The 144,179-nt window shown below is 42.9% G+C and overlaps 2 long non-coding RNA genes across 3 annotated transcripts; one reads left to right on the forward strand and one right to left on the reverse strand.

The window, feature by feature from the left end:
* The first annotated feature begins 7,251 nt into the window (after window positions 1-7,251).
* Window positions 7,252-59,611, forward strand: LOC119865402. The gene is made up of 4 exons (XR_005377076.1): window positions 7,252-7,769; window positions 44,414-44,526; window positions 46,444-46,625; window positions 59,542-59,611. It is a non-coding gene; the product is annotated as an uncharacterized LOC119865402 (long non-coding RNA).
* A 4,073-nt stretch (window positions 59,612-63,684) lies between these two features.
* On the reverse strand, window positions 63,685-79,964 carry LOC111091958. Of its 2 annotated transcripts, none has more exons than XR_005377078.1 (3): window positions 79,856-79,964; window positions 73,207-73,414; window positions 63,685-65,126 (listed from the first exon to the last, which is right to left on the reverse strand). It is a non-coding gene; the product is annotated as an uncharacterized LOC111091958 (long non-coding RNA). The 2 variants fall into 2 exon arrangements; XR_005377077.1 differs by lacking the exons at window positions 73,207-73,414; window positions 79,856-79,964 and adding exons at window positions 67,258-67,489; window positions 68,634-69,603 and having other exon boundaries at window positions 63,687-65,126.
* Window positions 79,965-144,179: the final 64,215 nt, after the last annotated feature.

Consider the following 144,179-nt stretch of genomic DNA (forward strand, 5'->3'; position numbering starts at 1 on the left):
TGGTTTGCTCTTACTCCTAAGAAATAGCTTTTCTGGGGTCTCAAGTGAACCTCTAGGTGTTTACCAGGGCCTTGATCATGACAAGCACCAAACTCCAATATTTGGCTTTCTAGCGCTGTGAGACTAAACATGCCATCCATAGGTTTTTACTATCTTGGCAGCTTCTTCCACTTGGCTTCTTGGTGTCTTATCCAACATATAGGTTGGAAATCATAAATGACTCGAGTGAATTCAGGCTTAATGTCAGCTTCACCTCTCTGTTTCCTTTTTCTTTAGGATCTTGGACCTCAAGCCTTGGTTTCTTTGTAGCTTGAACTTTATTTTTTGCCTATCAAGCTCAGTGAGACTGTGGTAAGCTCCAGACCACTGCTTTTTCCCCCTCTACTTCTATGTTCCATGCCAGAATTGATCATGGACTCAAGCAGAAAAAGGCTATGTTGAATGCAGCACTTACCACAAAACATTTTCTCTTTTCAAAGATTTTTTTTTTAGATTATAATTCTCTGGTAAAATGATCTATATTTTTACGTATTTTCTTTTTTTTTTTTCCACAGATTTTGATCCCTCAACAGATAGGTACTTTGGTTTCTTGGATTATGATCCATCTCTTACAATTTTTCTTAGTCTGTTAGTCTGATACAAACTACTCCATTTTATCTGGGAGTGTAAGTCTGAATTTAAATTTAATATATTTCTTAAATGTGTATAATCATAAACTAAATCAAGATTATGTTAATAGACTTATACAAACAAAAACCAAAACAAATAAATTTAAATCCATTTAACAAGTTTGGTTAACAAATTTAATCAACTTAAGAATCATTAAAATTATTGTTGATTTAATATGACAAATGATGGATTATGATGTGTGACTACCTCCTAATATGTCAGGGTTGTTTCTTTTTTTTATGTCAGGTTTTAAATTGTACTTTGTGATAATGCAGTCCTCCTATCTCTTTGCTCTATTCCAGCAACTAAATAACTTAAACTCCAATTCATACCATGTGCTGTGACATTATTTGGCCTTCATTTTGCATAAACATTACATTTATGCATAGATTCAAATATGTTCCTTTCTTTCTGGCTCTGAGCACTTACAATAGTGTTTCTTGGCACCAACAATTATAGAAATGAACATAAATGTAGGCTTTGAAATGACATGGTAGTCCTTGAATTTGGGTGGTTATCTTGATATTTCAAGATGTACTTATGTTCATGTTCTTAGATGACCACTGAAATGGACACAAATTTTAAAAATTATCCTTAATGAGGCTTTGAAGACTATGAATATGACAGTGGACTCTAGTTAATGAAACAGCTCAACCATAGGCCTCAAATCTCCTAACACTGTTCTCAGACTTTCAGACCCACAGGTGAGAAATGCACCAGGCCCAAGAACCCCTTCCTGAGATCCCTGGGTCCCTTGCAAGCCATCTACACTGAAGGAAACCCTCCTTCCATGCCCAGTCCTTGGCCAGCACGAGTTGCTCTTCCTCATTAATAAGGAGCAGGTGGCTGAGGTACTGAATTTTGCTTCCTGAGAACCTAGGAGACCAGAATCCCCAGTGAGACAGGTAGAGCCTCTGTTTCAAGCGAGTATTTGCCTTCTTTTAATAGGTGTGTGTTTGTGTTAAGCACAGATAGGTATCTATTGCATGTGAGAGGAAGAGGGAACGAAAGAGAATGTGATGGGCTGAAGTTTGTTCTTCAAAATTCATACATTGAAACCCCAACCCTTAGTACCTCGGGCCATGACTGTAGTTGGAGACAGGGGCCTTTAAACTGGCAGCTAAGTTAAAATGAGGTTATTAGGGTGGGTCCTATTCCAATATGACTAGTTTAAGAGTTTATGACCTTGTAAGGATAGATTCCTTATATTCATGACTTTCACAGGTTTGGAAAGTGGAGGGGACGGTCATCTACAAGGCAAAGAGAGAGGCCTCAGAAGAAACAACACTGCTGACACCCTGACCTTGGACTTTTAGCCTCCAGAACTGTGATAAAATAAATTTCTGTTGTTTAAGTCACCTAGTCAGTGGTACTTTGTGATGGAAGCCCTGGCAATGAAGAGAAAGATGAGAAAGGGGCAAGGGAGAGGTAAATAAAATGAAAGAGTAGAGAGACATGGTCATGGTAGCTGATGGGCATGGTGGGCAGAGCTCAAGGCTGAGGGTGCATCCCAAGCTGACTGCTCCCCACTCAGTAGGAGTCTGTGCTTTCAGAGAAGACAAGACATTGCCTGGAGAGTCAGGCATTTATTCTGGGATCTGTTACACAACAATAGCGAGACATAGTGGGCAACCTTGCCGTAACTTGGCCCATGGTCCCCCTTCTGGGCCTGGCTGATCATGAGATTGGATAGATAGAAGGGAGAAGCCACAAACCCATAACCAGCAGCCCAGAGAGACCAAGAAGCTAGGGAAAACAGACTTGACACAGATCTAGGTGCCATTTTTAAAAAAAAAATTTTTTTCAGTTTCCACATATACGTGAAATCGTGCTATTTGTCTTTCTCTGTCTTACTTAACATACTACCTTCTTGGTCTATCCATGTTTTTGCAAATGCAAGATTTCATCCTTTTTTATGGATGAATATTTTCCACTTCCATATCGTATCGGTTTATCCATTGATCTATCAATGGACACTTGGGTTGCTTCCATAATTTGGCTATTATGAATAACACTGCATGCGCACCTGGGTTGCTCAGCCAGTTAAATGTCTGATCTTTGATTTTGGCTCAGGTCATGATCCTGATACTGAGTCCTGCTTCAGACTCCATGGTCAGCACAGAGTTATTGAGATTCTCTTCTTCTGCTCCACCCTCCCCACTTATGCTCTCTCTCTCTCTCAAAAATTGAATAAAAAAATCATAAACACACATATAAGCCAATTTCCCACAAGGTGGCCAACAATGGAAGGTAGTGGGGAAAATATTGGACTTAGAGTCAAAGAGATTTGAACTTAAATTCCAGCTCTGTGACTGACGTGTAAACCTTGGGCCAGGTGCTTAACCTCTCTGAACTGGTTTTTCTGATTTTGTGAAATGGAGGTACTAGCACCTGTTTCACATGTTACTAGAGAATTAAATGAGGAAAATGTGTGGAAAGGGGCCTATGCTAATGAGTAGCACATATTAGGGACTTAGCAGATGTTACTTTTCTCCTTTCAACAGGAACAAAACCTTTCTCTCCACCATCAAAGTGCAGAGTTCTTATTGTCTAGCAGCCACCATGTGCCACAGTGGCATTATGGTTATCTTAAATCAAAGCTATTTGGAAAACCATTGATGCAAAGATACCCTCCTCTGTCCCCCTGAAATCAGGATATAATTTCCCATATGAAAAATACTCTCCTTGTACCAAGAAGGGAAAAGACCTCCTTATCACCAGGGAGAAACTTTAACGCCAAGAAAGCTATAGAAACCAACCTTGTTACTGTCTTGTCATTTTATTACCTTAGCCTAAATTCCGCTTAGAATTCCTTACTAAAGTTCCCAAACATCTGTCTTTCTTATCCTGAAAATTCCTCACCATTTTTTCTTATCTCTTTGTCCGAAATGTATAAAAACTGCCTGCCTTGGTCATCTCTTTGGGTCTCAATTTCATTATTGAGCCTCTGTACACAAGTCCAGCTGGGAGCACTTAGAGAGGGCAAATTCTCCCTCTCCTGCGCCACTTTACAGTGTGAATAAAAGGTGTGCAAAGGTGTGGCGTATCAGGATAGAGTACCAGAGTGAGTGGAAGCAGGTGAGGGCTGAGGAGGAAAGAGGAGTCTGGGAACACCAGGGAGCTGGACTTCATCATCAGGACAGCCCGGAGGGGTTTAGAAAAGAGACCCTTTTATGGTCCTGCAGAAATGCCACCGGGTGGGCATTCCCAGAGGTGAGTGGAGCGAGCTGAGGTGAGCCAGGTGTCAGTACCTGGGCAGCGGAAGGGGCAAGGGCTGGTTGAGGAGTTGAGTCGGGCTCCAGAGGAGAGAGGGGCATGATCTGAGAGAGCAGGTGGTGCTCTTTGCGTGGTTTCTGAGACACCAGGAGAAATGCTCCAGCCAAAGGAGACAGAGGCTCTCTCAGAACTCCTGGGACACAGACTGGGCAAAGTCTCTGTCTTAATTAGTGTTTCTCAGCAGAGAACAATGACTGCAAAAATTAACCTAAGGGAAAAACCTAGGCCGGCAAAAATCACCCAAGGCTTGACCGTCACAACGCTTTCAGTGTAAGAGAAAGCAAATAGTACCTGTGGTATGAGAGACTCTTATGTACATTTATTATCTTCTTCGAGAGCCTATTTTACAGTAGAGAGGCTGGAAGAGATAAAGCCACTGAACAATGGCACAGGTTGTTGATTCTCAGGTGAAAAACATCCCAGGTTGTCAATGTAAGACTCTTGACTATGGGCATCCAGGGGTGGGTGTGTGTCTGTGTGGTGTTCCTGTCCCGCTGTCACAACAGGATGGCCCCCTAGCACTGTAGGCAGCTGGAACCACTTCTAGTATGTGCTTGTGGGGGTGTTGAGTGAAGGAACAAAATGGGAAGAATGCTTTTAATTTTCTTATCTGTGTGTCTTCCCTGGTATCTAGCCTAGGTAGGGTCAGGTCAGGCACTTAGCAGTGTTCAGTACTTCTTTTTGAAGAAAGAATGAGGATGGGGGGTTAGGCAGTGGAGGGGCAGAAAAGGAGCTATCATGAAAATAACTCAATTAACACAGTGCTTACTATGTGCCACATTTTCCCCAAGGGTTTCCTAGATACTAACTCATTTAATCCTCCAATTATCTTCCTGAGGTAGGATGATCATCATCCCCATTTTAAAAATGAGAAAGCAAGTACAGGAAAGGTGAGCAATCTATCTAAAGTCTAGGATTGCCACTAAGATATAGAATGTCCAGTTAAGTTGGAATTTCATATAAACACGAGCATTTTTTTTCAGTAAGTTGTACCCTAAATATTGCACGAGAATATTTATACTAAAAAGCATTTGTTTATCCAAAATTCCAATTTAACTGGGTGTACTGTATTTTTATTTGCTAAATCTGGCAACCATACTGAAGTGCTACAATCAGTAAGTGGCAAAGCAAGGATGAAAATCAAGTCTTTACTGTTAGTGATCACACTATGAATTTTAAATGTGCCAAGTGTTTTTTGGGAAACGTATCTTTGATGGCTTAACTTTTTCCCTGTTTTGTGGTCTGTTTAGGTTTTCTACTTTTTGAGTCAGTTTTGGTAATTTATGTTTTCTTAGAAGATCCTTCATTACATTTAGATTTTCAAAGTAGTTGTCATAGTGTGTTGTCTTAATTTTAAAATCTTCTTGGCATTTGTAATTTTTCTCTTACTGTTATTCTTAAGGCACCTACTGTCTTTTCTCTGTCAAAGGCATAGCCTTCCATTGTTTGAAACTTTTTCTCAAGAACAAACTTTATGACCATGATTTTCCTTTTGTTCTATATTTCAGTAATTTCTGTTTTTTTAAATTACTTCTATCATTTAGTTTTACTCTGTACTCCTTGCATTTTCTTGGCTAGAGGTTTAGTTCATTTATAAAAACCTTTTTTGTTTCCTAACACATAATATGAAGGTTACACATTTTTCTACTAGATATCAATATTTGGCTGATTCCCATAAGGTTTTAGTATGTAATCATCTTATTTTTTTCTAATTGGAATTCTAGTTTTGATTTTTTTTAATTCACAGATGATTTAAAAAAGAGGTTTCAAAATTTCCAAGTGGATTTTTTATGTGTTTACTTTTTACAGACTAAATTTTTCTTACACTTCCTAGTTCAATTGTATGATTTCTATTTGTTGGCAAAAATAGCTGATATTTTCCTTGTGCCCTAACATAGAAGCAAAGTTTTAAGGGTGATTGAAAAGAATGTATGTTTTCTATTTGAGTATGAAATTTTATGTGTGTACATGTGCATTGAGTCAAGTTTGTTACTTATTATTCAAACCTTCTATAATTTTATATTTACTCGATTTTATTCAGTTCTGAGAGAAGTGTATTCATTTCTTATTATAATTGTGAATTTGCCTGTTTGTATTTCTAGAAGTTATTGATTCATATATTTTAAAGTTATATTACAGATTCATTATAGCTTTTTGGCTTTTCAAATATCGTTGTGGATTTTAGTTTTAGTCATTACAAAATATATTGTTTTACAATACTTGTAGCTTCAAAATCCACTTTATATGATATAAATAAATACTGCCTCCCCAGTTTTCTATTTATTTCTTCTAGCATGTGTCTTTTCAGCCTTTCTCTATCATTCTTAGATATATAGATAAGGCATAAAATTGGAATTTGCTTTTCCACCCAATCTTGGAGTTTTTGCTGTTTTTTTTAAACAGCTTTATTGAAGTATAACTGATATACAGCAAACTGTACATATTTAAAGTGTACAATTATATACCCGCAAAATAATCACAATGATTGTTTTTAATGACTGCCTAATTTTCTTTTATCATTTTTAATAGGGATAATTAATTACAGTGACTATAATTGAAATAAAGGACATATTTGGCCTTTTTAAATCTTATTTTGTGCTTTTAGTACTATTATGTATTATTTGTTCCTGTTTCCTTCCTTAACCAGTTTTTTACTGCATTGATAGACTTTTAGTTTTAGTTACTGTTTTGGCCTCTGGTGATTGGGAAGCTTTTTTAGATGTTTGTATTTTAGTGGGTACATATATTTTGAAGAGTATTTTGAATTCCTCTATCAATATATTAAAAGTTCCAGTTTCCCAAGAGGAGACCTTTTAGCATCATTTTTATTCAATTCCACTCCAGCCGCATACCCTATGTAGAATGAAGTTGTTAGATTACTTCTCTATTCCCTCTGTCCCTCTCCCACCAACTCCTGGGTTTTGTTGGAATCCTTTGGAATTCTGATTCCCCTTTTAGTTTTTATGTTTATAACTTTTAATTCCTTATATTATAGCTTGCAGTCCCTTTACATTTGTCTATTCTGATTTAGCCATAATTGTCCCTTGCTCAGTCCTCCTAATTGCTGTCCTCCTGCTTTTGTCCTGTCTCTTGCTTGTTGATGCTCCCGGCCATGGACTCACTGTTTCTCGACTTCTCCACTCTGGTCATCATTCTGAGGGCTTCATCGCCCATGCTGGTGATCCAGCCAGCACTCTGAATCCATGCCCTCTTTTCCTCCATGTCCCTTCAGTCTCTCACTCAGGTGCCCCTGCCCAGACTGTGTCGTCATCAATAAGTGAACTCCATCAACCATTATGATGTCATCCTCCCTCGCTCTAGTTCTCCTGCTTAGCTGCTCTTTCTTCTCCATGACCTTCTCATGTCCTCCTCTCCCTACTCATCCAGCTTGGATCCCATGATCCAACTGAATAGCTTCTTTGTAAATCCTTTTAACTCACTTGCTCTCCCCCACTCCCTCCTTATAGGAAGTCAAATAGTGACCCCTCCTCAAAGCTATGCTGGCTTGGAGTCTATAGATGTGAATTTATTTGGGAAAACTGATCTCTGCAGATGTAATTAAGTTGAGGAACTCGAGATGAGATTGTCCTGGATGAGAACAGGGCCCTACGTGCAATGACAAGTGCTTAGAAGAGGAAAGGGGAAACAGACACAGAAATCCAGAGAGAAGATGGACACAGAGATTGCAGTGATCTGTCTATAAGCTAAGGATTGCCAACAGCCATCAGGAACTAGGAGAGACGCATAGAGCGAATTCTCCAGAGCCTCCAAGAAGGATTCAACTCTGCTATCTTGTTGATTTCAGACTTCTGGCCCCTGGAAATGTGAGAGAATAAATCTGTTGTTTTAAGCCACCAATTTGTTATGGTAGCCCTAGGAAACTAATACATCCCTGCTTAAGTATCTGACTGGAAAAGCCCTGAACTACTCCCTGCTTATTCTCCACTTATACCGCAGCAGCCAAACATTACCTGGAAACCCCCCACCCCAAGCTTCTGTGAGCCTGCACTAGCCAGGCTTTTCTCCTACCTCAATGGCACTCCTTCTGAGACAGTAATGCTGGCTCCTCCTCACCTAGCAATGCCAAGAATCCTGGGGCTCTGCTTTGTCTTCTCTACCAACACTCTCCCCTAAGAGATCTCAGTCACAGGCTCCAGAAACATGGATATGTTTATGTTTCTCATGGTTCTTTCCTCAACCTTAATTTATTGTTTGAAACTCTGGATTCATATACCTAACATCTCCCTTGGGTGCCTAATAGACCTTGCAGATTTAACAGGGGTGAACAAATCTTAATTGTCCACATTTCAGTAATTACCTCAAATGTATGAGTCCTCCTTTCTTCCACCTTCTCACATATCCTGTAACCAACTCTTACCTCCAGAACTTCTCCAAATTGCAATCACTGCATAGCCTCTCATTCTCTAAAGCTCCACTCTGAGCCACAGTGATCTTTCCTAAGACTGATTCAGAGCCCTGCCCCTAGATTCTAGAATATAAATTTGATAGTGTCACTTCCTCCTGAACCCCTCCCCCTCTCATTCCCACTACACCCTCAGCCCTTCCTATTACACTGGGAGAGAAATTCGAACTCTGTACAATGGTCCCACAAGACCCTATCCACTTGTAGTAGTCAGGGTGTGCTAATTGCTTTAACAGGTTTGTTTTGCTTTGCTTTGTTTTTTACCCAGTATTCAACAATGGCTCAGACAGTGTGGTGGTTTTGTTTCTTGCTCACATACCAGCTTGGTGATCAGGTTGGTGAAGTTCATCTATATCAATCATTCAAAGATACAAGTGGTCATCATCTTCAATATGCAGCTCTCTTTCAAAGTCACTGTTGGGGCCATTTCCAGTCTAACTAGCTGGAAAACGAGGAGGGAGGAGGGCATTTGGATGGTTTTTAGGGAGCATAATTGAATATCACTTCTGCCCACATTGCTCTGGCTGGAGCTCTCATACCCCATTTCTAGGTAGGCTGGGAAGGTGGTCTAACCACATGCCCAGGAATAAGAGGAAGAACCTGATTTCAGTGAGTTGGTGACCATCTCTGCCATGTTGCCTCCTTCTGCCCAAGCTCCCCACACTCAGCCACACTGGTTTTCTTTCTGCATGAAGGGACACACCATGTTTCTTTCCTTCTCGGAGACCGTGTACCTTCTGCTCAGAGTACTCTTCTCTGAGATGGCAAGGTCCCCTTCTCCTTACGGTCCATCCTCATATCAAGCATCATCCCCAACTCTATCAAAACAGCACCTGTGTACTTGTCCCTCTCTTTCTCACTACCCCATGAAATCTTCACAGCACCAAGTCCCTGAATAGGAGCTTCTGGAGGGTCTCTGTCTATCTCCACTCCACCCTGGAACAAAATAGAACTTAATAAATATTTTTTTGACTGACTTCTACTCTTTGAATATTTCATCCTACCTTGAGATTCTTTATTCTTTTCTAATTAGAGTTCTCTCTTAAGTAATTTATTTAGAAATATGCTTGGGTAGCATACCTTGTAAGTCTTCTTGAGCTGAAAAGAAATCCTCTTTTCCCATATGAATATTTTATTGGGTAGTATAAGATTCTTGGATCACATGCTTTCCTTGAAAAGCTAAATGTATATTGTGCCACTATCTTCTGGTGTCCTAAGTTGCAGATGAGAAATCTGTTGCTGCTCTGATTCTCCTACCTCTGAAACTCATCTTCTCACTGTGTTTGGAAGCCAAGGCAAGTCTCTTTATCCTGAGTTCAGAGATTTTATCAGGTGTGTATTTGATTTTTCATTATTTCTGCCTGATGTTATATAAGCTTTTCAATGCAAAAATGTATCTCTTTTCCAACTCAGAGTTTTTTCCCCTCCGTTTACACTCTTGCTCGTCCTGGGTCTGTTTAGTACCACCTCCTGCAACTCTGCATTTTGCATCTTAGGTCTCCTGGGTCTAGTCTTCACATTTTTTTCTTTTCACTTTTTTTTCCTTTGTATTTTTTGCTCTTCCATAGTAAAATAGTTCTTTGACTTGATATTTTAGATTGTAAATTCCATTTTCAATTGAATTCTATTTTTTAGTTCTGTAACTGCATTTTTCAATTGAGATTTTTAAAAAATGTACACAAACTTTTTAAAATTCTCTAATTGCATAGCTTTAGGCAGTTTTATGAATTTTATTTAGCTTTTCTTCTGTTTCTTTCAGTAAAGCTTCCTCAGTAGGAAGAGGTCTGGCTCTTTACTTGGTCTCTGTTGATACTCCATGTCTTGACTTGAAATCATCCATTCCATGCCCTGCCAGTGGGTCTGGCTTTCCTAGCACATGCTCACATCAGGCCAAGAGTCTCAGACAGCAGACAGTTGGAGGACTGGAGGGCAAAAGCAGGAGAAAATGAGGGGCTTTGTTTTTTCTCTCAGTGCTGACAGCAGTGAGTAGGTGGCTGCACAGTTCTCTCTGTGCCTTGGAGGAGATCACAGCTCAGTGTCTTGGGCCTGTTCATGCTGTTGAGTGGTCAGATGTCTTCACCTCAGATGTTGCCAGAAAAGACTCCTCCTGTCTTGTCACTGGGGCCCACATCCTCCAGGTGACAGAAGCACATCCTACTGCCCACAGCTGTCCAATCCTCTTGGAACCTGATACCTTAGACATGTGTCATAGCTCTTTAGGATTCAGCCTCAGGGCTATTCCCATCTTCATTGTCAGTTTTGCTTTCTTATTGAGTTACTGCTATAGGGATTTGGTGATAGAGGGCAAATATGGGATAGAAATGGGGTTAGGGTGCCATTTCCTCAGATTTCCCTCTTGGCTCTTGTCCAGTATGTATGTACCTTAAATCATCCTTCTAACTCCTTGGTTGATGAACTCAGGTCCAGGCCAAGACCTGTTCCCCAGGGAGGTGGGTGGGATAAAGAGGTTAGGGCCAGAAATGGAAGGGGGAAAGATGGGCAACATCTATTCCCTTCCCCTTAGGGGCACTGTGGTCAGGTGGGTGTGAGACCTCCTGTTCAATGGGCATTATCCCAGCAGCAACCAGAGAGGCAAATTGGGGCAGGTATAGACTGATAGCTTTGGCCTCTAGTACCGGACTCAAACCAGAGGGATTATAGGAGGGCTCCCAGATAATTCTCACTCTCTCGTCTACTCCCTGGTGGGGGAGTAGTTAATCGGGAAGCAGCATTTTTCTGAAGTGAATTTTCCTGGAGTGGTTGCTCTATTCTGCTTGGAGGACTTTAGCAGGTACATGTGGGAAGTAAATTGGCCAGAGATTGAGGGTGCAAATCTTGGTCATCTCTCTTTTTAAGAAATGTAACAAACATAGCTTTCTGATTGCTGAATATGACTAAGAAATGTAATATATTTGGAAAGCAGGTTAGAGTTCATCTGGACAGAATAAATTGATTTAGTGTTTATGTATCTTTAAGACTTAGACATTTTATAAGTTTCTATACAGTTTAGCAGAGAATAAGAAGGGTAATGCTTCTTTCCAAACCACACTGATAAAAATCAAAAGTCAAGGAACCACATTTGTAATAGAAGCTGAAGCAAACACAGATGATCCCCAAGACCTACCAACTTGGGTCCTGCTAGTATTCCTATTCTAACTAAATCAGTTGTTTAGCCATCTGTCCCCTGTGTGCCTGAATGTGTGCTACATGCTGACAAAACGAGATGTGTAAGACAAGATTCCTGTTCTCTAGAATTTTCCACACTGGAAACAGGATATAGATTGGGAAAAAGCAAGAAAATACAAAGCAAACAAAGTAAGTGGGATAATAAAGGGGAGTGTGGGATCTTAGAGGAGAGGAGAGGAAACCCAGCTCAGCCTGTGGCAGAGGTCAGGAAGGTTTCCATGGACATACTTGGAGTCTCTTGGGGAAGCCAACTGTCTACCTTTAGACTAAAGAAACCTGTGATATTATTCATAGGTAAGAAAATAATCCAGCTCAAGAGAATCTGAACCACATCCCCACAATTTTACTCTCAGACCCAGACAGAGGCATCAGGTAGGTCTGATTAGTGTTTAAATCCTAGAAGCCCGTGGCTGGGGCTGTACACCTCCACAGGTAACCAGAAGTAGTGAGCCAGAGGACAAAGGATAGAGCATAAAAAGCTGAGTGCACCCAGCAGCTTAGATGGCAGGAGCAGGCCAAGAAATGTCTGGCAGGCAAAGACCTGATTTCAGAGCCAAGGACTTGAAGGGGAGCAGGTTGGCATGGAGGCAGGAGTGTCTGCAATGGCAACTGTCATGAAGCTGATAAGACATGCTTGTAATGTGTGCAGCAAGTTTGCAGGAAAATGACCGGAACTGCAAACAAATAAAGGCTTGAGGCGAATGGTAGTTCCATCTAAGACTCCAAAGGATGGAGTGAGACTCATTTACCAAACACTTTCCAAGTATCAATTTTTAAAAATTCCTTAAACCTATAAAAACTTCCTGGAAAACCCTGTATATTCTTGAGTTTTCCATAACAATTTCCAAATTTGAGAAAATATTCTCGCTTTTAGGATTTTTTTTTTTTTTTTGCTAGTGTACTAACAATAGGTGAGAATCACTAAGCCTAGGTCTTTTCTTCCTCCTCCTCTTCCTAATAACTTTATTGAAATACAATTTGCATACAAGAAGCTGCATATATTTAAGGCGTAAAATTTGATGGGTCTTGCCATGTGTACACACTCATGAAAACAGCACCACAATCAACCTTACAAATTTTATCACACTATTTTATAATCCTTTCCTCCTACCCACTCATTTCCAGGCAACCACTCTCTCTTTACATGTTAGTTTACATTTACTAGAGTTTTATATAAGTGCAGTCATATGGTATGAACTCTTTTTTGGTCCAGCTTCTTTCATTCAGCAAAACTATTTTGAGATACTTCCATGTCGCATGTATCAATAGTAATTCTATTTTATTTTATTATTTTTAAAGATTTTATTTCTTTATTTGAGACAGAGAGCGAGCACAAGTGGGGAAGGGAGGGGAAGCGAATGCTCTGCTGAGCAAGGAGCCGGATGTAGGGCTCCATTCCAGGACCCTGAGATCAGGACCTGAGCTGAAGGCAGACACTTAACTGAGCTACTCAGAATGCCCCAGTAGAAATTCTATTTCACTGTGGACTAGTATTCCATTATATGGATATACCATAATTTGTTATCTATTCACATGTGAATGGACACTTGGCTTCTTTCTAGTTTGGGGCTATTACAAGTAAAGCTGCGTGAATATTCATGTACAAGTTTTTGCATGAATACATGCTTCTCTCTTGGGTAAGTACCTAGGACTACAGCTGGGTCACATGATAAGTGTAAATTTGACTTTTTAAGAAACTTGTCAAATTATTTTCTAAGTGGTTTTTCTATTTGGCTATTAGCGGTGTGTGAAAATTCTAGTTCCTTGACAACTCTTGCCACAGTGAATATTTTTAATTTTAGCCCTTTTAATGGGTGTAGTAGTATTTCATTGTGTTTTTAATGTGCCTGTCTTCAATTAAAACAGGATATCAAGTTCCTTTTCATGTGTTTTATAGCCATTTATATATCTTCTTTGGTAAAGTGCCTGCTAAAATCTTTTGTCCATTGTTAAAATTGTTTTTTTATTTGTTTTATTGAATTTTGAGAATTCTTTATATATTATAAATACACTTTAAAAAAAATCAAATACACGGTTTGCAAATATTTTCTCCCAATCTTTGGCTTGACTTTTCATTTTCTTATTTGTGTCAGCAGGAAGTTTTAATTTTGATGAACCCTAGTTAACTTTTTTCTTGAATGGTCTGTGGTTTTGATGTCATATCCAAGAAATATTTGCCTAACCCAGGCACAAGTAGTGTTAAGGAGTTTTGGTGTGCAAACCTATCCAAAATTAGAACTTGGGCAGCCCGGGTGGCTCAGCGGTTTAGCGCTGCCTTCAGCCAAGGGCCTGATCCTGGAGACCCGGGATGGAGTCCCACGTCAGGCTCCCTGTATGGAGCCTGCTTCTCCCTCTGCCTGTGTCTCTGCCTCTCTCTCTCTCTCCCTGTGTCTCTCATGAGTAAATAAATAAAATCTTTAAAAGAAAAAACAAAATTAGAACTCAAATACATTATTCAGGAAAAGTCCCAAGTCTCTGAATTACTCTTATTTTCTTTGAAACAGCTCTATTCTCTTGAGACTTACTTCATAGCTGTATCAGCCTTTGGAGCTGCCACCCAAAATTATTGCCTCCTAGAGGCTCTGTTCTATTCCAGGTTATCAAGGGAAAATGTTCTCTTATGAAGACTAGAATGGATGCCTTCATGGGCACTGATCCTTGCCTTGCTCTGCTACCCACTCATTCTCATGCCCATGGCCCCAATCAGTAGGGAAATGTATCTTACAGAATGGGGGTGTGTTAAGGTCTGATGTACTGTGCCTAGGATTACCTGGCATGTGCTTTCTTCAGATTCCAGGGGAGGAGGAGGAAAAGTATGCTTCCAGCCCTGCGTAGCCCCCTGTGCAAAACTGGCCATGTCCACAGAAAAGGAAACAGGAACCACTGAGTACCTATTCTGTGAGTTAGCTCATGGCGTCCTTGCTATGACCTGTGAAGAGAAACATTACTGACCCTACTTCATAACGAGGACACAGTCTCAGAGATGTGATATGTCCAACTTACCCTGAAAGTAAGGGGCAGATTTGGGCTGGAACTTGTGTCACTCTAACCAGAAAGCTCCTCCTGGGCACATAAAGCTGCTTCAGGAATGGTAATCGATGCATTCAAGTGGAGGGATATTTAATAAAAACCACCCTCAGGGCAGCCCTCTATTTCCTGTGGCTGTGAATGTTGTCTCTAATTGGAGCCATAGGGCCCATGTAACCCATCACTCATTGCTGTCATCCTTTAGAGTAGCCCAGTACACTGGGAAGAGCCTGGGCTTTGGAGTCAGAGAACTAAGTTTAAACTTCAGTCTCACTATTGATTGGCTGTGTGATCTTGAGTTTCCCTTCCTTCCCTTCCTTCCCTTCCTTCCCTTCCTTCCCTTCCTTCCCTTCCTTCCCTTCCTTCCCTTCCTTCCCTTCCTTCCTTCCCTTTCTTTCTTTCTATTTAAATTCAATCTACCAACAAATTGGCATCCCATCTAGTACCTAGCACTAGTATCTAGTGCTCATCCCATCTAGTACCCTCCTCAGTGCCCGTCACCCAGCTACCCCATCCCCCCCCATCCAACTCCCCTTCCACAACCCTTTGTTTGTTTCCCAGAGTTAGGAGTCTCTCATGATTTGTCTCCCGCTCTTAATTTTTCCCACTCAGTTCCCCTCCTTTCCCTTATGGTCCCTTTCACTATTTCTTATATCCCATGTATGAGTGAAACCATATGATGATTGAGTGAGCTTCTTTATGTCTCTGAGCCTCAGTCTTCTTGTCAGTTAGAAATAAGGAAATTCAATATATAAAGTCCTGCTGCTTGGAGCAATGGCTGATGTAAAGCTGCCTTCCATTGGAAGAGAGGTGCATGGATGCAGAAGTGGGGAGGTCCAAGCCAAGGTGACATCTACTGCCTGACTGTTTGGAAATATCCAAAACATCACTACTGGAGAGGAACTGTGAGCAACCAGTATGTGTTCTGGTTTTGGATAAAAGTTGAGTTCGGAGACAGAGGGTGAAAAAGTAAACCTTATTACTCAAGGTGAACCTGTAAATAAAAATTTCAAAACCCAAGAGAAAATCTAATGCTAAAAAAGATTGACAGTTGTGAGCTGAATCCACAACAGATGAAATAAAAATGACAGTGTGAAAGTTACTTTTAAAAAAGTGTCTTTAAGGGGATCCCTGGGTGGCTCAGCAGTTTAGCACCTGCCTTCAGCCCAGGGCGTGATCCTGGAGTCCCGGGATCTAGTCTCGCATCTGGCTCCCTGCATGGAGCCTGCTTCTCCCTCTGCCTGTGTCTCTGCCTCTCTCTCTCTCTCTCTCTCTCTCTCTCTCTCTGTGTCTCTCATGAATAAATAAATAAAATCCTTAAAAAAATGTATTTAAGATCCTCAAAGAGATAAAGAAATGGCATCTAGTAATAAAATATAAATTGATGAAATTAAATAGGCAAAGTGAAACAGAAGCAGTGGATATGAAAAAAATCATTTGAAATCCTGTTAATATAAACAAATGGAACATGAAAATAAAAACATTAATGGACTCCAGATTGAAAGCTGAAAAAACTGGAAGGTAATAGGCTTGGATTCATTTGAAACATGGCATGAAAGGAATAAAATAAAAAATCACTTGAGACATGGGGATACTTTGAAGTGTTAGATTTTTCACACAAAAAAAGAGAATAAAGGAAATGGTGGCACAATTAAGTATGCATCTTAAAAAATAGAAGAAGAAAGCATAGGTATAGATCTTCTTGACCTTGGATTAGGCAATAATTTCTTATATGGCACCAAAGCACAAGCAACAAAAGAAAAAATAAATTGAAAATCATCAAACTTAAAAAACGTACTGCAAAGAAACACCAAGAGGGTGAAAAGACAACAGACAGATGGGGAAAATTTTTGCTTATTATATACAGATAAGGGACTGTATCTAGAACATATAAAGAATTTCTATAACTCAATAATAAGATAAATAATACAATTTAAAATGAGCAAAGGATCTGAATAGACATGTATCCAAATAAGGTATACAAATGGCCAAAAGCACATTAAAAAGAAGCTCAACAACATTAGCCACCGGGGAGATGCAAATCAAAACCACAATGAGATACCACTTCATACCCACTCGACCGGCTAGGATGAAAAAGGCAGACAGCAAATGTGACAATGTGGAGAAATTGATGCTCTTACATATTGTTAGTAGGGAAGCAAAATGGTACAGCCACTTTGGAAAACAGTCTAGCAGTTCCTCAACAGGTTAAATATATAAATTCTGTTCCTAAGAATACCCAAGAGAAAAGTGTATATTCCCACAATAACTTGTAAAAGTATTACCCATAATGGCCCCAAATTGGAAACAATCCAAATGTTTATCAACTGATCACTGGATAAATAAAATGTGGTATACCCATACAATGGAATATTATTTAGCAATAAAAAGAATGAAGCACTGATACATACAATAGCATCAGTGAAATATGGAAGTATGCTTAGTGAAAGATGAAGCTAGTCACAAAAGACTAAAATATGATTCTATTTATAAGAAATGTCAAAGTTAGGCAAATCTGTGAAGATAGACAGTAGATTAGGGTTGCCTTGGGCAGGGAGGGAGGCATCCAAAGAACCCTAAAGAGTGACTGCTACCGGATATGGGGTTTGTTTCTGTGGTGATGAAATCTTCTAAAATTGATTGGGATGATGGTTTCACAACTCTGTGAATATATTATAAATTATTGAATTATACACTTTGTGTGAATTACATGAATTATATATCAATAAATATTTTTTATTAAAAGAATTTAAAGATAGGGTGCCTGGGTGTCTCAGTTGGTTAAGCATCTGCTTTTAGCTCAGGTCATGATCTCAGAGTCCTAGGATCAGAGTTGGGCTCTCTGCTCAGCAGGGAGTCTGCTTCTCCCTCTGCTACTCCCCATACTAGTGCTCCCTCTCTTTCTCTCAAATTAATAAACAAAATCTTTAAAAAAAGAACTTAAAAGGTAAATGTAAACAGAGTAAAAAAAAAAAAACAGTCCATAGCTTCCAAATTATTTAAAGGGTAAAAGGAAAGAATAAGAACTTTATTAATTTAACAGAAGGCAAGAAAGTTCTTCAAAAAAGGAAATTAAAAGAAGCAAAGAAACAAGCCAAAAAAAATTACCCAGTAATAAATAAGTCTAAATATATCAGCATTCAGAAGTTTGAAATTACCAAAAGCAGAGATAACAGATTGATTACAAATAATAAAATCAAGCTCTTTGTTGTTCATTAAAGATATTGTTAATATAAAGTCAGAATATTTGCAGATAAAGAGATCAGGCGAGATATACCTACAAGTACAAATCAAAAGAAAGTAATCTATGTGGCATTTTCAGTATAAGAGAAAACTCAGTAATGGAGGTAATATTATTAGGAATAAAAAGTCCTACATATTGGTCACATATTCCAGTAATAAAATATATCATGAGGGATCCCTGGGTGGCGCAGCGGTTTGGCGCCTGCCTTTGGCCCAGGGCGCGTTCCTGGAGACCTGGGATCGAATCCCACATCAGGCTCCTGGTGCATGGAGCCTGCTTCTCCCTCTGCCTGTGTCTCTGCCTCTCTCGCTCTCTCTCTGTGACTATCATAAATAAATAAAACTTAAAAAAAAAAGTTTCTTTAAAAAAAAATAAAATATATCATGAACATATAAGCCATGATATATTCATACAATGGAATACACCATACCAATGAAAATGTATAAATGAGATCTTAAATGTATCAACATTGATAAATCTAAAAAGTACATTGTTGAGTGAAAAAAGATATATCTCAAAATATAAAGAATGACACTTTTATGTCCATTCTAGAACATAGAACAATGTATATTGTATGTAAATAAATATGTGGTCCATGATTTTATAATTTTATGACTTATTTGAATAAATGCTTGAATCCAATCACTGCTCCTTTAATACAGGAATTTTAGGGATTGAAGAAAGTGGTCCCCTCAACCAATGAGTTGTTGAGAAGTTGTACAAATTTTGATTTGTACAATTCTCACCGTAACTTAATTAAATCTGTGCTCAGGTTCAAATTCCAGAATGCCTACAACATCCCTGGTCTGTTGTTCTGTGCTGGGCATAGGGAAGATAAATAAGATCCAGTCCTTGCCCTGAGGGGCCTCCTAACTGTCGAGACTGAAGGAAAAGTAAACAATATGATACGACAGAGAGAAGGATGGGAGAAGGCCAAGGAAGCACATCTATTTTTCTCTGTGGGCTCAGAGAAGGCTTTCTGGAGGAGATGCCTCCTGCACAGTCTTAAAAGATGAGTGTAGCTCTCCAGGTGAAGGTGGTGGGTGAGGCTGGCATTGAAAAACATGCCCTAGAACAGTATAGGGTATATGTACCTACATGGTTTGATGGTCCTGGTTTGGGTACAAAGTGCAAGGTGCAGGTAGCAGGGATTGGGGGTCTAGCCAAAGAGATGGGTAGGGGCGGATCACGGAAGACCGCGTAGGCATGCCAAAGAACTTGACCTTCAACCTAGAGGTAAAGGAGACCACTGCAGGGCTTTTAAACAGGACAGGGACACTTCCAGACTTGTGGTTTGGGTACCTCACTCAGGTATTAGACCAGAGACAGGAGATGACTTTAAGAGCTGGGGAAGATCTGAAACAGAACCTGGGATTGGAGAAGTTGGTAAACTTGAGAGGACTTAGTGAGACTGGTATGAGAAAAGGAGGAATCTGGGAATACAATCAGCTTGGGGCTTAAGTGATTGCTAGGAGGTCATCAGTAGTGTTTAGAGGTGGGTGGATGTGTAAGACAATCATGAGTTCATTTTCTGATGCATTACAGTCCTGAAGATTCTGAGGAACTCGGGCAACCCCCCCTCATTTTCATGACTGCTGGTCCTGCAGTTTATGCAGGTCAGTGACAAAAAGCAGGAGGGGGGGTGATTTGTAAATTATTTCAGCTTGTGGCTTTTTGATATTTCCTTGTAATAATTATCTTCAATTCGTATTATCTATGACAAGGAACACTGACACAAGGATTGCAGTGCGACGTTAAGCATCACTGAATTGTATTGAAGTCAGAGGATTGCTAACATGTATTCCTGACATTTTAGCAGTATCAAATCTGATTTTGTCACATTTACAAGGTACTGTGAGCCGGGATCCAGAGGCGGTGTGTTATCATCGCCTAACATAGTGTTCCTTAATTATCAGCACTCTCACGCTTCCTGCATAGCAGATTGGAATTGCTAGAAATAGCACAAACTTGAAAATTAGAGTTTTTCTCTTAAATAATCAGGATGCTATATTTATAGTTTTCATGGGATGGGTGTCTTAACAAAGGTAAACTAATTTCACACTTAAAGGTGAAGTTTTTTTTCTCTCTTATAGTGTGATTCCCCCTTTCCCTAGGGTCTATTTTTTCAGTTTCTCAAAATTTCCATAGCATGAATAATTCTCTCCATTGTCCCCTCGCCAATGGGGTGTTTCTGCACTTGGCTTGCCCTTGTGATAACTCACTATGGGTAAGAAGCCCATGATAGAATGGAAGATTTTGCTTTTCGTTGCAGTTATTCACTAGCCCATGACATTAGCAAGACTTGATCACATGAACTGCAACATTTTTTAAACTTCATCGGAAGTGGAAATGCCTTGTCTAGGTCACTGAACTCTAAATTATATATAAACTATTGCCCATCGCTGGCAGTTGATTGGGAGAGGAAAACAAGGAAGAAAATTAAACGGGATAATGGATGGATGGAATTCCGAGTGGTCCCTGATCCAGAAGTGAAGTATATGGGACCAATATTTGGAGGTTCTCTCCTCATCTGGGTCCTCGTCCTTCCTCTGTACCCATGTTATCCTGCATCAAAGGCACATGATATCCTTGGGGGAGCCCCATGCAGGCCCATTTCTTTAACGTGGATCCATGCTCTACAATCCCTTCTCCACCACGTCAAAGCTGCTACCTTACTTTTTAATTGATACCACTCATCTTAAGAAGAAAGCAACCTTGGGTACTTGGTGGCTCAGTTGGTTAAGCATCTGATTCTTAATTTCAGCTCAGGTTATGACCACAGGCTTGTGAGATTGAGCCCTGCATGGAGCCCCACATCCAGATCTGCACTGGGCATCAGCCTATTTAAGATTCTCTCTCTCTCTCTCTCCCCCTCTGTTTCCTGCCCCCCACTCATGTTCTCTCCCTCTGTCTCTCTCTCTCTCTCTCTTGAAGAGGAGGAAGGGAAGGAGGAAGAGAAGGGGGAGGAGAGCAACCTTTTGGAACTAATCTATTACAAATGCCTGGCATCTAGTCCCTAGTGATTCTCAAATTATGAGAATTTTTTAGGTGTGTGAAGAGGTGAAGTGAGGAATTTCAAAACCTGGGTAAAGTAAGGTATTCTGGGGGCTTGGAGGCCTTCTTAATGCTACAGAAGCTTTCAGCTAAGTTGTCTGTGCACAAGGCCAGCCTGGGGAGAATGCATAGCCTGCACCGTCAGCATCACTCATGTTGCACTTACTTGTTATACTTTTGCTGTAAGCTTCACCATGAATGATAGGCTCTTTCTGGCAAAGACATTGTAAACTTGAGGGAAGGGATTATAGTTAATACATCTTTGTTTTGAAACGTTGTAGCTGTACACAGTGTCTGACTGTTGTGGGTGTTCAATAAATAGATGTTGATAATAGAAAGAGAGCAAGAGAGGAAGCCAGAGAATGACAGAAGCAGAACATGGAAGTCATTAAAATGAGAAGGTAAAGGAATGTTAAAATAGAACATTGCTGAGAAGGAGGCACAAGAGACTAAATGGAAACATGAGAAAAAGTAAAATATAAAACACAAGAGAAAATTAGAATTCTAAGTTCTTAGGCTGTGCCTGGAAGAGACCTTGGTGTGGTGAGTGGGGATGGAGGCATGGTACTGAAATCTTCTCTATTCCAAAGCAGGTTTCTGTACCTGAATCTTGGGAGGCTTTGTTTAGAACTTAGTTCATTAAGAACTCAGCAAGGTCACATGCTCAGACAGGTTATCTCTGAAGCTGGTGGACATTATAGGGATTGGTCATTGGCTGGTGATGTGATTGGTTGGTCACATGGGGAGTCACAACTCTGAAGGGATGCTGTGGTGAATGTTGACTGTTCTTGCCACCTAGCCTTCTGTCCTAGCTTCATGAACTGGGGTACAGTGCACTTCTGGAGGATCAGCCAACTCTTTAGGCAGGCTTGTGTGTCCCATGGCCACTGTGAGTGATTTGGGGATTGGCATATGACTCAGTTCCAGACAATAAAACCGGGTGCTTCTGGGGCTGTTGAGAAAGAAGCCCCACTCCAACCCGTCATAAACATAAAAAGAGATGTCTAGCAATTTCCACCATGGGGGAGCAAATAGATTGGTAAATCCTCAAAACACAATTAAGAATTGGAAAACACAATTAAGGAATGGAAAAAATAGTCAAAACAACAATTTCAGAGGTCTGGAAATTGAGCAGGGGCAAACAACATATTGAGAAGTGCTTATTCTGCAAAGTCCCTGAGCTTCAGGTGAGAACAGTGGGAGTTTATAGGACTTTTGCCTGGGACTGTTCTTATTCCTCATTTCCCTCATTTTAAACTTGGTTGCCCAAGTGGTTCAACCAGGGTAGGGTGCAGCATGAATGTCTGAGCGTAACTGTGGCTGGGAGGAAATATTTGTAAATCATATATATGGTAAAGGTTTTGTATTCGAAATACATAAAGAAGCTTTACAACTCAATAATAAGTTATCAACAATTTAAAAGCAAGTAGAAGATCTGAGTAGATATTTCACCAAAGGAAGTATATGAATGGCTCATAGGCACATGAAAAGGTGCTTGATATCATTAATTATTTGGGAAATGCAATTTCAAACCACTGAGTGGGATGTCATTATACCCACTAGGATGGCTCTAATCAAAATGACAAAGTCAGGTGTTGACAATGATATGGAGAAACAGAAAGCCTGTACATTGCTGGTGAAAAATAGATTGGTACAACCACTCTGGAAAAGTTTGGCACTTAAAAAAAAAGTTAAATATAAACACCATATGGCTTTGCAATTCCATTCCTAGGTATCTACCCAAGAGAAATAAAAAATTCATGTCCACACAAAGACTTAAACACAAATTTTCATAGTAGTGTGATTTATAATAGCCCAAAGTAAAATCAATCTAAATATACATCAACTGGGAAATGGATAAACAAAATGCGTATATCCATACAATGGAATAGTATTTAGCGATAAAAAGGATCAAACAACTGTTAGATGCTGCTACATGGATGAACAGTGAGAACAGTCCACGTGAAAGAAGCCAGACACAAAAGACTGTATGTTACATGATTCCATTTATATAAAGTATCCCAAAAAGGAAAACCTAAAGCCCAAAGCAGATCAGTAGTTGCCTAGAGCTGGGGTAGTAGCAGGAATTGATTACAAACAAGCATGAGAAAGCTTTTTGGAGTGAGGAAAAAGTTTTAGAATTGGATTATGGTGATGATTGCACAACAATATAAATTCACTAAAAATCATCCAACTGTAAAGTTCCAATGGATGAATTTTATAGATGTACATTATACCTCAATAAATCTGTAAAAAAAAAAAAAAAAAAAAGATGTCTAGTTTCACCAGTGGGCAGCAACATACAAATGAAAGGTTCTAAGAAATAACATTTGTCACCTATCAGATGGCAAAAGTATCAAAGAATTACATTAGATACCACTGGTAAACATGCAGGGAAAAATAACAATTGTTTTAGTTTTAAAAAAGAAAAAGGGAAATAATGATTATAATTAAAAACATCTATATTCTCTGGCTCTGTAATCCCACATCTAGAACTAAGTACCATAGGACTAAAGAAAGATATAGCATTTAAGTCTATATATATATATATTTTTTTTAAAAGATTTCATTTATTTATTCATGAGAAACAGAGAAAGAGGCAGAGATACAGGCAGAGGGAGAAGCAGGCTCTCCGCAGGAGCCCGATGTGGGACTCGATTCCAGACCCTGGGATCATGCCCTGAGTCAAAGGCAGACGCTCAACCACTGAGCCACCCAGGCATCCCTTACGTCTATATTTTAAAGGGGTTTGTTGCAGCATGACATTTAGTAGAAAAAGTAAAAAAAAAAAAAAAAAAAAAATGTAGAGACAAAATGAGTGCCTATCAATGTGGACTGAACAACGATGGTGCATTCATTCTGTGGCTTCAGAGTTCAGTTACAGTAGATTGGAGGAAAAAGTGAGTTGATATGGAGGGTTGGGTAAGTGCCCGGTCCTTGGGAGGCCTGGAGGAGAGAGTCTCAGGACACCAGCATAGAACTGGCCCATCATGGTTGTTTCTCTCTCTCTGCACAAACAATGCCACAGTGGCGGATTGCATTATTCTCAGTTTATTTGTCCCCTTTCTTTGCAAAAGATTATACTTTACCCCGTTAACTTTAAGCTTAACCACATGACTTGCTGTGACCAATGAAATGTCAGTGGGAGGATGTGTGCCAGTTCCAAATGAAAGCTTTAACTGCCTTTGCATGGTTCCACCATCTCTCTGTTTAATCTGTTGCAATGGCATGTCCCTAGATGGGTTTTCCTCAGCCAGCCTGGATCTAGAATAAAGAAGACACATGGGTAGAGTCAAATCGAACATATAGTCGGTGTACAACATTAGGGGAAATCACCCTTTGTCGTTAACTAGTAAGAATTTATTTTTTTAAGCAGCATAACCTAGTAAAAGCTGACTAATAAAGCCAGACATTCAGGAGGCGCCAGCTCCAATTGCTAGATTCAAAATATACTGCAGCAGTTGTCTAAAACAGCAAAATCCTTGCCCTGCTTCTTGCAATCTGTGAAGCTAGGCACCAGTCACTGGGATTTCTAGGACAGCTCTCATGTCTCAGCCTCTGTGACTGTGCTAACAGAAGAAGCCAAAGCAAAATTCTTCCAGACTTTTGACTTCCAAATCTCTCCAGGTGCCTGTTTGGTAGAAACTCAGTCAAATGAGGAATTACATATCTAGGAGGGGCAGGAGATGTAGTCTTTAGCATGCAGTAAGCCACACTAAGAGGATTAGAATACAGTTGAGTGCACTCACCTGTAATTTCTGATGCTCATAGCATGAACTATTATTTAGGGTTTAAAAGAGTGAGTTAACCCTGATCACTTAGGTTGTGGTCTCCAAATGGTATTTTGTACTAAGCGGAGGCTATCAAGCACTAAAGGGGTTTGTCAAGAGAATACAGGAGTCAATCAGAGTTGCTTCCATTGGCTAAAGTTGGGGAAACTTGAGTAATTTTAAAAATTGCAAATATAAAAATGCATCACATATATGTATATGGGTTCTAAGGATACTAAAACAATGTTAATGAAATGATAGATTTAGGCAATTGACTCCCCATATCACAGATTTTCTCTAAAGCTTTTGGGATACTTTATGAAGGATGGGTAGGCTGACAATACGTGAACCCACCAATCCATTTCATTATCGCTCATAGCAAAATAGCCATGTGTAATGCAACAGGAAGCTGAACGAATTGAATCTAAATGTTATCAAGCCTCTAGATCTAACCTCCATTTTACAGGAAATATTCAGGATAGAAGAACATGTTAATTGCTACCTTAAGAGGTGTGGTCATCTTAAATTTTTTAAAAAGATTTTTAATTTATTTGTTAATAAATTTATTAGAAACACAGAGAATGAGAGAGAGAGAAAGAGAGAGAGACAGGCAGAGGGATAAGCAGGCTCCTTGCAGGGAGCCCAACATGGGACTTGATCCTCGGTCTCCAGGATCATGCTCTGGGCTGAAGGCAGTGCTAAACCGCTAAGCCACCCGGCTGCCCTATGGTCATCTTAATTCAGAATGTGGCCAATTCTACTGAGCAAATGACCAGCTTTTTCTTTAAAAGGATCGAGAAGAGGAAACTAGTGTGAATTAAGTGGTTTAAGAGAAGTATCAATAAAATGTAACTTAACTTTCTTTAGAACCCAATTATATAAAACCATGAATAAAAATAGACTTTTTTTTTAGACACTAAGGAAAATTTGAACACTGACTATTCAATGATATTAAACAATTATTCATTTTGTAAGGTGTAATAGATATTGTGGTTATTTAAAAAATCCTCATCTGTTGAAAATATATGGTAAATGAAGTATTTATAGATAAAATACAATGATATCTGAAATTTGCTATAAAATATTGCACCAGAAAGTAAGAAGAGGGAAAGAAGAAAGGGAGGAGAAGGAGAGGGAGGAAGGAAGGAAGGAAGGAAGAAAAAAGAAAAAAAAGAAAGAGGGAGGGAAAAGGAAGGAAGGAAAGAAAGAAAAAAGAAAAGAGGAAAGGGAGGTATATTCATTTTTTAATTGGGTATATTCGTTTTTCACTGTTGTTATAAATTAACACAAATTTAGTAACCTAAAAAACCCCACCTATCTATTACTTGCAGTTCTGTAGGTTAGCAGTCTGATCTGCTTCTCAAGGGCCTGTGTTCCCTTCTGGAGGCTCTAGGGAAGAATCCATTATCTTGTTGTTTCCAGCTTTTAGAAGCCCTGGTTCGCAGCCCTCTTTATCTTCAAAGCCATCAAGGTTGCATTTCTCTGGTCATTCTACTACAGTTACGTCTCCTTCTGTAACTATAGTCAAGAAAGATTCTCCAATTTTAAGGATTCACATGATTAGGTTGGGTCCACCTGGATAATCCATGATAATCTCCTCATCTCAATGCACTTAACGTAATCACATCTGCAAAGTCCCTTTTGCTATGTAAAGTAACATATACTTAGAGGATAGACTGTGAAGGGCTGTGGGGAGCTATTATGATGCCTAGCACAATTAAACAAGATTGGCAAAATGTAAATATTGGTAACTGTTGAAGCCAGATGATGGATATAGTGAGAGTTCATTATACTTTTCTCACTTCTTTTGTATATGTGTGAAAAATTCCACAATAAAAACCTCCAGAAAATAAGGTATATAACAGCTGACTACAGAGAATTTATGTGATGAATTATAAAGTGGGAAAAGCAAACTTCAGAGTATAACATAATCCTAGTTTTATGAAATAATGACTAAAATTCTTTCTTTCTTTCTTTCTTTCTTTCTTTCTTTCTTTCTTTCTTTCTTTCTTTCTTTCTTTCTTCTTTCCCTCATTTACCTATCTATGATTAAATGAGTCTGGAAAAAGCTAATACAGATGTTTAGACAAATTATTAATATATTGGTTATATAAGATGTGAGTATTAGAGTGGGAGAGAGGTAAACAAAACTCAAAAAGTTCAATAAAACCAGTCATTGGATTTAAAAAGCAAATATGTAAGTCCACTTATGAAAATGTTATGTGTGAAAATATATAGATACATGTATATATCTATATGTCTCAATCTAGAGATACATGAATGGGTGGTCACCTAAATCTAGTTATCTCAGGGTTGTGAATGAGTGTCCTTAATATTCCTACTGTCAGGGGATAACCCTCCATCTGGTTCCTTTCCTCTCTCCCACCTCAACAGAGGTGGCCCTGACATTCTGAACAGTATCAACAATGAAGATGACCCCATATGGTTTAGAAGGAGGAAAGTGTGACACTCCCAAACATTGGACTTTGTTAGAAAATATACACAACAAAAGATAAGTATTAAAGTTTTTTAAGCAATCACTAAACTAATAGAAACAGATATTATAACCATGAAAGGACAAAAAAGAGAGGAGTAAAAAAAAGTGAAATGTAATCAAATCGGGGGGGATAAAACCCCCAAGTTCAGAAAAGAGAAAAAAATGATAGGAAAAATATGTTAAAACAATAAAAAAAAAATGTATCACTCATCCAGATGTAAATTTTTTCGACTAACTAATTAGATACAATGACTGGGGCTCCTGGGTGGCTCAGTTGGTTAAGTGGCTGCCTTCAGCTCTGTTAGAATCTCAGGGTCCTGGGATTGAGCCCCACATCTGGCTCCCTGCTCAGGGGGGAGTCTGCTTCTCCCTCTGCCTCTCCCCTGCTCATTCTCTTTCTTTCTCTCTCTCGAGCTTGTTCGCTCAAATAAATAAATAAATAAATAATAAAATCTTTAGAAAAATATGATGACCATCATGTTGACTAAAGTTTTAAAATCCATTTGTTTGCTGCTCGTAAGAGTCACAGACAAAATTAATATAGAAAAGATAAAGGATGGAAAGGATTTATCAGGCAGATGCTAGCCCAAAGAGAGCTGCTCTTTGAGACAAAATAGATTTTAACGTGAAAAGCATTAAGACGCTGCATGATTAATGGTGTCATTCATCAAGATATAATTATGACCTTATACTCCTAATAACATGGCCTAAAAATAGGTAGGATTACAAGGAGAAATGGACAATCCCTCGTCTTAAGAGGAGATGTTAATACGGAGCTGTTACGCACTGATGGATAGAGCAGATGAGAACTAGTCAGGGGCTTTTGGGCTCATGAGTCCTGTGCAGAGATGCTATAGACTGAAGATTTGTGTCCCCCAAAATCTAATCCCATCACACTGGGGTGTGAGGATATTTGAAAGTGGGGCCTTTGAGAAATGATTAGGTCATGAGGGTGAAGCCCTCCTCATGGGATTAGTGCCTTTATAAGAGACTCCAGAGAGCTCCCTCACCCTTCCCACCAAGTGAGGACACACCATCTGCTGGACTTCTCAGTCTTGGGAACTGTGAGAAATGAATGTGTGGTGTTTGAGCTGCTTCATCCATGGTATTTTTTGTTAGAGCAGCCTGAGTGGACTATAAGACGTACAGAAGTGGGAGGGGGGAGGAAAGAGAGGTTTGGTGGTCATGATGCCCATTTCCCGTCGCCCCCGGGGACACTTCAGTGAAGATCATATGAGCCTCTCATTTTATCTTTGCCCTGTGCTTATTCTAGATGCATTTCTGGAAGAATCTGTCACTTTACAGTCTAGGAAGGTCAGCCAAGTCTTTAAGGCCAAATCAAAGCCAATTCAGATATTGGAATACAAATTGAAAAACATTATTTGCCAACCAGATACATTCTTTCAAGTATATATAAGTTTTGGATCAGGGACAGATGAAGAAATGCTTCACTCTGAAAACGAAGGAGTGAAAAAAACAGTATTAACATGAATGATGTTTACAATGTGCTGTTAACATTTCTTGTGAGTGAAACTCAAACGCTAGAGTGATTACTCACTCTACAAACAGCTTTCTTGCTTTGCAAATGGTTTGCCACAGGGCACCTTTGAGTAATGAGCTCCTTAGTGCATTCAGCACAGGGCTCCTGTTCCCAAGGTGCAGCCAGCAGCAGCTCTGGGGCCTGGAATCCTCCAGAGGAAGGCACTCTTAATTGTGTGCATTTTGATTTTTGCAGAAAGAAAACTGAGTTAGTTTCCTGCAGCTGGGAATAGAACCACAGCCTTGGGGTAGGCGTCTTAGGCTGCATATTCTAGGTGGGGCTAGGGAGCCAGGGGCCATCCCTGAATTAGTTGGTTACAGGGTGATAAGCCCATGTGGTAATGAAACTGGAGAAGATTATGGTTAGGATGCCAGCATTGCTAAGAAGTACCAGGCCAAGGGCAAAACACTCCTAAAAAAGATATGAGTTAGACTGTCACCAGAATGGAAAAGCAGGCACATTTTAATAAAGTTTAAATTAAATGGATAATATAGGTCCACTGTGGGAAAATATGAAGATATGGACAAGCAAAGGAAATAAAATATCTCTTAATTCTCCACCCAGAGACAGATAATTGCAATTAACATTTTTGTATTTTCATTTAAACTTTTTTTTAATGAATATATGTCTATATAAATATGTGTGGTTTCTTAAGAAAAGTAGACTCCCACAAATGTGATACCCAACTGCAGAGTAAATATTTCTTGCCTTATATGTATCATGTCATATATATATATAGGTGCACTCGTACACCCATCTTTGAACGGTTCTCTGTTTATTTAGGATAAGTCCCCAGAAGTATTACGTTCAGGTGAAAGGACTGTACATTTGCCAAATCACTGTGTGAGGAGATTCACCAGTTGGTTCTCCATCCAACATCATTTCACCAACATTTATCTTTTCAGTTAACTGTGTTTGTTTAAGTTTGCATTAATTCTGGAGCTGGGGTCATTTCTGAGCTTGTTTGTTTTCGTGTGCTCTCTTGCACTGCTGCCATCAACGTGAGGACATATCTAGGTGTATGACAGACACATGGAGGAGAGTCAAGTCACCCCAGTTGTGTAGCAGGGGCCAACCTGGATTAGTAAACAGCCAGGTGGCCCCCAGAAATATGAGGTAACCCAGACAAGATAAACACATACTTGGTCCCAGACATGTGAACATGAACACTTATTGCTATGAATACTAAGGTTTTGGGATTGTTTGTTATGCGGCATAGTAAAAACTGTTACTGAGGGTGATTACTGCAAGTGAACTGGGATGTGTGTATGGGAGGGGTGCAGTATCCAGAAGAAGGATGGCTGAGCACAGGTAGCAAAAACAATAAATGCCCATTAGGCTGATACATGAAGGACTTGTATCTCATCTTCAGCTATCAACATTTTTTTAAAAATTTTTATTTATTTATTCATGAGAGACACAGAAAGAGAGAGGCAGAGACATAGGCAGAGGGAGAATCAGGCTCCCTGCAAGGAGCCCAATGTAGGACTTGATTCCAGATGCCGGGATCACACCCTGAGCCCAAGGCAGGCGCTCAACCACTGAGCCACCCAGGTGTCCCAGCTATTGACATTTTATATGCAAACCTGAAGAGAGCAATGCTCAACTCAAAGAGATGAATCTATGAGGATGGCGTTTCAGATGGTGCTGGAGAGAGTGGCTTATTCTCCTTTTGCAGGCCAAAATGGGCTTCATGGCCAGGCCAGAGTTCCTCCAGTGCTCTTAAGAACATCATTTAGTGAGGAGTAAAAATGAATAGTGCATGTGCTTTTAGAGAAGGGCAATAAATTGAGAAAAGATTTTACTCTCCTCCTCCTAAGGAGTCTTTCTTCTTAATGGTCCTTCGATGGTGTCTCTTAGGAGAGCCCTACAATAAGTGACATTTTTAGGGAAGCTGATTGCCAAGTCAGCCTTAAGAGCTAGATTCTGAGAGCTAACTGGGATTAACAAGAGACATAATTACAATCCAGGGGGAAATCTCCTATTTGAGTTGTGTATATGGCACTTTACCCCATTTTTTATTTCCAGGAGGAAATGGGATAAAATTGCAGCAAGAGACATTTATGCCTATAATAAGGGTTGATTTCATATTGTGATGATCATCATCAGACTTGGGAAGGGGATTTTGTAGGGCAGTTGTGAAATTTCTCCTCCATGAGGTTCATAAGAAGAAAATCAGGCTTTGGCTGATCTGGTGGTGGAAGAACTGGTCGGTCAGTTTTGTTGTCATCTTTTCTGGAAGCAGAAACAGAAAGGTCAGAGAAACTGAAACCCTAAAATCTCCTGTACCTGCTGTTTCCTCCTCTTGCCCCAATTTTGTTCAGCCCCATTTTTGTCTCTCTGGCCCTCACACCTCCTTCCTAGCAAAGGGCCACTTTTGATCTTTGTTGTTGTTTCTATTTGCACCATATTCCCTTCCCCAAATTCTGTTTGGGAGCTGTGGGTGGTGCCACAATGGAAAGAACATGGGTTCTGGGCTCAGACATTCAAATAGTCATCCACGTACGTTGCATGAGGGCTCGCCATGGGCCAGGGATTGTACAGAGCACATGATTCAGAGCAGTATCCTGCCCACATTCTAAGGTGGAAGACAAAAAGAAAACAATTGAAAATATAGGTAATATGCTGTCAGGTAAGGATAGTGCTAGAAACAAAGCAGAGTAAAGCATTAAAAATGATGAGTAGAAGATGGTGCATTAGTTAAGATGGGCAGGGAAGGCTTTTGTTGGCAAGTCACATGAGCAGAGACCTGAGTGAAGTGATAAATAGGCCAAGTGGAAATGTGGGAAAGCTAGTGCCAGGTCCTGAGGTTGGAGTATCCTGGGAGTATTTAAGAAACAGCAAGGAGTCAAAGTGGCTGAGCTGGAAGAGCAGATGGAGAGTGATCAGCAGTGAGACTGGAAAGCTGGGATGGGGTCAAGGCCATCTGGGGGCATGTAAGAATTTTAGATTTATTCTGAATGATGTGGGACAGATAGCTGTGAAGGGTTTTGAGCTGGGAAGTGACATGATCTGACTCATATTTTCGCAGAGCTGCTCTGGCTGCTGTGTGTGTAGATAGGGGTGCATGGGCTGGGGAGGCCAGTGAGGAGGCGGTGGCGGCTGTCCAGATGAGCGACCATGTGTGCTTGGGCCAGAGCAGTAGCTGGTGAATGATGACTCACTTTGATACTATGTCTGAATCCTGGCACAGCTTCTTACAAACTGTGACCTTGGATAAGTTATTTAGTTTCTCTGAACTTCAATTTCTTCTGAGAAAATCAAGGATGAAGACACTTCCTTCTTGCAATCACTTGCTTCACTGCAGGCCCTCAGGAACTTAATAACAAGCCTATATTCTTCCTTTTGGACATTGTCCTTCTTCTCCGTGAGAAGGAATTCCTACAACCAGAGTTAAGCCTCAGGTGCAGAGGGTTGAGTTAGTACCGAAGAATGAGTGGCCTAGAACCATCATGGCCCACGCAAGATGCCCCCCAATCTCCGACATTGTCTTATTTATTTATTTCTTCTCCATTTTATGCTCCTATTCTCCTTCCCTTTTACCCCAACCAATCATTCTAGTGTTCAGCGAGGGTCCTTTTACAAAGATCTAGTGGTGTTCTTTCTGTGTGTATGTGTCTTAAGTGAACCTAAATAGTATTGTGTCATACATTCTATTTTCTTATTTTACTGAATTCTATGTTGGCCAGATCCATCCTTCCTGCCAGGTACCTATTTAACTTGTTGCTACTAACTGCTGACCCATGCCATGATGTGTATCCACCCCAATTTACTTAGACACTCTTCCAACCCCCTGGAACCTGAAACAACTCAACAACCCCACACTTGAGTCTCGTGGACTGTGTGAGAATTTCCCGGGATATAGACCCGAGGAGCAGGGTAGCTAGGTCATAGGTATTTGCGTACCTAATTTGACTAAGTATTCAGTGAACCTTTCCAGAATGGCTACACCATTCCCAGCAGCCATACATGGAAATTTGCATACCCCACATCCCCTCCAGCGCTTGGCATTATCCAGTTTTCCAATATTACCAGTCTAATAAACATAAAGAGATGGCACTTTGTTAATTAGAATTTCCCCGATTACTAATGTGTTTGAGGATCTCTTCACATGCTTATTAGCTTTTTGAGTTTTTCTTTCTATAAAATTGCTAAATCATATCCTTTGAACATTTTTAATTTGGGGTTATTGGCTATATTCCTTTCAATTCACAGGAGTTTCTTGTATATTCTAAATAATGTATTCCTTGCTGATATTAAATGCCACAAATACATTTTTTCATTCTGCCACCTATTAACTCCAAAATCTCTTTCATTGAATTGGAAAATATTTAATTTTGATATGCTCAAATCCATCTAACTTTTGTCATGTGGTTTACGTATTCAAGGTATTATTTAGGAACTGCTTTCCTCTTAGGTCACAACAATATTCTATATCTTATTTTAATTATTTTATATGTTTATCTTATGCACTTAGATCTTTTAACCATTTGGAATGAAGTGATATTAGGTAGGAATCCAATTTTATTTTTCTTTTGTTCCAGTTTTTCACACTGTTACTAAACAATATTTTCTTTGATTTATGGTGTTACTTTAAGAGTAAGAGTATATAAGAGGTGTAATAATGAGTCTCCCTTGGCTCTCTATTCTGTTCTTTTGGTCCATTATCTGTTTGTAAAGCAATACCAGACTGTTTTTATTACTAGGGTTTCATAGCATATTTTATTATGTGCTAACGCAAGCTTATCTTCATTACTCTTCCTTTTTAAGGTTTTTCCAATTAACTGTAGATTTTTTTTAACTGTAGATTTTTATTCTCTCATAGAAATTATTGAGGTATAACTTGCATATATCAAAAATTATATGATCACTTTCACCATTTATTTAAATGAATATTTATGATCTTTCCATGTTTGTTATGCGTAAAATTATATCTCAAAAAAGTATATGGAAGAAAAAAAAAGTCCAGAATTAAGTAAGCTAAGACAAACTTAAGATACAGACTCTTGTAGCACCCCAGATATTTTTTCTTGTGCTCTCTGCCAATCCCACCCCCCACCATGGTTGGCTTAGAACTTCCCATAAGTGGAGTTAATCCATATTCTTTTATATCTAGATTCTTTCTTTATTTTTTATATCTATATTCTTAAAAAAATAACTATATCATAGCAATGATGTGAAAAAGACCAATAAAATCTGGGGCAAGTTGTGCTATCCCCCAGGAAAGGTGTGGTCCTTCTCTCAGGCTGCTGGTGGGTGGGAAGGGCTGAATCAGTTTAACCTTTAGTTAAAGTGAGTTCTTGGCTTCCCTGTGCCTGTAGTTTGCTTCCGTTATCACTGGCTTCGAATATTGTGAGTGTAGAATCAAGACCTCCCCTGCAGGAGGGATGGGGATCTGAAGATCCAGGGCCCTCTATACTTCTACTTTTCAGCCCAACTGCCAGCTTTCTGCACCATGGGAGCTCTGCACTGTGGGGAGTCACACTGGTCTCCATCATCAGCCTGTCTTCGTGTCCTCTTGCCCTGTTCCAGTTTTCAGAGGGTGGCTGCGGTGCACCTGGTGAGGCTTAAACCCTGGTGAAGCACCTTCTGCCCTGTTCCCAGTGACAGCCGCCACTGCCTGTGAGGCCCAGAGTTCCTTAGAAGGAATTCCTTCAAGTCTCTTACTTCCATCGCAAGTAGGAAGTCTATAAAGTTCCTTTCAACTCCATTTGGAAAATTGATGGTGATTGTCTTGAATTTAGGCTGATGTGGGGAGAATTGATATTCCTGTAATATTAAGTTATCCCATTCAAACCCTTGGAATTTATTCATTCATTCAAGTCATAGATACACATATTTGCATTTATTAAACATTTTTAAAAATTTATTTATTTCAGAGAGCGAGGAAGAGAGTAGGCATGAGCAAGAGGGGGGGCAGAGAGAAAGAGAGAAAATCACAAGCAGACTCCCCTCTGAGCCTGGAGCGTGATATCACGGCCCTGAGATCATGACTTGAGCCAAAACGAAGAGTCGGATGCATAACTGACTGAGCCACCCAGGCGCCCCTGTATTTATTTGAATTTTAAATTCTACTTCCTATAGGATTTTTTTATTCCTATATATTTTATGAGTTTTGTTGCCATTGTGAATTATATCTTTTAAAAACTAATATTTGCTAATTGGTTATTACCTACTATACTGGCTAATTGGTGTAGAGAGATGGTACTGATTTTCTGAGATTGCCCTTAAACCCAGTAATTTTGCCAAGCTCTCTTATGTTTCTAGTTTAGATGTTTATAATAGTTCCTAATAGTGAGCATTTTATCTGTTTTTCAAAGTCTTCTACCTCTTTTTCTTTTCCACTGGCCAGGACCTTCGAGCTCTGTTGATCAGTAGCATACAATCATTTTTATGGTGCTTGACACTTCCCTGCCCCTGCTTCATGCCTCCCTGGCCGCAGCTGAATTGAACTAGAAATTAAGGCCTGACCCAAGCTGGGCCAATCAGATTCCTCTCCCCCAGGAATTTGGAATTGGAATTCTGAGTCGGTGGTCAGCCTCCGCTTAGGCAGGGGAATTGGAAGGTGTTGTAAAAGTGGACTAGGAGCAGCCAAGTGTCATCACTTGTACACAGAAGCAGGGGGAGAAGGAAACAAGCAAGTCAAAGGAAGCAGCGTAAGGAAGGGACAGTGCAGCCGGAGAGAAAGACACATGGACAGAGGCAGAGAAGAGCACACAGATACTCCCAACACATGAAGAGGGAAAAGGGGGAAATGATCGTGGAGATGCCAGACACAGGGAGAGGCACAGGCCCACCCGCATAGCCGTGCATTTGGAATAAGAAAGAGACAGACGCACAGACACAAATGCAGATAGACATGGAGAAGGATGCAGAGACACACACAACAGACACAGAGAAAAGGAGACAGACAGACAGCTTGGAGTCTCAGACTCAGTGGGGCTGAAGGGGTTCATCCAATATACGGAGGCAGAGAGGCTGCCTCAGCTTCTGGTGTGCGCGTTGCTTGCCGGGCTGACCTGTGCCCTCAGGTTTGGGGAGATTCCTTCCTTAGAATCCTCATAACAAATCCCACTTTACTTAAGCTCTGCTGAGGGGCTTCTCCCTGACATTAAATGCACACTCCAGCCCACAGGTCCCCTCCACACTCCAGTTTTGCACAAATCTGACCGTACCTAGGAAGTTCAAAGACGTGACAAATCTAACCCGTCTAGATTGGAACTCTTGTTTGTTCCCTCCAGAACACAACACCTTACCCCTTCCCGTGTTCCTACTAATACAGGAGCCACCTTCGCTTCTTCCCTTTCACTCAGCCCCTCTGGCCAACCAGTTTTTCCAGTTAGTTGTGTCTCTGATCCATCCACATTTGTCCACCTCCTGGAGGTGGGGGTCTAGCCACCACCATGTCTCTCACCAGATTACCATAGCAGCCTCCAAACTAGACTTCCTGCTTTCATTTTTGCCTCTTCTCATCCATTCTTCACACAGCTGCTGGAAGGTTCCTCTGAACATTTAAATTGTCTGACAATATACTTCTGCTTACCATCCTCTTTAATAGCTTCCCCTTTCACTTTGTACAAAATCCAGCTCCTACCAAGGCTTACTAGGTCAACATGACCTGCTCCTGCCCATCTGTTCTCACCTCAGGTGATCCTCCCTCAGTCACTGGGCTCCACCTCAACACATAAACTCACATTAACCTCAGGGCCTTTGCACATGCTGGGCTCTGCCTGGAATGCTACTTTCTATGGCCAGCTTCTTATCATTTAGTTCTCACTTTACGTCTCACCATCTCAGGGAGAATGGAGAGACAACTCACTAGTGCAAGACCATCTAAAGTAGACCCTGCTGCTTTCTTCAACGGCTGGTATCTCAATGGCTTCCTTCACAGTCCTTATCTGTCTTTACCTTTACTGGTATGTGTGTGTGCAAGTGCATGTGTGTGTCGTACTACTTACAATGTCCTCCCGTGTGACTGGAAATCCTTGATCCTTGATGGCAGGAAGGTTCCATGCATTCCTCAGCTGTGAGGTATCTTACCCTCCTCTGAACCCCTAGACCACTTGCCCCCTGAGCTCTTCCAATCACACTGGCAAGGGAGGTATGTTTTGGGGTGTCTCTCTATGTCACAATTGCCTTCTGTTTGGACAGAGTGCCACCCCATTGCCGTGGGTGAGGGGTCTGGAACTGGTGATACCACATGACTCATCTCCACATATCTTCTCCCACAGCTGATTGGACCAGGCTGGACAACTGACCCAACATGGGACTTCTGACTTTGGGCCTGAAAGACCTTGATTTTAGGCAGTGTTTTGGGATGTGGCTGGATCCAAGGCACATGGGACAGCCATGTGACCTGTGTTGCAGGGAGTGTTGGCCCAGAGAAAGGAACGAGGGGGCAGGGAAGGAAGGAAGGGCAAGGGGGATCTGCTTCCAGTCTCTTGAACTGGCACTTGGGGAGGCCCAGCTGCTCTGCCCTTTCCTGGACCCCAGTCACATCTGAATCCTTACCATGGACACTTCCAGGATTTATGTCCATAACCCGTTCTAGACTAATTGAGCAGGTTTCTGCTACTGATGACCTCACAAACCTGACTCAGTTGGATTTTTGTGTAGTGTATTATAGTTACCCCATCTTTCCTTGGCGTGTTAAGCTCCCGGCAGACAGGACTTTAGGATTTCACACATCCTTGTATCTTCAGGGTGCCTAGTACAGTGTGATACAGGTAGTAGGGATTCAATTACAAATTTAATGAGTGGATTCTTCATACTAGAATAACATATCCACATGACCTCATTTATATTATCTATCAAAGAGAACCACATGCATCAATAACATTTTTCAAGAAACAGTGGTTATTATTAAGAACCCTTAGTATTGAAACAGTGGATAGTTATTTTAATGCAAACTTTGGGAAACCACATCTTGTAGATAATTTTTTTTTTTCAGAATCCCCTGTTCCAGAACCTTCAGTGGCTCCTCCTTCAAAGTATATTTGAAGTCCTGGAGCTGAATTCAAGCCCTCCCATAATATGGCCTTGGGTCCTTTTCATTCTCTCTCCTATCTCCTACCGTAGGCACAGCAGATCTCACCCTAGCCTCCACTCCTCATCTTGCTCAGACTTGCTTTACTACTTAGACCACAAATATGACTTTGCATCAATGAAATAATCCCAATGAACTCTTCCTGAGTACTTAGCACATAGTAGACACTGGTTGATGCTGAGGTTTTCCTTTATTTTCCAGTGGCCCCTTCCCCCCAAATTGCGGATATGGACAATTGGTGTTTCCTCAATCCTTTGTAAAAGGATGATAAACTACAGCTTCGAGCGGCCCTTGCCCATCAGGTGGAAGCCCATTAGTCCATTCCTGTCGAGACATTCTGGAGTCTTCAATAAATAAGAACCTCAACAGTTTAAGCACCGCAGACAATGGGAACACAGAGACAACCCCTATACCTAAGGATATCAGGAAGATATCTTCTACCTGGAAGAAACCAATTGAATTAAGTTTGAAAATTATGGGCAAATTTCAGGGCATCTGGATGGCTCAGTGGTTGAGCATATGTCTTTGGCTCAGATTGTGATCCTGGGGTCTTGGGATCGAGTCCCGCATCAGGCTCCCCACAGGCAGCCTGCTTCTCCCTCTGCCTGTGTCTCTGTGTCTCTCATGAATAAAAAAATAATTTTTTTAAAAAAAGAAAGAAAATTATGGGCAAATTTGTTTCCTGGCAACCCATCTTTAACTGCCTTTGTGGTCTTCAACCCCACCTGCTCTCTCCTACTAGGTCTGAAGAGGTGACTGAAGTTCGGATGGTTCTCCTGCAGACCCCTTCATAGACCAAAAATGCCCCGGTGACAGTTACATGCATACTTAACCCTTCTGCACTTTATTTGCTAGAGAACAGCGTTGTGTCCTCCTTTATTTCTGGTGCTAATTCAGACTTCGAAAAATTGTGTTTGCGGAAGTTGAGAGACCGCCGGACACAGGGTGACAGTTGGTCAGGATCAGCACTTGCTGCTTTCTATATTCAGCATCTTAATGTGGTTGGCAAAAATCCATGCTGCGTGGCCTGTGCCTGCTGCACGAGTCTCTTTGGGTCATAGAAAACTCTGTAATACTCATTTTTTTTGGAAATCGAAGGTTTCCCTTCAGGTAACACATCAAGATTTACAGTACCTTGGACAAAATTAGGCATTAGATTAGGAATTCAATGCATGACAATCTATCTTCCTTCCAGAGAGATATTGTTGCACAAATCAGAAAATCATAGCCTGGCTGTATAATCAACAACATTTCATTCCAGAAAGCATATTATAGCTGGAGTGATAAGGCCTATTGAAGCCACGGATGGCATTTCCTGAGGTTTCTGAACAGCTATGCTTTCTGGGAACCCTAGTGGCTTTTCCAAATACATTTGAGGATTTTCAAGTCAGCTCCGTTTCCTTATAACCAGAGCTGATACCGCCAAGGTCATAGGTTCATTTCAACAGGGGACAGTGTTCCTCACTTTCTCTGGCTATATTTTCCATCTCTAAACATGCTCCAGTGAATCTGTTCCATGTTAAAAAACAACAACAAAAATAATTCCATTAACCCCATATCCCTTTCTTGCTCCAATCTTGTTTTTCAAATCCTTTACAGCCAAGTGGCAGCCATAACATGTGTCTTGGTCACTATTTATTGCACGACGATTGGTCAAACACATAGTCTTACCTAATTTCACTTAATCACAACAACCCCATATGATTAGTATTAATATCCTGATTTCTGGATGAAAAAAATGGAGGTTCAGAGGGGCGGCAGGTAGGAAGTTGCACCTTGGGGTTGAGTGTCTCCACCTCTTCCCACTCATGCTTTGTCCCATGGCAGCCCAGCTTCTTCCTCCATGCGCCCCTGCAATGGCTCTTCCTGGGGCCACCAGTGACCTTTGCTAAATCCCATGGAAAGCATCCCTTCCTTACGTTGGCCGACCTCTCTGCAGCATTTGCCTTCAGCATCTTCCTACAGCCTCCATGGCCCCAGTGTTTTGTTTTTCTCCATCTCCTCTGGAAGCCCCTTCTGTCCTTCTGAGTGACTTTTCTAACCTCTGCCACCTCTTCGGGTTGGTGTTGCTGGGAATTCTCGGTCCTCTGCTCATCGCAGCGTCCCCATCCTTGGATGGTCTCACACGTTCCATCTGCAGGCTTCCAGCTCCCAAGGCTGTGTGTCGAGTGTGGCCTCTTTTCTCTCTCAGACCCGCAGCTCCCACCACCCACCAGATGTCAGTGACCTGAAGTGTACCCCAAAGAAGAACCTGTGACACAGCAGGCCTGAGGGACGACCAGGAGTCATCTCATCAGGCCCTGTGTCGCTGCGGGCCTCTTTCCTCACCCACATTATCTATCAGCTCTGTGTGGCCCAAGCTCCCCCTTGGCCACCCTCCGCTATGCTTCCCTTGTGGCCCTGGAATGCAGAGCCCTCTTCTCAAAAGGATCCCTCCACCTTCCTGCTCTCTCTGACACTTGATTTTCCCCCAAGGACTTGGCTTCTTCAGCAGTCTTTGCAAGCAGAGGCTGTCTTTCCTTTGGAGCCAAGACTCGAGCTCAATGTCCTCTTTGCCCTTATTCCATTTCCCGATGATCATTTCTTCCTTCTTCTGAGACAGGCCTCCATCCTCTTTGACTTGCATATCCTTGGATGAGATGCCATCTAGCCTCGTTCAGTGCAATCATATGCTGTCTTACTCCGTCTTCTTCAGGTACCAGTCGTCAGAGATTTTTATTTCTGGCTCACTGTATTTCTTTTTTATTTTTTTAAGATTTTATTTATTTACTCATGAGAGACACGCAGAGAGAGGCAGAGACTCAGGCAGAGGGAGAAGCAGGCTCCCTGTGGGGAGCCTGATGTGGGACTTGACCCCAGGATCCCTGGATCATGACCTGAGCCAAAGGCAGATGCTCAACCACTGAGCCACCCAGGCGTCCTGTGGCTCACTGTATTTCTGTCTTCCATGATTGCTGCCATCATTTTTGGTGGCTTGGGCATTCCTGGAATGAGGCACCCAACTTTTTGACCTCTTAGTTGCTTACCTGCCCACCTCTGGTGATATTTTCATCCATTCCACCTCAGTACCCCCTCCCACGGGCACACCAAAGACGTCCTCATTAGCAATAACTACACCTGCAAAGCCTTAACTCAGAGCACAGCAAACTGACCACTGCCAGCTTCCCATCTGTGTCCTGTGCTACCTTCGCTGAATTCACTCTAGCAATTCTTGGACTCCCTGGGACCCTAAGATTGAGTCCTGCCAACTTCCACTACCCATCAGGCCTATTTCCTTTATTCTCAAATGTGTATTTCATTACTATTTGCTCTTGAACACACACCCTTGCTTTTCTTTCCTTTCATTGTCCTTTTCCTGGAAAAACCCAATTCCTGTGCTTAAAGCCAGTTTTCCATCCATTCTACACAAGCAACTAAGCAGATAAACATGGTTGGAGAAACACATCAGTTCTCACTTTAAATTTACCATCACAGATCCCAAGTGGGTCCCCGGATCTAGATAGTGTTCCACACCTCCCTTCTTTTCTCAAGCTTCCAGCATCTCCTTACTGTCAGTTTATAATCATGCAATTCTTTCTCTGAGAAAATAGAAGAAAGCTGCTTCACTCTCCCACCAGAATGCCCATCGGCCTTTCCCGTCCAAGTGTTCTCCTTTCTCCCTGTGACACACTCCTCTGGTCCTATCTGAAGCCGACCATTCCACCTGCAGGCTGGGTTTTCTCCCAGGGATTTCCTTTCTCTCATTTTTATAATATGAAAATGCCCTTTTCTATTGACTCATTCCCATCAGCATACAAGCCTATTGCAGTCTTTTTTATTTATTTATTTTTAAAGCTTATTTATTTGAGAAAGAAAGAACACGAGCAGGGGAAGGATCAGAGGCAGAAGCAGACTCCCCCATGAGCTGGGAGCCCCACTCATGGCTTGATACCAGGACCCCAGGGTCATGACCTGAGCCAAAGGCAGATGCTTAACCAACTGAGCCACCCAGATGCCCCAAGCCTGCTGCAGTCTTAACAACAAAACTTTCCCTGATCCTGTATTCCTCTCCACTGCCCTATTCCTCTACTCCAGTGGTGAAGCAAAGCTCTTTGGGAGAGTACACACTTAATGTCTCCACACCTCACTTCCCCCTTTTCTGAGTCTACTCCAAATAGCTTTTGTCCTCACCACTTTACTGATTCCACTCATGTTGAGATCAATCACCTCCATGTTGCCAAGTCCAATAATCTAGTTCCAGTCTTTGGGCTCCTCTCTCAGTAACATCTGCACTGTCGATCACTCCCTCTTTCTTGAAACCTTTTCTTCACTTGACTTACGGGATACCAGGCTGACTTTTCTCCCAAAATCTAGACTTGGGCTACCTCTCTAATATCTCCATTCTTGTCTCTAGTTAGCATCCCAAGCTGAACAGTATTGTTGATTTCCACTCAATCTTATGTCTGAATCTTGGCTCAGCCCCTCATGAGTGGTGAGATATTGGGGAAAAGTGCTTAATGTCTCTGTGCCTCAGTACCTTATTTGTAAATTAGGCATAATAGTATTGCCTAATTTATAATGTTGTAGTGAGGATTAAATGAGGTATTAACAGGAAAAACATTGATCTTCATGCCTGGCCTATAGTAATAAATAAGTAACAATAAGTAGTAAGTGAGACACTTCTTCTTATGTCCCTGCTCCACACTGGTGCCTCCTCTTGGGGGTTCTTCATTCAGTGGATGCCATTACCCAGTCCCCCGAGTTTTAACCTGCTCTCACCCTTGATTCCTTCCTATCCCTAATGTCCCACATTAACCAATAACCAATAACTCTCTAGTCCGCCTTTTAAATATTTCTGCCCCTCCCCCATTTTCCATTCTTGCTGCCCTTTCTGCATTTCATCTCTTGTTTGGCTGTAGCTCCCTACTGGTTCTCCAGGCCTTTCCCTCCCCTGCAGCTGGAGTGAAGCGATCACTTTAAAAAGCATATCTGCCCATGTCACTCCCCTTCAATTTCTCCCCATTGACCTCAGGAGAAGATCTAAATTGCTCAGTGTTACTATGCATTACTATTACGATACAAGATGTGCCAGAGCTTGGCCTTGGCTTCTTTGTCCAGCTTCCCCGTCATTATTCCCTACCCGATCTCGAAATCCAAGGCTCAATGTTTCTGAACCACTTTTCATCTACAAAATTTTCCCTGAGTTCTCACCTTAAGGCTTTTGTACATGCAGTTTCTCTCGTCTACATCACTGTACTGCTCCCCCACTTTACCTCACTAACTCGTATCTGAGGTCTCAGTCCAGTTTTTCCTATAAGAGGCTGGCACTGCTTTCCCCCTTCTGGGTTAACTGCCCCCTCCCACCAGTGCTTACACAGATTCCAGTACTTCTCCTTATGATTTCCCATTTAATTATCTGTTTGTTCCCATTTAAATGATCTCTTTCCTCATCAGCTCCTAGAGGAGAGACCTCATGCTCCGAATGGAGCATTTTTAGTGCTTTGACCTTCTTGGAAATTTTTCCTGTTCCCTGAAGTTTTAGGTGTGCAGTTAATTGGATGCAGTACATCTAGACTTATAAGTGGGCCTGAGATTTCATTCCCTTAATATTTGTAATGACACTGTGAGATTATATGGCCTCTGAGATTATTTTCTAGTCCTAAAATGCAAGCGAAGGCTCCCTGGTAAGTTGGGCTATGTGGGGCTTGGGTGTCACACACCAGGATGGAAGGGCTGAAGATGCTGGGGGATTCTGAGACCATCCTTACCTGGTCTAAAACAGCTGAGCAAATAAATAAATAAATAAATAAATAAATAAATAAATAAATAAATAAATAAATATAAAACAGCTGAGCAATGGACTCACTTTCTACTTTTCCATTCAGTTGTTTAAAAACCATGTAGACACTGTCTAAAAGGAAAGTTATTACTTTGGGGAATGACATAACTGTTTCATATTCATTTTCTACCTCAGCTTCTTAGAATAATGGAGAAGGCAAGAGATAACAATTAAATGGTGCCACTCCCCAAAGGCCACTTGCTCCAGTTTATAATCATGTTCCTGCCACAAGATAGCAAACGATCCTTCCTACAGTGGCTTCCCCTTGGTGTGTTAATGAGTCCTCATGGTTAGAAACCGATGCTACTGCAGACCTCGCTGACTCTTTGGAGGAGGCAAGGGTTGAGCAGTTGTCTGGCATCTAGATGAAGCTCGTGAAGGGGAAACAAACTTAGTCATGGGTTTTTAGAGAAATTAACTTGTCTATTCTGGGTGCCTACTCCATGCTGAGTCTCTGTGTAATTAGTCTGGCAAAAATCAAAGGGAGGGGAGATGAAAGGCTTTGGGGATAGAGGAAAAGAGGTACAGCACATGTAGGAGTCTGACATGAGAAAGGATAGCACCAGAGACATGCTTTAATATGTATTTCCCTAAAGAAAGGCAGTAGGCGTGGAAAGGAAGGATAGTTGAGAAGTGGCAATAGGAACTATACATGAAGGCCTTGCAGGAGGTGGGGAAATCTTCAGTGTTCAGTGCCCTGCCATTTCTGAAATTCTAGGACAAGCTAGAAGTTGGCAATATTTGGGGCCAAGGTATTACCTGATAGAATGGATGGGCTAAAGATCCTGAAGGGTGCTGAGACCATCTCTATCTGTTCTAAAATATCCAGGTAGCTAATTACACTTATTCTTTTCTCTGTTTAGTTGTTTGAAAACCATGTAGATACTATATGAGTAGAAAGTTATCAAACCACCATGCTGAAGAGATTGCTGGATTTGTGAAGCCAGTGGGGAACCATGCAAGACCAAACAAGGAAGTAAGTGGTGGTTTATGTAGTCCTTTAGAAAGAGCAGAGGGGAGGGGGAAGCATTTGAGGGCAGAGAGGCAGGAGACGAGAGCACCAGTGAAGAAGTTGTTTTCATGGCACCAGGATCATCTGCAAGAGAAGATGAGTCATGAAGAGTCATGACACCTTCTCATTGCTGCAAACAGCTATACTTGGGGCCTGTACAGCCTGGTAGAGGGCGAGGTATGCTGCAGGAGCCCTGACAGGAGCAGGCTTCAGCCCTTCCTGCTCGGGTGCTGTCTCCCAGACACCTGCTTTAGCCCCATCACCAATGTCACCCTCCCTTCCTTACTGTCTCACCTTGGGCCCTTTGAGCCAGCCCAATTCAACTTGCCTCAGACCCAAGCTCCTTACCTTCCTGTCCCAACCTGCCTTTCTCCTGCTTGCTCTGCTTTGGACACTGGTGCCACCATCATTCAGCTTCCCATGTTAGAAGCCTGACCTGGATTTCTCCCTTCACAGTTTACATGCAACAATTTTACTTCCTAAATCTTTCTAGATTCTACTGCCCTCAGTCTAGCCCCTGTTATCTCTGCCCTGGATTACTGCCAAGAACTCCTGGTTATTAGGTCTTCTTAGGCTCCCTTTCTCTCTCTCTCTCTCTCTCTCTCGCTCTTTCTGTTGGGAGCTAGTCAATAATGCCAGTGGGACCCTTCTGGAATGCAGGTCCCTCTCCTGACTCCCCACTTCCCCCACCCCCACCCCTAGGAGAGCATCCAAGTCACTTAGTGTCTCTTGTAAAGCTTTGCCTCTGCCTGGCTCTTACACCCTCTGCTCTGTGCAGAATGTTCCTGCAACCCTGGGCAAATTATCTTTTCTCTCCAAACACTGCTTTGCTTGCTTACAACCTTCCTACTTTTGCTCATGCTGGATCCCCTTTCTGAGATGCCCTTCTGATTTCCCATACTCCCTTACACCAAGTTAGTTACTATTCCCCTTTCAAGGCAAATCAGGTATCAAACCTTCCAAGAAGCTTCACCCTTCCCCAGGCTGGATAGAGGGAACTTCCTTCATGTTCCAACAGCCTCTTGGCTCCCTTTCTCATAGCATTTGCTGCCTGTGGTATAACTGTTTTCTCTTCATTCATCTCTTTATACATTCACATAGGATGGTGACTCCGTTGGGTTTATTTCTGTGAGGCCCAGGGCATAGGCTTGACACAGTCTTAATGGGCACTTAATTTATATTCACTGAGAAATGAATGCAATAGCAACATGTATGGAATGCTTCCTGTCTGCCTGCCCTTGTGCTGAAATGATCTCATCAGCCTCCACATTACCCCTGTCAGGGAGGTATTGTTACTATTACCCCCTTTATGGGTGAGGAAATGGAGGTTTAGAAGTTTAAGTATCAGAGCCAGAATTTAATCCCAAGCATATCTACTCTGGAGCTTGCATTCTTGGTTAGAAATGAAGTGCTCCACTATTGCAATGAGGAGGGCTGGGATCCCAAACTGGGATTGGAATTATCACTGTGGGGCAACTGCCTTCTGGAAATAAAATACAGGGGAGAGGTCAGGCTCAGGGTCTTCCCTGCATGGCCTTTGACACCACATAACTGATTGCATTTATGGCCCCCCTCTTACTCCTGGGCTACCAACCTGACTTCCCCTCAGTTCGTGTCCAGCCATGACTCACCTCACCCCCACCCTCTGTCTTGAGATGGGGGTCTTGAAATGCCCTCTCTTTCCATGTTGCCTCCCTTGAAGGGCTTCTAATGTAACTTGCCATGGGCAGACTCTGGATGAATATGCTGGAAGCACATTCTCCAGCCTGACATGTCCCAAATCCCAACCCAGCCGAGGCCGGGAGCATCTCCTCTGAGCCTAGATCATCTTCCTCTCTGGCTGGAGCCATCAGTATGTTCCCTCTCTGTCTTTTATCCTAGCTTAGTCTAGCTTGGGCTTTGGGCACAGCAAGGAGCTCGATAAATACTTGCCGAATTCAATTGAAAACCATCCTGCAAGCAGAAACCTGTGATTTGCTGTCCAGCCTGCTGAGGCATGTTCCAGCCATTCCCAGAAGGGGTTTTGTGTACGATGTCCACCGGCTCAGCCTCCCAGCATCCAGGTAGGGTAAACTCCCTGTGAGACCCAGAAGATTAACCTATAAGAAAAATCATCATAATACCTTTATTGTTCCTACTGAAGCCATTTTCACATGTGGTACTCTGTTACGGAGCAGGATTGAGTCATGCTTATTTCTACATCAGTGAATCAAATCTCAGTTTTTTATAAGGTTTGCATAGCCTAGAAAAAATAGTTTGTGTGTATGCAGTATGCATGGTGAGTATTTTAAGGCTGAAGGGATTAACTTTGTGGGGAGCTCAAAATTCTCTGGGAGTTTTGTGTATACGAGGCTCTGCAATATCTGAGATGTGATTCTTTCTTCGACATCCAATCAATGGTCATCTTACTACTTTCTGTAACACACATTTATACTGCAGAATCTTTAATTTTGAATTTCTTTCGAAAAGCAGCAACCTTCCAACAAGCAGAAAGATTTACATGTCGTCTTTAGCTTCATTTGGAGAGAAACTCGAATAGCTTTTGCCATAACCTCTTTGTTAGGAAGAGGAAGAGGCCAGCTGCCCACACGGGCCATTTGTATACTCTACTTGTTTTTAAGCTGCCAAATGGCACAGAGAATGCACTGGTCACAGGCCAGGCAGGGCTCCACAGTTGGGTGGGCGGAGAGCCTAGAGATTGGCAAAGGGTGCTCTCCCAGACCAGGCCAGGAGGCATCGGTGGTCTGCAAAGCACATCACAATCTGAGGACAGAGGCACAGGGTGGATTCCAAACTGCCTACCACCGAGGGCTTGGGTGGAAATGGCTAAATCCCGCACTTCCTCCAGCATGGCCAATATCTAACCAGTTTAATTTGGAAATCTCTGGTCCAAGTCACAGGAGCACAGCTTGTCCATAACCCCCTTATCTTTTTTTGTTACCAGTTTCTTCAGGATACATGCCCTATTCCATGAGAGCTATTGGACTACACTCCATGGGTCGGAAACCACCAAATTCATCTCTTTTCAGAAGTCCATTTCCACTTCCCTCAGTGGCAGTCCAATTTTACTTTTTATTAGACATGAAAATTCTTTGGTTCTTTCAAGTGTGTTTCTCCTCCATGGATGCATGCTTTCCTCTCCAGTCTTTGGATAAGTGGAAGATTTGGAGTTTTCTTACCAACTGTAGAGGTGATGCGTAAAGAGTTAAATCAAGTGGATTTGTGGACTTTCTCAACACCCACTCCATTCTACCGCACTCTCTTCTCCTCAACACAGCCCTGAGAGGCTTCCACTTGCCCCTGACTCATCTGCTCTTGCCTGTGCAAATGTCCCAAGCAGAAATAAACCCGGGGTTTAAGCAGAACTGTAATGACATGTCTCAAAACAATGTGCCACTTTGGATATTTCCAGATTTGTACGAGCATTCATTTTCCTAAAACTCCACTTTGTAATTGGATAAGTTGGAGAGGCAGTGCTTGCAGGAATAATTTGGAGCTGGAATCTCAGCGCCTCCCTGTTATTTCTTGGATTGGAAACCTGACTGGAGATCTGGGATCTGTAGACAGGAAGCCACATCTGACATGCCTTTGTTTTCTGCTGTGATGGCAGCAATATACTTTCAAATAGCATGTGGCTGCTCTCCTTGGTATTTTAAGAAGCTATCTGTCTTGGGCTCTAGTTAATCATTATTTCCCCACAATGTAATTAAAACTGGCAGGCAAAGATGATCTCCTTTTTTCATAGCCTTGATTACACATTGAGCTTGATTCCAGGACATTAGCCCCTGGAGTCTGGAAGTGAGGTTGCTCTTCTAAGTCAGCCTCTGCTAACAGCAGACACTGTCCTCAGGTTTCACATCCGAGTTGTTTGTTTGTTGTTGCCTCTAAAAACTCTTTTGGGAACTTAGCTCACTCTCTGTTCTTCTGGGAGTCCTGTCTATGCTGGAGGTCTCTCTTCCATGAACTGGTAACAGCAACCAGTGCACAGCTGTGAAAACAGAGCAGCCCGGTCTGCTGGCCTTGGGATATCTCTCCCTCAGAACGGGACAAGACAGAGACTAAATCGGGAACATGCCCCTACTTGCTCCCCGACCCAAGAGTGACAAATTAGGCCTCAGAGAAAGGTTGGCTTTTTAGGCCATTCTCACCCTGTGTCTCCACCAGGCACCCCATGTCCTATGGAGCCACTGACAGTTGTCTCAAAAACCCTTTGAGATATATTTGGAAAAGAGATTTTGCAAGCCCCCATCTGTCCTGCTTTGTGATCATCCACTGCGCAACTTGTCCAACGTCCTAATGCTTCCTGGGGAAATGCAGTCTCCTAGGGAGAAACAGAATCCCTCTGCCACCCTGCGCTAGCCCAGGCAAAGTGAGACCTGCTGATGCCCTTAGTGAAACCAAAGGGGCCTGTCACATGGGCAGGGGGCTGAGATGCTGGGAGGAGAGCTGCAGGAGGGAGTTGGGCTCAGCAGCCCTGAGTCCTGTCTTCCCCTGGGCGGCTTCTCCTGGGACACTCCTGGCCAGTTCAGGCTGCATCACCACAGCGGCCTCAGGCAGCTCCACTCCTCTTCTGATCCTAGAGACTTGCAGCTCTTCGCTTATTTCCCTGTGGGCAGCAGCTGGCACAGGCAGGAATATTTAACCGAGACTCCACTACAAGTGCTAGAGAAATAAACATGTGATAACTGACAGCTCAGTCCACTAGTCCGTCTAGGGCCACTCTGGGAGGCCCCCTGGACCACCTCCTTGAGCCAGAGGCCAGCTCCACCTACCGCTCTGGCCAGCATGTCTCAATCCCTGGATTCCAGGCTCCTCTGGCTTCCTTCCAAGATAGAACATCTTACCAGATGACCACCTTCTTCCATGAGTGATGCAGTGATGCCCTTCACTACCTTTCTCAGGTTTCCTGGCCCTCATCCTCATTGTCAAAATCCAGCACAAGTTTCCCAGCCTCTCCTGTGTATGCTAAGGAACATGATGGGAGTGGGGGGGGGAGGTGGTGGTGAGCTCAGCATGTTTTCTTCTAGAAGTAACCAGCAACCACTAGAGGTAAGTAGAAGTGGTAAGATTTGGGTTATTTTCAAATCTCTTTTCCCTTCCCTCCTTGCTGGCCAGAATTTCTCCCTCCAACCTCCTTTGGTGTGTGCTGGCTGGAGGATTGAATGTCCTATTAAAAGCAATTCATTTTTGCAGGAGATGTAACATACTTAATCATTAGCAATGTTTTAATGACCTACCCTCTTCTGTCATTGTCTCTTTTCGTGCCTCCCTATCATGATGTGAGATCCTTGCGGGGAAGTTCTGGGGGGGTCTGGTATTTTCCTTTTTTCTCCCTTCCTTCCTCCCTCCCTTCCTTCCTTCCTTCTCTCCCTCCCTCCCTCCCTCCCTCCCTCCCTTCTCTCCCTCCCTCCCTCCCTTCTCTCCCTTCCTTCTCTTCCTTCCTTCCTTCCTTCCTTCCTTCCTTCCTTCCTTCCTTCCTTCCTTCCTTCCTTCCTTCCTTCCTTCCTTCCTTCCTTCCCTCCCTCCCTCCCTCCCTCCCTCCCTCCCTCCCTCCCTCCTTCCTTTTAGTGTCCATTGCCTAAAATAAAAGTGTTGTCTGCAAGAGCTCTCTGCAAACATTGCGTGAAAAGTCATGAACAGCAGGGGATGTTTTGTGATTGTGTTGCTGGAACCTGTGGCCTGAGATGGAGAGAAGTTTAGGCCACAAAATGTTTAACAATTAACTTTTAATAACGTATATTGTAGACACTGTAGCATCTAACTAATAAACATTTCTTGAGTGCCAACTGTGTGTCTGGTCTGCACTAGATGTTTTGGACAAACATAAAAATACCTGGTTCCTGCCCTCCAGGGTCTTACAGCTCCATAGGAAGCCCCTCCTGGCTTTTGTCATAATCATTCCTGTGCTTTGCTTTATAGATTTACCATATATGAATCCACCCATAAGAAATACAATTTCTTTTTGCCTAGGTTTGAGATTTTATATGAATGGAATAATATCCTAACTAGCCAGTCTTTTGTGTCTGGCTTCTCTTGCTCAACATTATGTTTTTGGGTTGTATGCATGGTGTATTCATGGCTTTGTTTTTGAGTGTATAGGAGTAGTATGTTCATTTTGGTTGTTTTGTTGTATTCCATTGAGTGAAGATGTCACAATTTACTTATCCCTTCTACTGTGGATTAACATTTGGGCTGTTTACAGTTGGGAGCTATCCCAAACAGTGTGGCAATAAGCACTCTTATACATGTCTTCTGGTCCATGTGTGCACTTTCTCCAAGGTAAACATCTACAGTAGTACTTATTGGTCACTGGATGTATATCTTAAATTTGGCTATGTAAAACAGTTTGTCAAAGAATTGCAGGAACTTACACCCCCATTAATAATATAATTCCCATTGTTCCAGGTTGTCATTAATGTTTGATAAGAGTAGGCTTTTTAATTTTGTACAATCTGGTGGCTATAATTCTCATTGTAAATTAGGAAGCACCTACATACATTTGGGATACTAGACCCTAGTTCAATTAGATGTAGCACAAATATCTTCTCCCAGTTGTGGCTCCTATTTTCACTCTTTTTATTATACTAGATGAATACACATTTTTAATTTAATGTAATCACATTTATTAATTTTTTATTTTATGGTTAGTATTTCATATGTATCTATGTATGTGTGTGTGTATATATATATATTAAATATATATTAAACTACTCTACCACTAGGTCATGAAGATATTCTCCTATATTATCTTCTAAAAACTTTATAGTTTCACCTTTCATATAGGTTTTTTTATGCACTAGGAATTGGTATAAGATAGGCACAGAATTTCATTGGTTTTTCCTTATGCATATCTAATTGTCCCAGCACAATTCATTGAAAAGATACTATGTCTTCATTATATCCAAAATCTCTTTATCCATATATGCATGTATGTTTCCTTATACTCTATTCTAGTTCACTGGGCTGTTTGTCTTTGAGCAAATAGCTTTTTATCTAAATTACTATAACATTATAATAATTCTTGATACAAGGTAAGACAAAATTTACCACCTTGTTCTGCAAGAGTGTCTTGGTTTTTATTGGCACTTTATACTTATGAATGTATTTTAGATCAGGTTACAAAGTCCCACCAAATAAACAGATAAATACGACTTTTTGGATTCTTATTGGGATTGCATTGAATTGACATAACACTTTTTTTAGAGAGAAATCACCTCTTTAAAATAAAAATACTTTCAGACTCATAACTTGGTTTCTCTAATTTATTTCAGTCTATTTAATGTCTCTTATGTTTTATAGTGTTCTCTGTGGAGGTCTCTTGTAATTATTCCTAGTTATTTTTTGATAGTTTTCTTAATATTTTTAATTATTGTGGCTGGTATACAGAAAGGCAAATGATTTTTGCATATTTTTGTGTCCAATAATCTTGCTAAAGGCTCTTATTGACTTTAATGATTTTTCTATAGATTTTTTTTACTTCCACATTCAGTCATATAATCTGCAAACAATAATTGTTCATTTCCTCTTTCCCCCAATCTTTATGCCTTCTTCTTCTTTCTTTATTTTTTAAAATCATGCTTACTGGGGCACCTGGGTGGCTCAGTGGTAGACCATCTGCCTTTGGCTAATGTGTCTCTCATGAATAAATTAATAAAATAATAAATAAATAATAAATAAATTAATAAAATCTTTTAAAAAACTCTTAAAAAATAAATAAAATCATGCTCTAAGTCCTCCAGTGCAAAACTGAACAAAAGAATAACATCTTTACCTTATTATCAGTTAAAAAAGGGTAAGCTTTCAGCTCCACAATTACATATGACATTTAGCACACAAGATTAATACATGTACTAATATATATCATGTATAGTATATATTACATAGATATGTATACAAATTACATATATTCATTTGATAAGAATGTGGAAGTTTCTGCCATAGTTTTTTTTTTTTTTTAAGATTTTATTTTTTATTCATGAGAGAGAGAGAGGCAGAGACACAGGCAGAGGGAGAAGCAGGCTCCATGCAGGGAGCCCGATGCGGCACTTGATCCCGGGTCTCCAGGATCAGGCCCTGGGCCGAAGGTGGCGCTAAACCACCCAGCCACCTGGGCTGCCCTCTGCCATAGTTTTTATACTCATGGTTTTACGAGACTTTTAAAAAATCATGAATATATATTGAATTTTAAAAACACCTTTCTGCATATTTTAATTTAGCATCCCAGTTATTTCTTTAAATATGTTAACGTGGTGAATTATATTACTCTATTTTCTAAAATTAAATGAACCTTGAATTTCTGAAATAAGCACCAATTTTTAATACTCCATTAGGTCAGCTTGATAATTTTGTTTTCAGAAGGAGGGGAACATTTGCGTCTGAGATCATGAGTGGGGTTATCTTGTAATTTTCTCTATTCTAGACTCTCCTTGTCAGATTTGGTCATCGAGATTATGTACACTCACAGAACGAATTTGGAGTCATTCTTGCTTTTTTTTATAATTTAGAAAATTTTATGTAAGATTGGAATTATCAATTCCTTAAAAGTTTATGAAAATATTAGCCTAGTGTTTTTTATGAGAGAAGATTTAAATTACTGGATCACTTCCTGTATTGTTTGAGTTAATATTCCTAATTGTGTTTTTATTATAGTTCTTTTGTATATAATGTTTATATTGTTAACTTGTATTAAAATTATTTTGAGATTATTCAAACCAACTGGAAGTTTCAAGAATATCTCAATGAACATACATATACCCTCAACCTTGATCTGCTGATTTTTAACATTTTGCCACATCTGTATCCTGCTTCCTTGAACTCTCACTCCCTCTCCTCTTCTCTGTCCCACTCACTCACACAGACAATGCATAACTAGAGATACACATACATCTTTTTTCTGGGTCACTTAAGAGTTAGCTGTAGATATAAAAATGTCACCTGTAAATATTTCACTATGTAGTGTTTTCCTAGTACTACTCACGGGTAATTTGGCACTTTGGCACTGATATTATTATTTTATCTAACATTCAATAACATTCATATTTCCCCTAATGTTCTAGTAGTATCATTTATAGGTTTTAAATTTTTTTAAATTGATCTAGGCTCCAAGAAAATAATCCTATGTTGCATTCTCCATTTTTCTTTAGTTTCCTTCTTGCTAGACTTAGTCCCAAGCCTGTTTGAAATATCTTTCAGAACATTGACATTTTGAAGACAATTTTCAGCTTTTTAGGAATTTATTGCATCAGTTTTAAAATTTATCAGTATAAATTGTTTAGCATATCCTCTTATCTTTTTAATGTCTCTAGCACATTAATTTTGTCCTTCTTTTCATTCTTAACATTGCTTAATATTGCTTATGTTTTATCTCTTTTTCTGGATTGATTATTTAAGAGTTTTTCCTATTTCAATAATATTTTTCAAACACCAAATTCTATCTTTATTGTTCCTCTTTCCATCATTTTCTTTCTATTTAATGGTTTTCTGTTTTTATCTTTATTATTCCTTTTATTTTGCTTGGTTTGGAAGTTATTTTAGTGTCCTTTGCTTAGCTCATTAAATGTGAATATTTTTATTTTTTAATATAACCACTAAGGATATAACTTCCCTCTAAGTGCTGCTTTAGCTGTGCCCAAAATGTCTGCTATTCAATACTTCTGCTTGGTTTTTTAATTCTGCTATGTTTTCTTCTTTGATTTAGGATTGTTTTCAGTGTGTCTCCAAGCTTCCAAAGATAAAAAGTTTAAAGCTCTTTGTCTTCTTATATTTTGTTTGTTTGTTTGTTTATAACTTGTGTTGTAGACAGAGAACACAGTGCATAGGTCACACTTTTCATGGAATTGAGACTAGCGATATTAACTACAACAAATGGTTTCTGTGTATTTGAAAAGAACACATATTCTCCATTGGTTGGGTATGATGTGCTTTAATGCCCTTTTTATTCACCTCAATTATTTTCCTGTATGTCTTCTATCTCTTTACTTTTTTTTTTTTTTTTTTTTACCTTATTAATGTCTAAAAGAAGTTACTGAAAGAGGTCTGGCAAAGTTCCCTACTCTGAACAGTACAATTTCTGTTTTTCCCTTAGTTCTTTCAACATTTTACCATATGGATTTTGAGGCTCTGTTATTAAGAAACTAGAAGTTTAGAGCTGTTTTATCTTCTTTGTGAATTGAATATTTGATATTGAAGTAGTGAACCTTCTTACCTTAAAGCCTGCTTTGGCAGATGTTAATAGAACTACTTGTGTTCTTTGGGTTAGTATTTGCTTCATCTCTCTTTATACATCCTTTGAATTTCATCTTACTAAGTCCCTCTGTTTCAGACAATATGTTTAATTACATCTCTTGAAGTTGACATATATAGTAAGATTTATTTTCTAATCAGGCAATCCATGTCTCTTAACTGAAGAGTTATTAACTGAAGAGTTTACATTTTTAAAAAGTCGTGCTTATGTCTGAGTGCTAATTATGTGCTATTTGTTCCACTGTTTCTGTTTCTGTTCCGCCTTACTCTTCTTTTGTCTTCTTTGAATTGATCGAGTTGCTGTTGCTAGTATTGTTTTTCTTCTAATTTTATTTTTCAGGATACTTGCTTGGCAGTTACATCTTCTGTGTTTACTCTTTCAGTGCTCACACTGCTATTTCATCACACACACTTAATGAATTATGACAATTTCTAGTGATCTTTCTACGTGCCCTGTTTCTACACAGCTGGCCTGGAACTGCTGACCCTACCTGCTTGGAGAAGTAAACTACCTTTCCATAGAGAGTAGCCTTTCTGGTGGCTCTTTCCAGCAGCAGCCAGCAGCTTCCTCTAGCACCTCTCAAATTCTGAGGCTTGATGCCCACCTGATTGCAGCCTCTAGTGGCACCCCAGAGGGCAGATTCTAACAGGTCCTACTGGCACTGCACCTCAGTGAATTCTCTGCTGTCCAGTGAGCCAAGCTTTGCCTTTTCCAGAGACGTTTGGATCTCAGTTCTGGGGGAAGTGTGGAGGACTCTTCCTTGGGTACTCTAACCCACCCAAAACATAGTGGTTGTTCCTTATATCTACCATTCTTGTCTTATTTATAAATCCCTTTCATTCTCACTAGCTAATTCCATATTACTTCAGTCGCTATTAATAATTCTTTATATTAAATTTTCTGTGTTCAAATCACTGTGATCTTTCTAATGTCCTGACAGGACTCTGACTAATATATTCTCTATAATATGTAGGCTATTATGGTTCAGTATTTAAATTCTATCCCGTTTCCTTCAAATTTGGCATTGCTCTTGTTATTTTATACTGTAACCCTTGTTATGCTTGCACAGGTATGTACTAATACCCTTGCTCCCCATCTGCATTAGTTTCCCATTGCCACTACAAACTTAGTAGCTTAAACAGCCCAAATTTATTATCTTGCAGTTCTCTGGTCTAGTTCTGTGTGTCTCACTGGGGTCCAGATCAAGGTGTTGGCAGAGCTGCATTCCTTTCTGGAAGTTCTAAGCAGGATCCATTTCTTCATGCTTTTTCCAGCTTCTACAAGGTGCCCACGTTCCTTGGCTCTGGACTCTCTTCCTCCATCTTCACAGTCACTATGTTGGGCCAAGTCTCTCTCAAGCTGCCATCTCTCCAACTTCCTCTTCTGCCTCCCTGTTCCACATTTAAGGACCACTGTGATTAAACTGGGTCCACTTCAATAATCCAGGACATCCTCCTTATTTTAAGGTCAGCTGAATGGCAAACTGAATTCTATCTGCTACTGTAATTTTCCTTTGCCACGTTAGGTAATATATTCACAGATCCCAAGGATTGGGATGTGACTTCTTTAGGTCATTATTCTACCTATCATACCACACCATTTCTTCTTGCAACTGTAAATTTCCATCTGGGATTATTTCCCTATTCCTTTATAATTTCTGTTAACAGGAGTGATTTTGGTGATCAGACTTTTTTCCCTTTTTTGGGTCTGAAAATGACTTTATTTTATTTTCTTTCTTGAAAGACATTTTTGCTGGGCATAGAACTAGAGCTTGACATTTCTTTTCTTCAGCATTTTGTGCTCTGGCTCTTGCTGTTGCTATAGAAAAGTCATCATCAAACCGCTCCTTGTCTGGTTGCTTTTGAGATCTCTTTTTCCACAACGTTCTCAGATTTCCCTTTGATGTATTTTGATGTGGATTTCTAGAAATATTTACCCATTTTTGCATTTATTAGAATTTCTGTACTGGAGACTTGACAACTCTCAACAATTCTGAAATATTTTCAGAAATTGTATTTACAATATCTTTTCCTTTTTCTCTCTTTTGTCTTCTAGAATTCCAATTATATTGGATTCTCCCTCTTTCTTCCCTGTATGTTGACATTCCTTTTATATTTTTTAATCTCATCATCTCTCTGGCTGGAATTTTGAGTAATTATTGGAATCCATTTTGCAGTTTGCAATTTCTCTCTGCAGCTACCTATATTTGTGGATTAATTTGTCCATTAATTTGCCCACTTTTTAAAGATGTATTCTATTCCTTCCATTTGGTTGGTATTTCCAAGCTTCTCTTTTATTTCTTTTTTTTCTTTAAAAAGTTTTTATTTATTTATTCATGAGAGAGAGGGAGATATATACATATATATACACACACATATATGTTTTTTAAATATATAACCAACAAATATGGCTAGACATTATGGGTAGAATTGTGTTCCTGCCCAAGAAGTCCTCCTAACTTCCAGTTCTCAGAATGCGACCTTACTTGGAAATAAAGTGCTTGCAGATATAATTAGTTCAGTTATGATGAGGTTGTACTGGAGTAGAGTAGGCTCCTAATCCAATTGGACATGAAGATGGCCATGTGAAGATGTGGAGACACAGGGAGAAGTCCATGCAAAGACAGTGGTGACATTCGAGTTTGCTGCCACAAGGCAAGGAAAACTCTAGCCTACTGGAAACCTGGAGGTGCAAGAGAGGATCTTCCCCTAGAAGCTTCAGAGAGAGAGAGAGAGAGAGCATGGCCCTACTGACCTCTCAGTTTCTGACTTCTAAGCTCCAGAATTGTGAGAGAATAAATTTCTGTTGTTTGAAGCTCTCCAGTTCATGGCACTTTCCTATGGCAGCCCCAGGAAACTACACTAGATTGTGGAAAATATGCATATATTGTTTTCATGGCTTCTACTTAATGCTTTCTAAAGTAGTTATACCAATTATATTCCCACTTTCAGTATGAATATTCCCATTGCTTTTCATTTTCACCAGTACATGGTACTATTACACTTTTAAAACGTTTTTAGTTTTGATGTATGTGAAGTGGCACCTCTTTTGGTCTCTTCGAGTTGCTATAATAAAATATCACAAATGGGGCACTTTACAAACAATGGAAGTTTATTTCCCACAGTTCTGGAGCTGGCAGTCTGAGATCAGACCTTCGAGTGAAGGTCTTCTGGGCTGCTGTCTCTTCCTATTTTCACTGGCATAAGGGGCTCCAGAGCTCAGTGGAGAGGGGGGGCCTCTTTTATAAGGGTACTAATCCCAGCCCTCATGACCCAGTAATCCACCCAAAGGCCTCTCCTCCAAATACCATCACCTTAGGGGTTAGATTTCAACACATGAATACTGGAGAGATACAAACATTCAGACCAGAGCAGTATCTTTTTATTGTTTTAAATTTCTATTTCCCGGATGACTTGTAAGATTGAGCATCTTTTTTGTGTGTTTACTTGCCTTTTGGATTTAGTTTTCTATGAGTTGCCAGTTTATAAATTTCCCCTGGTTTCTTAATTGCTTAGTTTATTCTTATTGATTTGTAGGAATTCTTCATATATTCTGGTACCAGTCCTTTGTTAGTTATGGGCTTGCAAATATCAATTTTCCCGGCACAGTTTCACATTTCACTTTATTTATGGTATCTTCTAATGAACAAAAGTTCCTAATTTTAATGTACTGAATATATCAATACTTTCTTCATGATTTGTGCTTTTGGTTTTGCATTTAAGAGATTTTTCCTTACTTGTAAGCCATAAAAAATATTTTTTTAGCCATAAAAATATTATTAAATTTCTTCTAAAATTTGTAATTTTGCATTTTTCAGACTTTGGTGCATCTGGAGTTCTTTTATTACCATTTATAGAGTGTCCATCCTTTCCTTCATTGACTTCTAAGCACATATTTAGTTTTTATACATGTATTCATCTATTTCTGGGCTCTCTACTCCATCCTATTTCTTTGTCTGTCGTTTCAGCAGTATCACGCAATCCTAGGTACTATCATTGTGCATTGTCTAGCATTTGTGTTGCATGCGCCACTGAAAAGTCTTCAGACTTGTTTCTTTTCCAAGCTAAGTATTAAATACTATTATTTCAAAATACCACATTAGCACCATTCTGTGTTATTATGTAGTATTTTCACTATTGTTTATTCCTAAATGTTTTTTAATTTAAACTTTTATTTTCTCTTTGAGCTATTAACCATTTAGAAGTTTCCCCCTCAATTTCCAAATATGTGAGCATTTTAAAACTTTTTTTTTGTTACTGTGTTTTAACATCATGGTGATAAAAAATGTTGACTACATGATGTAGATACCTTACTATTTGTTGACACTTGCTTTGCAAATACATAATTTGTGTTTGAAAGTCAAATTATGTACTCTAATTGTTCATTGTTGGGTTTCAATTGGCCCGTTAGAGCAGAATTGCTCGATGTATCATTCGAATGTTCTCTATTCTTACTAAATTTTGCAGGCTTGACCTACAAATTATAAAATGAAGCATCTTTCATTGTGATTGTGAATTTATGAATCTTCTTGTAATTCTGTAAATTTTTGCTTTATATATTTTGAGGTTATGTTATTAAGTATGCAGAGGATTAGAATTATTAAATCTTCCTGCCAAATTTAACATTTTATCTCTATGCAATGACCCTCATTGCTTTAGCAAAGCTTTTTTAAACACACATATAAATATAAATACACACACTGTCATTTTCAACTTTTCTGTGTACTTATATTTTAGGTGTTTTGCTTGTAAATGACTCACGGCAACATTTGAAAAATATCTAATTTTGAAGCTCTATTGTTAATAGGTAAGTTAAAAAAATAATAGGTAAGTTCATTCTTTTCCTATTTAGTAATGATATATTTTGGGTTTGCTATATCAATTTATTTTGTTCTAATAAATATGCCTTTCCTATACACATTTTTAATTTTTTTACCGTCACTTATAGAATTGAGTTTTCTTCCATCCCCTCCTTTTCTTGAATAATTTGAAGTTATTTGTTCTTTTTTTTTTTTAAGATTTTATTTATTTATTCATGAGAGATAGAGACATAGGCAGAGGGAAAACCAGGCTCCCTGCAGGGAGCCTGCTGTGGAACTCGATCCCAGGACTCTGGGATCACAACCTGAGCCAAAGGCAGATGCTCAACCACTGAGTCACCCTGGCATCCCAAAAGTTATTTGTTCTATATCTAATCTTTAACTAACTGCTTTACACTTAAAATTTGAACAAGAACTCTTGGTGAGCACCCTAAATGCCATCTATATCTCCATTCTACTTCAGAACAATACATGGAGGCTAGAATTTTTTTAATCTGATCTCTCCACTCTAGTTTCCATGTTATTTTTGCCCAGTATTTTCTTGCAATTTTGTTTATACGCCATGCAAATTACCCATCATTTTAGCTAATGTTTTTATTTTCTGGTTTAAATCTTGTTTGGATCTTTCCACATGTTTTTTTATTGTTCTCTATTCCTTCTTTTATCTTAGAATTTCCTTTCATGAGGGCCCACTAGTAAACTAGCACTTGATGTCTAAAAATGTCTGTATTTCATATTCACTCCCAAATTACAGTTCAGGTATTTAAAGAATTTATTAATTATGGGCATGTTTTAAGCACTTTGGAGATAGAAGCATGTGATCAGTTTCTATGGAGAGTTTTTTTTAATAATAAATTTATTTTTTATTGGTGTTCAATTTGCCAACATATAGAATAACACCCAGTGCTCAGCCCGTCAAGTGCCCCCCTCAGTGCCTGTCACCCATTCACCCCCACCCCCCGCCCTCCTCCCCTTCCACCACCCCTAGTTCGTTTCCCAGAGTTAGGAGTCTTTATGTTCTGTCTCCCTTTCTGATATTTCCTACCCATTTCTTCTCCCTTCCCTTCTATTCCCTTTCACTATTATTTATATTCCCCAAGTGAATGAGAACATATAATGTTTTGTCCTTCTCCGATTGACTCATTTCACTCAGCATAATACCCTCCAGTTCCATCCACATTGAAGCAAATGGTGGGTATTTGTCATTTCTAATGGCTGAGTAATATTCCATTGTATATGGAATCATTGTATATAAATGATTGATTTATACAAAAGATTGTATATAAATCACATCTTCTTTATCCATTCATCTTTCGATGGACACTGAGGCTCCTTCAATAGTTTGGCTATTGTGGACATTGCTGCTATAAACATTGGGGTGCAGGTGTCCCGGCATTTCATTGCATCTGTATCTTTGGGGTAAATCCCCAACAGTGCAATTGCTGGGTCGTATCTATGGAGAGTTTAAGAGAAGGTCTAATCTCCGTTTATAAAGTACACAGTTCCATATTCATATGTGCATTGTGTTGTATAAATCCTCAGAATCCTTAATCATTGTTTGTGTAGCTCCTCTCTGAAAACCCTTTGTCCCCTCTTCTTCTCTTCTCAGTAGTTGCAGCATTAAATCAACCTTTAGACCAATTTTAGGGAAATGTACTTAGTTTGGATTTTAGTAGTCTGATTTAAGAGTATTCACCCTCAAACTCTAAATCCAAAAAATAGCTTAAGATTTTTTTTTTTTTTTACAGTGAAGTCACTTTCCAGTATTCTGCTGCTCATTGACTAAAGCAGGAATAGACCCCCCACTTTGCCATTTCAGCAAGGCTTGGGTTTTAATGTCCTTCAATTCCTCTGCCGGTGAATACATACCATTTATCATGTGCCATCCACTCAACACTGTTTTTTTGACATTCTCGGGTGTTGTAGAACATCCTGTGAAGGTGATACAATATATCCTGTCCCCTTTGGACACATGATTCACTATACATGGCCACGCCAACTTGGAAAAAATTTTCTTAAATATTGAGAAATTGAGACATAAAACTTAAAAATTACTTAGGTCGAATGATTTCCTTGGAGCAGCCTAGAGAGTCAGCTGTCACCCTTAGACTGGAAGGCTCCAAAAAGGGAGCAGGGATGGGTAGTCTCTTTCTCTGAATTGGGAAAGCAATGAAATGCTATCTGGTCACTTCTCTTTCATGGAGGAGAGCTCTCCATTGGGATGTTTTGTGTGGAAGGCATTTCTTGACTCCTAGTTCAGTCTGTTCAAGGTGTTTTAAGCAACTGGCATTTATATACTTATTAACCCCCATTATAAGTGGACATGATGTAGAGAAAGAGCTTTGGACCAGGACTCTAGACAACTAGAACCTAGCCCAGGCTGTGTGACCTTAAGTCGGGTGTGACCTATCTTCGCTTCCATTTCTTCCTGTATAAAATGAAAACAATATCTGCCCTACCAACTCCTCAGATACTCTTTTATTCTCTACCACCACCCCACCAGTAAGGATATTTTAAATTTTCCAGCAAAATACTCAAGCTACATGAAAATATCAGTTCTATATTTTTTATAAGAAGAGTGTATATTTAAGTGGTTTTGCAATACATTGTTTGGTGATATAGAAAAGAGTGATGAGGAAAAAATTACTCTGTTCAAGGAAGGTAAACCATTTATTCATTCAATAACTATCTAGCACCCATGTGCCAGGCACATGAGGCTCTCCTCTCCTAAAATCTATATTCTACTGGGAAGAGACAAGAAAAAAATGAGCAAGTAAATTCATAAGAAAATATCTGGAGAGGTGACATTTAAGATGACACCTGAATGTCATGTGATGGTCAGAGGTACAATCCCAGGAAGGTCAGAAGTACAATCCCAGAAAGGAGTTCAGCCCCAAGGCAGAGAAGACCTTGTCATGTCCAAAAGAGCCAAGGCCAGTAGAGAAGGAGATGGTCTGAGAAGCAAGCAGGAGCAGATCAAATAGGGCTTTGTGAGTTAGCCTACAATGTTTTTTTTTTTTTTTTTTATCACAGTTAAGAATGGTTGTTTTTTTTGTTTTTTTTTTTTGCATTTTTTTAAATTTTTTATTGGTGTTCAATTTACTAACATACAGAATAACCCCCAGTGCCCGTCACCCATTCACTCCCACCCCCCGCCCTCCTCCCCTTCCAACACCCCTAGTTCGTTTCCCAGAGTTAGCAGTCTTTACGTTCTGTCTCCCTTTCTGATATTTCCCACACATTTCTTCCCCCTTCCCTTATTTTGTTTTACTTCAAATATACTGGAGGGTCTCTGGAAGATTTTAAGATAAACACGTGCTGGGGAGTTAGGAGAAACATCTATTGGCGGTAGGACAGAGTAGGCTAGATGGGGAGGGAAGAGAGACTGCAGGCAGTGGTATTCCTATCCGAGGGCTGCCACAACATACTGCCACAGACTGGGTGCCTTAAACAACCTATTTGCTCACAATTCTGGAGGCTAGAGTCTGAGATCTAGATGTTGGCAAGGTTGTTTTTTCCTGAGACATCTCTTATTGGCTTGTAGATGGCTGTCTTCTTCCTGTATCTTCACAGGGGCTTCCCTCTGTTATGTGTGTGTCCAAATTTCCTTTTCTAATAAGGACATCAGTCGTATTGGATTAAGGCCCATCATAGTGACCTCATTTTACCTTATTTACCTCTTTAAAGACCCTCTCTGTAGATAGAGACACATTCTGAGGTACTGGGAGTTAGGACTTCAACATACGAATTTGGGGTGGTGGAAGGTTCAGTTTAACCCACAGAGTAGACGATATAGTGTAAGCAAATGTACAGAGACGTGATTGGCATAGAGCTTTCTGACAGTGTCAACAGCAGCCAGAAGCATAGTTTATACATAATGAAAGTCAGGTTATCAATGGAGGTGAAAGCCAGGCTGATAAGAGTCTTGAATATAGGTAAGGAACTTTGGCCTTCTGCTATAGGTCTTTTTTTTTTTTTTTTAAAGATTTTATTTATTTATTCATGCAAGACAGAGAGAGAGAGAGAGAGAGACAGGCAGAGGGAGAAGCAGGCTCCATGCAGGGAGTCCGATGTGGGACTTGATCCCAGGAATCACACCCTGGGCCAAAGACAGGTGCTCAACCGCTGAGCCACTCAGGCATCCTCCTTCTGCTATAGGTCTTGTGGACCCTTGGAGGGTACCTAATAGTGGAGAAGGGATGAAGCAGCTAATTGTGTGAACACCAGGTAGAAGAGGGTGGAAACAGCTGAAAGCTTGGGGCAGGGGCCTCAAGTCCGGCCCTTAGATACAGAAAGGAAAGAAGTAGGAAGGAACGTTCTGGGGAAGACCTGCCAGTGACAATTCATGCAGCAGGGTGACAGGATTCCATCCTGAGAAACTGTGAAAGCTTACTGAAAGACAAAGGCTGCTGGGTAAAACTTGCACTGGTGTTATGATTGGGGTGACTCAGGGCAACCCACCTTGGTCTCCATCCAAACCTGGCACCTAAAGTCATGATGGCAGCTGGACAGATTGTCTCATTTGGCTGCAAAAAAGTATAACTTCAGAAGCAGACAGACCTCCGTTTAAATCCCAGTTCCTTCATTTGTAGCAGTATGTGATGGTTAATTTTATGTGTCAACTTGTCTGGGCCATGGGGTATTCTGGGTGTGTTCCTCTGAGGGTGTTTCTGGATGAGATTAACGTTTGAATCAGTAGACTGAATAAGGCAGATGGCCTTCCCTAACGGGGGTGGCCCTCTTCCAATCAGTTGAAGGCCTGAATAAAACAAAAAGGCTGACCCTTCCAGAGTAAGAGAGGGTTCCTCTTGCCTTTCAACCGGGATGCTGTTTTTTGTTTTTCCTACTTTTGGACTTGAACTAAAATTTTGGCTCTTCCCGGATTTCAAGGTTGTCTGTCTTTGGACTGAAACTACACCATTGGTTCTCCTGGTCCCCAGGCTCTCAGACTAGGACTAGAAGTATACCATTGACTCTCCTGGGGGTCAAGGACCTAGATCTTGGTCTAGGATCCCATAATTATAGCCCCTGTAATTGCATGAGCCTTATAATAAGTCAATCTCTTTCTCTTCATATTTATTATCAATCATTTTTATATCAGATATAGATATAAAGATATTTGTATCTATATATCTGTCTCTCTGTCTCTCTCCCATTGGTTCCACTTCTTTGGTGAGCACTGATTAATGCACAGTATAACTTAATCTCTTTGAGCCTTAATTTCCATGAGTGTCTGATGGGAGTAATAAATCACCTTCCAGAGCTGTGGGATGACTAAATGAGGTGATGTATATAATGGCTGGCTCATAGTAGGTGCTCAATAAGTAGTAGATTCTTTCCTATCCCCTTTGGTGGAACAAAGCTAGGTGTAGGTATTCACAGCATATCTGAACTGCTCCGGCAGTGCCTGTGGGCTGATGCTTTCCTTGGCGGTGTTGGCAAAGGTGCTGGTGAGGCTTGAGCTGGCATGGCTCCACGTGTGTCCACGGGTCCACATTTTGCCTGCATGGAAAAATACCAAATACTGGACTAAGGATCAGGAAAAAGGCCACCAACAACCCGTAGAGCCCTGGGTGAATTATCACTGTGGATAGCTCTATTTACTGTACCTCTCCTATCCAGCAGGGAAAAGATTCAGCTCTTTGCAACTCATTTAACCTTAAAAACAACCTTGTTACATTAGTCCATTTGTAGCTGAGGAAACTGAGTTCCTAATAGAGTAAGTAGCTTTCTTGAGTCATACGTGGTTAGAAAATGGTAGAACTGGGTTTGGAATCCAGCTTTGTTTGATTCTGGAAGTCACTCTCTTCACACGGAGCTCTATTGGTCACTCTTCTTGGCCTTCACAAGTCTCCACATTTGAGCTACAAAATGGGACTAATAACAGGACTTACCTCAGTATTCTTTCCTGTCCTCTGTCTTTATTGTAGGGAACAAACGAAAATAAGTATGTTCTAGTTATTCGTGATGCATTATAAACCACCCCAAAACTTAGTGGCATAAACAGTCATTTTATTGCACTCATGGATTTTGTGGGTCAAGGGATTTGGGCAGGGCTTAGTGGAAATGGCTTCACTCTGTTCCATGATGTCAGAGGACTCAACTGGCAAGATCCAAACAGCTGAAGGTGAGTCAGCAGCTAAGAAATGGAATTATCTGAAGGTTCCAGGATGACTCAAATGTTGGACTCAGCTGGGGCTCTTAGCACACCTGCATGTGGCCTTCCTACATGGCCTGAGATCCACACAGCATGGCAGCCTCAGGGTAGTCGGACTTTGTACCTGGTGGCCCTAGGCTTCAAAAGTGAGCATCTTAGTGAGAAAGGCAGAAGTTGCATCACCTTTATGATCTAGGCTGGAAAGTCACAAAGCATTACTTCAGTTGAATTCTGTGGGAAGAAGCAGTCACAAGTCTGCTCAGATTCAAGGGCAGGAGAGATAGATTCTATCCCTCAATGGGAGAAGTGTCACTGGATTTTATGATTGTGTTTTGTTTTGTTTTTAATTGCCTCAAGGTACACAAGTCCAAGGGAAGTATAGGAGAGAATACTGGACTAATTCCTTGCTATAATCAATGACATATTTGTTTTTAGTCGGGGCACTTTGGCTTGCCAAGCATAAAACACTCATGTCTAAATAGTGTTGAACATGAGCTGGATTTGGTCACGAACAAGCTTGTCTTGCTTTTTCCTGAAGAGAAATGCCTAAACTTTAAAAAGCTCCTTTGGCAGCAGCAGTGTCTGCACTAGCATCAAAACATCTGAGAGATGTTAGAAATTCTGTAACCTGTCCAATTGCTTTTGGGTCATGAAAACCTGGCTTTACCTGCCAAGATGAGGGAGGGGAACAATTAATGGCCTCAGGTCTTCAAGGATCAGATTTTCAACCTTTCTTTTACAGTTAAATACTTTGAATTGAATTAAATTAAAAACAGAAAACATCTGATTAATTTTATTTTTAAAAAGAAGATTCCACAAGCTGCTGTAATTTATTTATTTTCTTCATTTACCCAGTTTAAATTATTCAGGGGCTGTGTTTTGGTGCTTAATTGGGCAAAGCATTAATGACCTTAGTGAAAACAAGAGGGTTTGGCTGGTCTTATGTTGGGCCTGTTCTTCTTAGATTGTATTTTCTGGAACAGGAAAATTATTTATTAAAATCTATTGACCCAAATAAATTGTTTGAAATTCATTACTGCACCACCAGGTGGGACCCCTGGGCTTGGGGCTTAAAGTGACCAAGGCCTTACACTATCCTGCTTACCATATTCTGAGCCTGGTCTTTAAAGAAACATGTGCCAATAGTAAGTCAAAAATAAAGGGTAGGACCTCAACAAATTTGGAGATTTGTATTACTACTTTGGTGACAGCTGGTTATTTATTACTCAGAGGTGATGGTGGATAAAGACGAAAAAAAAAATCAAATAGCCAAAGCTACCTTTTCTGATACAAAACTATTTTTCACTGCTTACTTTTTCTACACGCCTTCTCAAAACAATGATGTGTGGGAGAAAGATGGAATTTGGAATTAGGCAGACACGAATTCATATTCTGCATAATTACATGAATGTAGATAAGTTACTCAAACTTTCTAAGCCAGTAATCTGGTTATAATAAAATAGGGAAAAATAATACCTGCTGTTGCAAGGATTAAGGGAAGTATGGAATGTCAACCCTCCACTGCAAAGCCTGGCACCATGTGATGCATTAACTGTTGGGTTGCTTTGCCCGCTCTCTGCATCTGCAGTGGTCCAGAAGAAGCACCGGGCACAGCAGTACTCCACACAGTTGACGTGGACTTGAAGTTCTTGAGGCCGGAGTATTTCCAGGGCTGAACTTACTTTCATCCCCTCAGCCAGGTTGGTGCCTTTCTCCCAAACAAAACCGAGTTATGAGTGGCATTTCAGAGACTTGAGAAATAGAGATGGGGGGGCATTTTTATATCTATTGGACATTGACACTGTGCCAGGCAACATACTGAATATTTCACATACGTTTTCTCATTTTTCTCTTGTAATGACCTTATGAAGTAGGTGTAATGCTTCTTAATCAACCCCCCTCCAAACCCCTGCCCCAAATGTAGCAGCTTAATACAAGAACCTTTTAGTCAGCTGGGCAGCTCTGATGTGGGCAAGGTGTGACTGATCTTCCTGGGCTTGCTCATGTAACTGTGCTCAGCCAGGAGTCAATTGCTACTAACCAGCCTGGGCTGGCCTTGGCTGGCGGGACAGCTCAGCTCTGCACCATACGGTCTCTCACCCTCCTGTAGGGTTAGCCTGGCCTTGTTCTTATGATGGTGGCAGAGGTCCAAGGAAAGGAAAAGGAAACATGCGTGTGACTGTCCTACTGGCCAAAGCAAGTCATATGGCCAAGCTTTAAGTTGAAATAGAACAGCATATCCGAAGGGAATGGAATTAGGGAGACATGAACAAATGGGGGGGGGGGGGCACTAGTGTACTTGTCTCCCTCAATAGGCATTGTTTCTAACCCCATTTGTAGAGGAGGAGATGGAGGCCAGTAATACTGTGCCTCTTGGTCACTGGCCTGCTCTTTGGTGTCTCTCTGTTGTGTTCTTTCTTGGTGATCAGCTACATTGGGTGGGGGATGTTTTCCAATCAGCTGTATTTTCTCTTCTTTTTCATTATTTAGTCTGCATTTGAAATCTCATGTAAAATTTTGAGACTAACCATAACCAACGGGTCCTAATGAAACCCCGTAGAATGATATCAAGGGACAGCGCAGATCAGTCATTAAAGGAAGTCTAATGGTTAGGGAAAATGAAGGCGAGGCAGATATGCAATTGGATGGAGTGTAAATGGAAGGAAATGAGACAGATTTATACTTCTCCTGTATTTGCTGGTCTCCTCGATTTTGCCTGGGTCAGCTTGCCCTTCTCCTTGCCATCTTTTCTAGATCTGGATACCAAGTCGGCAGAATGCAAGATTCTGGTGTTGGCCTAGTGCATTTATTAGGTCTTTGATCTTAGGCAAGCAAGGATGTTACTAACTTACCGGAGCCTCTATTTCCTTATGTGTGAAATGAAAATAATAATAGCGCGGAGTGGTGGTTGTGCAGGTTAAAGAGACCTGCAGTGAAGTGCCCTGCTTGGTCTGAGCCTGTCTGCAGCCGCCGTGCTTCACTGCTGGGGTGGGGGGGGGGGTGCCGCCCCTCTCTCCCCTGCCAGCCCGAGCAGGGAGATGCAGAAGAACTGGCCTTCAGAACTGCTGGGTGAGCTGCCAGGGCGGTGCTGGAAGCCTGAGCAGCAGGAGGGCTGTTAATGGATTTTATGGCTTTGTTGAGCACCCCAAACAACAGTTATTAATTATAGGATGCTGTTTAGACACTGTTGCAATATATACATTTTGTTAATTGATTTGTATAGGCTCGTATCTGGCAACATAAAGGATGTGCGGGACCATAACATTTCCAGAGCACTGTAATTGCCTTGTACTGCCCTCTCGCTTCTCAGAGGGGAAACAAAGGCTTTGGGAGAAGACAGACAACTCTTTTTGGCCATTGGACCTCCGATGTCTGTCGAGCCCAGTGCCCAGTGGCAGGTAATACCACCTGTCTAGGTGCTCAGTAAATGTGTTGAATCCGTGAATAACTAACTTTTGTTTCTGTATTTCTTTACTCCTTACGAATCCCGGGTTGTGCGCGATATTGGCACCGCATATCTGCAACTATGGCAAGGGTTTATTCTGAGCCGTTAACGTTAACTGGGTGCTTTTACGAGCCTTGCGTGGCCTGGGGTGGGAGGGGATCCCCCCGACGCGCGTCGCCCCTGCTCTCCGGGCACTGACAGTTAATGGCATAAAACGTTACGAGGCATGACGTCAGGCGGCCTGGCCTTAGATACGTGGGGTGACCCAGAGAGGCGGGAACTCCTTGCCTCGAGGTACCGTGCTGCAGGGAAGTTTGGGTCCGCACTGCCGGCCCGGAACCCCCAGCCTGCCTGTGCGGGTCTGCTCCGCCAGCCTCGGGGAGCCCGCACCTGCCGCTCCAACCCCAGCCCCCCCTCCCCAGCCCGGGGGCCCAGGGCAGGGCCGCAGCCCGGGCGTCGGCTCCAGGGGCGTGGCGGGGGCGGCCCCAGCCCCGCAGACACGCGCACGCCCCGGCGACCGCTTTCCGAGGGGCCCGCCCTCCCCGCGGGAACTACCCGGGGAGCCCGGAGCGGGGACAGGCGAGCCCCCCCCTCCTCCCCGCAGCCGCGGCCCCGGGAGCCGAGTCCCCTGCAGCTCGAGCGCCCGGGAGCGCGGAGACGCGGGAGGAAAGTTGGGGTCGGGGCCGCGGCGCCGGGAGCGCGGAGGCGGGGAAGCGGGGCCCGAGTCCGCGTCTCATGAATATGCACGAGCCGCCTCCCTCCCTCCGTGACGTCACGGGCCGTCCCGGGGTGAGCGCCGGAGCCGCTCCGGGTCCGCGCCAGTGAGCGCCGCTGCTGGCGGACGGCGGGCGGCGGGCGGCGGAGGCCGAGCGCGGCGGCGCCCCCAGCGCACCCGCAGGCAGCGCGAGGCGGCGGGCGAGAGCGGGCGAGAGCGGGCGGCGGCGGCGGCGGCGGCGGCGGCGGCGGCGAGGATGCTGACCGGGAGGCTGTGCTGGGTGCCGCTCCTGCTGGCGCTGGGCGTGGGGAGCGGCAGCGGCGGCGGCGGCGGCGGGGGCAGCCGGCGGCGCCGCCTCCTCGCGGCTAGAGGTGGGTGCTGGGGAAGTTTCCTCCTGGCGGAGGAGGGAGGCCGGGCGGGCGTGCGGGTGCCAGCTCGGGCGCCCGGGCTCACGCCGCGTCTGCACGCCCTCCCTTGCCGCAGCTGCCCCGGCCTCGGCGCGCGCGGGGTCCCCGAAGTGAGCGCCCTGCGCCCGGGACCCGAGAGGCTGCACCTGCAGACGCCGGCCCAAGCCTGGGCGGGGCCCGGGGACGGAGGAGAAGGGAGGGCTGCGGGGTCTGGACAACTTTGGGGGCTGCCTGTGGCGAGGGGTGGGGGCGTCGCGGGCTGCAGCCCGGGGACTGCTTGAGCAGGGCCCGGGCGCCGGGGTGGGGGGGGGGCGGTTGTCGGCTCCTGCCCCGACGGAGGGGGAATCCGCGGCGGCACCTTCAGAGGACGGAGCTGAGCGCGTCCCCAGCCCGGAGGTGGGTGGAAACTTGCAGGCTCCGGGGAAGCACCCCCTCTGGCTCGCCTCAGGCTCCCCCGGGAACGCGAGCCCCCCCGCGGCCAAGCCGACCGCGCTCGGGCACCTGCGGGCCGAGGCGCCCACCTGGCGCCCACCTGGCGCCCACCTGGTGCCCACCTGGCGCCCCTCCTCCGCCCACCCGGTGCGGTGGACGGTCCCGATCTCCCCGCTGCTCGCTCCCAGAGCGAAGCCGGGTCCGGGGGAACGCCCGGCGCTGCGGGGAGACGGTAGGCTGGCGAGCGGCGGACTTTGACAGCTGCCTGGGTGCAAGGGGGGCGGGGGCGCCGGGGTAGGGGCGGCCGGAGGGCGGGTCCGAAAGAGGCGGTCACGTGCCGGCAGGACGGGGCGGGGAGGGGCGAGGGAGGAGCAGGGGGAGCCGAGTGGCGGGGGGCGCTGGGGAGGCAGGAGCGCCCCGCTGGGTGGTAACTTGTTGATTCTTCGCGCTGCTGACGAGCCCGGTGTGCGCTTGGTTTGGGGGCTGTGGCCAGACCTGCCAGGTAACCAAGAGGCGGGAACGGGGTCGCTGAAATCTTGTTTGACCGTCGTCCAAGCACGGAGGGGTTTGCACCTGTAGATAAACAGGTTCCCGATTAGGGGCAACCTGGTTTTGCAAGCGAGCTTTGGACTGCAGCTTACCAGGGCTCAGGGAGGGGTGTGTGTATACCTGCAGGGTGAGGAGAGCGAGAGGTCGACAGTTTGCTACCCCCGGACCTCAGGGATGCTTCTCCCACAACTTGTGAATGATACATTTGAGAAGAATAGGAGAGTTCCTGCTGATCCTTTAACCTTACATTTTTGGTGACATGGTTTTTGAAACTAATTCACGAGCAGACATCCTGTTTCTTTTCAGCAATCCGGCCACGACACCCCTATTCTTGAGAAGCAGTTTCTTTTTTCTTTTCTTTTTTTTTTTTTTTTTTTTTTAGAAGACAAGGAAAAATCTCATTAGGAAAATGTCTCAAAGTGTGGTAGAGGAGTCCCTGATAGGAGGGATCATACTGAGAGACTGCCGTTTTGGTAAAAACAAGAATTAAAAACAATGAGTTTCCAAACCTTTTGCCCTCCTTCTCCCATATAGATACTTTGTTAAACAGGCAGATGACATGTGTTTAAAGATTTTTTTCATCACTTTGTAGTAGAACAAAGGGTGTATTTATAAGCAGATGTCTGCAAACAGGAGAGCTTGCCTCAAGTGAGGAAAAAGGGAAAGCTTGTTTGGGTAAAGGACCTGGTGTGCTTATGCACTGCAGAGTTCTCAGGTCAGAATAGAAAGCTTTGCAGAGATTAAGAGAGGAAGATGAAAAAGAAAAAAAAAAAATCCGGGCTACCAGTGATTCACTGTTTATGTGTACAATTATTGCATTTTAACCAACATTTTTCATCTCCTTCACTTAGAATACACTCATTTCGCGGTGAAAACAAGCCATTTGTCTTTCCAATGTAAAAAGTTGATTGACCCTAGAGGAATGAGAGTTGCTGAGTCCCCCTTCTTCTTTCTTTCCCCTTCTAACCACTGGGGGGCTGCAAAGAGCGCTGTTAGCTGCATTTTTTTTTTTTTTTAAAAGACAAATGTGTAATAGTTGATCAAAACAGAGACATTCATTATGACACTTTAGTCGGTATTTACAGGACTGACTTTCCTTATGACAATGCACTTGCATTTTACGTTCCCAAATCTCACATAATCTCTGAAGAACATGTGCAATAAATAGTAAAGGTATGTTTCCTACTGCCCCTGACTGCCGTTTCTAAGGTTCGTAGCATTGTTACTCCCGTCATTGAGAAAGAGAGAAGTCAGGAGACGTGTGAAGAAGACTGAACAAAACATAGTTTTCTTCCTGCATACAATTCTGTATCACGTGTAGAAGAAAATAGGGAGCGTGGCTGGCAAGAGTTGAATGTGCCCTCCGGACAACTGTCTGGAAACATGCCTTCCCAGCTTTGGGCTCCTGTAAGGTCTGTGGTGCACGGCTCATTTGGCCTTTGTATTCCTTGCTTCTTGCTGCAGGGATTTGAGCAGCTAATGCCGTACAACTATTTGGGATTTTCACAGAACCACTGAACTTGCAGTGCAAACATATTCCCAATTTCTGAAATAATCTGGTGCCCAGACAGTGATTATAACCACTTCCCTCTGCTCCTCTCTGTCTTGGCTACTCAAAAAAAGATGAACACTTCTTGGATTCCTTGAAAAGACCAACTTCCATTCATCCCGAATGTAACCCTCTGGTTGCTGGACCAGGATGTGCTCATGGATCCTCTGGACTATGTTTTCAGACTGAAAGGTCACCTTCCTCAGCCTGATCCCTTCTGTTACTCATCACATGGTCAGGCTTAGACATAGCCTCCCCTAGGAACCTTTCCAGACTGATCTCCCAGAATGGTCACCCCCAGAACACTGTGGCTCTCGCTCTGGCACACCTGTGCTCCTCGTCTGTCCCCAGCACCGCTTTGTGAGCTTTGAGGGCTGGAATCTCATCCTGCCTCTCCTGCCTCTTAGGGCCGTGCTGCTGCCTGGTCTGCAGGTGGAAGCTGAGCAGTCAGTAGTGATGGGCTTAGTGGCTCCACCTGTTTGCAGTCGAGGTGCTGTTGTTTCCTGATGTAGATGTTTGAGATGCTTTCTCCTCTCCTGTATGGAGTAAAATTTGAACTTAGAGAAACCCAGGTTCTAGTCCTGGTCTTACTGCTTCCTACTTAGATAATCTTGAATAAACTAGCTAAGCTTTCTGAGCCTCAGTTTCCTTATCTATAAAAGGAGGATACAAAAAATTTATCTTGCAAGGTGGTTGTCTGGAGAGGGACTTAGAAATCATTTAGCCCAGTTTATGACATGCAAATGGCACTAAATACGTAGTGACTGTAATTATTAGTCACGTAAACACGGTTCTAGAGTCTGAGATTTGGTGTAACCTCCTCTTGCTGACCTCTTGGCAGTTCAGTAGCTTTGTTCATGTCTTTTCTCAGCCCAAGCTCTATTTTCTCTCTGTGTGTATGTGCATATGTGTGGAAAATACTGTATATAAATGTAAGTGCACATTTATACACGTTTGGCTTGAATTGTGAAAACATTTACTGGGATGCCTGGGTGGCTCAGTGGTTGAGTGTCTGCCTTCGGCTCAGGTTGTGATCCTGGGGTCCTGGGATGGAGTCTCACATCGAGCTCCCCTCAGGAGCCTACTTTTCCCTTTACCTAGGTCTCTACCTCTCTCTCTCTGTGGCTCTCATGAAAAAAAAAAATCTTAAAAAAAAAGAAAACATTTACCACTTTCATTACTCTGTGGACACCTTCGAGGCCAGGGCCCCCTTCTCACTCATCTCAAAAGCCCTGGTACTTAATGTAGGGAGAGCCTAGAGGAAGGACTCAGCAATGTGTGCTGTATAAGTAAATAAACGTGTCTCGGTGAGCCAGATCTGGAGGTGTGCGGGTTCTGGTCTCTGGAGGAAAGATCTGTGGTTGGTTGGGGCTGTTAGGAGAGTTCCCTACCCAGTTAGCACTTTCTTCCGAGCCCTGCTATTCCAGGAAGCAGAGACACATTCTGGTTTTACTTAAGACAACCTCTCTGATGATGACTGTTTATATAGAAGAAGGTAACCCAAGGTACGAAACCAAATGGCAGCTTGAAACAGATTATTTTTGTTATTGGTTGTCTGGCCCACCACTAACTGGACCTTGTGGAAGTGCTTCTGTTGGCATGGTAAGTTTGAGATGGGCCAGGAGAGGATTGAATTGGGGGAAGGCTGCTGAGCTCAAGACATGGACTGTGTAGGGTGGAGGGACATCATCTTAACCAGGTGGGGCTGCTGTGACACAAATCCTGGGGACTTTGTAGCTTGTAAGCAACAGCAATTGATTTCTAACAGTCTGGGGGCTGGAAGTCTGAGATCGGGATGCCAGGAGGGTCGGGTTCTGGTGAGAGTCTCTTCCAGGTTGCAGACTGCCGGCTTCTCATTGTACCCACACAAAGAGTAGAGGGCAGAGAGAAGAAGCAGGCTTTCTCCTGACTTTTATAAGAGCACTAATCCCATTGATAGGGGGCTCCACCCCCATGGCCCCCTCTTACTGCAATCACCTCCCAAGGACCCCACCTCCTAATGCCGTTACTTTGGGGATAGGGTTTCAACATATGAATCTTGAGGGGACGCAGACATTCATCCACAACGGTCATGCAGTGGGCTTTGAGGGAGCATCAGCAGAAGGCGGGGCTGGGGGGTGACAGAGAAGGGTGCCTTGGGTGAGAGGCCAATGCAAACATGCGCTGGGCCCTGTTCTTTAGCCTTATCAGCCAGGAGCTACTTCTTAGTCTTCTGTTATTCTCCGTGAGGGGAACAAAAAGATAAAGCAAGTTCCAGATATCAAAGAGCTCACACTCTGTGTAGGGCAGACATCACACATGACACGAACTATTGGAGAACTTCATAGCTGACGGGGAAAGGGTAGATTGTGCACTAGAGACCTCAGAAAAATCTTGGAGAAAAAGAAGAAATTGGCAAGGATGGGAGAAGTCAGGAAAGATTTACCGAGAAAATGAAAGGGGGCTTGATGGGTGAGTAGGAGCTGGGTAAGCAGATAGGAGGGGGGCAGGACGGTGAATGCAGGCTGGTAAGAATGCACATGATTGGCACACAGGTAGGAGTCAAGAGGGAGCTCAGCCTTGGCCAAATGTGTTTCTTTGTTTTCCTTTTTTTTTTTTCTTTTAAAGGCAGGGGAGGGGGGAGAGAGAGAGAATCCCAAGTAGGCTCCGTGCCCAGCGCAGAGCCTGAAACAGGACTTGATCTCATGACCTAGAGATCATGACCTGAGTGTAAATCAAGAGTCAGACGCTTAACTGACTGACCTACCCAGGCACCCCATTTTTTTCTTTTCTTTCTTTCCCTTTTTTTTTTTTTTGAGAGAGAATACATTTCTGCATACAGATTACAGAGCTAATAAAAGAACAAATGTTTATTGAATGCACACTGTGTGCCAGGCACTTTTTTCAGCATTTCACAGGCGTCCATTAGTTTGGTCTTAACCCCAACCCTGTGATGCAGGTAGAATGATCATCCCATCTTTTTTTTTTTTTTTTTTTGACTATCCCATCTTTACTGAGAAAACTGAGGCCCAGAGAAGTGAAGTAACTTGCTCATGGTCTCACAGCTTAGAGGTTGTAGAACTGACATTTGAACCCAGAACAGTGTGATAGACATGGATTTCCCACATCACCTGGGCTTACCGACCAGAGTGATGTGATGTCTGCTTGGGGAAGGGTCTGAGTGGAGTCAGAGAGGCTCTTCCTACCTTGAAAAGGCATCTCCTCACTGTCTGAGAACATTTGGGCTTCACCACAAAATTGCTAAAAGAGTCCGTTTCTTTTCAAGCCTTTCTCTGATTCGCTTCGCAATGAGGAGTAAGCATGGCTTCTGGCTTCTGGTCCAGGCAGCTCGAAGCCCTTCTCACCTCCCATCACAGTCATGCTTGGCCCCACACAGAGAAGGCAGCTGTCTGCATTGCGTGGCCTGAGATGTGCTTGTAGGGGTCTCCTGCACCAGAAAGAGCTCTGTAGCTGGTCTTTCATTTGGGTTAAGCATGGCCTTCTTCTGACTCCTTCATTAGGCAGGATGAATAAAGGATACCATGAACGCTTTCAAATATATTAGACTGGATGCTGGGGAGAATGAGGTGGGGATGCTGAAAAGTGAACATGGCAAGAGTGGGAAGAGATGGTGTAGATGGATTAGCAGGTGCCTGACTACTCATAAGGCTGCCTTTTCTTCTCATGGCATGGCATGATTATATATGTCAATTGTTCTTTTCACAAATACCCAGTTTATGGGTTGGTAAAGGAACCCCACAGGGCCTGCAGCAACAGAGCCAGAAATCAGACCAGGGGGTCTTACTGCTTGTAGGTGATTGTAATCCTGCCCCAGAGAGCCAAGTGATGTCTTGGACGATGTCACTCAAAGCCCACTTCTGCTATCCCTTAGTGGTTTTCTTTTCTTTTCTTTTCTTTTTTTTTTTAAAGATTTTATTTTATTTATTCATAGAGACAGAGAAAGAGAGAGGCAGAGACACAGGTAGAGGGAGAAGAGGCACCACACAGAGAGCCTGACGTGGGACTCGATCCAGGGTCTCCAGGATCACGCCCTGGGCTGCAGGCGGTGCTAAACCGCTGCGCCACTGGGGCTGCCCCCTTAAGTGGTTTTCTAATCCTTGGAACCGGCTCTTGTCCTTACACATTCTCAGGACCTTGCTTGTCCCCAGCTCAATGCCCTCTGCTTGCATCAGCTCTCCCAGGGTCATCTCTGGCCCTGACCAATTTTTCTAGCTCATCTTGAGCCCTGCTCAGAGGCTCATCGATGTCTGCCTCCTCTAGGATGCTCTGGGGGACCATCAGTCCCATGTATGCCCCACCTCTTACCTCCCTCCAGGAATCTGCTGTTACTCTGTCTGTGGCCTTCATTTGGATGTGCACTCACCCAAGTCAGAGCCCCAGGACTCCTCCAGCATGCTTCTCTCTCCTCCATCACACCCCATCCTTCATCATGTCCAGTTGATTCTATCCATGAATATCTAGAATATCTAGAATACCTAGAATCCTTCCCATGTCTCTCTGTGCTCATTGCTACTACCTTATTCAGCAGGTGTTGCAATGAAAGTGCTAAATTTTAATTTTTACCTCCTCCTCACCCCTCCCTCACACTGCTATCAGGAAGGGTAGCACTAACTCCAGTCTCACCAGGCCTACAGGAAATTCCATCCTAGTCCTCATGAATCCATCCTGCACCATTCATACTAGGGGCTGGTAGGGCCCCAGGGTTTTGAGATTAGCTTTGCACTCTTGGAATGGCTTCAAGTTTCTCTCTGTCACAGGCTACCACTTGTGATGCCCACTATCTGAACAGCATGGCCCCTCGATGTCCCTGACTCTACTTCCAGAGACAGCAGGATCTTTGCTGCCATGGGGACCCTAGTACTGGAAATCTAATCCTTCTGCCACATGCTGTAGCCACTGCCCTGGGATTGGAAGGGGTGCTGTGGGGGTTATGAGAGGGAGGAGGACACCAGTTCCTGTTCTAGAGGAAACCAGGCTCTCTCCCACATTTCTGCCTCTCCCATCCCTACCTTAACCCCTTCTAGCAGCTCACATATTCATAGGGCAAAGGCTAGGACAGGAAGCATCTGCAGAGAACTTGTGCCTGCACTCTTATAACCCAAGCCGCCTCTGAAGCAGGGGTACATGAGGGCCCACTTGCTTTCTGAGAACAGGGAGCCTCACCTCTGATGATAGTACCTCTCAAGATAGTTCCAAACTCTGCCATAAAAGTTGATGGTTTTCCCCTCACTTCTCATCAGGCCTCCTCTCTTCTCAAAGAATTTTCCAGCAATTTCCAGATAGCAAATACAGCCATCTACCAAGAGCTGACTATTTCTAGGCACTGCTCTGAGTGCTTTATAGGTATTAATACTCATTTAGCCTTCTAGCTACTCAACTCAATGGGGATAATAAGTATGCTCTTATTAAAGGTAAGAAAACCAAGGCCAGGAAGGTTAAGCTCACCTTGAGGCCGACCTTCATGGAGCCGGGAGCCTGATGCAGGCCTCTGTCTCAGGACTCTATCTCAGGACTCTGGGATCATGACCTGAGCCAAAGGCAGAAGCTTAACTGAGCCACCAGGTTGCCTCAAAGCTCTCAGGTATTTCTGATGCCCAGCCAAATCTGAGAAGTACTCCCATTGGCTACTAACAATTCCCCAAAGAATGCTTTGTTTCTTTAACGTAGGTTACAAAGCTGCTTCCAGGTGGTGACCTGTTCCATATTTTACCACTTCTAGTTCCCCCATCAAAGTGCCTATTGCCAGGACACCTGGGTGGCTCAGCGGTTGAGCATCTGCCTTTGGCTCAGGTCGTGGTCCTGGGTCCTGGGATCTGTATGGGGCTCTCCCCTGCGGAGCCTGCTTCTCCCTCTGCCTGTGTCTCTGCTTCTCTCTCTGTGTTACATGAATAAATAAATAAATAAAATATTAAAAAAAAAAAAAAAAAAGGCCTATTGCCTTCCTGCCTCCCCAGGTAGACTGTGAGGCCCTCCCGGAGAAAGAATCCCGGTCACCTCTGTGTGACCAGTGTCCAGCACTGCCCAAGGTTCATAGTGAATGCTGAGTGTGGGGGTGGTGAATGTGTGCTGGGTGGTGCCACCCATGAAGGCTGTGAGTCCCTCAGGGCTCTGCTCTTGCACATTTCTCCTGGTGAGTGCCCCTTCCTGCCCTTGGGCACTGGTAGGAACTGCTCATCAGGCCTCCCCCTTTTAGTTATCTGACTTTCCAAACCAATTAATGGCATTCACTTTAAAAGTTGAAAACACTGAGCTCTACAGATGAGTTAGGAGAACATTAACCACACCAAAATGTGTGAGGGCGTCAAGTCCGGCAGATGCCATTGGAATTCTCACTGAGAAAGGCTATAAGTGCTACTCTTATTGCCCTAAAAATGCTTGCTTGGGGATCCCTGGGTGGCTCAGCAGTTTAGTGCTGCCTTCTGCCTGGGGCATGGTCCTGGAGTCCCAGGATCAAGTCCCGCATCGGGCTCCCCGCATGGAGCCTGCTTCTCCCTCTGCCTGTGTCTCTGCCTCTCTCTCTCTCTGTGTCTCTCATGAATAAATAAATAACATCTTTAAAAAAATAAAAATCTTGAATGGCTGAAATTTGACTGACTTTTAAAAAAAAAAGTATCATTTTTGTGACTTACACCACTTTGCATGTCCATGATGTCTGTTGTAGTGTATAGTTAAATCTGCAGTCTTCAAACAAGTCTGACAGAAGTCACTGTGGAGAATGACGTCTTGTGACCTGGACCCACTGATCAGTGTGAAGCTAGGGGGCAAATCATTCACTCCTCTGGGGTCGGCTTTGTGCCCCCTCCCTCCTCTACCCACAAAAGTTCTGAGTATCCACATGGAAGTGGCTCTGAATGCCCTTTGCAAGGATAAAGTGTCTACGAAAGGAAGGTGATCAGATTTAAGAAATTTGTTTTGAGACTTTGAGACTCAACTCCCCCAAACAGAACCCCGCATCATTTTCTTTTACACTGCCTTACCTATTTAGTTAAGTATATTTTCAGGAGAAGTTTGAATTTAGTGTTAAGTTCCTTCCCAGCTCTTTGATGTACAGCCTGCATATGTCACACAGCTGGTGGTCACCATGGTTACCCAAGAATGCAACAGCTGCAGGTCCATAAATGTTCCGGGAAGAACCAGTCAAAACTGTTAATATTATGTCAAGTTGATGTGTCGTTTTCCAATTTGCATGGATAGCTGCATTGCAGCAAATTAATTAAAACAGATAAATGTTAATCTAATGCATGTCTCCTTGTAATTAATGAAATATAGCCATTACAGGGGTGTTTGATTTATTGTTTTAATTTATAAAATGCTGAATTCTCCTATAAAGTTAGATATAGTAATAGGAGAAGCTGACCCATATATAGCATTAGGAAAAATAATCACATTTCTATAAATTAATCACTCTCTAAAAGGATATAGTTCATTAACACCGTGAACTGAAAGTGTTAGATGTAAATTAGATTAACCTTTTTAGTGACACTTCCATTTATATTGCGTATTCTCTTCAAACTCAAAGCACTTTACATACATTAATTCAATTAACCCTCCCCAGACCCTTGTTAAGTAAGTACATATATCAAAGTTGGAAGGGAGGAGAAATGAAACCCTTCAAAGATATTGAAGTCCTGGTCTTAGGATGCATTATTTATGATTTCCTTTGCGGCAGTACAGTTTATCCTGGACTTATGTAGCTTGAGAACATGGGTAGGTATTCAGGCTCACTCTCTGGGCTGCCAGGAAACGCTTAGCATGTCATTCTTTACCTGAAGCCAGAGACGCTTCTGTCTGATGCTCAGGCCAAATGCTCTAAGGAAACTTCGGCCTTATTGTGTAATAGGTACCCCAGCAGCCGGGGGTTTGGCTGTGAACAGGGCATCTCCAAGTGGGTGTGGGTGATGAGACCCTAGTAACCACCCAGGCATCTAGAGGGTCTTGGCTGGCTTCTATCCCATCTTTAACCCCCTCCTCTTGATTATCTAGACACTGAGGATGGGCCAGTGAACAAGACATGGGATGTGAATGGGAGAAGAAACAGGAGTGACAGGGAAATGGAAATGGGATTTAACCTTTCCTCTGGGGTGTCTCTTCAGGTCCATCTGGTGGATGGATGGCAGGAACTGCTGTCTCTTCACCTGCTGGGATGGAGATGGAGACCCTGAGAGAGGAAGGATTCATTCTCTGTCTACCTAAAAGCATGTTTCTCCAGGAAAATTTCCTGAGTGAGGATCTGGGTCTTCTGCTGTAGCTCGACGCCAGGAATGTCCCATGTGTTGCGGGGGCCGTGCCTGTGTGCAGGACTTCTTGTCATTGCCCCAGGCCTCCTGAAGATAGGCACACAGGGGAGAGGAAGAGGATGGGGGCTTGCATTGTGAAAGCTTTCAGAGAATAAGGGGTGGAGACTCTAAGAATTTGCTTAGTGTGATTGAGTGTTTAGTTGCTTGAGGTTCTGAATTTCTTTTTCCAACTCTTTCTGCTCTTTCAAGTTCTCAAATCCACAAGTGCTCTCTTAGGGGGCACATTCTCACTATATTCCCCAAACCAGACCGTTTTGAGATGCAATTCATGTCAGATAACAGTCTGCCCTGTAGCTAGTGGTTCCAAACCTACCATGGGCAATGTTAACCCAAAGGAATGAGAATCACTAATGGTTAGACAGGAAATAGAGTGTAGAACAAGTTTGGGGTGTGGGAGATTCTCCTCTCCGGCTCTGGAGTTGGAAGTCACTTACTCTGATCCTCTAGGCCCACATGCAAGGGCACTTTAAGCCCACCCAGCCCTAGAATTTCAGCTCCTTGTGCTCCGCCCCCACTTCTTGGCACACATCTCTTTGCTGTGAACTGTCCCAGCTTCTTCCCTTCAGACCCAGTCTGGGATTAACAATCAGGACTTAGAGCCAAGAGCTAAAAGGCCATCACTCGGACATTCACAGAAACTCTGGGGAATGAAAGGAAGTAGTTTGAAGTTCATGGGATTTTAAAACAAAAGGGCAATGTCCTTCAGTCAAGGGGACAGGGGAAGGCCGGAAGAAGGAAGGAAGAGAAGAAAAGAAGAAAGAGAAGCAAAGAAAGAAAGAAAGCAAGAAAGAAAGAAGCGGCGGAAGGAAGAAGGAGGGGCAGGCGGGGTCGTCAGGCGGGCAGCGATGGAGGGATGCACGAAAGGCAATGCGGAAAGAAAAATTCGCTACTTAAGACATAACTACAGATCCACTCCTTCCTCTTCCTCCTTTCCCTCCTTCCTTCCCTCTTTTACTCCCCTTCTTTCCTCCCCTCCTCTCCCTTCCGCTTCCCTTCCTTCCCCTTCCCTTCCTTCACTTCCTTCACTTCCTTCTTTCTTTCTCTCCTTTCTTTTCTTCTTTTGGTGGTGTTTTTATTTTTGCTTGTTTTTGTTTGTGGGAGGGTGAATGATCCTTGGAATAGGAGAGAGGAGGCTGAAATTATTCATAATAAGAGTAAAAAGGATTTAACATTCAAGATCTAGATTTTACCTTCCTGGCTTTTATGTTGGCTATTTGTTTTTCCTAAAGAAAAGTAAATCATTTCTGCTTTACTGCACCATCATCAGAAATATCAAGATGGTTATATATTGCTTATTTATTTTAAAATTTAAGACTCTTTAGTGATTTGTTTTTATTTTAATTAGATATCATGAATATAGCATTTTTTAAAATTGCACTTGCATCTTTTTCCTCTTTGAACAACCGCCTACCTCTTCTCCACCCTAATTTTCCATTAGGTAATCCCAGCCCTCCTACCTAGAGGAATTCAAGTCAGAGACCAGCCAAGGATCTTTCTTGAAACTGTAGCTTTTCCTGGGGTTTTGCTTCCAGACATGTCCCACCACTCCTTTGTTACAGAGCCCATGGGGGAAAAGGGAAAGGTTGACGAAATATTTGAGTCGGCCTTTAAGCACCTATATCATTTTACTTTCCTCTGCCCTGCAATAACCCTTACTGTTCACCCCCACCATGCTGGGGTCTCTTTTATCAAGACCTTAGGGTCACAAAGATCTGCTTTTGGAGGTAGGGTTGGCTACTCTCTGTAGCCACTCTTCAAAATACTATGAATAGCACTGGGTGTTATGCTAAATGTTGGCAAATTGAACTCTAATAATAAAAAAAATTAAAAAAAAAAGAATCATTTTCTAAATGTGAAAGTGTAAAACAGTAATGGTTATATGTTACATGATATATAATGTAAATATATCATTGCAGCTGATAAATATGAGTACAAAAAAATATTATGAATAATGATGAAAATCATCCTCAACCTCATATTACGATTTGTTTTCTCAGTCCAGTGGGAAAATGTGAGAAAAGTGTTTTTAGAAAACTTTGCCACTGCTATTGATCAGAACTACTCACTCTTATTAAAGACTGAGGACTCACTATGTAGCCACAGTTCCAAAACAAGTCACCTGGAACACTTCCAACCAAATGGGCTCCTATATAGGAGATTTGGGGCCACCATAATTCCTGCCCCAAGTCAATATGACACTGGTGCCTAAAGCTCTACTTATATCATCTATCAGAGAGGAAGCACATGTAACTTTCCAGTAAACTAAGGTAATGAGACATGATACATGGTCTTGTTTGGTGATGTTTGCTTTTAGAAAGAGAGAGCACTGCTCCACCTATAGGGTTAAGCAGTCACACATTGGTGGCATTAAGGGCAGCATAGTAGGACATTTGGAGGGTGTGGAGAATGTGTGAAGCAGATGGATCTCTGTCGTCATGCTCAAACCATGTCAGACTGATACCAATTCCTGTGCCCAAATTGTGTGGATGAGTCTATAAGATATACCTTCTGTCATTTAAAAGCTGATAGTGGCTGGACACATTCAAAAACAAATTTTCCAGATTCTTAGGAAACTGGGCTCCTGACCATGCTGGCTGCCAGTGCTAGTGGGTTTTGAGTGTCTTCTCAGCCTTGGGTCCTGGCATGAGAAAACCTGATGCTTACTGTGGACAGCTTCTGTGGTTATGAACCCCAGTTCCCTGCCTCATGGGGCCCTCTTTTGCCTCTGTGCTGCTGCGTACCATGCCTCACTTGCTGTTCTAATTTTGCCCTGCCAGGCAGCAGCCCTCACTGTGGGCACCTCTTCTGGGAATCCATCCCTGTGTACCCCCTGGCCAAAGGAGGGGGTGTCAGAATCAATGGCCCCTTTCTTCCTCCCCTATTACACGGCTGTCATACAGAACCCCCCCTCCCCCAATGGCACTTATCAGATTGTATTGTCACCTGCTTGCTTGCCCCTCACTCAACCATGCAAGGTCAGTATCTGTGTCCCCAGTGTCTCGTTCCTGTGTCCCCAGAAGTTTAGGGAGTAGGATGGGTGGATAAGTGACGGCTGGAGCTCCCAGGAACCCACCTCTTTGCCCTGTGGGGGTTGCAGGGTTGGGTTGGAGCTTTCCTTGATTCAGCATTCTCCTTCATCCCCCTGGGTCTTGCCCATCTTCCCAGTGCAGACATACCAGAGTAGGGCTGATGCGGTAGGATGATTTGGTCAGGAAAGGTCAGCATCACAGGCGGGGCACTGGCTCTCCCTGGCATGTGCTGGCGCATTCCACGATGGGGAATTGGAGCCAGGCTGGAGGTGGGTGACCTGCTGGGTGTGAGACAGGTTAGGTGCTGATGATGCTGGAGGCCATTGTCAGAATGTATCTTCTGAGAAAAGTAATGTAAAGTAACTTTCCCATCGGTGAAATAGCTTTGTTGTAAGCTCCGTCTTTAATCTGTAGCATTGAACACTGCACAGTTGGGAGAACATTTTCTGTGACTGCACTGATGAGAATTTAGTTGTGACCATCGGCTAATACTCTCCCCACTACACTCTTCTGTGTTGCCCTGTGGATCTTGTGTATTCCCGTCAGCATTCTCTTAGACCCTAGATTGTAGAAGTCCTATGTATATAAAGCATGCTTTCATTTCCAAATAGATCATTAAGAGCACTTTGATATGGAATCAGATGCATGGATATGTAGAGGCAAGAATGAGGTTTTAAGTAGGAAAAGCTGTCATCAGTTAAAATGGGATGGCCACATGGGATGAGGCCCATGAAATTCTCCCCCCACAGCTAGGGAAGCAGGCAATCAGGAAGAGGTATAGACTTCTGGATGTGCTGAAATTTCTAGGCTGTGCATGTAGTCCACAAAAAATGAGCAAGTGGGAATCTCTCCAAAGTCAAAACATTTACTTCTGGATCTAAGGATATACTGGTTTGTACTGAGCATTAAAGATTTGGCACTGTGCACAGGGAAACCCCACCTTCCCTATCCAGACCAAAACCTAAAACTTCTGAGGCTGGCATTGGGAAGAAAAGCTCTCGGGGTTGGGGCAGGGATATGAGCCGTGGAGCAGGGGCAGGGCAGGTGGCTAACTGCTCTGATTCTGATCCTGACGTCTCCCTTCTAGGAGCAGAGGTTTTTCTGTGGATCATGCTGCCACTCCCCACATGGGCTGGGTTAGGGATCCAGACTGGAGAAGGACACCATCTTCCTGTAGCCCTGGCTCAAGTGGGAGCATTTCCTTCTATTCCCAAATCAAGGCTAGAGCTTGGACCCATCAGGGTTTTACTAAAGTCTGAGGATCCATAACAGGGAAATAAACTGAAAGAATTATGAATCTAGACCACTGGTTGTCATCCCTGTCAGAACCAATGGCCCCTTTCTACAAAAAATATTTTGTACTGCTCCCATTATTATCCTGAAATGAAACTTAGTGATGTAATTGCCTGCTAGTATACATAATTTAACAAATCAGTATAATGCCTTAACTGAAATATAAAGGAACTCAAAGGAAAACATATAATAAAATACTATGTAATGCCCTGGGCCCAACTCTGTGGGAGGAAGTAGTGAGTTAGATGCTTGCTGTGAATCCCACGCAATAAATGCACATGGATCTAGGTGCGTTGTATTTGGCAATTCAAATGTCATGGGCAGTATTGGGGTGACGTAATGTTTAGAAATGGTGAGATATTTCTGGTGAAGTCCTGAGCAAGACAAAGTACACTCTGGCCTCAATTTATAGGATAGCTGTATTCCTGGAAAACTTGGGGTTTATTAAAGCTACACAAAGAATATTTAGCTGAACCAGTCCAGTACCACTGGCATAAGGAAGAGACTGTAGAGTTCTAGATGATGTGTTGGGGGCATTCAGCCCAAGAGATGCCTGGACACCTGCAACACACTCACTCACTCACTCACTCACTCACTTACACATTCCCAGTTATAGGAGACACCAAAGATGGATCCCATATGTGCTTGCAGGCTGAAATTGCTTTACAGGGTAGATAATTTCTGGAACTACAGTCTTTCTGGGTGCCTTTTGGGGAAAAATGGGAAAATGCTGCCTGGACGACTGAACGAAGTTGTCACATTTCACAAGAAGGTCTTCTCAAGAATAAGGCTTCCCAGTGAGGCATTGGAAGTCCTTATGAAGCCCAATAACCATGTACTGGAACATTATTTAGACCAGTGGAAGGGAGAACTGCTACTTTGCCTTGTTAAGTATAGAGCTATCCCCTGGTCTTCCCCCTCTTCTGCTTCTCCACTATGTGAGCACAAGAGCAGGCTGGAGGGAAGGGGGGCAGATCACACTTGGCCCCTCCAACAGAGATTTGGGGATGCCTTGCCTTTGGAGGGGGCAGAGAGAGTAGATATTTGGAGAAGATAGGAAATTGATGTTAAAAATGACCTGGATTGAGCCTTAGTAATTGAAAGGGAATGAAAAGCTGTGAAATTGGGCCAGAGTATCTTTGAGGCAGTTTCTACCCAGTGGGAAAGAGGAGGTTGATATAGCATGGTAGGGGGGCAGAAATAACATTATTTTATGTTTATAACCCAATGAATTAAACTCCCAACACACAGGACAGAGTATGTATTATGGTCAATACTAATATTTCACAGTTAAAACACTGGTCTCTTGGATGGAAGATTCTTCCTTAGTGTTCTCCTTCATAATGTAGAGGATGAGGGTTTTTATTGTGTTTTGTTTTTAATCCCTAGGTGTCTTGTTTTTCTTCCTTCCTTCACATAAGCTTGAGGTGTTACTAAGAGAGAGGCTGAATTGCCAAGGAGAGCTTCAGTAACTTTGAGATGAAAATGCATTTTAATATTTTGATTTAATAGGAAATGGTATATCCCCTCAATAAGTAGTTCAGTGACATTTGGTAGTTCTGTAATATTTGACTTGGAGTGGAGTTTATAAAAATTTCAGCCCAACAGTAACTTCAGGGCACTAAGGGATGTATGTATTTCTGAAATGAGAAGACCTGGTTGACATTCTGATTCTAAAATCAACATCATCTCTTATGCGTCACCATATTTTCAATTATAATGGACTATAAGCTGTGAATTTAAAAGCAGCTTCCCTGCAAGCTCCCGCACAGACCCAGCTTGTATGGAATAAAGAGAAGAGCCTGGGTGGGAGGGAGAATTCTTACACCCACTCTTCCAACTTATTACTAAAAGGCTTCCTTCCCTGAGATGGCTTTGGTAGCCCCTCCCCCCGCCCATCCTGCCCCCCCCCCCCACATTGGTTCCTTGGGGATTTTTTTGAAAGTGGAATCTTTTCTAACTTCATGAGGAATTTACATAGCGATTTGCCTGAAATGGTTGAACTTGGGAAAGGTAAAATCATGGCAGTAAAAGCCTGAGGTTGTATGAAATACCTCTGCCAGCCAGACAAAAGTATTTCTAACAGGAAACTTGGGGAGTGAAACAAGTGTCTAGGGCATGGTGTTCTGTTATTTTTCTGGCATTTCAAGATAAATTCAGACCTTCTCTACTTATTTGTTTCCCATTTGAGCATCCTCTCACTCTCCAAGTTAAAAAAAAAAAAAAAGCCCTAAATGGATTATATCAAGTTCCAGGTATGATGGTCTTTGGCAGCAATTAAGGTCAGCGGTTATACTTAGGCTGTCCTAGGGGGCAGTGGTTTTGTGGAGTACTGGTTTTGTTTTGTTTTGTTTTTGCCAGGGGGCTCAGGAGCAGACCTCCCTACACCAGAGGGTGGTCGCAAAATCAAGTCTTTGATGGCCCCCAGTTCTACCAAGAGCCAGTCTAGGATGAAGAAGAGCAAACTCTTTCCTCCATCTACCCATTCAGCAGGGCTAGAGTAATAGAATAGCTATTGAGTTAGGTGGAGCCTGTTACCAGTGGCTTGGAATTAGGGGCTTCCTCCCCAGAGGGGATGTGCAGTGTAGGCCAGAGCTTATGGCGGGTCATGACCCCCTCTTCAGCATGCGTTGTCATCAGACTCAGTGAGGTGCAGGTTGGATGGAGACCTGACAGTAGCCATGGGGGTGTGTGTGGGGAGGGGATTTACGTGGCCATGGACTGTGATTGTAACAGATGCCAGTAGGGCGCTGTCCACATTCCCTCTGCTCCTGCTGTTTTCATGCATTCAGGCCCTACTTCCAGCACCAGTGGCGCTTTGCCTGTGGCTCTCTCTGGCCATGAGACCTTTCTTTGGCTGTATGGGTGCCAAGTCAGAAGACCAGGGAATTAATGCCCCCAGGAATGATCCTCAGCCAGTGACTGACAGGACTTGGTGGATCAGTACCCCAAAACCCTTGTCTCTCTGGTAAGAGAACATCTGCAGCCTTGCACACAGTTCCTTGAGGTCCTACTGAGGCGTGGGCTCCATGCACCCCCAATGGCTACTGGCTTCTACATTTACTGGTCTTTCCTTATATCATCTTCCCAGATACACCACTTGCACCCAAATCCTTGACTCATGCAGGGCCTGCTTCCGAGGGACCTCAAACTGATAGAGGAAGTGAAGATATTTTATAGGGGGTGCATGCTGAGCTCTTCCTCCATACCGCCCCCCAGGGTAAGTCTTATATTTTAGGATCTGGACACTGGAGTTTCTTGGCACATCTGGTCAGACTTGACAGCTCTGCTGTCTCCAAGGACATCTCCTTTGGTGGCATCTCCCTTCACTGCACACCAAATGCCCGTGTGTGGCACTTACACACCCATTCCTTCAAATGCACTGGGGTTAGAGGGCCTCCCTGCAACAAATGCCCTATGCAGTGCTCTGCAACCAGGGCACGCAGCTGGCCTGGCGGTGCTGGCAGCTTTTACTCTGGGCCCAGGACTCTTAAGGCTCCTTGAGGGAAGGGTAGCCCCAGCTCCTTGCCCAAGTTCTGGGCTGAGGTACATACCCGCCCTCCAGAGGTGACGTGAGTTGAATTAGGCCGAGTGCCTGCAGCACACAATCCTTCACGCGTCTGGGGCAACATCTGGCCCTTGATCGCAGCCAGATTTCTCGAGTGTCTATTTTCAGCATTCTCTCAGAGCACCTATAAGTGAATTTGCAAAGCAGTTACCTCTGACGGCGACACTTCTTTCATGATGTGGAATAGCCGACAGAATGAAAAATCTCTCCCCTACACTCACCCCAGCTTGCCCACTGGTCTGAATTACCATGATCATTCTCTTAGTCCAGGTAAGGTGCTACAAAAGCTGACTGCTTTTGTCTGAGAGCCTTAGTGCACTGAGCCACTGTCAGCTGAACAGTCGGATGTGAATCAGGCCCTCAGCTTAGCTTCTTACATGGCCTAGCTCAAGTGGATGGGATGTAGTAGTTTTTATTTTTTTGACAACCAAATGACTTTAGGTGTTATCAGCATATAAAATATATGTAAATAGGCCATTTCAGGTGCTGAATACAACATCTAATTTATTTAAGAAGTTCTCTTAATTCTGGGTGGCTGACTGATGTAGGGTATATAAATAGTATATGGATCCTGACTTGGTTCTGATTATATCACATGGAAGCTATGTGATCTTGGAAAAGTTGCTTCACTTCTCTGGGCATCAGATTTCTCATCTCTAAGATGGGTGTATATATATATATATATTTTTAAAGGTTTTATTTATTCATGAGAGACACAGAAAGGCAGAAGGAGAAGCAGGCTTCCTGCAGGGAGCCTGATGTGGGATTCGATCCCAGGACCCCAGGATCATGACTGGAGCCGAAGGCAGATGCTCAACCACTGAGCCACCCAGGTGCCCTCTAAGATTGGTATATTAAGTCCTATTTCAAGATGCTGCTCTAAAGATAAAGTGAGCCCAAGGACAAAAAACACTTGGCATACGAGAGTCTGGTGATCTGGTTATCTATTGCTGTCCAGCAAACTATCCCACAGCTTACTGTTGAAAGCAACCATTGTATTATGCTCATAGATCCCATGGCTCTGGAATTTAGATAAAAGGGAGGGAGGGAGGATAGCTTGCCTCTGTTCCATGATGTCTGCAGCCTTAAACGACTGGGGATTGGTTGGGATCACCTGGAGGTTTCTTTACTCACACATGGTGCCTGGGCCTGACCGACTCAAGGTCTGAGCTCAGCTGGGGCTACTGACCAGAGCCTGCGCATGACATGACCTCTACCATATTCGGCTTCCTCCCTGCATGAAGACTTTGGGATAGTCATACCTCTTACCTGGTAGCTCAGGGCTCCAGTGCACAAAGTGGAAGCTGCAAGGCTCTTGCTCAGTCCCTCTCTTGAGTCGTCTAGAAGCAGACCCTTCTCACCTCAAGTGTGCTTCTCGCTAGATAGTTCTAACTTGTTTCTATTTGTCTATGACCTTGGCCTTAGCCAGAATGGTCATAACTCTCCCATGGCCCAAAAGAGAAAGGATGGAGGATGTTTATTTCCTACACAGCAAGCCCAGGGCACACCCTGTATGGGGGGCAGCATGCATGGTGAGAACTCTGGAGGAGACACAGGTCCCTATAGGAGGTTGGAAGCGGAGGCCAAAGGGAAGTGTGGTGATGGTGATAAGACTTTGAGGATAGTCATCCCCGTCCTGGAGACTTCACACACATTAGCTCACATCATCCTCACAGGAACTATGTGAGTGGGTCTCCTAACCTCCCCATTTTATAGGAAGAAACTGAGTCTCCCAATAAGCTTTAGGAAGTCCCTAAGTACTGGCATTGGGACTTGAAGCCACATCTGTCTGACTTCAGAGCCTATACCCTTAATATCATTGTGGTATATAGTCTCCCACTCGGTGACACATTTTTTATTTTTTTCTCTATTGTGCATTCATCATTTTCCCTGACTTCATTCTCTGCTCATTGAGGGCAACAGTGTGTCTTTTCCTCTTATATTCCCCTCCTGTGCACATGGGAGACCCTGAGAAAATAACACCAGGGCTTGGCAAAGAGTCTACTACCATCCCTTTTCAGGGGCCCAGCGAAATGATTGTCTTGTTAGCCACACCAGCTAGGCTCGAGGCTCGGGTGGGTTGAGAGCAGGGAAGGCATTGTGGCTTATATCCTCGTCTCCAAAGGAAATTTTGTTTTAGTTTATTGTTGAAGAATGGGTTTTGAAATGGAAACACAGAAGGTCTACTAAAGGGATGTCCCATTTGGAATGGGCTCTATTTTTTTCCTCCCTGTTTTCAAGTTAAAAGCAATAACCATGAAGCAAACAGAAAGAAAATCTTCCAAAGAATATTGTGAATGGCTCTGACAGGTTAAAGCTGCTGGATAAATGTGGAATTTACATGACAAAAACCTGAGCACAATGCTGATTGTCATTCACCAGTAATAGCATTCCCTGAAAAGCTAAAAATCTTAATTAAAAAGAAAGACCACATAATTTATATTTGCTGGTAAGTATCCTTTTGCCTGAGGAACTACTCAGGCTTATACTATTGCCTTCCCTGAACCTAACTTCACCCAGGCTGGGGCTGCTTCATCCTGATGCCTTCCACCTGCACCCCCCCCACCCCTACCCCCACCCCTGTCCTCTTCCTGGGTTTGGCAGGCTGCCTGGAGCATAGGAGACTTGGGGAATGATCAGAAAGACAATTCTTTGCCCTCAAGAAGATGTAAGTTTTAGTGGGGAAACCAACCAGCTGACATTAAAATATTAAGCAGTGATTCTGGACAGGTGGGCAACACAAGAGTGAGGGGGGCTGGAGAGTCAGGGCCAATGGGAATGAGGGAAGGTGAGATGGGGAAGGGGTGCCTGCTAGCCACACCTGACACTTAACAGCTGTTTCACCCTCCAGGCAGCACCACTTCCTCTCCCTGTAGGATTGGATGCCCTCCTCTCCTCCCTGCGGGAGCAACCTCGTCCCAGATCTCCACTGGTGAATCTGAGACTTTTTCTATGAGGCTTTACCTTTTTCCTCCCACAGTTGTGCTGTGATTCTAACCTGCACATCCCTCAAATAGAGTTCATGAAATCCTTTTTATTTTTAATTTGAAAAGCTGAGTTTACCTACCAGATAGTGAGGTCTGTCAAGAGGCAGAGCTCATGTCTGAATTCATCCCTGTTTCCCAGCCTGATAACTAACCGTTGGCTGGGTGAGTAAACAAAGGAATGAATGGATGTTGATTCAATCAGATGCCTTGGAGTGTGTGGGACTCTGAGGGTTCTGGAGAAAGGAAGTGATGTCAGTGAAACGTCCCAAGGTCAGGAGAGAGCAAGTGCCATGTCGGATACATGCTAAGCCTAGCCTGTTTGCCCTGGGCCTCCATCTGAGGTCTGGGAAGAACAGGCACCCCTTTCTATTGTTGGTTCCCTACAGCCCTGAGCTAGGGGGGGCTGGGCAACCACAAGGCAATGTCTCAGGCACTCAAGATCTCAGAAATACCAAGGGAGGCCATGTGTCAGATTCATCAAAGGCAAGCACTTTCCCTTGTTTTTCTGATTCTCTTTCCTGCTGAGTTACTGCCTAAGAAGTCACTTTCTACCCATCAGTGGGGGATCCCACGTTTGATGTTGATCCACACTGCAGATGCAGCCAGGGCTATACAGGAACCAGGCTTAGCCAGGGGACCGAGGCCGCTTGGTCTCCTTCCCAAAGGGAGCCTGGGGCCAACTTTCACTCAGAAGGCTGGCCAGAGCTAATACTGTTCCAGCATGATTGAATGCGTTGTTGCCCTGGGTCGGAGTGCGGACACCAGCACCCTTGCCCCTTAGTGATGTCTCCTAGGATCTTGGGGGTGCAGTACTGCCAATGAAGATCAACAATAAAGCTGGTCCACTCATGCAAGGGCTTAATGGTCACATGGTGTAGGTGGCCCACCTCCAGCACTTGTCCAAGAGGTATGGGAGTAAGTGATGCGTCCTCATTTTTTCTGATCTTTATCTTTCTGCTGTTCATCTCTCTCCTTCCTGTGCCTCCATTACTTTTCTCCTTTGGCACAGGATGCATTTTTATACAAAAGACTGATGTCCATCATACTGTGTGATGGGGCACAATGGATAAAATAATAAATTTGATTTTTGCCTAGGGAGGCATGATGAACCTGGGAGACACCGCTGGCCATGATCTACTTGGTGGGCTGAAGGATTAAGCCCTGGGGAAGGGAGATGCATTAGGAATCTACACAAACACACACCTGGCAGCCTATGCTCCTTCAAGCGATTGATATTTGTCTCTGCTGAGTCAAGCTTGGGCAGCAGTCTCCTGCAAAGGAAACCCAGCATGTCTAGGAAAAGCAGTACTCTGTGAAGCATTGTGCATCATGTCTCCATAGCTATACCATATTCATCAATTCTAGGATGATTTTTTTTTCAGATGCTAACATTTCTAAAAGCAGGATGAGTATTATAATCAATGTCCTAAATGTCATGAAATGCGATAAATGGCATTGTCTTTCATTGGCTTATTTACTGTCAGATCTCTTCCTGTTCTTCCATTGCTCCACTCCGTATGGTAGCCAACTACGTTCTCTAGCTACCTTGGCAATTGCTTCTGGCTAGGTACAACCAGTGGGAGGCACTGGTAGGATACTGGGGAAGGTGGAAAAGGGATAAGACAAAGTATTTCTCCTTCCCATTCTCTGCCTGGGGCGATCTCGTTGCTGCCATACATCTGTCCTTGCTAATTTCCCTGCTGCAGGGGAGACCTGGCAGGGTTTTAGGTGTTGCCATGTGGCCCCATCTCCTGGGCTCTGGTGACCCTTCCTTCTCCATTTGTCCCTCCAGTCGGGATGGTCGTGCCTTCCTGTCTTGTCATTTGCTGTTGAGCTTTGCTGTACTCCATCACGTGGGTAACCAATTCTTTGCACTAAGGTTCCTTTCCTTAAAGTACCTAGAGTAGTTACTGTTTTCCTTGTTAGATCTTGTTTAACACAATGGTACATCATCATAAGATCAAGCGCCGAGGAGCCGTTACTTCTCTTTCCCAGATCCTTATATTCTACTGAATCTGGTCAAGTTAAGGTTACCAAGGGTCTGTTTGATGCCAGTCTCAGAAGACTCTTTGAAGCCTATACTGTCTACACTGTCAAGTTGCACTTGACTATATAGCTATTCCCCTTTTGTTGGTTCTTCCGTTCCCCTGTTTCTTGGGGCATCCACCCCTTCTTTCCCTTTGCTTCTTGAATTTCCTCAGTCTTCTTTTCCCAGACACTTCTTCTGCAATTCCCTCGAATGTTGGGTTCTGCAGATTCCCAAGATTCCTCTGCCCCTTTTTCTCACTCCACCTGCCCACACCCACAGTTTAAATACAACGTTTCTGCAGCATGGAACTATATCCCAAGCTTCAGACACAGAATACCACTCTCCTTGGGTTGTCTTATCTCCCAAATTCAAAATGTCCTTGGTTGAACTTCCTTTCAAGTGATTCAAGGGAATCTATACTCTGACCCTATACCAGATCAATCCCCTTTATTCACTACCTCACAAAATGGAGCCTCATCCATCCTAAGATCCTGACTAGAAACATCAGAAGGTCATCTGGGACTTTACTCTCTACCTCCTAAATCCAGCTGGTTTCCAAATTGTATGCCCAACGGTGTGTATAAATATTTAACAATCAGCTCTCTGCAGTGGGGGAAGAGCTCTCTGATTCATGGCACTTGTCAGGTTTTGTGTGTGTGTGTGTGTGTGTGTGTGTGTGTATGTATATAAATATTCCATAACGGATGTGGTTTCCAGTTACCAGTGTGTGATATGACTGAACACGGGCTTGGCAAGAGATGTGCACAATCAGTTCTTGTGAGCTGGTATGCACCTGCTCCACGTACCAGTGCACTCTTGTCATTCTTTTATCCCATCTTCTCTGGTTCAGCCTCGTCCAGGCCCTGTTGAGATGGTTTCTTGCTGCCTTTTCAGTCTCTTTTCTTCCTAGGCGTCCTTTACCAGACCTGAGCACATCAGCCCCTACCTGAGAAGCTTTAGGAGTTTCCCACTGCTTAGGAGCATACCAGAGATAGTCTTCTTGGCCTTGATTGTGGAGGATGTGGCCATGTCTGCTCTCCTCCCAGGCCTAACACTGGGCTTGAGTCACTAAGGACCTGACTCTCTTGGTGTTTTACTTTTATTTTCCTTGTGTGCCTTTCATCACTCTAGCTGTTTTAAGTATGCAACCATATATTTGCTTGGTGGGCTGTGCATTGATGACCATGAAAAAAGCCAGAGGATGACTCAGCTTTGCACCTGGGGCCTGGGAATGGGGCTAGAGGACTTTTGAGATCAGGGGACAGGTCTCCTCAATGTGTCGGTCATTTTGGGCTGCTGCAAAAACTCTCATGCGACAAATTATAGTTTACAGGGCCACATCTTTGGGAAATTATTAAATAGGTCATGAGAAACTGAAGATTCTCTTGGATATGTGTTATGTTAGAGAAAACAGATTCAAATGCAAGCTGTGCCTCTGCCTAATTGCTAACCCTTTCTTCTAAGAACTAACAGTATACCAAATGCGTGTGTGGGTTGGGCCCTGGAGATACAGAGATAAGCAAGACATAGCTGAAACTCACAGGCTAAAAAAAGAAAAAAAAAGAAACTCACAGGCTAGTGAGTGACCATGGGGTCCCAGTACTTCTGTCTGCTGTTCATATAGGGAAGTCAGGGAAAGACTCCTGAAATTAGTCTCAGCCATTTAGTGCTTTCACCTCATCTTCTTTATGCATGGAGACAAAGTGCCATCAACCCTACTACCCACTTCCCAGTGCTCTTGTTTTGTTGGGGTTTTGATTGAAATAGATGACTCTGAAAAGCATCTAAGAACATGATATAGCATTGTTATTCATTTGTATCATCCTTGTGTGTGTGTGTGTGTGTGTGCGCACATGTGCACATACCTCTTTCCTACCTATTATGGCAAGGTGGAATGGGTGACGGGAGGTGAAAATGAAAGGAAAGATCCCACCTCTGCCTTTCAAGAGGATCACACTCAAAATGTGGATTCAAATGGAGTTTAAACAAATTGTAGAATAAAATTAGGTGACAACATATGGCGCGCACCAGTTTGTTCTCTAGGTGGTCTAAAAGTAGAGAAAGGAACATGGATTCGAGTTATAGAGTGGCAACTTGCAGTGAAGACATTTCTACATTTTCACAGATGTAAGGATTAGAGAAATGCAATCTGGTTCTGCAGGGTTTGCTTTTTCAAGGAATGAGAAAGACTAGAGGTTTTCCTTGAATATTATTTATTTCATTTATTTTATAATTAAAAAAATACATTCTTATTGTAGAAACTTAAGGAAATACATAAAAAGTAACAAGTTTAAAAATTCACATGAAAAGATGAAAAATTACCCATATTCCCCATCACTCAGAGATAATCCTAAAAATATTTCAGAGATTTTTCTATGCATATTTTTACATAATTTAGTTTATACCATATATACAATTTATATCTTGCTTTTTTCACTTAACATCACATAAGTATTTTTTCAGGTTATTAAAAACTCCTCATATGCATTGCCTTTAATGACGACGTAATATTTCAGTATGTGAGCATACCCTAATTTATTTGAGCAGTCATTTTGTCAGATACATTAGTGGTTTCCATTTCTTATTATAAATAATCTTGCAGTGAAAATTTTGTGTCTTTTTATGTCTTGGGATACAGTTCTAGAAGAGATTTAAAAGGATAAGGACATCTACGGTTCCTGAAATGTTTTGCCAAACTGCTTTCTAAGAGGGACCCATTGGTTTATATTCCTATTTATATCCCTCTATTTCTCTATCCTTTACTATCATTTTTAACAGGTATAATTAATATACAATGAACGGCACATATTTCAAGTGGATGATTTGATAAATTCTGATATACATATACACCCATGAACCCATCACCACCACCAAGATAATGAGTAAATCTGTCACCTCCCAATGTTTCCTCACTTATCCCCTTTATACTCCCTCCCCACAGACAAGCACTTGTCTGCTTTCCTTCAGTGTAGGTTAGTTGGTATTTTCTAGAATATGTGTAAATAGAATTACACAATCTGTACTCTCTTCTTTTTGTCTGGCTTCTTTACTCAGCGTAATTATTTTGAGATTCATCTGTTGTAGCATATATTAATCATCCATTCCTTTTTATTACTGAATAGTATTCCGTTGTGTAGATGAACCACAATTAGTTTACCCATTCAGCTGATGGACATCTGGGTTGTTTCCAAATAAAGCTGCTATGAACATTCATTTACAAGTCTTTAGTGAACATATGCTTTAATTTCTCTTGGGCAAATACCTAGGAATGGAATGGATGAGTCATATGGTACTTGCATGTTTAACTAACCAGCATCTTTTGTTAGTAGTAATTATCTCTTAGGATAAAACATAAACGCATTATCATGATAGAAATAGTAGTAATTATTATTAAATGATTTTAACTGGCTCATTGGACATTGCACTGGTTTCCTGATCAAAGATGAAGTGGGGGAGGAGTGGAAGTGAGAAGGGGGACAGAGACCTCCTTTCTGCCCCACTTTTAGGTATTCAGCAGAGTTAGCAAGGGGGATGACCTGTGCATACTTTCTACAACCCCTGCTCCCCACACTGGGTCTGTACCCCCACTTCTGTTCATGATACCTCTAGACTCCTCATTTTCCTCAGAACAGACACAGGTCCTTCTGGTCTCTGATTGGAGCATCCTTCTTGGGTTCAACCTCCTTTCTCTTTACAGTACTTTGTGATGAGGTGACCTAGTCCTCCTCTGCCAGTCACATCATCCCCTTCACCTTGTCTACACTCCCTAGGCTTCCTAGGATGAAGAGTGGTGGTGGAGGGCTTAGGTAAGGAACTCCATGAAGGCAGCCTTGCTTCTCGCTTCTCATTTGGCATGAAGAGACCATTAACAAAGAAATGTTGAACAAATGAATTTACATAATAAGAGAAAAACTAAGCATCATCAGCAGGCAGAGGAGGGAGTGATCAAACCTGCCTGCCTTGGGCAGTTGGAGAAGTCTTTCTGAAGCATATGGCACTCTGTGAGAAAGCAGTATAAGATACAATATAAAACCTTCTATTGTGTGGCTCAGAGGATGGCAGCAGAGGGAGGGAACTGCATTTCTTGTTCCAGAAACTCTCTATATACCATAACATCTCGTGGTTACAGTAAACATGTGGGCTGGATTATCATCTCCACTTTTTGGATGAGGTAATGAGACTCAGAGAGTTTGGGAAGTCTGCCCAAGGTCCCAGCGAATAGGAAGAGAGCTGAAGGAGTGCACACCCTCTTTGAAGGACTGGGATAGGCCTTGACATGATGAGGATGAGAAAAAGGATGAGATCATTTTTGTCCCCTGAGTGGTGTGAGGCACTTCTTCTTTATCCATTGGTCCTAGAAACATGAGCCCCTGTGCTCTGCAGAGGAATGTACTGAAATGGCCTGAACCTCCTTTTCTGCTCTTCTTGGGAGCACATTCTGTGCCAAGATGGGGCTGTGATGATTCCCTCTGTCCACTGAAGCTGCCCAAGGATGTCCAGCTCATATATGGCTTACACTGGGGCCCTGGACCCCAGCATCTTGGTTATTTAGGAGCCAAAAAAGACAGGCAGAGAATGGTATTGTTCCTGTGCCAGTCTTCATTTTTTTCTTATCTTCTTGTCTCACTACATCGATCCTAGAGACAAGCTTCTGATGTATCTGATAAGGTCTTTTTTTTTGAGTTCTGTGAACTGTTTTTTGTTTGTTTCTTTGTTTGGGAACTGCAGTCCTATCCAGAAGGTCTTTGGTTCCTGGCTTCACATCCTGTCCTTATGGGCAGGACAGTGGATGTGGTCTGTGTGTCTTTCAATACAGCTTGACAAGGAGCTCTTCCTAGGCAGTGTCTTACATGGTATTGGGCTGGCTGCTGGAGCAGGGCCTTGCCCTTGAGAAGCCCATCTGCATGGTCCAGTGCTGAGCATGGTACCTGGCACAGCTGGCAGGCACTCAGCAGGTACAGGAATGAAGAGTCTTGCAGGCTGGCATGCACACTGCCACCAGCACAGGCCTGGGAGCTGTCTCCCATGCTGTCTCCACTAGCTCACCTAAGGGCACAGATTCCCCAGCTTTCTCAGCTCACCATACCTTTGGGTCTTGGTAAATATTTTACAGTATCTCTAGGTGAAAAAAAAATATCCAACAGTGGTCTTATTAAATAGATTGATTTTTGGGGTGGCTGGGTGACTCAGTTGATGAAGTATCTGCCTTCAGCTCAGGTCATGATCTTGGGGTCCTGGGATGGAGCCCCAGTCAGGCTCTCTGCTCAGTGGGGAGCCTGCTTCTCCCTCTCCCTTTGTGCTCATTCTTTCTCAAATAAATAAGTAAAATCTTTAAAAATGAAGAAATAAATAGACTGATTCTCAACATTTCATAAGGATTTATATCCTAACAGCTTGGTACCTAGAGGGTACTGAAGGATGTCTCCAACCATGGAATCACATAGGACACTGCCATACTCATGTCTTGTTTCATATTGATTTTCACACTGTACTTGTCTTTTTATCATAGCAAACCTGAAACCCAAGGGTCACAAAGATGTGGCATCATGGAAAGAATGCAGTGACCTAATGCAGAAACTGAACGACCTGGAGCTAGCTCTTTGTGTGGTGTCTGACGGATCAGATTTCCCTTGAAAATCTCAACGATCCAGTGGCTTCTCTGAGTTTGCTGGGGCTCCCCATGCTGCCTAAACTCACAGTTTGAGAATGATGGGCCTCCTTCTGCTCACTTCAGTGTTTGTCTGGTGCTGGCAGGGTCCTCTGTTTTAGGGATAGAGCCCTGCAGAGCCCTCCTAGTCTAGGGCGAGAGCAATCACAATATAATCCAGCCTTGGCCACACTGGAGGTCAGGGCAGGTGTTATGCATGACATATGAAGAGCTCATGCATCAAAGAGAGTGTGTGGTGGGATAAAGCAGGTGCAAGGTATGCTGTTAGCATATATTCTAATCTAACCTGAGGACCAAGGATGCTTTGGGTGGAGGCGACATGGGAGCTTGTTCTCCAAGTGTGAGCTCGAGGAGGAGGGGAGACTGTGTTCAGGGATGAAGATGCTGTCATGCCTCAGCACCCAGTACGGGGCCAAGCCACCCAGGAGGAGCCAGGGGAGGCTTGCAGCTGGGTGGAACCTGCATTTTGGGGCCTCGGCTGCCTTCTGAAAAGGGAGGGAGTCAGGCTTTTGGACTGAAGGGCTGCATCAGTGTCTTCTTCCCCAGAACCTGCTGGCGGTGCAGCCCCAAATCTTTCCTGAGAGAACCTTTCTTCTCTTTCTTCCTTTTTATTTAAACAAAAATGAAACATATTTTGCTAGTGCTGTAAACTGTGTTTTCTAGGAGGTTTATTTGCATCTCCCAGCTCCAGTCTTGAGTCCATTGTAGGTGCCTTTTTCTCTCAGATTGGGGCACGACCTGCCTTGTCCTGCGGAACAGTAAGTTGACAAATACCATCTGATGTTCCTCCCAGGCACCCCCATTCCTTTGATGTTTGTACTTTGCGAGTTTCCTTCACTGATTTTATCTCATGTGTTTATGATTTTAGTGCCAACCTTTCTTGGTCCCCAGAAAGTTTACATGGTGTCTATTGGTGAAGAAGGTGCTTTTCTGCGATTCTAGTCGAAGGCTACTTAAAGAATTAATGAAAGACTCTATCATTTGCCCAAGTCTGGTTGGGGGAACTGGTTCTGTAGGAAGGGATTGGCATCGATTGATCCTTTGACAACAGAGCTGTCTAAACTGTCCTTTCTACATTGGTATTATCAGATACTATTACAAATATTGCAGTGGGCTGAAAGGGAGGAAGAGGGGTAGGAAGGGCACATTTGGACTTCTGAGCAAGCCACGTGCAGCTCTGGGCAGAGACTGGGTTGATCTATCTCTACTCTTAAGCCCTCCCTGGTGTGGAGTGGTAAAGACATCCTACATGCCTGAAGCTTGGGCTTCTGTATGATGGTGTTAGGAGAAGGTAGGCAGGTAAATGGCAAATACTCTGTCCACATACGAGGCAGTGTGGCCAGCTCTGTTAAATGATATCAAGAGACAAAGAGGCAAACCCATTCCTTTTTCAGGGTGCCAACGTCATCTGGCCCAGCCTTCTTGAGAATCAGGTAAGGCACCAGAGCCTAGCTTTCTTCCATTTTGGGATCTGTCCCTACATCTTACAGGAGCCCAGAGCCCTTACATATAATCTTGTATTCTCCAGCATCCCCTTGCATCATCCTGCATCCTCATGAAGCTCCAGTGTGCCCCAGCCATATTCTGAGGCTGCTCATTTACACACTACTTGTAAATCCCACATCCTTCTTCATGCCTCTTTTTCAAGATCAACTGCCCTGACAACCTCTGTTGGACAGTAGTCTGATGACTGGCCTATTGAAGTAGCACTGCCTCTTTACCCCTGGAGTATGCTGGCACTTCATCAATGCTGACCCACGGAGGACAAGAAGGAAAGAACCAGGGCCAGGCCCAGATACCCTTGGCTCTGACTTGCTAACAAATGACAGAGGAAGACCTGGGCTCTACAGGGCCAGTGTTACCATCCGAATAAGTCTTAGTGTGGGTGGGGATGACGTTGAATTCCAGTCTCAGCGCTCCACCTGGGGTGAGGCAGCCCATTACCCTGTCCATAACTTGTGCTATCTCCCACAGTCTACATCATTTGCTCTGCAGCCAGAGACATCAACTTCAAACCAAGATCTCACTGTGCCACTGTTTTGTTTAAATCCCTTCAGTCCCCCCCAGTTGCATTAAGAATAAAGTCAAAGCTCCTTAACCTGCATCTATTGTCCTTTATAATCCAGCCCCCATTAACATTTGACCCTGTGGTTGTTAGTTGTTCCCACACGAAACACCATGATAGCTATTATTCTTGTTCTTGGTGATGCTATTTCCTCTGCCTGGGATGGCCATTCGTTTCCTCCCTGCCTCCCACCCAAGTAGCCTGCTAATTCCTATTCATCTATTCAGACTCATCAGACCAGGCCTCCCCATCTCCAGGAAGCCCTCCTAGGGTTCTGCTAATTGGTTGGAGCTCCTTCTTTGAGCTTGCATAGCACTGTGCTATCTATTGGAGCATGCACCACAGTACAGTCTTATGGTTTGTATATTAATTTGTCTCCTTCACTAGGACATGAGATAATTGAAGTCAACCATTGTGAACCTCGTAAGTATATATGTATTTGTTGATGGACTGAATGAATGAAGGAAAGGTGCTTAGAAGCAGGCCTGTGGCTGAATCATTTTTGGGTCCATTTGTGTGAAGTGGCATGCCCTAAGCCAGAGGCTGGGGTATTAAGGAGAAGGGTCACTACTAGTAAGAGTGAGGCAATGGTCAGCACCTCATCCTGCAGCAAGATCCTAGGCTTTCACCATTGGGAAGCCAAAGTATAAATCAGGAGAGGAAAATGTGCAGGGGGATAGATGTGTGTCAGCATGTTGAAGGTGGAAGAAGCCTGCAGCTCATAAGGCTCTGCCTAAAAAATTGCCACTATCCATGGTAAAAGACCTTGATGGGGCTGGCCCTCATACAAGTGTTCCTGAACACTTGCGCTGGATCCTAGAAAAAGTCAGGGACTGACTTGGAAGCCACAGGAATGGTGAATGAATGGGATGCATTTCAGGAGCAATGGAATAGAGCTACTTTTGAGGTATCTTGTGAGTAGAAGACCTCCTGCCATTTCTTTGCGTTCTTCCATCATTGGTCCAACAATAACCTGCAAGATGGCCATGTCTTTTAAATTGTGCTCCTTAGGATGTGATTAATTCAGTTGTCTATGCCTCCATCTGACCTGGGCATTGAGGTCAGATAAGTTGCTAGCAGTAGGCACTATCATCTTCCAACCTCAACACCAGGCTTCCCAGGATGTACTGCCAGATAAAGGTCATGGCAGCCATCCATGTCTGCCCTTCAGGAACAGGCCAAGGGAATTTGGCACATGGGACTCAAGGTGGCTACAGGAAAAAAAAAATCCCATATGTTTCCTGGGAGCCTAAACTGTATTTTCTCTGTACAATTTTGTCACCAAGACTATGGGTGCCTTTCTGTCTTCTCTCTTGCTTTAGGAGGGACTGTTTTATTATCAAAAGTGGTTGCCAATTTATTTTTTTCATGAGAGATGAGAACTCCTGGTTTCCTAAGAATAAAATATGCCCAGTTGTTTTGGATATTTAGAAGTTATGGCAAATGGCTATTTAAAAATGATGACGCAGCCCCATGTTTTTACACATCTGCACTCATGTGGAGATTTACTCATGATAATATGCATGCAGCAACAGGCCATAACTCTGGTTTGTTGTGAAGATAAAATAAGAGTGTGTGTGTGTATATATATATATATATATATACACACACACACACACACATATATAAAATGTGTGTATGTCTCTATATATATAATGTATATATATGTATATATATGTATATATATAAAATACACACATATTAAGACACACATAATATTACCTGTGTAGCAGCAAGCAGATATTTGACATAATAAAAATACCTAATAATTGGTTATTTGGTTTACAATAGGTTCACAACCCCAAATGGGCTTCTCAGCTGAATGTCAGTTATGCTTTTTTGAACATGTGAAGCCCTTAGAGAATTTAGCACATGGGAGCCACAGGGACTGGGCCCCTTGGAACTATGGAATGCCAGATAATAGAATTCTAGGGATAATTGTATATTAGTCTTCAAACCTGTTCTCTTTTATAATCCCCTTTTGTGTGTTTTAAGTTTCAAGAACTACACTAGATTGAAGACTGTTGGCATAAACGTTATGACCCTCATGACCACCATCTTCCAAGAACTCCCATAACTAATTTCTTTTCTCTTAAGAGGAAGACAGAAGGCAACTTTTTTACAATTTTGTGCGCTAGTTAGTTTGGATCTTGAAGTATTCCAGAAACTCAGTATGTAGAATATATTGCCACATAAAATAAGGGGAAAATGTAAAAAGAAATTAAATATATTTTAAGAAACTCAAATGAAAAATTATTGACATTTTAATTCAAATTCATGTTGGTAAGTCTGTTCTCCAGCAGCAGCAAAAGACATAAACTCTTTTAATTTGTTCATAACTTTGAGCTATAAAAGACATCATTATTAACATTTTTTTCTCATATGGTAGCATAGCCTTCAAGTTTAAGAGCTTGGAAAAGTAAAGAGAACATGCAGAGTATTAATAACATGATGAAATTGTGTAGGGCTTTGTATATAATGCTTTTTACCCCTCTGGACATATTCACATGCATTCTCTCATTTGAGGCCCCCAGCCTGCCTGTGAGATTTTGTTATTCCCATTCATTGGAGCTGCATACTAAGGCATGGAGAGTTAAGTGACTTGCTAGGTTCACTTAATTAGTTAAAGGACAGGGCTGCTGACAAAAGCAAGGCCAGTTGCTGCCAAGTGTAGTCCATTCTGCTATCTGATGGCTCTTACTCCTTCCACTCTTACTGCTCTGCCCTAGGTCAATTATTAATTCTTGGGATACTTCCATCCTCCTAGGTGAGCTCCCACCCCATTCTACATCATCTCAATTATTTTCTTGTCCTATAGTAATCCTCAAGTGCCTCCTGTGAACACAGCCACATGACTCTCACTAGAGCATAACAACAGTCATGTCTGCCATTTGGAGGATCTTTAGGAGCTTCCTTCCCATTGCCAACCACGTAAATCATCACTTCCTTCCCACATCTACCTGTCTTCCTACCCTGCCTCCACCAACTCGCTGGGCATCCTCAAAGCCCCAGCCCAACTGAGTGACTTTCTTCACTTTGGTCCTGCCTGCTCTTCTGCCTCCCTGCTTTGCTCATGGATAAGCTCCACCTGTAACAGCTTGCATCACCATGCCATGAATCTGTGCCTCTGGGCCCCTTTCAGATGAGACTTTCCCAAAGATACAATATCCTCTTGCCCCAAATTCAAGGGATTGAATTTGGGAGGGATCTATCCTCCCTTGAATTTTATGGCCCTTTGGACCCACACCATGACATTGATTGACTCTGTCCTGTGACACTGTTGACTAGACTTGTTCCTCTTGTTAGAGTCTGTTAATGACTTGAAGGCAGGGATCTATGGATAGAGTGACATAAAGGTTGGGACACTAGCTTTGGAACCAGACCCATATAGGGTCAAGCCACTCTGTTTCCCCTACCACCAGCCATGAGAACTTTAGCCAATCATTATACCATTGCTGAAATCACCCCTGGGACTTAAAAATATGTACATCCCCCTCTCAGAGATTTTGCTCTAGTTTGGGCTGGGCTATGGTCTTGGGCATTAGAATTTTTAGAAGCTTCTTGGTTGATTCTGATGAACAACACATTTGAGAGTCACTAATTTAATCTGCTTGAGTAGGTAGGCTGAAACATACTCTCAGATAAAACACCTCTCTCCCAGAATTCCTGGCACCATATGAGAGGGAGCGCATAAAGTATCTATTCTCCATATGCTGCCCATAAATGGGGGCTATTATAAGTATGATTCAATGCTGTAGCCTCCACGACACCTAACACAAGGCCCAAACATAGTAAGTACTTCAAGCCTCGTTCTCAAATATGAAACATAAGAAAAGTGTGTGCTTTTGTGACAGAAATGTGACCTGTCAATAACTCTGTTGACCATTTTGGTGACAGTGGTTGCCGCACTGGTCTATAAACCACTTTGTGTTGTTCATCCTGAACATGGCTGCAGTCAGCTGTGGCAGGCCCCCGCCTCCATGGGCATGTGCAGGATGTCCACCTGAGGCTGCCTCTTGCAGCCCCACCTGGGCAGAGCTGACTAGGTGCTGACACTGTTGTTTTCAAAGGGGATCTATGGCCTCTTTCTTCACCAAGTCAGGAGGGGGCCAGTGGCTGCGAGAGGACACACATTTTAGAAGTAGCTGTGGAACATAATGATGAATTCAGCTAAAGGAGTGATGATGAGACCCATTGTCCACCTGCCCTTTGCCTGCGTCAGATGTTCTGCACAACATTATGGGGAGGGGGTTGATGGTATTGTGAAAACTTGAGTAGGCAACGCTGCCTTTAATGATGAATTTTTGCCTGGAGGAAATCAATCAAAGGGAACAATATGGTTTAGAATTATCAGGCTCTCTTCTTGGTATTCATTTATTTTTCTCAGAACCAAATAGCTATTAGTAGTCCTTTCTGAGGCCAGAGAAAAGAAATGACCACTGAAGATTTGGGATCTTACTCCTGTTAAGTGAAATGCTTATGGGATAAATAGTACCTCTGATTATGAAGGGTATTGAAGAGCTTCAGTGCTCTGCAGGGCTGAAAAGAAATGGGAGGGGAGGCCTCATAAAAGAGTAGTCAATTATTTTAAAGATGAGTTGGCATCTTTTAATTCCTCTCTGGATAATGAAATATCTATTTGAGCCTGAGGCTGTTGTATCATTTCTGGTATATCCAACAAAATTTATTCAACAATCATTTATTGAGCACTTCTCTATGCCAGGCCCTGGGAGAGGGGCTAGAGAGACACAGAGCAATTGAGCCACAGTCACTGTCCCTGGAAAGGTCTATGTCTGCTAGAGAGAGGTGGAGGGTAGAGAGCAGCATAGACTTCCTGGAGGGGGTGTGGTTAGGTCAGGCTTGAAGGAAGCGGAGGGGTTACTCAGGAGGGAAGAGTTGTGGAGCAGGGTAAGGGGTCTAAGTCCCCATGAGCTGGGCTTACCCAGAGATGCAGCACTGCCTTCCTGATAAGGTGCCCTGGATTCTCAGCTCGCACATGGTTGCAGAATGCAGACCAGGCTCATGCCAAGGCTAGGGCCGGACATGACAAAGCCCCCTTAGTCAGCAGGCAGTGGAGTCAGGAGCACAGGAGACATAGACTGTAGCCCCAGCTCTGCCCCATGCCTGTGTATGACATCAGCCACTGAGGCCCACTGGGCTCCAGTGCCAGCATCTACCCAGTGCAGCCTCTGATAGTCTCTGAATCCCTCTGATAGCCTCTGACCATAGGTTAGGTGCTGAAGAGGGTCAGGGAGGCTATATCTACAGAGGCTTCCTGGAGGAAGGGGCTTGATGGGTCCCTCTTTATTCTTTCAGGCCTCCTAAGAGCATTTCATTGGTCTGCCCTTCCCCTAGGCTGCAGGCAGGGGCTGCTTGCCAAAGGAAGTAATGGTGTTATTATGAGCATCTCTCTGAGGAGATGAATTCTTTCTAAGTTCTATGTCTAGAGGATAAGAAAAAGCATGGGGTGTGGATCCCCACAGCAGGCTGCTCATTAAGCTCTGTTGCTGCTGACAGCACCACCCAGCTCCTTCTCAGGGTCTTGCTTTCTCATCAGTAAAATGAGGGTGATGTCTATTACTTGAAGACTTGTGAGGATTCCATGAGATCTCTATGAAAGTTCGCAGCAGATGCCACAGTCCATAGCCAGCACTCAGTAAATCATGGTCACTTCTCACAGTGAGGGGGATGCGTGAGGTGGAATGTAGGGTGCAGCGCTGGTGGCACGTGGCACTGCCTCAGTCCAGGACCAAGAGTGTGAGGATTGGAGAACCATTGCTTTCTCCGGCCTTGGCCCACAGTTGGCCCTCAGCAGTGTTTGTTGAATGAATGACTGGGTGGGTGGACGAATGAATGAATGAAAAAAAACAGAACTGCCACTCTATTATTTTTAGCTAGGAATTTTGTCTGTGCATCTGTCTTTATTGTTAGAAATTAATTGCTCCTTTAGTCTACCTTGAAAGTAAAAAGGATTCCTGTGAAGTTTTACATACGAGTGACCTGTCTGGAGTCCGGTTCTCAGTGAGGCTGGTAGGAGAGGGAACCTGCCCTTGTTCAGCACTCACTGTGAGCTGGGCGCTAAGTACTTTACTGATGTACATGAGGGGCAAGGTGTTGATGCCAGGGGCCCGTGACCCAGAGGGCTGTAGCCCTGAGGTAGCCCCTGGCAGGGTGTGGTCTGCCAGGAGCCATCCCCCTGGCTAAGCTTCTTTCATCATTGAAGGGCCACATCTCTCTGACTGGCTTGGAAAGAAGTATGTGGCCAAGCAGAGTTCCAGCTACAGCCTCATTAGTAGTTGGCTCAGATTAGTGACTTGGACTTAGAAACTCAGCTGAGGACTGGAGGATCATCTCAGATGATGGCTTCAAGAGGTGAGAGGTTGGTGGTGGTGGGGGGTGTCTTTCTGACCTAAAGGCATGACATTGGGAGAACTAGAGTGGAGGGGCAGTATTTATCCTCAGGAACAAGGGGCTGTCAGCTGGTCTGAAACACCTGAGGTTGGGCTATGGGGCAGAGGGGAGCTGGGAACTTGGGGCCTGAATGTGTCTGGCATTTTCAGGAAGCTGATGTGGCCTGTTCTTACAGGTTTCTGGGAAAGGATGGGGACTGTGGTTATGTCATGAGGAAGAGCTTAGCATGGAATTTGTGAAGTCTGGTGCTGAGATTGGGGTAGAAGCCACTGAATGATTCATTACACCCCTGTCTTTGTTGTTCCTGTCCCAAATGGCCGGTTTTGTAGATCTTTCCAAGCCCAGGGTACTGTAAGCCTGAGAGAAAGCAATTTGATATAAATGTTCTGGAGGAACCTTGCTATGACAGGGTGAAGCTGCAGGTGTGGGGCCTCAGGGTGAGACCACCTGTTCGATGAGAACCAGTTTGGGAATGGGAGCCATGGGGCAAGTACTAAAATCTCTGGTGCTTTGGACTCAACCAAGACACCCTAGGCTGTGAGACTCTCTCCCTGCAGTTCGGCCCATATCTAGATGGGGCCCCATCTATGTTGTTAGCTCTCCTACTCCGGGGAGAGTGATATCCCAGGCCGATTACCCTGCTCCTTCTGCTTCCCTAGAGGCCACTGTGTGATCTCCCCAGAGTCCTGCAAAGGGAAGGTAGGGTGTTCCTGGAGGAGTAGCAATATCCCTTAGGGAGCTGCATTGGCCGAATTTACATTTGTGCTAAATGTGTTACAGCCTGTGTCGCACTGAGTAAATTGAAATTGGGCAGGAAGGTTTTTAACCAATTTATCCATCCAAGTAAACCCGTTAAGAGGTAGAAATGAGCTCTTATGGGGATAATAGCCATAGGAAAACAAAGTACAATAATACTCTTCTCTTTCCAAATTATGTATAAAATCAATTGCCGGTTCCCTGCTAACGAGCCTAATGTCTTGTGCTATAGTGTATTTCAAGAAACCAGGCCTGAGTGGTGTTGTCATGCTGGCAGCCCTCTGGCCCATACAGAGGTCTCAGATATTTGTCTTAGAGATATGAGCTGAGGGGGTGGGGTGCGCCGTTGCATAGGTTCAGCTGGGTGGTAATGGTACTGGCCTAAGAGTGGGGCCTTAAGGAGAAGTTAGGGTGCTCCTTTACCTTGAGCATATGCAGGGCACAGCTCATGCTTTATCTCATTTAATCCCTAGGACACTGTTACTCTGCAGAGTTGGAAGCTGAAGCTCTGAGTGAGTTTCCTGAAATGCCTCTCAGTTGGTGAGAGAGAGCTTAGAGTGGTATCCTCATCTCTGGGTCTAGCTGTGAGAGCTGTAGCTTCCTAGATTCTTAATTGAAGATTGGGGTGGGGGGAGCTGGAACAGCCTCATGAACTAGAGCAGGAGGGACAGGAGCAGGAGGAAGGCTGAGGGAGTCTCTGTTAGGCAGTACCTTGGCCAAAGGGGAGACTCAGCCCAGTGAGGTCCCTCAGGTGCTGGGATAGGGCTGCAGGAAGGCTGCTGGGTTTGTGCTTGGCTGTGCTCTCCTTCAAGGCAAACACTGTCTGTCATGGCCCACTGGCTCCTGAGAGCATGGAGTAGCTGCTTGTTGAATGTGAATGAATGAATGAATGAATGAATGAATCATATTGTTGTCCCTAGCATTAATTAGGACCATGGATAGAGGTCATTCAACTTAATCAGGATTAAGGGACTAAAGGGAGCCTGATAAAAATAAGCCTTAGAAGATCGTGATTGTAAGAAAGGACCTGTGGTATCTGACTCTTAGACACATGTGCTGAGGAGGGAAAGCCACAGGCTCCTGGAAACAATTTCATGAAGGAGGCGAGTCCTGTTCATTCGTGTGTCCCAGCATCCAGGCCAGGCTGGCCCACAGGCTCAGTGTGTATGTGTCCAGTGAATAGATGAATGAATGGGCCATTTCTCCATCACCTTTCTACACAGAATGCATCCTCAGATGGATTAGAATGGCCCCAGCGTCATGTGTGTGCACCCTTCTCCTTGGCCTCTAGGGCTCTGGCTCACTCATGGGCACAGTCATCACAACAGCAGCTACAGCACAGGAGCTGCCCTATTGAGTGCTTAGTGCATGTCAGGTGCTTGCCAGGGTCTTCCAACAGGAGGCAGGTACTCGGAGGCAGAGACTGAGGTTTAAGGGTAGCACTGACTTGACTTTTCTGTGGCGGGAGTTCCAGTGAAAAGGCTGAAGAATACAACTAACCAAGTTACTATGACCCCTGTGTGTAAATCGCTGATGCCTCAGAAGCTACCCAAGACTGCCACCAAATACTTCAGCAGAACAGCCATAGCCAGCCAAACACCCTGGAAACTTCGGAAAGAGCCTGTTCTGCTACCCTAGGGTAAGCAATCTCTTGTGTGACTGTACCCTTGGTTCCTGGCCCCTGGTCCCCTTGTCTGGGGCCACCCAGGGATTAAGGCTCAGTTAAGATGGGCAGAGCTATCTACTTTTGCCACAAGTCTGAGTATTAAGATGAAAATTACTAGCATCTGCTACTTTTTTTTTTAAAGATTTATTTATTTATTCACGAGAGACACACAAAGAGAGAGAGAGGCAGAGACACATGCAGAGGGAGAAGGAGGCTCCATGCAGGGAGCCTGATGTGGGACTCGATCCCTGATCTCCAGGATCAGGCCCTGGGCTGAAGGCGGTGCTAAACCGCCAAGCCACCCAGGCTGCCCTGCATCTGCCACTTTAAGGGAGCGGCTGCTGTGCTTCAGGCCCTGTGACAGGTGCTGCACATGTGGACTCTCACAGAATCCTTAACACAATGCAGGGAGTACGTACGTACCGCTCTCCTTGGTGTGCAGGTGAAGGAAACTGAGGCTCAGAGGGCTTAAATAACTTGTCCAAGGCCGCTCGGCCAATAATGATAGAGCCAGGTTTCAAATTTCAAATGGAGTCTGCTTGAGCCCGAAGTCCTACCTTTTCCACCTACCCCCACCCCAGTGTGCCGAGCACAGTGATATGATACTGGCTCAGAAGATAGAACAATGGTCCTGGGTCCTGGCTCAGCGTGTAGCCTATCTTGGACAAGTCATCTTACCTTGCACATCTGTGATAGGTGCTAAATATGGTGAGGGTTGATGCCCTGGGGGTGTTCATGTAATGCTATGTGGGTATTGATGTGAGCGTATGTGTGTGTATGTGTGCATGCACACACATGTGTACACTGGCAAGCTACAGACCTCCAAACCTCCTCGGCAATCATACTTTCTAGAAGGAAAATATGCAGTCTGCTCCTTTGGAGAGACCTCCACTAATGAAGTGCCCGCCCCTTCCATCTGCTTCCTCTTCCTGCTCCAGCCAGTTGCCATCTGGGCCCTCGGCCCTGGGATGGACCAACAGCCACTTGCAAATAAGAATCAGTGGGCAGGAAAAGAGAAAACCTTAAACCTTTCTGGGCCTGCCCGGTAGGCAGCAATAACATTTGATTTATAGGTGAGAGGGAGTCAGTGCTATTCTGCTATTTTCTCGAATCTTCCTGGCTCCTTATCTGATCGCTCATGCCCACCCTATCGGTTCACTAAAGTCTTGAGCAGTGCCTCACAGCCCCATGGGCCAGCCAACTGATGGTTTGGCAGGATAAGAGACAGATTGACCAGAAAGGGCCACTGAGAATTCCAGTGCATGATGGGGAAGCCTCCAACAAGTGGGGATGATCTTGCCAAGCATCCATGGGCTCTGCCTCCCTAAGATCTCCTGAGTCTTACTAGCCTGCCTCTCTCTTCTCTTGTTCCCTCCATGGTACCAGACTGTTTTTGAGTAAAGTGACAGCACTGACTATGAACAATGTCAACTAGTGTGGATTTTAATACCTTTTCCCCTCACCTGAGTCTCCGTGGACCCTGATAGATTAAGTATTCCAGTGTCATGATTACTGGGTTTCTGCTGACATCATTCTGATTCACATGCTTTGCAAAATTTGAGGCTCTTCCCTTATACTGACATTTTACCAGGTCTGTTTGGCCTGCAGGGTAGGAGCAATGCCCCAGACCAAGCAATATGGGCACTGCAGAAAAGCCACTGCAGCCATGCAACAGACCTGCTGGTGCTTCTGTATACTGGCCCAGGCAGAGGTCAATCACATTAGTTTTTATCCTTCCCCTGCTGAGGAAAATAGAGCTTTGGAATTGAGGTTATTTACCCATGTTCTCTGCTCAGCATGTTCTTAATATTTCTCTTGCTGGCCTATTTCTGCGACACGTGGTGACAGGGGAAGGCATTTAGGTATTTCTCATTTTGGCAGTAAGAGGGGGCCAGTTCTGAGGAAGGTCCCCCCAAACAGTGGCGTCAGCTTCTGGGGAATGCTTTGTTGAGTTCAAACACCAGAGAAAAGGCTTGTGCAAGGTAGGGAGGACCAAAAGGGACATTTTGTCTTAGCAGAACCAGGAAGCAGAGAATAGCAAAAGATCCTTTGAACTCATCTGTTCAATAGTTCAAAAACACTTGAGTTTAACAAAAGCAAGTACCTGCTGTCGTCAGGCGCTACACTAGGCCTTTCTTAACCTTACTCGTTCTGTAACTCTTTTTACATGGGATATTCTAAATTTGTTTTTGAAATATTGCTCTGGGGATAATAGTTCCTTTCTGCCTAAAAACTCTCTGATAGTGCACGGGGCATAGAGAGTTAGAATGACTACATACACTTGAAGTTTATAGGTTTAGATTCTGTTCCATTACTTATATTGTTTCTGCACAACGCACAGGGAACAAGACAGACAGAAATCAAGATGATTATTAAAGTTTGAAAACACAAAACACTGTAAAGAGGAAGGTGACTAAGGCATTTGTGTGACTTAGATGTGAGTGACATTTACATAATCATAGCCATGTCAACACTGAATGCGCTAACCAGATGTAACATAGCTAACTATTGAAAGGACTTGGGGTTGTGTGTGGGTGTGTGTGCGTGTGGGTGTATTTATGCATGAACGTGTGCATGCATGCCTATGTGAAGGTGTGTGTTTATGTGTGTATATACATGTATGTGTACAAAGGCGTGTGTGTGTGTGTGCATGTGTGTATGTGTGCTTAGATATATGGAGGGGAGAGAGAACAAGAGCTAAATCCTCGTCTTCCCAAGTGAAAAGTCAATAGATAATGCTGGAGGTGAAAAATGAGGTAGCAGCACAAACCTGTTTATTTAGAGATACAGAGGTAAATAATTAAAGAACCATCTAATACAGTTAAAAGCAGTTGCCTCTGGGAAGTGGGAAATGGGACACAGGGAAGATTCAGGATAGCTGCTATTTTTTGTAACAAGCCCTGTAGAACTATTTGATTCTTCTAACTATGTGTATGTAGAACTTTGATAAAAAGTAGTCACAGATTTTAAGGAAAGGATAATATTAAAAAGTGGATATGTAATACCAAGTGGATCCCTCTGCTCCCGCCCCAGGGTGTCTATGCCCGCTTCGGCGGCCTACCTTCCAGAGCTGTGAGCGCTTGACCTCTGACTCTGAGGCCCAAGCAACAGTGGCCTCTGATCTGCGACAATGGACCAAGGCTGCAGGCCAGTCTGCGCTGACTGCTGGACTCCTGTGTCCTCTGTGAGGGGCTTAGTAGCAGTGATTCCTGCCCAGCACAGCAGAGCCCCTGAGATTTGTCACAAGTTCACTGAGGGTGTCCAGGGTGGATATGGGACAGTCCTATTGTCATTTGCCCTTTACATTTCCTTGCTCATGAAACTTAAAATAACTTTAGTCCATTTCTTTCTCGCATGCAAGTAGCTGAGATGACATTCGTGTAGAGAGCTCCAGAGCAGGCTTCGTGCTTGCTTCTGTGAGGAATACCTTTCTAATTTTTTTAAATCAAGAGGACCTATTTGCTCTGCTTTCTACTGCATCGCCATCACTGCTATCATCATTGTCATCATTGGCTAGTATTTATTTCCCAAACTGAGCTCTTGGCTTCTCCCTCTCCAGCTCATCCTTCCTCTTCCCCACTGACCCCCATTTCAGTTAGGGGCACTTCCATTCCCCCACTTGTTCAAGCCATCTTATAGTCATCTTTGACTCTTGTCAGTTTTTCTCCAGTCCTCATCCACCAGGAAATCCTGTGAATTCTGCTTTGAAAATGCACCCATTGGTGGGAAGGTGAGCCGGCGTAGTCACTGTGGAGAACAGTACCGTGGTTCCTCACAACGCTAAAAATGGAACTACCCAATGATCCAGCAATTGCACTGCTGGATTTTTACCCAAAGATGATAAAAATACAAAGAACACACTGACCGTCGTGGAGGGAAATGAGTGGGGGGGGGGGGCTAAATGGGGGATGGGCATTAAGGAGGGCACTTGTCATGAGCACTGGGTGTTGTATATAAGTGATAAATCACTGAATTCTATTCCTGAAACTGATACTGAACTGTATGTCAACTAACTAGAATTTAAGTGAAAAAAAAAAAAAAAAAGAAAATGTATCCATAGTCTGTCCATTTCTCTCCCCAGACAGTCCCCGTCCTACCCTGGCCACCATTATCTCTCGCCTGGTTGACCGTAGTAGGCTCCTGATAGTTTCTCTGCTCCCCCTGGGCTCTACAGTTTAGAAAAGCAAATCTTAAACTCTGATGCCTTCCGGGGGCTCCTGCAGTAGAATTTAGTCTTCACAATGGTTAGCATGGTTCTACATGATCTGCCCACCTGTCTGGCCTCATTTCCCATCATTGTGACCCCAACTTCTCTGCTGCAGCCACACTGCCCTTCTTGTACTTCCTTGACCACTGCTCCTGCCTCAGGGCCTTTGTACTTGCTGTTCCCTGCTAGACTCTTCTCCCAGGTAGCCACATGCCTTGCTCCTTCATTTCATTGAGGTTGCCACTTAGATGTAAAGTCACCAGAAAAGCCTTTTCTGACTATCTTAGGTAAAATGGTTACCTGTCTTCCCCTGCATATCACTGTCTGTCCCCTTCTGCTTTATATTTCTTCATAGCACTTGACATTTCTACACTGTATTATACATGTGTTTATCTTCCCCTTTAGACTGTAATTTCCACAAGAGCATTTGTCATTTTGATCCCCATGTATCCATAGCCCCAGAACAGTGCCATCACATTTGTAGGCACCTGGGAGATATTGCCGAATGTCCCAGTGAATGAATTCTGCTTCCACGCGCTTCCAGCGACTATGCAGAGACACTGGACTTGTGCCTGCATCAGCTTTGTCACGCCCATGGAGGGTTATGTGACCACAGGGAGTGGCCCATACTGACTTCCAGCAGGAATTGTGGAGGTAGCGTACCGCCTGCCTTCTTAGTTCCCTCTTATAACTCTTGCCTGGAAGGCTGGAATGAATGGTGTGTGGCATGGAGGGGGGTGGGGCAGAGAACAGAGCAGTGAATTCCCTGCAGTTAGGAAACTTTTATGTGTGTGTTTGATTGGGCAGATCAAAGCGACCTCTGTCTACGGGTCACCTGTACATATTTGAGTTACTAATGTATCTCAGTGGTATCATCTCTTTCTCTCAGCCTCTTGGAAAATGTCATCCTTTCAACTGACTTTTTGAGAAGATTTGGCACTGTGCATGGGGAGTGATACAGCCTCCACCCCCAGATTGCCCTCTGTGCAAATGTAGCGATATTTGACAAATATTTTTGAGCATCTGCTGTATTCTTAGCTCTGTACTAGGCAATAGGGATACAGATGGAACATTAGCCCTGGAGTTTAGGTCTCTCCTCGGGGGCAAGGGTGACCCACGGCAAAGAGCATATGTCTTTGTGGGCAGTGGTGCCCTTTGAAAGTATAGGCCTCTCGTGTCGCTTTTGTCATTGCCCATGCTTCAAGATGGCTATGCCAGACTTCCATTACTTGGACTTTCTTCTTCGACAAATGGAATACCAGACATTAATTAAATGTCAATGACTATTCCTGCCAGCTCAATTTTCTGGCTCTATCTAATTAGAATTAAATGGTGAGAGAGGTTAGGCAGACTAAATCAAAGGAACAGAAAGAGTTCAGGCTTCCAGACTGTGTCCCTGCATTGCTAAATCAATTTCAATTAGTTGTGTAAAGCTGTCTGGCTGCCGTGGGAAGCAAGATGGTTGCCTTCTCCAAGATAATCTTTGTTCTTCCCACTAACTGCCTTGCTTTGGAGCCACCCCGTGGCTCTGGGAGTACCTGCCTCCCTTGGGCTCTCGGTGTATGATACACAAATGCAAAGGTAGGTTTCCAGGGAGAGACTCACAAGTGGAAGAGGCAATTCTGTCTTTTTCCAAGGCTCCACCCTGGCTCCTCCCTCTCCTGCTGGTCAGTATCTACCCTCAGTATTCAAGCATGGCTGGTAGGTGAGTCATCATGATTTGTGCATTCCCTTCCTTCTGTTGGCAGAGTGAGGAAGAGTAGGCCTAAGAGATGAGGAACTTACTAATTCAGCCAATAATAACTTATTTGCTGTTTGGGAGAAGCCAAATGCACTGTGGGCAGCTTTCACAACCAAATTAAGTGTTCATCAGCAAATTAAAATATGCTACAAATTTCTTGTGTGCCTGTTTGTTTCTGGTTAAATTTTTGGGTTTTTTTTTCCCAGATATTATCGTACTATTAATGTATTTTTAGATTACAGGTGAACCAATGAACTTATCACATACTTCAATGGTACTTTAAAGAAGTCTTCCAGTATTTATTTATTTATTTATTTTATTTATTTTATTTTTTAATTTTTTTTATTTTTATTTATTTATGATAGTCACAGAGAGAGAAAGAGAGGCAGAGACACAGGCAGAGGGAGAAGCAGGCTCCATGCACCGGGAGCCCGATGTGGGATTCGATCCCGGGTCTCCAGGATCGCGCCCTGGGCCAAAGGCAGGCGCCAAACCGCTGTGCCACCCAGGGATCCCTGTCTTCCAGTATTTTTAATATGTTTATACTTGTGAGTGATAGTATATCATATTAAAATGCCTTACTTTTTTTTTTTTTTTTAGTTAAAAAGTTCTCATGGGTTTCTAAGTGAATGTAATGCCCTTGGCATTAACATGCTTCTCTGGGGGCTTAATTTTTGGTGATAATTGTTGATAGTTAGAAATGCTGGGTCTTTGACAATGCTTGGAGAGGCTTTTTTGTTTGGTATCTGCAATTTATAAACTTCCATAGATCTATGAAAGCTTGCACCAGGGTAAAGGCTTGCCAACTGTGTCCCACCACTAGGTGGGAGGATTCAGAACCATTCGTGAACAGAGGTCCATTCATAGTTTTGCAGTGTTGCTACTAAAAATCCTTCTGGGAAGTTATTTACATCATGGCTAAAGTCTAAAACCAGCTTTTGTTGCATTCTGAGAAGATGAAATGTGTATACATGAGCACAAGAGGAATCCTGAAGGACTCGATAAAAATTAATAGGAACTGGATATAACTAAATAATATTAAGTTGGCTAATGTTGATATTGGGCAGGTTCCAGATACTGATTCAAAGAAGAATATGTATCTTGATATCTATACACCAGTGGTCCATAATGAACAAAACTCCAAAGCAGTTTTTGATAGTTTAGAAACAAAGCCAACAAAAAAAAGCCCTCAGAGATTAGCTCTTTCCTATGTAGCGTGTGTGTCTAATTGAGTACTTCCCCCCTAAAACTACTGGCGGGTCTTGGGGTTGGTGTTGGCATGTTTTCTCTGCATGCTTTGGTTGGTGAAACTTGATTATATGCGTGTTACTCACCTTTCATAAGCAGCTACTCATGTGGAAATCTGTTTACAGAGAGTGAACTAGAAAAAAAAAAAAGATGGGAAGGATGGTTTTTATCTGATTTAATATAATCTAACTGCATTAAAATCTTAATTAAAAAAGAAATTTTAAGCTGTGGGTCTCATCTGGAGAAATATGCCTGAGAGCACTGCTAAGAGAGAAACTCTTAATTCTTTTCTTAATTCACTATCATAACTTGGTTCACGTATTCCCCCAAAGGCTTTGAAGTAATCCCCTATTTTAACCTTACAGCCATGAGAATCCACATGCTACTATATTATGAACTTCAGTGATAGGAGGAATTATTGCATATTACTAAGACTGTTATCCATTGGATTTCTAAAAGAGAATTTTATGTGTAGAGCCTATTTTTATTAAATCTTTAAATACCCGTGTGATTTAAATTTCTTGGAGAATCAAGAGGTCACATTTTTCCTCACTGCATGATAGTATTAAACTGTATAATTATTTAATATGTAATATTTAATATATTTTAAAAGTCAACTTCCAGGTTATTTAGGAGATACTATGTATTTTCTTTTGTTTTGTGTAAAGTGTTTGGCATTTTAAATGGGAGCTTACCCAATCAGTGGCATGTTATTAACTTTGCATATTTGTAGTAACATGAAATTAAAATCCAGCCGTCTAACGCTTCTAAAATAATGAATACATAAAGCAGTATTATTTCTTAATCATTTGTAATTTGATTCAAACTTACCAAATGTACTCCTTTCATTACATTTCTCTTTTTCTCTCTTGGTTGTTCGTTAGAACCAAAAGTGAAACTTAGTGGAGTCAGTCCATAAATTGATCCATGTCTTTAATGAGCTGAGCAATGGGTTTTTTATAACAATGGTGTGGTCAAAATATTCCTCATGGGAGCTGAGTTGGAAAAAGGGGGAACTTGTAAGGAAACATGTTTGAGGGAGCAGTGGGGACCAGACACCCATTACATGGTAACTGAAGAGACTAGTGAATTCTACTCTTAGACAAAAACCCAAATTCTTACTCCAAGAACTATTCTCTAGGATGAACCATGGAGGCCATAGGTGATCAGTATCCCTCATGAACAAGGGTGGTGTCATCAGAGATGTTTCTTCAAGATAGTAGAGCATCATCCACCAGCAAGAGATATATCTGGTGGATGCTCTGCTCCTCTTGTCCCTCTACCCCATTCCTGGTGTCTGTGCTCACCATAGACAGTGTTCTCTGTTCACTGCCTATTCCAGTGGGCCCTTTATCATGCATCTATTCCTGGGCCTCTCAACAGCATTTAATACAAACGGCCACCTCTTCCTTCCTAGGCACCACCTTCTCTTCACTGCTGGGGCACCAGCCTCTCCATTCCTCCTTCCTCCCAAGTCGTGCTGTCTAATCACCTTTCCTCTGTCCACCTCCTCTGACCATTTCATGTGGTTTCCTCTGGCCCTGTTTAAGATGTTCTTCTCAGCAGCATTCCTTGCATCACTTCCTAGATAATTCCATCCAGCCCTGGGATGAAATGTCTTAAATACCATCGCAACAGGACTGTTTCCAGAAGCCGCACCTCTTACCTCAGGCTAGTATGTCCAAGTCTCTGCTTGAATTTCCACTTGGGTCCCAGCTGCGTATCTCAAAGTTCAAAACATAACTCTCCTTTGCCTGTTCTCCATCCACAATCTGTGGCAAATCTTTTCCTTCATACTTGCACCACATACTTACTCCAGCCAAAAAACTTTTCCTTACCTATGTTACATCCAAACCAGCAACGGTGTCCTCAGCTTTGTCTCCAAAGTGTGCCCATCTCCACTGCCACAATCAAGTATGGGTCACTGTTTGTCACTGTTGCCACATCACCTGTTACCTGCTCTCTTGCTTCTGCTTTCCCTGCCCTCCATAGGCAATTCTCCACTGAACAGAATTTTTTTTTTTTTACGACATATAAGACCATATCACATCCCTGCTTGAAAGTCTCCAGTAGCTCTTCACTGTACTCTGCCTGAAATCCAGACTCAGCTGTGATGTAGGAGGCTCACAAGAGCAGAGTGGATTGGACTAAGCCTCTCACTGCCACCACTGAGGAACTGACCATTTCTATCTAACTAAGGAATAAGATGAAAATGCTACAAATAAAGTGTAACAGAAATAGAGCTCTTTGAACTTTGTTCCTTATAAAACCTCACAGGTATTATTCCCAGCTTTACATCAGTGTTTGATAAATAGGCCTTCTGGGTTGTTCTCTAGGTAGAGATATCCATGGCTATGTACATCGTGAAACTCTGACATTGTAAAATTGTGTGCATGTGTGTTTATGTATTTGTGTTCTTATATGCATCATTTTTTTTCTTTCTGGAGAGAGAATCTATTGTTTTCATCAGCTTCTCAAAGAGGCCTGTAGCTGCCACTAAAATCACTTATTTAAATACAGTGCTTTACATACCATATCCTCTTTATCCATTCATCAATCAGTGTCTTGGCTATTGTAAATAATGCTGCAATAAACATAGGGGTGAAAAAAAAAACCATAGGGGTGCATGTATCTCTTTTAACTAGTGTTTTTGTATCCTCTGGGTAAATACCCAGTAGTGCGATTGCTGAATCTTTGGTAGCTCTATTTTTAACTTTTTGAGGAACCTCCATACTGTTTTCCACAGCCAGTTTGCATCCCCACCAATAGTGCATGAGTGTTCCTTTCCCCTCACATCTTCGCCAACACCTGTTGTTTTTTGTGTTGTTGATTTTAGCCATTATGATAGGTATACAGTAGAATATTATTAAGCCATAAAAAATGAAATCTTGCTACTTATCATATATAATGACAAGTGAAATCAATCAGAGAAAGACAAATACCATATGATTTCGCTCATATGTGGAATTTAAGAAACAAAACAAAGGGAAAAAAAGAGAAAGACAAATCAAGAAACAGACTCTTAATTATAGAAAACAAAGTGATATTTAAGAGAAGGGAGGTGGGGGGGTTGGGTGAAATAGATGATGGGGACTGAGGAGGGTGCTTACTGTGATGAGCACCGGGTGATGTATGGAAGTGCTGAATAACTATATTGTACACCTGAAACTAATATTATACTGTGTGTTAACTATCTGGAACTAAAATAAAAATAATAAATAAATAAATATAGTGTTTTAGGGATAAAGCTGAGGAAAGAATGTAATGACTCTTGGTTGCTGAGATTCCTTTGAGGTCTCTGTTGAGGGCCTTGTTGCCATGAGGTCCTGTTCCTATTATCCAAACTAGCACTGTAGCAGTGGGACTTCCTTTGACGATGGCAGTGTTCTGTGTCTGTGCCATTGGGGATGGTAGCTGCTAGCAACATGTACACTTTAAATGTAACCAGTGTGACTGAGGAACCGAATTTTAAAACTGTATCTAATTTTAATTAATTTAAATGGAAATATGGAAATAGCTACACATAGTCCATGTCTACTGCATTGGACAACACAAACTCCAGTCGTTGTCTGCGTGTGGTAGGCATTAGTTAATTATTCCCGATGCTGTGTAGCACATCAGAGCTTTCCAGGCTCCCCCACATCTCTTCTCCCACGTCATCCTAATCCTGGGAGGGAGATTGAGCATGTTTTCCTCTAAAGTATTACTGAGAAAACATGGGCATGTTTGCACAATTTGTCTGGGTTTCTAGGAATGGAACTGAGTATGTATAGAAAAAGTTCCAGGATGTACTGAAAATTTTAAGTTATTGCATGTGCATAAACCTTCACCACAAAGGTTTTGTTGTGAATCATTACTGTAATTAATAATGATAACAGCTACCTTTTATTGCATGTCTTCATTGTGTTCTTCTCTGCTCCTAGATACTGTGCTCTGTTATCCCTTACTTCTGTCCCCGTCCCTTGAGGGAGTGTGATTCAGTTCCAGAGAGGCTCAGTATCGTGCTCACTGTAAGTGGCATCTACCCCTTGTTATCTGCACTCTTTCAGACAGCCCCTAGCCCAATACCCTTTCATTTGATGCAGTGTCCAGCATACTGTGGGGACAGGATCTATTCAGCCAACCCCCACAGCCCACCCTCTGAGGAGCACATTCAGCTTTCTGTCTGTCATGTCTCATAGTAGAGACTTTCTCTGGTTTCCCCGGCCCTTCAGCCCAGGCTATTCAGACCCTAACTTGAATTTTCTCTGTTGCTCTGGGTGTCTCTACTAGCCCTACTTTTCTTTATGGATTGTGCATTCCTGTAGTGCTCCACCTTGCTCATCCCTGCAAGATGAGCAGAGATAGGCTCTTGATAGGTTCTTGCCTGGCTGTAAGGAGAGGTATGTCTCTCAGGATCCGCACAGCTCCGGCACCAGACCATGGAGCTCCAGAGAGCTGGGTTTGTCAGCAGCACCCACTGCACACTCTAGGGTTGATGGTGGTCTGATGTGACTGGGCCATATTTGAAAGGTGGCAGAAATGCCTAAGAAGCAGGTTTGGTATGAGGGCTGGGTATCCACAAGGCAAGCTACACTAGTGACTGTTCTTATGCACCCTCCTTGACTTAATGATGTTTTGTACGTATCTGTTATCTGGCTTGATGCTGTTTAAAAGATTTCTCCTTGGCATAGCAATCCTAAGAGGAGAAGGCACCCTTATTAATTTCAGTTTCTACATCTTTTGGAGAGTCAAATATTTTTAATAATCTAGTGAAAGCACACTGAAAGTATAACTGCCCTTTCCTTATACCATTATGTCATTTGAAAAGATGCTAAGCAATGACCATGCCCGGTTCTGGGTCCTTACAAACCGCTGGTGGCAGGGTGCTTTGGCAGGATATATCAACTGGTCGCAAAATGTTGATAACCCTGCGTTCAGTCATTAAAGTCACAGAAATTTACCCTAAGGAAGGAATATGAGAAAGGGGGAAGAACTTATATTTAAATAGCAGTTGTGGCCTAATCTATAATAGGAAACACTGGATGGCAAATGGAACCACTAAGAACAGGCAACACAGTGGCTGGCTGAGTTCATCTGTCCCAGATTTCAGCCTGGCTTACAAATACTCCCACCTTTCCTGCCGCCATTCAGGACCTTTGCCAAAGGTTGCCTGTCATTATGTCATTTGTTCAGAGCTTACATTTTATAGGTAAGAGAGATATTTTTTTAAAAAAGATTGGATTTACTTATGAGAAACAGAGAGAGACAGAGACACAGGCAGAGGGAGAAGCAGGCTCCCTGCGGGGAGCCTAACGTGGGACTCAATCCTGGCACCCCCGGATCACACCCTGAGCCAAAGGCAGACATTCAATCACTGAGCCACCCAGGTGTCTGTCCCATAGGTAAGAGAGATATTAAATAGAGAAGGAAAAGTGCTTTCTTAAACCTGTTTTTCTGTAGACCAACAAACAGCACAGGGATGCCATTGCTCGCCGTGGAGTTTATCCACCGCAGGTGGTAGAAGGTTACTAGGTCTCTTGCTTCCAGCTCCCTTGATCCTCTGGTGATCCTGTTGAGGTGCCAGGAACATGAAATCTCAAGTTGTGCACCTTGAGGGCAGTGGGTAGTCACCAAACTCCTGGTGAGTTCAGCCTGTAAACCGTAGGAGCTAGAATAAGTTAAAGAAGTTGCTTTTGATTTTGTTCTTGGAAACTTGTATTACCTGTATAGCAGCTGAAGGTGTTACTCTGAACTCCAGACCAGTGAGGAGGAGGGAAGCAGTTCTCCCAAGGAATGAGGATGGCCCATTGGAATTCTCAGAACCAGAGAATGGGCTGGATTCCTCTATAGTATTGGAAGGCTAATGGTAGATACCACCCAGCCTTTCTAGTGGTATTAACAGTGTACAGCTGGCATGTTTTCTAAAGACATCTTACTGGGAATGCTGCTTTGGGGGATCTAGGGACATTTGCTGAACGAGGATGGAGCTGATGCAGCTCCTACTCTCACCACCCTCTGTTTTCCTTTTCAGGGAAGCCCTGACTCAGAGCCACCAGCAGGGATGGCAAACATTTCCTTTACCTTGTTGGACCCAATCAGACTTATCCTTTAAATTAAATGTATTAAAAACAAATGACAGAGAAACAACAACAACAAAAAAAGATTAGCAAATCATACCATCTTCACCAAGATAGGCAAGCTCCAGCTTGGTGGAATTTTCAAGTATTATATTGAGAACAAAGCCCTAGGGTAATGAAGGGAACATTCAAATATGGCAACTCTTTGTTCTATATCCCACAGTGTCTGTGGAGTGTCGGTCACACTTTAATTTCCCCTTATCAAATGTTTATTAAGTATCTTCTGTGTACTGGTGAGATACAGGGTGAATAAGATATGGTTCTGGCCCTCAAGGAATTCATGGTCTTCATGGGGAGGCTAAGAAGTAAACAGACATCTAGGAGCTGTGGGAGCTAACTTGGCCTGTGTGGTTAGGCAGGCTTCTTGGAATGGCAAGGAGATGCTCTTTGGGTGAGAGCAAGGAGTGGGGAGGATGTCCAAGCAAAGAAAGTTGCAAAGAGCTATCAGAGAGCATGGTAGTGCTGGAGTATTTGGTGAGGGGCCAAGTATTATCCCTGTGCAAATAAAAGTCCACTGTTGCCTGGTGGGGGGCCTGCCTGGATTTGGAAAATTTTATATAAATAAATTCTAGATTAATAAATTCATGAGTCTGGGGCTTGCGACACAGATAGATTTGCTTGGTAGTTACTTAGGCACCCCTGGTAAGCTTAAGGAGAGAATGTGACAGACACATGTCATCTTGTGTGTATGATATGGAGAGGAGTCTGGTCACATTCCCTCCCCAGCAGGCACAGGGAAAGCTCTCCACCCTAGGACAGGCACTCTCATCTGCTTTATAATTTGGGGAGCACTGGACCATCTTGGGTCAGTCAGCCCACTCTCAAAGTAGCCTTTGAGGGGAAGAGCCAAAAGTCAGCCCAGGTCACTTGAGTGAAAATGAGAAGGTTGTGTTCAAAACTTTTTGGGTTTCAGATCTGATAATGTAACCCCTATCAGCACCCTGCTTTTTTGGCCATCAGGCCTGGCATGGGTCTGGCAGGCTGCCTCCTAGCCACTGGGACCCCCGCCTTCCTCTGCAGGGTCTCAATGTCCCTATCCTACAGATCATCACAGACTCATGCTTCCTTTTCCAAGTCACTATTCTTCCATGTTCTGGGGCTGCAGTCTTCCTTCCTCCTCTGTCTTTCAGAGGGTTTTCACTCCTGTATGGGTTTTGTTCTTCATCTGCAGAGAGAAGTTGCCCTCTGCATGTGGCTTGTGCCTGTCGCCTCCACATGGGTTGTCACAGAGCTCCTCCACTGTCCATCCCTCTGAGCCTGTCTTTGCTCTGTCTGCCCTCACTTCCCAGTGCCTGAAGTAGGGGCCTCCTTCTCTTGGGGTCTGGACTCTCAGAAATTGCACAGGTGAGCAAGTCTGGAACCTACCTAGGCCTGCCAGTTCTTTACCTCTAAAGAGAAGATGTGCGAAGCAATTGGGATAATATATTCAGTAGTTCTGCACTGAGCCTTACTGCCTCAGGGGTGTTGACAAGTGGCAAGGTCCTTCTATCTACCTTGCGATCATCAAATGCCCTACAAAATACTGCCACAAGGCTTCTCCCACCCACCCTGCCGGTTGGTGGTCCTCCCCTCTGAAAGATCCCTGCCAGCCACAGTGTAATCCGTGTGCAGTTGAATGAGCAGATTTGAAAAGTGTAATATACAAGTTTTAAGAATGTCCCTTTATGCACAAATTTGGAAATAATTTGATCCTCCCGTTTTTTTTCCCCCCTTACAAATTGCATGATTTCAAAGCCAGATGGCTGAACTATAAACTTCACTCACCCTTGAACTGGTAAACAGAAATACCCCATTCTTTGTTCCCATCTTGGGGATCCTTTTGTGGCTCGCATGCTTTGGCAGGCTGTGAGTCATTTTGGTAACTGTTGTGCTGTTATTTTAACATTCATTGTTATTATCATTGGAATCCTCTTTTTGTACCCTATAGGGGTAGAAATAATCACTCAAGTGTTCATGAAGCATTGTTAGTCCTGAAAATTATACTTGAAGGTCAGTAAGTTTGGTCCAGAGGGTAGATCTGATGAAGTACCATGAAGGAGGCCAGACCACCACCATGATAGGCTGCACAGTAATGCAGGTATGAATGCTCCATGGGATATTAGGGCCGAGGCTGAGGAAATAAAAAGCAGCTTTGAGATAAAGCATGTGAGAGTGTTTGCAGATTTATGGCTTCTGGGGTTCATTCCCTTTACTTTGTACTTATCCCTAAGTCTGGAAATGTACCTGTTTAAATTGTCTGACACCTTCAGAACTTCATCCTTTGCTTAAGTGCTGTTGTCCTGCACGATCAAAAAGATCATCATCTATAGTGTAAAAGTTGCTTCTAACTTTTCACTGTCAGGTTCATAACCTAGCAACAAAACCAAATGCTTAATAAAGAGGAGTAAGTTCACCCACTCTAGGGAGGTATCTCACTATAGGGAGGCCCCACCTGGTTGTTAAACAGGTAGATGCTGTGTAACACATGTTGACTCAGGAAGGTGCCAGACAGGACGCCGTTGGACTTCTCACTGGAACAGATTTAGCTCACAAGTTTCCCCCAAATGTACCATGACTACCATTATTGGAATGCAAGATAACTTGAAATTGGTAGAGATAAACCATTTTCATGTTAATAGCTATGTCTTTATTTTTATTTATTTTTTATTTTTATTTTTTATGACTTTATTTTTAATATTGTCTTAAAGCATAGCTAGCATATCAAACTCATAAATTTTTTTATTTTTTTAATTTTTTAATTTTATTTTTTTAAAAATATTTTATTTATTTATTCATGAGAGACACAGAGAGAGAGGCAGAGACACAGGCAGAAGGAGAAGCAGGCTCCATGCTGGGAACCTGACGTGGGACTCGATCCCAGGACCCCGGGATCACACCCTGAGCCAAAGGCAGATGCTCAACCACTGAGCCACCAGGTTCCCGATACAAAGTTTTTAAAATAAAATTATTTAAATGAACAAAATGGGCCTATTTAAAGAAACATTGTAAGTAAATAATAGTACAGGTGGCACATGGCTATAGCAGAAATCGTGAGAGTATTACTCAATGATGAAATGTTAGAAAATGTTGGGTTTAGCTTATTTAGGTAAATATGGGTGTCAGGTTGATGAAAATCCTGGCAAGCACATATTGTTCTTTTGGGGCAATATATCGCATAATTGGATGTAGTGCTGTTTTATATGTGGCTAATTTCAGAAGCTAAAACAACCATATCTATTAAATGCTATTTTATTTGATTAATAAAAATGCTAGATTGTTTTAGGATTGAATAAATATAAAATGCTAATTGGATATAAAATCCTTATTTATGTGATCATGGGCATTGCCATAAAACTATAAGACAGTTATTACTGTTTAATATTGCTTTAATTAGAAGTGCTCTTCTAGAAGTTGGAAGACAATAAGCCTTTCCCCATAACAGCTCCTGAGGAGCCAAAGTGATGTCTCAATGAGATCAGAAGTCAAAGTGGAACAGGAAAATTTCCTTCTTTCCAAGAAGGCACAGGTTGTTGTTAAGTTGTATGTTTGAAAGCCAGTGTTTAAATAGGCTGCCTCAGAGTTGTTGAATTTAATTTGATATTTACTTAATGTCTACTATGTAAGGTGCTCTATTAGGTCCCTAGGGAGGTGGTGATGTTTATATGAGCCAGGATCATTTTAGGAGCAAGTGATAGAAAACCTGACTCAAACTGGATCGGATAATCTAACCAAGAATTTATAGGTTCACACAATGAAAAGTCTAGGTGTGGACTTCAGCCATGGATGAATCTAGGTGCTCAGTCAGTATTATCCATCTCGCAGCTCTGCTTTCTTCTTCACTCTCCGAGGTTCTCTCCATGTAGTAGCCCCTAACAACTTGAGGCAAGTAGCCACTGGTTTCAGGGGAACGGAAAGCTTTATTCTATAGTAACTGACATAATTCTAAGAGCTAAAACTCATTGGCCAGGGTGCTTGCTTGCTCTATTTCCTGGGGTGAGGATGGAATCACCTATGTGGACTGAGGTGAGGTCCTTCTGGTACTGACAACCAGCTCGGACACAGACAACAAATGTTCTATCTTTAAGGGGATCATTGGCAATTCAGGAGAAGACATGAAGGTATGAGTAGGGATGAGGCATTTGGAAAACTAAAAATCAGGGATTTCTGGTACAGTGACTCTCAAGGATGGAGAAGCATACGATGTAGTCATATCAGAATCTCCTGGAAATTAGAAGACTGTGTCTTGCTGTTTGACAGCTCCCTATTCTTACCCTCTGAGAGAGGGTGGGAGTGGGAGCAGTGAGCATGGAGCCTTGCCTGGAGGTTCAGAATCTGCCTGTACAAAGCTCAGAAGAGAGGGCTCCCCAGGGCTGAAGCTCTCCAGCAGCAGTGCCAGCCTTTTGTACTCTTGTTTCTGTAGGCAAAATACAGCCTCAGCCAACGAGTACTTATTGAGTCCCTACTATGTTCCAGGCTCACTAATCAAATCAGAGCTTTGCTGGCCCTTATCGGTTACACCACCAAGTATGGAGCACTTCCGGGGTGCCCAGGAGCCTATGAGGGACCATGGGAGAATCAGGCAAGAGAAACAGGGGCAAGGAGATACATGGGGGCTTCCAAGAGCTCTGAGAGGCCGGGGCACAGGTCTTTTTTCTCTCTCATGCTCCCAAGGGAGATCTAATCTAGTCCCTCCTTCTTTTCCATGCATACCACTTGCATGTAATTTAGGCCAAACCCTCCTCCTGAGCCTGATGGTCTCTCTCTTTCTGCCTGCAGAGGTTCTAGAACACACTGGTCCCAGGATTCAGATCCATGTGGCCTGTGCCTCACATCCCAACTCAGCCTGCACCACAGCGTGTGTACTGAGGGACACCTGGGGCTCTTTGTTTCCCACTACCACTGCTTCTTCCCCTGGAACCTAAGAAAGAGGAGGGGTGAAAAATGCCAGCCTGGGTAGTCCTGGGTCTATAGACAGTGAGCAAATAGGTACCAAAACCTCACCTTAACCCCTACACACCCTCTCCTGAAGGGCATTATACCCAAAGGGAAGGTTCTCATCTCTCCCACACCCCAAAAAGAAACTTATAAACTGTGCCTACATTTTTTTTTTAAAGATTTTATCTATTTGTTCATGAGAGACACACACAGAGAGGTAGAAACATAGGCAGAGGGAGAAGCAGGCTCCCTGTGGGAAGCCTGATGAACTCAATCCCAGGATCATGACCTGAGCCAAAGGCAGACGCTCAACCACTGAGCCACCTAGATGTCCTGTGCCTACATCTTCTTGAGTGTTAATTCATTCATACTGATTAATTTATCAATATAAATACCCAAAATAGTGGACAGAAGTGTTGGCTTTGTGGACAAGCATGTTTTGGTTTAAATCCTGACTCTGCCACAAACCATTGTACGATTTTGGGCCAACTTAAGTTCCAGTTTTCCCACCTGTCAAATAGGGATAAAAGTACTGACCTGGTGGGGTTGGGGGAAATCAATGATAGTAGGTGACAAGCAAATGGTAAAAGCAGGCTGCTCCATCAGTGAGTCCTGTGACTGGTATGATGAGTCTGTAGAAGTAGGGCTGGTCCCTGTGAGCTGCTTATGGGGGTGCTGCCTGGGGAGGCCCCCAGTGCTTGCTGTTGCACAACCCACAGAATTCCTGTGATGAGATCTTCACAGGGATCCAGGGAAAGTCTCCCAGCAGAGCACTGACTTAGCCTAAGCTCAGTCCCCAGGGATAATGGCTCATCTGCTTTTTGTACCTAAGTGTTGGTAGGGAAGAGAGCAAAGCTTATTCACGGAGGTCCTTGGGCAGATCCTTTTATGCCATGCCTGAACCAGTCCAGGTCTTGGATTTGGGGATTGTGTCTCCCTGGACTGAAGTGTGTTTGTCTCTAAGAACTTTCAGCTTGTTTACCCCCAATCCCGTCTTTGGGTTGGCTTAGAAACTGCCAGTGACCTTTCCTTGTGTTTCTATAATGTTTCATTCCTTTCCTTCTACTTTCACATCCATATCACTTGGCCCTTACACAGCCTTGATAGACGTTGTTATATCATTTGGCAGATGAGGAAACTGAGACACGAGATCTTACATTAGATTTCCTGGTTTTATTCCATTGTTTCAAGCCATATCTGACATCAGGCTTTTATTACTACTACATGGAAATTATTTTTTATTGGTGTTCAATTTGCCAACATATAGAATAACACCCAGTGCTTATCCCATCAAGTGCCCCCCTCAGTGCCCATCACCCAGTCACTCCCACCCCTCACCCACCTCCCCTTCCACCACCCCTAGTTCGTTTCCCAGAGTTAGGAGTCTCTCATGTTCTGTCTCCCTTTCTGATATTTCCCACTCATTTTTTTCTCCTTTCCCCTTTATTCCCTTTCACTATTTTTTATATGGAAATTATTATTTTTTTTTGTGAGCTTTTACTACTTTTGTTACTCTGTTGTAGTTGAGATCTTAGGCTGCAGGCAACCCTTCTAGAATGTGTAGTGCCTTGAGGGGGACCCCCCCCCCCTTTGCTTCCTGCCTTCCCCTTGCTCACCACTCCCTCCTCTGGCCTCTGCTCCTAGTTAATGCCTGTATGATACTAACACCATCGCATCCTTTCTGTGCATATTTCTGGAGCCTCTTGGATTACAGAAATTGGGCAATCAACAGCAGTTAGGATATGCTCTGCCCCACACACTGCTGGGCAATGGAGATGATGTAAGAATTGAGAGATGTTTTCCTTTGCCACTATAGTTTATAAGGAAGAGATGATTCCCTTTTTTATGATTTCTAACCCCCCTTCTCTTCCTTAGAATATTGATGATCTTCCTAAATGACTCACTTCTCAAGCTCAGAAGACTTTGGCTTTGAACCAAAAGAAAACCATGCATTACTTATGTCTTGGCCTTCATCTGTCTGACATTTGCTAGCTGCCTGTTTTGCACTCTGGCTCTGACTTTGAGGAGTTTTGGGGGCATTTGGAGAGCTGGAGACTGGTGATATCAGCCATGCCCCTGGGTCTTTTTCAGCATCCAGCTTTCCAGTTTGAGGTCCTGCTTGTGGTGAGCATCCAGAGATGCCTTAGAGGAATCACATTTCCTTCCTGAGCTCTGAACATCCAGTTTTCTCTCAGGGACCCAAAATGACCCAGTCACCCATGAACAGAGATATTTCTTTGGGAAATTGGTTTCCATTTCTAGCCTCCACACCTCATAGCATAGCATATTTCCCACATGTCAAGTTAAATATGTTGTTGTCTATCCTGATTTTCTCTTCCTCTCAGGAACCAAGCAGGCAGGGGCTTGTACTCAGGGCTTTGTCAACCAGGGAGTCATGTGGCAGTTTTATGGACTCTGCATCCTACTCCGGCAGCCGACTTTTCTCCTCTTTTGCCTGTGGTCCCATGAATCCTCCTTCTCTGCCTTGCCTGCAATTTGGACATCCTAACTGGGCTTCTGTGTACAAAATTCACCTACTTTTTATATGTGCTTCCTCTCAAGTGAGTATGAGGGATGCTATGTGGAGAGATTGGAAGTCTTAGCAGATCCAATGTTGATGTCTGTCATGGTCATGAGTAGGAGAAATGTTGTAGGGTTAAGATGGCTGCATATCTATTTGCCACCAATGTTCAGGTGTGAAGAGGGGATGGAGAATCTTTGGCTCATGTTACCAGTCTGCCGCAGTAGATGACAGTGTTTTGGCAATCACCAATATGCAATTGCGCCTGTATTCCAGATTTTTAAAAATTGGACCCCACGTATATCAAATTGGATTAATCATAGTTTTTTTATGACCTATATTATCATTGGTTCTCTTTGATTTCTTAATATAACAAACATTTGTAAACCTACAACTGAAAAATTGTATATTATCAATAACTTAGGTCTACCCATGTGCTCTCCCCTCATCCTACTATCTGCCTCCCTTATGCCACAGAGGTGATCATGATTCTGAAGGTTGTGATTATTATTCCCTTGTTTATTAAAATAATTTTTTTAGGGACACCTCGGTGGCTCAGTTGTTGAGCCTCTGTCCTTGGCTCAGGGTGTGATCCTGGAGTCCCAGGATCGAGTCCTACATCGGGGTCCCTGTATGGAGAGCCTGCTTCTCCCTCTGCCTGTGTCTCTGCCTCTCTCTCCCTCTCTCTGTGTCTCTCATGAATGAATAAATAAAATCTTAAAATTTTTTTAAAATCACACATAATACCTAAACCCTAATTGTCCAGTTTCACTTGTATTGAATTTAATAAAAAAATCTTACTGTGTATCTTCTAAGATAAAAACGGACTTCTTTTTTCTAGTCAACTTTATGATATTACTGTGAATATCTGTATAATATTCCAATGTGTGAAATATCCATACTTAATTTGTCCATTATGCTATTGATGGGCTTTTGGGTTGGTGACTGTCCAAATTTATAAGATGATGCCAAATTGCTTTTCAAAATACTTATATCATTTTACATTGTTATTGGCAATGTATAAAATATCCACATTAAACCTCATTCTTTTGGACATTATTATCAGACTTAATATTTTTCCAATTGAGTGAATGGCAATGAAATCTCATGATCATGACTTTTCTATTTCCTCATTGCTATTAAGTTGTAGCATTTCCTCATATGTGATGGGCTATAAGTGTTTTCACTTCTGTGAAAATATGTGGTAGTATCTGTTGCTTATTTTTCTACCAGTTTTTTTTGTATTTTTCTTATTTTTTGTATATACTTTTTATAGATTATTTATATTGGTCATTAATTTCACACATACCTTCTCTGGCTTATAGCCTGATCTTTCTCTTTCCTTGAGTCATCCTTTGATGAATAAATAAATGAATAATGAAGTCAAATGTATAATTTTTTTCTTTTGTTGCCAGAACTTCCTGAATCTTCTTTAAGAAATCTTTTCCTATGCCAAGGTCAGAAAGACACACACACACACACACACACACACACACACACACACACAGAGTTGATTTTTTGTGAATGATGAGTTAGAGATCCAATTTCAATTTTTACACATGAAGAACCACATTTTCCAGCTCTATGGATTGAATTATCTTCACTTTCCCCTGTGGTGATCATGCTGTGTCTTTCATATATTAAAGTTCTAGAAATGTGAGGATCTCTTTCTCAGCTCTTTATTCTGGTTTGTTGGTCATTTTTTTTCTAGTTGTATACCAATACCATTCTGTTTTAATTATTGTATCTTTATATTTAGTCTTTGTATCTGGTAAGGTAAGTTACTTTATTCTTCTTCAGAAGTAGTGTGGCTGTTCTTTGTCTGTTTCTCTTCATTATGCATTTATAATCAATTTATCAAGCTGATTAAAACTTGTTAATTTGGGATCCCTGGGTGGCGCAGCGGTTTGGCGCCTGCCTTTGGCCCAGGGCGCGATCCTGAAGACCCGGGATCGAATCCCACATTGGGCTCCCAGTGCATGGAGCCTGCTTCTCCCTCTGCCTGTGTCTCTGCCTCTCTTTCTCTCTCTGTGACTATCATAAATAAATAAAAATTAAAAAAAAAACTTGTTATTTTGAATGAAGTTGCATCAAATTTATAGGTCAATTTGGAGAACAATGACATTTCTGTAAATATTAAAAGTTCCTTTCCATGAATGTGGTATATCTCTCCATAAGGAAGAGGCTTGGAGTTTATAGCTTTCTCAGGACCCTGGAATTACAAAGCACATGTTTAAAAGAGAGTACCACCTTCTTTCTTCTTCCAGTTAGAAATTTGTAGTCTTATAATACAAAAAATATTAATAGACATCTAGGCTGGTCAAAAATTTTCTTTCCTTTACTCAGGGGGATTATGAGAATTCGGATGAAGTCATGTCTGTAGAGGATCTGGTGCAGTGTCTGGTCCAGGGGGCTACCTCAGTAATTAGAGCATGATACAGGAAAAAACAAAACAAAACAAAGCAAAAAACCTTACTGAGCTTAGGAATCAGACAGACCTGGCTTTATTATATCTTTGCACATGCCACCCAAGTGGTCTGAGGTAGGAGCTGCACATCTAATCCCAGTTTCCTCTATTTAAATTGAGGATAGTAGTATCTACAACACAGGACTTCTGGGAAGGTTCTTCCAAGTGTGAAGTTCAGTTTTTGGTGCTTGGTGTAAGGTAGGAACTCGGTAAAGAGTGGTTATCCTCTCTGAATTGAGGCCAGGCCAGGCCACTGACCATCTCCCTTCAACTTCAGGACCTGCACAGGCCGTTTCCACCCAGAGTCCTGCTACCTGATCTGGTCTGGCCCAGCATGATCTCAGAAGCTGACAGCCCTATTTCTTCAGATGACTTTTCTGACTTATATGCTAGTCACACACAGAGGCTACACAAAATATAAATAGGTTTCTGGAAAGCTAGAGGTCAAGTTTAAAATGAGATTAGCTCTGATGGGAAGAGCAGGTGCTTCAGACTCAGCTTTCCTCTTCTGCCTGGACCTTATTATTTTCCTTTTTAATTTTGAATCCTCCAATGGCCCCATTATATTTACCTGTCTCCATGGCCTGGCCTGCCTGGGCCAGACAGACACTACTGTGCCAACCCTGGAGCTGTCTCCAGGCATCAGCCACTTGGGGCAGTCTCTGTGGTGATGGCCCAAGGTGCCGGGAAGTATTCTGAGTATTCTGATCCAGACTTCAGGGGACTCTGAGGATGAGGAATAAATCCTGCATCCCATACCTACCTGCCCTCAGGCCCCAGGGCAAGTGTTCTTCCACCTGTGCAGCTCTCTAAGGTGGAATCAGAGCCTTGAACTGGGGCCCCTGTGGTTAGTTCTTTGGTCAGAGAAGGATAGCTGTTCTAGGGGCCTCAAATTGACCTTAGATATGCCTGACAAGAATGGGACCCTAACACTAAGATAGATCCAAGTAATCTCTGATGTCCTAGCGTACAACCCTAAACCAAATTAGAGACACATACATTTGTTATTTACTTCGCTTGCATTAAATACATGGAAAAGCACAAAAAAAGTAAATGCTCCTAAGTTTCATTCTCTGTGTAAATTATATATATGGAACATTTTAAACTCAGTCTTCCTGTTTTTCTGAGATCTCTGTTGTCACAGAAAAGCAAGCAAGAGACAGCATGTTTAATGAGTGTTGACAATGTGTTGATTACTGTGGTGGTCATTTTATATAATTATCTCTTTTAAGCTTCACAGCAACAATGTGGGGGTAGTGATGGTTAACAACATAACCATGTTGTAAAAGAGAAACTGAACTCCATACATTACTGTTTAGATTTAGTTAATTTAGTTAGGTCAAGTATAGCGATTCCTAATATATAGTGGCACTCAACAGATACTACCCATCTCTGGTTGATGAAGAACCTCATTAGCTGGGTAGCCTTGAGGAAGATATTTAATTAGCACTTATCTTAGAAGGTGGTTATGATAGATGAGTTAATATACATGTGAAATGTTAAGACCTGGCATATAGTATGCTTTCATTAAATATTAGCTATGCATGAAATAATATACAGTAGGTCATAACAAATAGTACAATTGTGCATAATATTTTGAATATTAGAATTATTGCCTTGTTTTATCCATGTGTTAATCCACAAAACAGGGGTTGCCCAAATGGAGAGGGTCAGATAGGAGACTTAACAAAGTGTCAGGGCCCAGATAAGCATTGTTCCTACCTTAGTCTGTAGATTGTCCCATTTCGGTAGTCATCCACTGATGATGGCAGTGTGAAGCATGTCTAAGAACTGAGCTCTTTTTGTGTGCTCTCTGGGTACTGGCAGAGGATGGTGCTTGCTCTGATAAAGTAGTCTAGGATTTACATCTTGTGCTTCCCTGACCTACATTATCTCTTTTCTCCAGTTTCCCATCCTGTGCCATCTCTCATCTTGCCTGAGAGATAGGAAAAGCCACTCCATGAGTCTGCATCCTATTTTTCCATCTTCCACGTGAACCAAGGGCTTATGAGCCTAGAAGTCCAATATTAGGGGCTTTTATTCCAGGATTCTGCAGTTGTAGGCCTGCATCTTGATCCTGGGGTGGAGATCACTGAGCGAAGCACATACACAGTTAATTTTTTAAAATACTCTTCCCCATTAAAAAAAAAAAAAGCTTCAATGTTGGCTCATTTGTTCCCATGTACATGCAGAAACTGAAGCTCAGAGGATATAGGCCACCTACCAGGCATGCCATTTACTCCCTCAATTAAGTGATCCACTAAGCAAGCCCAGAGGAAGGTAAGATTCAACACAGGTCTGTCTGAAGTCAAGACACAGTACAATTTTAATTACATGTATGCTAGACCTGTTTCCCCATGATCCCTTATGCTGTTTTCTCTTTATCCCCCATTTTTTTCTCTTTGCACATTAATGTGGCTGTTTTTACTAATCTTGTCTGTTTTGTCCAGTTTGCTGTCCTGATGAATTCTTACCTTGATACATAGCATATTTCAATTCTTAAATTCCCCTTTAAACTCCTTCTTACATGTTCCAGTTTCTGTTGCAATACTCTATCTTATTCATTTTCCTCATTTTGTGTTCTGTTTTCAGCATGTTAGTCGTAATTATTTTGAGGTCTTTGCTAACTCAAAATCAGGGTAATCTGTGGGTCTGTTTCTAGAATCTTTCTTCCCTTGATCATTGGTCAGATTTTTTCTTTTTCTTTTTTTTTTTCTTTTTTTGCTTCTTCATATGTCTGGCAATTTTTAATTATATTTTGGTTGTTAACTATAGAGACTATGATATTATCTTCTATCAGAGGGAGCTCCCTCTTTTTTTCTATTAGGTACATAGGGTGAGGAAACCTCAACCAATGAAGCATACACACTCTCATACTACATACCAACCAGTGCCCAGTGCTTCTTTGAGGTTTCTATAGTCAAGCAATCTTCCTCCTTGCAAGGATGAAGCTGCAGTTTCTCTAATACCAATTAATTAAACAAGTACCTTCATTAACGTGCAGTCCTCATGCTTAGTCATAAAATTAAACCAAAAGAGTCCATCAGTTGGAAGGTGGTTTTCTTAACGTAAGCACACGACTAATCTGACCTCAGTTTCCGTTTATGACAGGTGCCATCTGGAGAGCCCCTCCAGGGGAGGTGCAGACATTGATGAAGTGGGACATGGGAAAATTCGATAAATCTGCCTCTGCCCATCTAGATCCCAACAGGGAAACTCTAGAGCAATCACCACTAAGAGCCACCCAAAAGGGCAGTAGGAAGGATGAGGCATTGGAAATATTTATGAGGTCTTTGTTTGGAGACCTTCTTTGATGCTGGGGCTCTCCCAGGAACCTAGCCTTCTGTCTTCATGACCTTCCAGTAATTCACTAGCATAATGAGGCTCTTCATCTGGGAGTGAATCCTTGGGGAAGATGTCTGAATTCGAAAAACAAAAAAAATTATAGTCAGGAATATTTCATTTGTGACCCCTTCAAACAATACAAATAAAATTGAATGTGAAGGGCTTCTTATATTATTTTGGTTATAGTCTTTGGCCATTTCATAAAAGACCCACTGGATTTTTTTGTTGGGGGATCCATGGTTTTCTTTTTGAGTGTGGGGCAAGTTATAGAAATCTAAAACAAAACTCTTCTCCATCCTAGAGCAGTTACTGTTGTTCAGTTCTCCACAATATGGCCATATAATATACCCCTTCTATTGGTCCACTGGAATCAAAGTTTATAATTTATAAGCAAATACCATTACATCTGGTAGCCTCCATCTCCTATGGCCATTGGAGAAGGCTAGAAAAGAGAGAATGGTGGTCAGTGGCTAACCCTGGATATTACCCCAACTGGGAAAGGTGGAGCTTAAGCTGGGTCCCAGGAATCCAAGGACAAAAATGCTCAGCCCTACAGACATTGCCCTGGGCGTGAGAGGACTTTTTGGTAGAGTGTTTCTGAGGAGACCAGTGTCCCATGATTTCTTGGCCATCAGGGTGACCTCCAATGCCCTCGTGTCAGGCATGGTCTTAGTCCTAAGCCACATGTGTGGGTTTATTTGCATCCCCCCTCCACTCCAGATTTGCCCAGCTTGTGCTGTGATTACTGCTTACCCTGCTCACAGTCCTTCCTGTCTGTGCTTACCCTATGATGACCTTGGCCTTTCTTCCTGTCATTGGTATTAATCTAGCCTCTGGCTACATTTTTCCAGGCTGTCTAAAACAGTCCTACCAGGCCTCTAGATTTTTTCTCATCCTCTGCCCACAAGGATGTGCACACAGAGCCCCACTTGCCTTTCTTTGTGTCTCCTTTTGGTCCTAGTGAGCCTTCTAACTGATAGCCTAATATGTACTTATTCTTGAGCTGAGTGCAGTGAGTGAAGAGTAAGTGAAATAAAATTCCTGCTGTTAAGCAGCTACATTCCACCTGAGGAGACAAAATTATCTCAATTCTTAAGATGGGCCTGTATTGGATTATGTGCTAAATGGTGTGGTGCTGATTAGTGTTAGAGAAAATCTGATGAGAGAAAAGTTAATGTAGTTTTAAGTGGTAGGAAAAGTAGATCTTGACCTGGGGTGTGTGCTCTGACCTACTTCTGGACCTTGGCCAGTGTCATCACCAGTCGGCAAAGTGTCTGGCAAGCAACAAGGACAAAAGAAATGAAATGATAAATGGAATTGTAGAGGTGCCAATCCACACATATCAGAAAAGTGATAACTCATAGTCTGTAATGTTGACAGCGTAGCCTGAACAATAGTGCATATTTGATCTAGTCTAGAGTTAACAATATCTAAGTTCATTCATGCTACTGCTAATATTAGCAAAATTACGGATCAGGAGCCAAAGTGGATATATTGATATTCAATATAGCATACACATTCTTGAAAAAACAGCTCTTACTTAAATCCACATTGAGGTTTCATGGTTTCTCAGTGGGGTTTCCATGGAATCCTGGGTGTTAATGAGAATGTGGTATTCATAAGCAGATAAAGAATGCTGACCAATGGCTTTACATCAAATTAGACATTTTTCCTGTAAGATATTTTGTTTTATTCTTTCTGAAAAATTTAAATCACAAGAAAAATACTTTGGGCCACAGATTTCATAATAGTCTTCCTCCCACAAATCTAAAATAATCTTATGAAAAATTCAAAGCCTGGTTTTTAAAATCCCTACCCAGCTTTCTTCAGTATGTGAATCCTCTGGCAAGGGAAGCCTTTCCTTAGCCTTTACACAAATGTCCACAAAAGTGGTTGCCCCCCACCCCAACTGTCTCTGAACCTCTGTGGCCAGCATGGGATCCACTCGTGTAATCTCCCTGGGTGGCTGTGGAGTGCTTCCCCTTGCTTCCCCATGCCATTTCTCCCCTAAATCAGAGGCACAGTCGGTATTTTCTAATCAAGTGTGGTCCACTCCACTGCCTCCTGAATTTGTGTCTTCATCGCCTCTTACCAGCTGTGGGACACTTCATATGCTGTTTTCTTTTTATGTCTCAGTTTCCCCAATTATCAAATAAGCACATTCTCAACTTTACTGATGAGACTATTGTGAGACTTCTATGTAACTTTTTTAAGTGCAGTGTCTGGTGTATTATTTATAGTCAATCAATAGTAGCTCTATCAATAGGGACTAGAGTGAAATGAATGAGACACAAATCAAAATCCCTCAGAAATAAAGATAAGTAATGTTCTAATGCAGTATTTTAGAAAGTCAGCATTAATGTAAAAATTCATGATGACAAATGTCGAAATTTTAAGTAAATATAAGATCAGTGTTTCTGGTTTTTCTTTTTGGCTCCAATATGGCTTGGCATGGCAGTGGTAGTGATGTGTAACTATAAGTCCATGGCTATTCCTGCCCCTTTCCACCAGGAAGTCCCTCTTGCTCTGTTGCTTACTAGGGATCTGAAAATTAGATGAAATGGGTTGAGGGATTGTCCATCTTGTGGGAGTGGTTTTGCCAAGCGGTTGGCTTGCTGAAGAAATAGTGTTCAGAAAGCCATGGTTGTGTGTCCTGGAGTAGGCAGGCCTGAGTAGAGGCTGAATAATAAAGAGAGTAATAATAATAATAATAAAGAGAGTAAGCCCAGGCTGGAGTAGGCAGGGGTAGAAACAGGACACAGGGTATCAGGCGAGATGGGTGTGCTGGCAGCTGGTGTGGTTAGGACAGCCATGAGTAGTGACATGGGACCTGCTGGCCGGGGCTGTGTTCTAATGGGGCAGTCCTTCCCCTTTCCCCATCCCACCCCATCCCACCCTAATTGCTTTTTGAGTTTATGGTGATTCAGTTCAAGGAGTGCAGTTGAGTTGGATTGTACATGAATTTAACTCCTTTGTTCATTTGTGCTACCAGCAATTTGAAAAGGAGAGAAGAGAACAGTTGAAATAGTGCTGAGAATTCCATCCACCACTCCACTCTGAGTAGGTGGGCCCCACACTGAGCATGCTTGGGGGCAGTGGGAGGGTTGGCCTGGCTGACATTCCTGTGTACCACTGCGGTGTGAAACCTTGGGATACCCTGTATGTCCTTGTGTTTGTGTACTTGTGTGTGCATGTGTGAGACTGTGTACCTGCTATCTCTGTGTGAGCTGCGTAGCTGTTCCTCTGGCTTTCAACAGAAGAACCAACTTTGTCTAGTAGTGGAGGACAGATGCTGGCTGGTTCCATATGTACTTTCTAGACAATTTAAGGGATTTCTTAGAGGTAACTTAGACTATCCATGACTTTCAAAGCATATGCTGACTTAGAAACCCAGCCTCTGGATGAGATACAGTTTTGGTATTTTATACATTCATCAACTCACTCATTTAATTGCCAATAGGTACTAAGGACTCTTGGTCTGATAGTGTGCCAGCCTCAGGGATGCCAAGCCTAGTAGGATATGGTTCCAGCTTCAGGAGCTCATGTTCCAGTAGAAAATGACTACCTTTAAACAGCTGATTCCAGTATCAGGGGAATGGTATTGAGGGCATGGTTCTGTGGGGGTGATGGCCTCTCTTCTTTCTCAAGTCTTTGAGCTTATCCCATAAATGTTCCATGCTTCTTCAAGGTAGCAGCTTTGAGCTGTCGAGCTGTCCCCAGGAGCTATGGGTCTAGATCTTTGCAGTATCCGGTGTGACCATGCCCTTGGCATCCTTTTCCCTTTGGCCAGTACTCTAAGGCTCAGCCAGCTCACCTCCCCCTTCTGCAGTATGCCTCTCCTGATTTCTTCAGCCTTAGGTGAACTCCTTCCATGTCGCGCTGATTGAGGAGGGGCAGCATGGTACGTGGGGCAACTCCAAGAAGGTGGGAACTGCACTGCTTGTGTGGAGCCTGGAGGCTATGCCGTGTAAGATACAGGCAGCTGTTCTTGCAATTTCGGGGGGTCTCCAGGGCCCCAGAGCCCACCATTTGGCCAACTCTCCATAGCACCTGCTGTCTGCCTTCTTCAAATCTGCCAGGATCAGAGCCAGTGCTTTGCCTCCATCAGGGCTTCCAGAATTTCAAAGTTAACAGAATTGTCCTAATGATGTGAACAATCAGAGATTACAATTTGGCTGCAAAAGGACATCCGAGAGCCGGGAGTGTTATTTGCCCAGCACTCGCTTTTAGTGATGGTGACGGCGTAGCAGTCTGTGATTTTGCCCGGCCACTGGCGTGGTTGGTGAAGGCCACATTCTCTATTAGGCTGAAACATCTGGGAGAAATGTGGACGATGTACTCAGCCACCCTAGAAATCAATCCACATGGCATTTGTCTTGCAGATTTTCCCAAATATTTAGATGTTTGGCATACATAGACTTCTTTTAATGTGAAATTTTTGGCATCATGCAAACATAAGCCTCGTTGACTCTATTTTTGCATCAATGTGTTTTTCTCTAATATTTAACTAATGTGCTGTGTTACACATAGCTGAATAAATATGAGATATGGAGTGGACTTGTGCTAAACAGTTTTTGGCGGTGACATTGACGAAAGGGTTGTCTCTCTCCAATGTTTATGGGAGGAATATTTTCTTATCCATTATACTTATCTAGCCAGGCTATTTCGGTTCTTTCTTAAGGTCCTATTTCCTAATTAGAAGTCATAAGATTTAGAACTGACCTTGGTGAGTCATTGTTTGCTTTGGAAAGATTTCTTATTTATTCCTTTTTATTGTGCAAGTAATTCATGTGTATTGTACAAAGAATTAGATAGTTCAGATAAGCAGATATAGAAAACAATTTAAAATCACCAATAATCCCATCACCAAGAAATAATGACTGCAAACATTTTGTTTGGTGTTTATCTGTTCAGATATATTTACTTGCCATTCATTCAGCAAATATTTATTGAATTCCTATTTTATACTCAATACATGGAATTATCCTATATATATTCTTTGAGACCTGCTTATTTCTCCTAGACGTGTACATCTTTCCAAGTCAATAAATGTGTGTTTACATTGTCTTTTTAAATGTTATCCAGTTGCAAGGGCATAATGACATATTTTGTTGTTGTTGTTAAGTTTCAACTATTATAGGTTGCTGTTATTATAAACATTGCTGCAGCAAAGGTCCTTGTAAATATTTCTTTGCATGCTTGTCTGATTAGTTTGGAAGGCTTTTCATGTGAATTTACATCCAAATTATAAAAGAAGGTTAGAATCCAATTCAGTTATATCCCCTACCCTCAAAATGCAGCAATATTCATGAGTCACTGGTAATGAAATTACTGTCTCAGCAATGAGTTTTCACCTATGCTGTTGCCCAGACTTTGCTTCATGAGCCTTGCTTTTGATCGTCCTTCAGTTCCAGTTAAACCTGAGAAAGTCCTTCCTGACTCTCCATCAGACTGGATTTGTATTATTTTTGCTGTCCCCCAGGTACAGTAGTGTCTATATCTCTCCTGTCCTATTAAGATCACTGCAGACAGGGGTCTTGTTTATTAGGCTCACCACTGTCTGTGCAACCAGTTAGCATGGTGCTTGGCTCACAACTCTTTGTCAAATGAGGAAAAGTAACTGTCTGTGGTTATCTTATGCTTTTCTTTGATTCTCACTATCTTTTGGGAGATTTCTGTGCCCAGGTAGGAGGCTATGGTTTTACTCTTTGGGTTGGTGTAGAGACTCTGCTGTTATAAGGGATGAGAAAATATTGACTCACAAACATGAAAATTCTAGAAGTGGGGCTGGCTTCAGGCATTGCTAGATCTGTGTGCTCAATGATATTCTCAGAAACTCATCTTGACATTCTGGGGCTTTCCTGAAAGCTGAACTCATCCTCTGGCAGGCATTCCTCTGGTGAGGGCGATGAACCCTTGGCTGTTCCAGGTTTGCATCTTGGTCTTTCCTGAGACTTCCATCAAACATCCAAGGGAGGATTCTGAGTGGCCTGACAAGGGTCATAGGCCCTTCTCTGAACTTTCTATTATGCCCAAGGAAAGGGAGTCCTCTGGACCCAGGAAACCAAGAGGGAAGAGAGGAAACAAAACTGATAGTTACTACCAGCTACGACACTCTAAAATTGTTGTGAGTTCTTTAGCATGCCTTGCTTTGTTGTTGTTGATGCTGTTGATGTAGAAAATTAGAAAAGTGATGCTGGCTTTATTGTTATGGGGACCCAATGAAGTCTTGGCTGTGAAGGCACTCTGGCAGTCATAACACAATTTGAAAAAAGAAGATCTCTTCAGATTCTAGATTTAGAAATACCTTTGTCTTATTTCCCAGGTGGAGCTGAGTGGCTTGTGTGTTACAGAGGTTACAGAGGGTGTCAGCTAGAGGGCTGGAGACTGAGCTCTTTGGACGAAGCCAGGTCCCCTCTACCACCTGGTGAGCAGCATCTCCTTGCAGTTAGAGCATATGCAGACCCTGTTGGACAGACCCAGGGATCACCCCTACCCCCTCTCCAGCTCTGGGCTTGGGCTATGATGCTGCTAAACTGACAGTTTGTTTCTAAGAATCTATGATCCCTTGATTGATGGCATGGCCGTAGGTCTGTTACTACTGTTCTGTTGGTGTTTGAGTGGGTACTTGGCTTTAGGAAGGGGTCTAGGCATAGTTGAGGAGCTAGTAGCAGAGTGCAGGGGGAGATGGCCATCCCCTGCTCCAGAATACGCCTGCTAGCAACCTTGACTTGTAGACCACCAGCTCCTGCAACTCATTTCTCTTTACCTCCGACCGCTGATCTGCTGACTCTTTGCACTGCTGAATCTATCTGAACCTTGGAATCCATTCTCTATATAAAACTATCCCAATTGTGTACTTCAAAATGAGATAATACATGGATACCACCTGGCCCAGGGCTTAGTATGTACTGTTAAGTTTACCCAGTGCTCATTACCTCCCTGGCTGGTCCTTCTGATGACTCCCCAC

The sequence above is a fragment of the Canis lupus genome, chromosome 23 (assembly GCF_011100685.1).
Source record: "Canis lupus familiaris isolate Mischka breed German Shepherd chromosome 23, alternate assembly UU_Cfam_GSD_1.0, whole genome shotgun sequence".
Taxonomy (NCBI): Eukaryota; Metazoa; Chordata; class Mammalia; order Carnivora; family Canidae; genus Canis; species Canis lupus.